This window comes from Lithobates pipiens, unplaced genomic scaffold, assembly GCF_037356315.1.
Source record: "Lithobates pipiens isolate NorthernLeopardFrog02 unplaced genomic scaffold, aLitPip1_a1.2 Scaffold_18, whole genome shotgun sequence".
NCBI classification, from domain to species: Eukaryota; Metazoa; Chordata; class Amphibia; order Anura; family Ranidae; genus Lithobates; species Lithobates pipiens.
In genome coordinates, this window is record NW_027507758.1 from 189,977,146 (window position 1) to 190,121,324 (window position 144,179).

At 43.4% G+C, this 144,179-nt stretch overlaps 1 protein-coding gene across 1 annotated transcript; it reads right to left on the reverse strand.

Annotated features, from left to right (window-relative positions):
• Positions 1 to 6,869: 6,869 nt before the first annotated feature.
• Positions 6,870 to 105,146, reverse strand: HNRNPLL (heterogeneous nuclear ribonucleoprotein L like). Its single transcript, XM_077486463.1, has 13 exons — positions 104,852 to 105,146; positions 66,526 to 66,644; positions 60,656 to 60,893; positions 53,966 to 54,053; positions 52,528 to 52,622; positions 52,378 to 52,450; positions 32,641 to 32,712; positions 27,838 to 28,052; positions 25,016 to 25,137; positions 21,236 to 21,431; positions 17,959 to 18,016; positions 17,775 to 17,873; positions 6,870 to 13,588 (listed from the first exon to the last, which is right to left on the reverse strand). The coding sequence occupies exons 1-13, from the start codon at positions 105,017 to 105,019 to the stop codon at positions 13,533 to 13,535; spliced, it is 1,599 nt and encodes a 532-aa protein (XP_077342589.1). The 5' UTR covers positions 105,020 to 105,146; the 3' UTR covers positions 6,870 to 13,532.
• Between the last annotated feature and the right edge of the window lie 39,033 nt (positions 105,147 to 144,179).

The window sequence follows — 144,179 nt, forward strand, 5'->3', positions numbered from 1 at the left end:
AGTATGCGCATCTCTAATGTGTTTCATGTCTCCTTATTGAAACCGTTGGTCTGTAACCAAATTTACCACCTCGGTGCCATGTCCTCACCCTATTCAGGTTGAGAACCTTGGGGAGTATGAGGTACAATCCATTGTTGACTCCCGTAGGTTCCGTGGGCGCATACAGTACCTGGTGCATTGGAAGGGGTACGGTCCGGAGGAACGCTCCTGGGTTTCATCCTGTGACGTACATGCCCCTGTCCTCCTCCGCGAGTTCCATAGACGGTTTCCCCTCAAGCACGGTGTCCCTCCGAGGGAGAGGGGTCATTGAGGGGAGGGTACTGTCAGGGCTGGCTTAGCCCTTCCTCCTCTGGGCTGGCCGCCCAGCTGTAGGCTAATTGCCAGCTCTCTTCTCTCTCTTCAGTTACCAGCTGTTCCCGATGATGCTCGTCTTGCCTGCCTATATATAAGTCTTCCAGCTCATTTCTCCTTTGCCTTCACGTTTGCTCACATCTCTAGGAACCATCTCCTGCTGTTGTTTCAAGACTGGCTTGCTAACATCCCTCCTGGCTTCCATCCTGCTTGCAGTTGCTCTCCGTGGTTTCCTGACGTCTGGACTGGCTGATTACCCGATCTAGCTTATGAACTTTGGACTGGCTGACTACCCTATCTGGCTACTGGACTCTGGCTTGCTTGACTACGCTTTTTCCTATTTATCTTTTTATTTTTATCAATAAACAAGTGTGATTAGATTGTACTTCTGTCTGTCTGTTTCATGGTTCCTGACAGTACTGCCTTATAGGCCTCCCAAAGGGTTACAGGAAAGGAGACTGAGTCGGAAATTAAGAAGTACTCTGTTGAAGCTTTTTACGTAAAATAGAATGACATACTACCAAAACTGGGTTATGGTCTGACCATGGGGTAGCGAGAATAGACACGGAACATACCAAAGGTAAATGTTTTCGTGACATGAAAATATAGTGAATGGGAATGGTGTGGGTGAGAATAATGGGTATAGTCCCTACCCAAGGGATAGAGCTCCCTCCAAAGATCAACCAGGTCACGAGATTGCAGGAAATTAAGAAATTTCTTCACGTCAGGCGATTGAGCCTGACGCATTCTGAGGGACAGTTAGTGCAGGGGACAACCAATCAAGCCCAACTTCTCTTAGTTGGGACGGGCCTGGGTGGAGAACCCACACGTGTTGAAGCAGTCCATGTATCAATAATCAATAACAATAATAAAAAAAAACACTAACTACTAAGCATACACTATCTTCAGAGCAGTGAGCAGTATTTGAATGAAAAAGGCATCAGCAGCATGGCCTAGAACAGCCATGCAAACACTTGAGGGTGACAGGTTATATCCCGTCACTTACAGTCGGCAGCAGACTGCGGAAGGTAGAATACCAGATGGGAGTGCCAGGTCTTTGTCAAGATGAGTATCTTGATTCAGCTGGGCTGAGGCCGTCAGCCTACTGGTACTTTCTGATACCATTGAGCCTGGAGAGAGCGATGGGCCTGGAAACCATGCCCAGCTGTGGGATGCCTGGAATAACCTGTGGAGGGGTTGAGATGATCCTATGTGGGATGTTGAGGATGATGGTTCTGATTGAGAGGAGGGAAGATCAAGGTGCAGGTCTTGAAAATGTTGCCACAAGTCAGGCAGTGAAGAAACGTGAAACTGATGGCTGCGATAGGTGAAGGAGAGGAACCCCCACCTGTATTTAATACCTTGGGTCTGCAAAATCTGTTGGTAGGGTTTCAAATTCCTCCATTTGGCGATCGTGACTGGTGAAAGGACTGCGAATAATTGAAGGGGGTGGCTCTGAAAAGCGAGATCAGAGCGGTCCTGTGCTGCCTGTAGGAGTCACTTGGTGCAATAATAGTGGAATTTGATAATATCCCTAGGGGGCCCTCCATAGGTTTAGGCGCAAGGGATCTGTGGATACAATCGAATTCCAGGCATACAAGAGGAATCTTGGGCACCAATTCCTGGAAGAAGGAAACAGCAGTGCCTTGTAGATCAGGTATGACCTCTGGTACTCTGCGGATGATATCCCTGCAAGCCCTATTTTCTGCATCTTCCAGTTTATCTCACAGGTTCTCAAGTTCAGCATTGAGTTTGTCAGCTTCTTCCTCATGCCCCTCTAATACTTTAATTGCTAGAGCCATACGCTGATCTAGTTGATTTGTATGGTGGCCTAGCTCTTTAAGACCTTTCATCAGATCAGAAGAGAGCTTATGAGAGGCTGTTGATATCTCATCCCTCACTATAGTACAAAGCTTGGACAGCATAACATCATGATCCATGGTTTGTGGGCTTACCAAGTCTGTAGGAAATTTCTGCAGACTATCAGCTGGAGAGGCCGGATCCGCCGCCGAGAGCTGCTTGGTGTCATCAGGCTCAAGCGCCATCTTGCCCTTTCAGTTTCCCTTTCCTGTGGCAGGGGTTGATTTTTGCTGGGCAAGCTGCTGCTGCTCATACCTGGGTGTACCAAACATATCCACCAGATGCCTGGCTGTGTCCGCTGTCGGGGGAGCTGGATAGCTGATGTCTAGGCTTTGACAGTGCAGCGTGAGCTGAGCTTTTATGATCCAGTGGCACAGCGCAGAGAGACTATGCAGTCATCTTCCAAGGTCACGAGCATGCGCTGAGAGGCTAAAGCCGGCCATATATGGTTTGGATCGAACCGTTAATGGAAAGGCTGAATGTACCAAGTTAAATCGATTAACTTGGGTACAACCAGCCTGCTGGATTCTCTTACGATTATCGCTAACAGCTACTATAGCCACTGGTGATAATCACTGTCTACTCCCGGACAGCAGACAATTCCTTGGCAGGAGGGATTCCCCTATAAGCACTGTCTGTGTTGATGGGGGGATTTGCAGTGTATGGCCTGCCTAAGCCAGCTGCTAATCAGGCATCTGGGTGGATCCCAACATTGTAAGGGTCCTTCCAGAGCCTGGTGCGGTTAAAGCACACTGTCAGCTGATTTAGGGTCACAGGAGAGAACAAGTGCACTTTTGTGACCCAGAAGAAAATGGCCAAAAAAGCTTAGCCCATACTTCCCTTTTAAAAAAGTCCAAGTGTCATGGCTGGCTGCAAGTATTTCTCAGCTAACTTAGCATGATCTGTTTTCACCAACATACAGCTGGGCTTCTCAATTGTATGTTATCAAGAACTGGACTCAGCCAGTTCCCAGCCCTGCTACTGGGACAGATCATGCTCAGCTAGCTACAAAAATGCTTGCAGGCAGCCATGGCAAACTTTCCTCAGAAACATCAAAAAGGTAAGTAATCTCTTAACTGCTTGCCGCCCAGACACAATACATTTACTGTGGCAGGGCAGCACAGGCAGTCATGTACAAGTCATTGGCTACAGCAGGATTTTGTCATTTAAGTCCCGGCAATAATTTATGGCTGAAACTTGCTGTCTGGATGTAGCCAATCACAGCACAGAGTCCTGTGTTTACATACACACAAGGCCCTGCACACAGATCAGTGATCTGACTGTTTCTTCTCCCTGTAAAGCAGAGAAAAATACAACCAGATCGGTTAGTTGAAGTAGCACCCATTACAAATTGTTAGGCACATAGTTGACACAGTAACCCCATGATTGCCCCTAGATGTTAACCTCTCCCCAGCCAGTGTCATTAGTGCAGTGTCAGTGTGCAACAATATCACTGTATTCATCAGTGTGTATATGTATATGTCAATGTAATGTATACAGTGCCTACAAGTAGTATTCAACCCCCTGCAGATTTAGCAGGTTTACACACTCGGAATTAACTTGGCATTGTGACATTTGGACTGTAGATCAGCCTGGAAGTGTGAAATGCACTGCAGCAAAAAAGAATGTTATTTCTTTGTTTAATTTTTTTTTAAATAGTGAAAAGTTTATTCTGAGGGTCAATTATTATTCAACCCCTCAATTCAACAGAATTCTGTTTGGTTCCCCTAAAGTATTAAGAAGTAGTTCAGGCACAAAGAACAATGAGCTTCACATGTTTGGATTAATTATCTGTTTTTCCAGGCTTTTCTGACTATTTAAGACCCTCCCCAAACTTGTGAACAGCACTCATACATGGTCAACATGGGAAAGACAAAGGAGCATTCCAAGGCCATCAGAGACAAGATCGTGGAGGGTCACAAGGCTGGCAAGGGGTACAAAACCCTTTCCAAGGAGTTGGGCCTACCTGTCTCCACTGTTGGGAGCATCATCCGGAAGTGGAAGGCTTATGGAACTACTGTTAGCCTTCCACGGGCTGGACAGCCTTTGAAAGTTTCCTCCCGTGCCGAGGCCAGGCTTGTCCGAAGAGTCAAGGCTAACCCAAGGACAACAAGGAAGGAGCTCCGGGAAGATCTCATGGCAGTGGGGACATTGGTTTCAGTCAATACCATAAGTAACGTACTCCACCGCAATGGTCTCCGTTCCAGACGAGCCCATAAGGTACCTTTACTTTCAAAGCGTCATGTCAAGGCTCGTCTACAGTTTGCTCATGATCACTTGGAGGACTCTGAGACAGACTGATTCAAGGTTCTCTGGTCTGATGAGACCAAGATCGAGATCTTTGGTGCCAACCACACACGTGACGTTTGGAGACTGGATGGCACTGCATACGACCCAAAGAATACCATCCCTACAGTCAAGCATGGTGGTGGCAGCATCATGCTGTGGGGCTGCTTCTCAGCCAAGGGGCCTGGCCATCTGGTCCGCATCCATGGGAAGATGGATAGCACGGCCTACCTGGAGATTTTGGCCAAGAACCTCCGCTCCTCCATCAAGGACCTTAAGATGGGTCGTCATTTCATCTTCCAACAAGACAACAACCCAAAGCACACAGCCAAGAAAACCAAGGCCTGGTTCAAGAGGGAAAAAATCAAGGTGTTGCAGTGGCCTAGTCAGTCTCCTGACCTTAACCCAATTGAAAACTTGTGGAAGGAGCTCAAGATTAAAGTCCACATGAGACACCCAAAGAACCTAGATAACTTGGAGAAGATCTGCATGGAGGAGTGGGCCAAGATAACTCCAGAGACCTGTGCCGGCCTGATCAGGTCTTATAAAAGACGATTATTAGCTGTAATTGCAAACAAGGGTTATTCCACAAAATATTAAACCTAGGGGTTGAATAATAATTGACCCACACTTTTATGTTTAAAATTTATTAAAATTTAACTGAGCAACATAACTTTTTGGTTTGTAAGATTTATGCATCTGTTAATAAATCCTGCTCTTGTTTAAAGTTTGAAGGCTCTAACTTATTTGCATCTTATCAAACCTGCTAAATCTGCAGGGGGTTGAATACTACTTGTAGTCACTGTATATCAGTGTAATTAGCGAAATCAGTGTCAGTTAGTGACCCTCCCAGATAGTGTCTGTTCACACCAGATTGCCCGCCACCCTATCATAGTCGCTGATCACTGCCATTACAGTATAGCATCTATAGCTGTATAAATTCCAGTATATACATCATAGTTTGTAGACGCTAGAACTTGCACACGAACCAATTAATATACACTTATTGGGATTTCTTTTTTTTTTTAACAGGCATATAGCAGAATATATTTTGGCCTAAACTTATGAAAAAATTAATTTTTTTACTGGATAGGTTTTTTTAATAGAAATTAGAGCAGAATATTTTTTTTATGTTTTCATAATCTTTGTTTTTGTTTATGTATTAAAAAAATAAAAAACCCAGTGGTGATCAAATATCACCAAGAGAAAGCTCTAAAGCTTAGTGTTGCATTATGTAAAGTAGTGCAGTGCTGAATAGCAAAAAACTACTTGGTCATGAAGGGGGTAAAACCTTCCGGAAGTAAACTGTTTAGCTTATTAAAAACGTTTGAAGGTAATCATCATAGCAATGTAGCAGTGCTTTCTAAAACATGAAAATGTACCACTGGGTTATTGAAGCTAAACATAATTTTAATATCAACTGGCTAATATTAGTGCCCAAACCCAGGCCAATCAATGAGTAAGGATAATGGGCCTGTGGATCAATATCCCACCATATCTGGGGTATCCAAGTAGTCCAAAGAGTTGATAAGCAAAGATGGCAGCACGTTTACTTGAGTATGCACCCTTCTCCTCCCTCACAGGAGCCCCAAGTTAAGTTCTGAGCACATTTGATATGATTGCAGTTAGTAAAATAACCACCTAGCATGAATTGCAGATGTAGAATAGATCTTCCACTATGTACTATGAGTAAAAAAATCTTTCAACATAAATTTCTACCTTGTTTTAACGCTTGCAACATAACTAAAAGGTGGTCCAAGTTCAATATTTGCATGTTTGATCTGGACTTTATATATAAAACTGGTAAATTTGGAAGGATGAGCATGAAATCACAGCTACCAGCTTCTTGGATTCTATTAGTGTGGCCAACTAAAAAAAAGTTCTATAACAAAAGGAAGGCAGAACAAAACTATATACTGTAGCTTGAGCTTCCCAGCCTCATAGTAATTTCTACAAAAAGTAGTCAGAGGCAGGTACAACATCTATGATGATACCACTCAGGCTTTACAAAAAAAGCACACATCTAACCCTCCCAAAAATTGCAAAAAAAGTGGCATTTATTTGTAAAGAGGAAATCCCCCCTTGTGTGCCTTTAGACATCCACCATTTTGACTCTGATTACCAACTGATTGTGTATTGGCTCTGGGAGACCTTAGTATGCCATATTGTATAGGGTACACTTATCAACAGATCAGGTTTAGAATACCCAATATACATACCCTTTTACACACAGCTTTTTGTGAGAATGATGGCAAGAATGACATGCAGCAGCACTGTACTGATGATGTTAACGAGCAATAATGAGTAAAAACTCCACTGAAAGGACCTCTCATATTGACTGCAGCATAAACAGTATTACGACTGAAACAATGCACTTTTTTATTTATTTTATTAATAAGCAGATTTAGAAACATTATTATGTGGAGCCCTTTAAAAAAAAAACCTGTGAGGATAGAACTATAGGCGTGGTCAATGCCTACTTGTTTTTAAAGGACCAGGGTGTCATTCTGATCCAGGCGTCACTGACCTATGTATATAGGAGAGTCATCGACCTATGTTTTATAAGAGAAGAGTGGACAATTTTAGACTTTACTTGCTGCATGCTTGTTCCAGGTCAGTGACTTTCTAAGCTTGAGTGGGGATGATACCCTGATAGCCTGCATTTTTAAAGTACAGTCCACAATCATAGGTTTTACGTTTCTATCCTTACAGATTGCAATTAAAAGAAGTAGAGAGAATCATTTAGGAATAACCACAAACTGTTTGCCCACTATAGTGGTTCTCTAACTCCAATTCTCACACTTCTGATTAACATTATTGTGTTTTCAGATTCAAAATAATAGTTTGCTCAGATGTAAATTTACAAAAATTAGGTTTCTTTATACATTGTAAATGACTCCTTGTATATTCACATATATAATCACAATCAAATAGTAGGCACATAATGTACATCACATGGTAAAAGCTAAAAACACTACTACAGTAACACTTGTTTATTCAGTCAACTAGATACCAAGAGAACAAGTTGTATCAATTTTTAGTTAATGTTTTTGTCAATTATGAATTGCAAAAAAAAAAAAATAATGTTCCTTGTACCTGGACAGTTCTATGCCATCTGTCAGATGATTTATGTATAACACATGGCTCTATTGGAGTAGAACATGGGGGGCAGAAGCTAAGGAAGGATCCAGGCTGGCCACGCACGGATTGTTTTTTTTCTTCGTCTACAGGCCGAAAAAAAAATCTCCTTCTTTTGTGGTATACAGTACAGATGGAAGAATCTCCCCTGCTGGGCTACCATATGTTGATAGCCGGCAGCAGTGGGTTTTTAAATGTTCAAATCACGGCTACATCTAAATTGATACACCCACTGCTTCTCTGACAATTTTCAACTAAGCTCCTTTGATTATTCAATCAAAGAATGTCAGGTGGGAGGGAGCCCAACTGGGCCGCACACAAAATAAATTTTGCCACTTCATCAGGAACCAGAACAGCGTATGGCCCGCTCAAACTGATTGAAAAATATATTTTTTTCTATTAACAAATATGTCATACTTGCCTGCGCAAAGGTTTTGCACAGAGCAGCCCCAACCTCCTCTTCTAGCCATTGCTCATGGCTCCTCCTCCCTTCCGAGTGCCCCCACAGCAAGCCGCTTCCTATGGGGGCACTCGTGCATGCTTGATCCCCCGCTGGGCTGCGTGTGCCTATTGACACACAGCGTGGCTCAGCCCTACCCACTCCTCACAGGATTTGATTGACAGCAGCAGAAACCCATGGCCAGCACTGGAGAGATCGGGCTCAGGTAAGGTGGGGAGCGGGAGCTGACCATGTTTTCTTTTATCTTAATGCAGAAAATGCATTAGGGTAAAAAAAACCTTAAGCCTTTACAACCACAATCTGCAGCATTTTTCCTGCCAATCAGGATCAATCCATTGAATGGGGTTCTGTAAAGCCTTCTGAGATATAAATCTGTTTGCAGATATTTAATTGCCTTCTACTCGGCAGAGTACAGAAAGATTGTAGTCTTACCGATCACCCCTCCTATCCTTTACACAGCACTGTTTATTTAGATTTCTAAACTGACAAAATAATAGGAATATCACCTATAGCTTTATGATACAAAAGGAGAAGCATCTTTTTTCTTTCCTTTGAACTTCTAGAGAGAGCGTGGAGGAGTATTGAGAACCCCAAGTAGACAGAAGTATCTGGTCAGGAAAGGGTCTTTAAACCTTCACTGAGACACAACCTGGAAGGAATTAGGAGACAGGTACAAAAGATTGCAAAAGATAATAGGACAAACCTCCAAAAAATCTTCAAATATATTAATAGTAAAAAGGTCAGGTCTGAGCATGTAGGCCCTTTACAAAATAATCTTGAGTGGGTGACTGGGGACAGAGAGAAGGCAAATTTATTAAATACTTTCTTCAGTTCTATATATACAAAAGAAGCATGAGGGGGGTCATGTCCATAAAGGGGGTGGTAGTGACACAGCCCCAAATGATTCACAATGGCTCAAAAGGGATATGGTCCAGAAATATTTAGACAGAATAAAGGTGGATAAAGCACCTGGACTAGATGGCATCCACCCACAGATCCTAAAAAAAATTGAGCGCTGTAATTTCAAAGCCATTGTATCTAATTTTTAGGGACTCGTTAATGAGGGAAATAGTACCACTGGATTGGCATAGGGCTGATGTGGTGCCTATATTTAAAAAGGGAACAAAGTCTTTACCAAGTAACTATAGACCTGTTAGTTTAACTTCTATAGTCGGGAAGATACTGGAGAGATTAATAAAAGAGCACATAGACGAGTTTTTGCAGGAAAAAATATTTTAAGCAACAGACAGCATGGATTCATGAAAGACAAAAGTTGTCAAACAAACCTGATTTCTTTTTATGAGGAGGTAAGTAAAACCTTAGACAGAGGGGTGGTGGTGGATATGGTACACTTGGATTTTGCAAAAGCGTTCGATACAGTTCCCCACACATGAGTCATGTGTAAGGTAAAGTCTACAGGCTTGGAAATATCAGTTTGTAAACGGATAGAACACTGGCTAAGACAGAATTATTCTTACTCCGAATGGTCTAAGGTTATCAGTGGTGTACCTCAAGGTTCAGTGCTGGGACCCTTACTTAGTAATATCTTTATAAATGATATTGGGTCTGGGATTAAAAGTAAAATTTCTGTGTTTGCAGATGACACCAAGCTATGCAGTGGAATAACGTCCTTACAGGATGTCTCCAATTTACAAGCCAACCTCAATGCTCTTGTTTAAAGTTGATAAATGTAAAGTTATGGGGGCTAAGAATATGCATGCATCATCCATACTAGGGGGAGTACAACTGGGGTAATCAATGGTTGAGAAGGATCTGGGGTTTTTTGTAGATCATAAGCTCAATAATAACATGCAATGTTAAGCTGCGGTTTTCAAAGTGAGCAAAGTCCTTTCTTGTATTAAGAGAGGTATGGACTCCAGAGAGAGATATCATTTTTCCCCTGTACAAATCATTAGTAAGACCTCATCTGGAATATGCAGTTCAGTTTTGGGCACCAGTTCTCAAAAAGGATATTGGGGAACTCGAGAAAGTGCAGAAGGGCAACCAAACTGATAAGAGGCATGGAGGAGCTCAGCTATGAGGAAAGATTAGAGGAATTGAATGTATTCACTCTTGAGAAGAGGAGATTAAGGGGGATATGATCACTATGTAAAAATATATAAGGTGGCATTTTATGAATTTGAGTGAACTGTGCTGTGCAAAGTGTAGGAGGGGTTATCATTAAACTACAATTGTTCTGTGTATGTGCTTGTGGAAGTAAAGCATTGAGAGAGCAGTGCAGCGATTGTAGCGATCCCTAAGGGTGTGCGCTGACATCTAAAGAATTATAGTTATTTGCAACTGAAAAGAAGAAAATTTGAAATGTCAGGACCTTTACTGATCCCAGTGTTACATACAAATGCAAAAGAAATGTAAAATGTTATATCTGCAAACTTGTTTGATGGGTCTCATGATATTAAGGCCAATGTTTTTTTTTTAATAGTACATCTATTTCTCTTAAGATTTTTCTATAATGCTTTCCGATTGAAAATTCCCCAGTTTTGTGTGACTGATCACATGGGGTACTGCCACTAATCAGTTGTTTGAAATGTGCAGCTTTTCAGAGTTGATATACTAAAGACAAAATAGGCTGTTCACTTGCAAGGGGAGTTGCACTTTTGCTAGGGAACTTGCGCCAAAGCTAAGTGAATGAGGTGAAGCTCTGCCGACTTCCATTATCCAATCACATGGAAGTGGAAATGCTGTTTTTTTATTTTGCTTATATGTGATTGAGTATTCACTGCAAAATGAAAACGTCACCACATTCACCAAGGTCTGCGGAAAATTCCTGTGCAAAGTGCAACTTCTCTTGCAAAAAAAGAAAAAAAGCAGTCTATAGTAAAACCTTGGTTTGAGAGTAACTTTGTTTAAGAGCGTTTTGCAAGACAAGCAAAATGTTGAAATAACTGTGACTTGATATACAAGCAGTGTCTTGATATACAAGTAGCGTAATATTACAACTGAGTATAAAAGAGCAGAAAGGCACCTTTAAGTGTAGCAATAAGCTTACATTTAATGAAAGTACAACATTTAGAAACTCACGTGGTTGATGAATAAAACAGGCACATCTAAGTATTCAGGTATCTGGGGTAAAGCTGTCTACACAGACCAACCGCACTGACATTGACGTCATCTCTTCCACGCTGTGCTCCACGAGCGCTTCAAGCCTCGCTTTAAGATCGCTCTACTGCAGGGTAGTCTTCCCGGTTATGTTTGCAGACTGACAGTGATAAGAGCCGGCGGTGCGGGGGATGGTTTATGTGGACTGCTTTACCCCGGGTTCCTGCATATTTACATGTCTCTCATTTAATCATCAACCATGCGAGTTGCTAAATGTTGTAACTTCATTAAATGTAACCATATTGCTACACTTAGGTCCCTTTCACATGATAAGCCTGCGCGGATCCGCCTGTCTGTTTTTCAGGTGGTTCTGAGCGGGCCACTCATTGACTCCTATGGGTAGGTTGATGTTGGTGGCATCCGCTGACACCCTTCTTCCATCCCATCCACTAAAAACAGACATATGGTGATATGTTAAGCCATCTGTCTGGTGGATCTGATGTGATCTGATAAAAACAGACATGCTGTCTGTTTTCGACCGATCTCCCCATTGAAATTAGCATGGCTCTGACAGGTCCTTCCCTGCACTTAGGTGGATCCGCCCCGTGTGAAAGGGGCCTTACAGGCGCCTCTCTTCTCATTTATACTCTGTAGCTTCTGCTGGATTTTGCTTCTAATCCCCCTGTGGAGGCTGCTATTTGGGGTTGAACATTTTATGGTTACACAACCTGATCCCATTGCTATAATATTTTTTATATGGACTATAAATGGAAGGAATAAATGGTTGTGGAATTAATGATTTGAGTTTCCATTATTTCTTATGGAAAATTTGCTTTGATATTCGAGTGCTTTGGATTACAAGCGTGTTTAAATTATGCTCGCAGTCCAAGGTTTTACTGTATTTGCTTTTTAGTAAATCAACCCCATTGCTCCACTTCTGTTTTTTTTACTGTGTTTGCCAAGCCATGCAATGTTGCATCAGAATAAGCTGGACAGGACTGAGCAATGAGGCATCCAAGCTGAATGACACAGTTCAAATCGCTGATTAACAATAAAAAAAGAGACAAAACTATGATGTCTTAACTTTAAACAAAATGGAAGGGGTTTCTTCTACCTTCAATCTTAAAAATGTAAAGCACATTTTACCAAATGCTAAAAAGCATAAAGAATGAAGCATAAAGAATGCTCAAATTAAAATATGTAAAACTTTCTGAAAAAGTCTAAATACCTGCATTTAATATTACTGATAACGCTGCACTAATAACATGGAGGTTTCAAAATGTATTTCCAATTATGCACATGGATGACTACAGTATTTATGAATGTTTATGAGATGTAGACTACCTACTTTATATCACCATTTCCTAATAAAGCCTTTCCTATGAAACAAAGCAGATTTCCTGGTTTACTGGAAAACCCTAGTCATTTATGTACCCCTCTGTGTAGTTACATGAAGGGGTTCCCAACTCCTATAGCCCCATAATAAAAGTAGAAAAGTCTTTGTCAGGACTACAAAACTAGACTTTCCCAGCAAATGATAATGGAGGTTGTAGCTACTAGTAAAACCCAGCAGCTGGCATGGGGGACCCTCCATGTTACTACAGAAAGGGCTATGAAAGAAAGTTTTAGGTAAAACTGGATATCCTCTTTAGGGCCAGCACAATGCACATTATTACAAATCTATTGAAATAATTCTGTGTATCACAAAGAAATTAAGGCTACTTTGACACTGGGGCGGGGGGCGTCAGCAGTAAAGTGCCGCTAGATTTAGTGGTGCGCTACCATTGTTTTACTGGTGCTTTTAACCCAAGCTAGCGGCCGAAGAAAAGGTTTAAAAAGTGCCTGTGTTGCCGCGTTGCCAAAGTGCTTTACAGCCGATTCGACAGGGCGTTTTTAGAGTGGCGTATTCACCGTTACCAAAGCGCCCCAAAGATGATGCCTGCAGGACTTTTTTTCCCGTACCGCAAGCACACCGCCCTAGTGTGAAAGCACTCGGGAAGGGCATGAGAGGCGTTTTACAGGCGCTAATTTTAGAGCTAAAAAGCCTGAAAAAGCGCCTCAGTGTGAAAGGGGTCTTAGTGAGAATGCATACATGCAAATTAAAAGCAGCAGTATATATTTCTATATACATAAAACAAAACCACCAGTCAGGCGTTCTATATAAGGACTAAAACTTCAACCCATGAGAGATACTGGTAATGGAAATTTGCAAGATATTCAAATACATTTTGTTAATGTTATATCCCATAATTTCATTTTAAATTAAGCTAACATTTATAATAAAAACATGTAGTGCTGCTTTAAACATCTAAAAACATATATTCAATTCAAGGCATTGTTAATCATGCAGAGTGCAGAAGCTCCGCGATACTCTTGTTTAAAGATGGGAAGAGGTAGAGAAACACAGCTTCAATGTATATGGATTGGAACCATCTGTGGAAGAAAAAGAAATACTATTAACTTTTTAGTAAAGTCTGCATGGAAAAATATAGGAGCGTTACAAATTATTATTCTGCTTCCAATAAAAAAGTGTATATATTTGTTGTGTACCTAGTTACTGTATTTTTCGATTGCTGGAGAACCATCCAAAGTGTAAACTGCTTAAAAATTACTCTGTCGGCAGTTTAAAATGTATAAATAAAGCTTGGTCTGTACAAAAAATACCTAATACTCAAAGCTTCAGGAGTTATCAGATGGAACCACAGCACACACATGGCTTAAAAAGAAGTCTGGGGACACCTGAGCCAAGCCACAGCTCTCTGTGCCCATTCAGACATGGAGCAGCGGCTCGGCCCCCTTTGACTGACTTTGATTGACAGCTGCGGGAGCCAATGGTGCCATGCTGCTGCCTCAGCCAATCAGGAGGAGGGGAGTCCCGGACAGCTGAGAAACACCTTGAACATCGCTGCATCTAGATCAGTGGTTCTCAACTCCTGTCCTCAGGACCCACTAACAAGACAGATTTTAAGTATTACCTTGAGGAGATGCAGACTAGAATACTGCAATCGCTGAGCAGCAAATTATATCACCTGTGATGTATTTCAGTTATCTTGCAAACCTGGCCTGTTAGTGGGTCATGAGGACAGGGGTTGAAAACCACTGATCTAGATGGACCTCAGGTAAGAATTGGGGGGCTGCTGCACACAGAAGGCTTTTTATCCTAATGTATCAAGATAAAAAGCATTCGACTTTACAATCACTTTAACAGACTAAAGTTCAGTGGTGCAGGCAGCAGAAAAAGCAAGTACCAAGAACCTCCTTCTCAGCCAGGGCATTGAAAATGGGATGTGGATGGGTATTTCAACATGACAATGACCCAAAAACACATGGCCAGGGCAACAAAGGAGTGTCTCAAGAAGAACCACATTAAGGTCCTGGAGTGGCCTAGCCAGTCTCCAGACCTTAATCCCATAGAAAATATGTAGAGGGAGCTGAAGGTTCGAGTTATCAATGTCGATGAAACCTTTATGACTTGGAGAGGATCTGCAAAGAGGAGTGGGACAAAATCCCTCCTGAGATGTGTGCAAGCCTGGTGGCCAACTACAAGAAAGGTCTGACCTCTGTGATGGCCAACAAGGGTTTCTACACCAACTACTAAGTCATGCTTGACAAAGGGATCAAACACTTATTTCACTCATTAAAATGCAAATCAATTTATAAAACTTTTTTGAAATGTGTTTTTTGTGGATTTTTTGTGGTTATTCTGTGTTAAAATAAACCGACCATTAAAATGATAGACTGATCGTTTCTTTGTCAGTGGGCAAATGTACAAAATAAGCAGGGGATCAATACTTTTTTTTCACATGCTATACATATCAAAAACGGCCAATTTAGAAGAAACTGGACAGATTTTGTTACGCGTGTACCTGTCTGTTCAACAAAAGCTGATCTTTAGAACCATCATGTCAATAGGTTATGCTGGAAAACTAGCATTTAATCATTGCATGCGGGGTATCCCCACTGCCAGAATACAAAAGATCAGCAGAAGAGATCTCTGCATCCACATCGCTTGGGTTGGTGCAGGGATCTGAAAGGTTTTTTTTTATCTGTTCAACCCGCTGGTTGGCATAAAATACCTCAGCACGTAAACCCAGCTTTACCGTTTACAGTTCTGTCATTCAAAGAGTTATTCTCTGGGATTATAATACAAACTGACCTGAAACACAATTTGTTTTGGTTCACTGTCTTGACAGTTTCCTAGCTTTAGAGAGGATGTGGTTTAACTTTTAGTGCACGTTTAGTAACAAGCTAATGCAAATGGTCACCTTCAGGAGCAATGTGGTTTATTTAGGAAACTTATATAGTGACATAGGCAACCACATACAAGTTTTTCGACTGAAAAAAGAATGTGTCTATTTCAGCTTTTCACAAACTGCAGCAGCTTGAGCTCAATTGAAGACAAAGTCCACAGGGCATACTGTACAATATTGCCTCATTAGGGAGTACATTTCCTTTATGTCTGCACAAAAGCAGAGCAATTCTCTGGATACAAATATTACTTGGCATATTCAAGTTAGTGAAAAAAAAAAAAACCACAACCACTATTAGGTTGCAAGAATAACTACTCTCATGGTGAAAAAAATACTTCTTACGTCAAAGGTCCTTTAACACTGGCTTTCCAATCGGGTTTGCCTGATAGTTTTTCAGGTAGACCTGATCGGAAACTCCATGCAAGTCCATGGACAGACATATGTAAACAGATGTGTGTCCATTTACATCTGCTTACCTCCAGGTCAGGGAATTTTTTATTTTTTTTTGAAAAAAATGGTTGAATTCTTCATTTCATTTTTCTGGATCTAAAACATGGTGGATCACCATATGGTTGCAAGTCTGTTTTACTTCAGATGCCCATAGATCGCAAGCAGGTAGGGAAAGGTATCAAAATACAGAAAAAAGGTGACCAGGTACGGACTTAACAAGTGATACAGTGCAATCCATCCCGTTTTGCTACATTTCAGCAGTGGATTTGTTTATGGATTCTCTGCTGAACAGACCCCGGGCAAGGCTTATGTAAAACAGTTTATTCACCAAACCTTTAAATAAAGTATATTTAGACAAGGTATTAAATCACATTTACTTCCTTTTGAACCTTTAAGCCTAGTTTATGTAAACTTATCCTTTTAATCAAAATGTAGTTGTTTGTCTATGAGCCTTCTCTAAATCACCCATGCCCCACTTAATGAAGTTTTAGTACCATTTTGCTTAATTTTGTGAGCAGATATCTGTGCCAATGCCTGTAGATCTCACTGCATTTTCCCTCCAGCAGTTTCAAGATGAGCTGGCAAAAGTTTATACCCAACATACAAGTAAAGATCAGCACAGAATCATAGTATTCATGTTTTGGTAAATACAGTGGCAGGTTGGCTTTACAAATAATGTACTGAAATTTCTAGGATATCCATTTGCAAATGAGTTATTGATAATTGCCAAATGGAGAAACCATGCTTATGTTTTTTTATAATCACTGCTGCAACCAGTTTATGAAAAATGAGCCATCCGTAGTAGTTTCTACATATGTATAATCCACTTTAAAATTTTTAATTTGTAAATAGTTTTGCATATGGTGAAAGACATACCAACCAGCTTATCTCAGAATGCAAAAAAACTGAAGCACTGTCATGGCTGGGCTCTCGGCCTTTCCTTCTCTGTGCTCAGTTGCAGGTTAATTGCCAGTACTCATTGCTCCACAGTGGCTAACCTGTTAATTATCTCCTACTCGTCAGTCAAGCCCACAGCCAGCCGTCAGTCAAGCCCACAGTCAACCCAGTGGCTTACACAGTAGACCTTCCTTCTAACATGCGTATTTCAAATGTTTTCATGTCTCCATATTAAAACCCTTGGTGTGCAACTGCTTCATACCTCGGTACCAGGTCTTCACCCGATGCAGGTCAAGAAACAAGAGGAGTATGAGATATAATCGATCTTTGACTCCTGCAAGTTCCATGAGTGCATACAGTACCTGGTTCATTGGAAAGGGTACGGTCCGGAGGAACACGCTTGGGTCTCATCATCGGACGTACTTGCTTCTGTCCTCAATTGTGCTTTCCAGACATTTTCCCCTCAAACCTGGTGATCCTCTGAGGGAGAGGTGTCATTGAGGAGGCGGTACTGTCAGGGCTGGACTCACAGCCCTTCCTTCTCTGTGCTCAGCTGTTGGTTAATTGCCAGTACTCATCGATTCACAGTGGCTCACCTGTTGATCATCTCCTGCTCGTCAGTCAAGCCCACAGCCAGCCCCTTTTGGCTATTAAAACTGCCTGGTTCATTTCTTTACCATGGTCAACATATCTAGAGACTCTCTGCTATGTTCCTGTTGAAGACTTGCCTGGCTGATGTCCCTTCTGGTTCCTGATCCTGTCTGGTGCCTGTGACTACACTGATCTCTGGCTTCCTGATTTCCTGACTTGTTCTGCCTACCCGTTTTGGCTACCGAACTATGTTGGGCTGTGTTTTGATTATGTTTACCAGTTGTACCATTTCATTAAAAATGTGTGATTTTTACCGCATTTTCTGTATGTTTGTTTCATGGTTTCCTGACAAGCACATACTGAAAGTCATTTTTTGACATATAGATCATTTCATTTTACTGCATAATGATTGAAACAGAAAGTTAACTTACTTGGTACTCTTACTTGATAGTGATTTAATACTGTGAGTGATTCAACAGCCTCATTCTTTGTCTCCCATTCTAGCAGGCCAGACAACGTTTTAGATGAAGCTGTAGAAGAACAATAGCATAGGGATGTTAAATAGGCTAGCTCCACCACAGCAAAACATTCTATAACAGTTTAAGATCTACTAACGTTTTGCATCAAACACTTTGTATTTGATGAATTTGGAAACGTCGTGGTCTTCGCAGAGCTAAAATAAAAACACAAATTGGTTAATAAATTAAGAAACATACAGGTACATGCATTAAAAATAAACGCAAAATTTCAAAGTGAGCTCTTCAGTAGTAAGGCAGTCATTTTCTTATTCTAAATATGGGTGCTGCTTAGTACAAGGGAGCAGAGACTATATGGTCAATGCAGACAGTGCATTCTGGTTTTGTAGTAAAAGTAAACACCAAAAAGGTGAGGTTTCAGTTTTGCATAGCTTCCTATCAAGGTTTTTACATCCTTTGGACATTCCCTGTGACCAACGAATGATACCTCAAAGGGGTTGTAAAGTTATTATATTTTTTTTTAAATAACAAACATGTTCTACTTACCTCCACTGTGCAAGTCGTTTTGCACAGAGTGGCCCCGAACCTGGTCTTCTGGGGTCCCTCAGCGGCTGTCTCGGCTTCCTCCCGCAAGTACTTCTCATGTTCATGCGAGCTCCCTCGCATGGTGAGAAGCACTTGCGGGCGTGCTCCAGTGATACAGCCAGCAGCTATTGCCGCTCACTGTATCACTCGGCCCCGCTCCCAGGTGTGCCGCGTCATTGGATGTGATTGACAGCAGCGCGAGCCAATGGCTGCGCTGCTTTCAATCTATCCACTCTAACCAATCAGCGGCCAGGCTGAGCGGCAAAGAGGACATCGGGGGCGAGCGCGGGACTTTCGAGGGGTCAGGTAAGTAAAAACGGGGGGACTGGGGACGCCAGCACTGTGAGATGTTTTTTCACCTTAATGCATAGAATGCATTAAGGTGAAAAAATATTTACCTTTACAACCCCTTTAAAGCATAGTACACACTATCATTTTTTTTTTTGGTTTAACCCCATGGGTTGAAAGGGGGGGGGGAGTAGTTTAGTATTGTATTTTGAAGGACCAAACAACTTATCACTACGATCTCCAAGAGGTACAAGATTAGAATAGGTGATTCAATTTGCATGCTTTATAAATGCAACATGTTTGGTTGTAGAGAACTTAATTTAACTGTAATGCCAGCCTTAGATGGAGTGATTTTCTTTCCTGCAATCACAGGTTGCAGGAAAGAAAATGACACGGTCAGTGGTGATGGGTGTATCCCTACAAGGAGCCATTGTGAGAACACAGTGATTACTGCTAACAGCTATAAAAGCTGCTAGCAATCATTGCATGTAAAATCCAGCAGGCTGGTTGTACCCAAATTGATCAACTTGGGTACATTCCGCCTACCCATAACATGGCTCAAAACTCTGCTGAACCAGGCAATATTTGAACCATCTATGGCCATTCACATCTTGGCGTCCTGGATCATGGCAATTCTGCTGGTAATCCCGAATTATCCCGTCACTTCCAATGGCAACCCAGTTTCGGTGCGATTGTCTCCTGACGAATCGCGGTAAAATCACTGTACGTCTTTTTCCCAAAATAAATTCTTGTTCTTCTTTTGTGCGACAGGAGTACCGCGATTCTGTTTGTGCAATTTTACTGCGATTTGTCAGGTGATAATCACGGAAAAATTGCGCAGTAATTAGGGTGCCATTGGAAGCAACGGGGATTGCACGGGGGTCCTGCGATTTGCCGTTATTTGGGACGCCAAGATGTGTACGAAGCCATAGGCCAAATCTGTTGAAGTTTACCTATGGCTAAAATGGAGATTTCACTTTTGAATGGAGTGAAAGTTTTTGCAAACACTTGGTACTCTCGGGGATCTGACATCATACACATGCACTGAACAGCTAGAACACAGAGTTAAGACTTATTATCTGTGTTTTATGCAGACAGAGGGAAGAAAGGTTAAAGAGAAATAACACTTAGTACTTTGGATTGAGGCTAGCATACACTATAGAGGCATGTGTTTTGTTTATTTTTCATGTTAAAGGTTTACAACTACTTTAAGCCAAGGCCCTATGTACAGTCTGATCCTGGGATCCAAGGGGTATCAACTAGCAAACTACTAGTTGTGGGCACTACAAAGTGTACTGTATGCAATGCAATGCAATACTGTTCGCTTAGAAATGCTTTAGACAGGGTTAGGTTTACTTAACATGTCAAAAGGGGCAAAAAACAACTGTTAGTCCTTGTACACACGGTCAGACATTCCGACAACAAAATCCGTCGGATTTTGTCCGAAACTGGTGTTGTATACACACAGTCGGACAAAGTTGTCGGAAAATCTGATCGTTCGTAACGTGATGACGTTATTTCGTTACGACAGGACTACGTTCAGGCTAGTAGCCAATAGCTTTGGTCTAGGAATTTGATCTCAGCATGCGTGGCACTTTGTCTGATCGGAATTCTCTACAAATGATCAGACAAAGTCTCATTTATACAGAGACTTGATTACACACAGGTGGATTCTATTTATCACCATCAGTAATTTAGGACAACATTGGATCATTCAGAGATCCTCGCTGAACTTCTGGAGTGAGTTTGCTGCACTGAAAGTAAAGGGGCCGAATAATTTTCCACGCACCACTTTTCAGTTTTTTATTTGCTAAAAAAGTTTAAATTATCCAATAGATTTCGTTCCACTTCACAATTGTGTCCCACTTGTTGGTGATTCTTCACAAAAAATTAAAATTTTATATCTTTATGTTTGAAGCCTGAAATGTGGCAAAAGGTTGAAAAGTTCAAGGGGGCCGAATACTTTCGCAAAGCACTGTAAACAAACTGTATACAAGAATGATAAATCCCCTAAATTCACCTATCCATGAAAAATTAAAAGGTGAACTCCAAATATCCTGGATACCATTCTAAACCCTACTGCACATAGTGACCGTAATGCCTTGTGCTGCTAGTATAGCAGTTCATACACTGCAAAACACAGCCCCACAGTGAGTTTCCATCATGTTCGCAACAGCAAGCATTCGCTGGTCAGCACAGCAAAATGACTGTACTGATCAATGAGAAGCGCATTTGAGGCTTCTTCTTCCGTTGTCACAGAATAAAGAAACATTTCTCATTGGTTAGTGAGATCATGCTGACCAATGAGCGCTTGCCACTGTGAGCATTATGATGAATACTCACTCCAGGGCTGTGTATTGGGGTGTACCGTGTACAGAGCACTACACCACCAACAGCACCGTGGTTCGTGGCTGCAATGTGGCTCTAGAGGGCTGTAAAATAGTACCATATACACTTTTTCTTGCAAGCCCCACCTGGATTAGCCAGATTCGAGCACCCTCCACTGCCCAAATAAACAACCAAGGCAAAGCATAATTGATTACCTTTTGAAATATACTTTCATCCATTGTCAAGGGGACATTATAAAAATGCAGAACACAAGATGGTGGCTGGATGATGTTCTTGGAGGCCTGACCAGCACTGGTAAACCTATTATTCTTACTCATTGAAAAATCCTTGTAAGTACCATCTTCAGGTTCAAAAACCTGACTTGGGACAACAGAATGCTGCTTTGATACACTGAAATGAGAACAATAAAGCATTAAATATGATTAAAATGCCAGTTACATATATCTCCATAACACACTAATACATTTCAATTGGATCTAAAGTACATGCAAGGTCTGATTTGCTTTAGTGTCTGTCTTGAGGGGCTTTTCTTTACAACTGTCGCTGCCTACAAGGCAATGGGAATGTAGAGGCAAATGCACCAGTCAATAAACTGTGAATGATCTCAGAATTGTCTCAAGCTTATCTCAAATAAAAAGAAAAGCAAGTTGCAATATGAATATAACAGAATATGTAAAAAGGAAATCAAGGATGCAAAAATTCTAAATGAACGACAGGTTGCAAAAGATATTAGGAAAAAACTTTAAAACAAAATTCTTCAAATATATTAATAGTAAAAAAGTTTAGGCCTGAGTATGTAGGCCCTTTACAAAATAATCTAGAGTGGGTGACTGGGGACAAAGAGAAGGCTCATTTATTAAATTCTTTCTTCAGCTCTGTGTATACAAAGGAGCACAGGGGAGTTCATGTCCATAATGGGGGTGGTAGTGCCCCAAATGATCGAAAATAGCACAAAAGTAATATGGTCCAGAAATATTTAGACAGATTAATGGTGGATAAAGCACCTGGACCAGATGGCATCCACCTACGGATCCTAAAAGAATTAAGCTCTGTCACTTCAAAGCCATTGTTTCTAATATTTAGGGACTCGCTAATGACTGGAATGGTACCCCTGGATTGGCATAGGGCCAATGTGGTGCCCATGTTTAAAAAGGGATCAAAGTCTTTACCAAGCAACTATACTTTTATGGCCCCCAATGATATCCCAGCACCAAGGCCATAAAAGATATATATGATGGCTGCCTTGGAGGGGACAGGGAGGAGGCAGGACAAGAGCCGTACATACAGGAGTATTTCCTGTTTACACGGCAGCCTCTGTAATAGGAAGTCCCGTCTCCAGCGCTGCCATTGGATGACTGTCCTGGCCATCAAAGGAGGCGGGACTTTCTATTAAAGAGACCACCGAGAAACAGGAGTTTTACCTGTATGTAATCTTTTGGCACTCATCCTGCCCCTCCCTGTCCCCTCCATTCATGGCAAAGGTGGGGCTGCATTCATGGCACTTGTGAGGCTGCAGATGTGCACTGACCCTTATTTTGCTTCACAGTTCTCTATTTAAAATGTACTTTTTTTTTCCCCGGAAACTTCCCTCTTAATGTGAAGGTGTGTGTTATACACCCATAAATACGATATATATATCCAAATAACACGCACAAGCTCATCTCTTTCCCCATACATAGCCACAAAGGCAAGAGAATTCTTGATGGGCAGTGTATTAGTGCTCGAACGAACACACTTAGACCGAATTTTAATGGTTCAAAGAATGTCAGGCAAAATGGTCGGCCCTCACGCACGTTTACTTCAACAAATCTGGCCTCTTTGAAAAAAATTTGGACACCCCTGGTCTAAGGTTATCAGTGGTGTACCCAAAGGTTCAATGCTGGGACCCTTACTTTTATTATCTTTATAAATGATATAGGGTCTGGGATTAAAAGTTAAATTTCTGGCTTTGTAGATGACACTAAGCTATGCAGTGGATTAACTTCCTTACAGGAGGTCTCCAATTTACAGGCTGACCTCAATGTCTAATTGGGCAGCTAAGTGGCAAATAAGGTTTAATGTTGATAAAATGTAAATTTATGCACTTGGAGGCTAAGAATATGCATGCATCATACATACTAGGGGAAATCAATGCACTCGTCTAGGTGAAAAAATATTTCATCTCCAAATACGGAAAGGTTTCTTCACAGTAAGAGCTTTGAAAATGTGGAATAAACTCCCTCCAGAGGTGGTTCTTTTTTTATAAATTCTTTATTTTTTCATCTTTTCTTTCCATAGATTTCACATTACATTTCATTATATATCTACAACTTCTTTAACAGCTATGTCTTATAATATTTCAATCCATACCTCAATTCCACGTCATCCTCCCCCATCCCTCACCCTTCCCTCCCAGAAAAATAAATAAATAAATAAATAGATAAACAAACTAAAAGAGGTGGTTCTGGCCAGCTCAGTAGATTGCTTTAAAAAAGACCTGGTTTATTTCCTCAATGTACATAATATAACTGGGTACTAACATTTATAGGTAAATTTGATCTAGGGAAAATCCAATTGCCTCAGGGAGAATCAGGAAGGAATTATTTCCCCTGCTGTAGCAAATTGAAGCATGCTTTGCTGGGGATTATCACATTCCTCTGAATCAACTGTGGGGGAACGATTGTGTATATGGGATTGTATGATTTATTTATTTTTTGGTTGAACTAGATGGACTTGTGTCTTTTTTCAACCTGATAAACTATGTAACTACGTCCATCTGCACAAGCTCAAAGTGTGTTAGCACAGCAATTCACAGCACAGCAATTCAAAAGCTGTTTGTATCGGTCTGACAAATCGACCGTGTGTGGGCTTCAATGGACCTTTGCTGTAGAAAAATCAGGCTGACTTTAGATTTAGAACGTTTCAAATCTTTTCGACGGACTCAAGTCGAAAAATCCATTCCTATGTATGCTAGTCCGACAGACGAAAACCGACGCTAGGGCAGCTATTGGCTACTGGCTATGAACTTCCTTATTCTAGTCTGGTCGTACGTCATCACAGTCAAATCCATCGGATTTTAGTGTGATTGTGTGTGGCCAAGTCCGTTCGATTGGAAAGTCCGTCAGAAGTGCGCCAGAAGACTGTCAGACCTAGTCTGTTGAAAAGTCCGGTCGTGTGTACACGGCATTAATATGGGCAGATACTTTTACTACATTGTGACACTTATTTGAGAAAGTGCAATGTGTACAATTAAAAGTGTCAGTAAACGCCATTTTTATTTTTACCTACAAAAAAAAGGAATACCCCCTAAATGTGCACTGTTTAGAAGATATTCTAGTGAGCAGCAGCCGGTGATGTCACTGGTGCATGTACTCTGAAGGAACGGCATGCCCGTGCCGTTTCTGCAGAGCTCTGTAACATTGCTGTGACTCCCACGTGCATGTGCGGGAGTGACATCATCGCTGCTCGGCCATTCAAACGCCCGTAGCCCGCGAACCCCTGAGGAAGACCAGGTGAAGAGGGAAGCCTCTGCAGCAGTGACAGTGCACCGCTGGAGGGCTTCATTTCAAGGCAAGTCTTTCATAATGTGCCAATATGCAGTGCATACAAGCACATTATGCCTTTACTTGCAGGGAGAGTTTTTTCCTCCTCCCTTTCCGAACGCTTTGCTACACTTTAAGGATTTGCTGAGGAGAGAAACTACCATGCATTTAATGAAGAGACATCAGCTCAGCCCAGCCAATCAAAATGACCGAAGATCGGAACCTGAATAAAGGAAGCCTAGACAAAAGATGTAAGTGGTTGGCTGATAGCTTCTGGACACTGCATAGCTGGAGTGGAGGCGAGTGTAGTTCTGTTTTAATATTATTAGATGAGGGTGAGCCAAATATCACACTTTCCTATAAGTGAGAATATATCACAGATGTCTAACACAGGCGATATGAACCACAAAGCTGAAAAATACTGCCTTACTTTGTTATAAATAAGGTTCTTACCAAACATTTAGCCTTTTTCCAAAGACTTTCACATTATTTAAATGTGTGACTGCTCTTTCCACAGCATACTCATCACCCATTTCTACAAGAGCTGTGCCTGGAATAGTCTTCATGAACTTTACCTGGGATAAAAAAAGGATAGTGAAATTTTTAGGCTTTTATTATCTCGCCTACCAACAGAATGTAATGGAAATTCTCTACAATGAGAGTACAGACAAGAACAAACACATGTGTTTAGTATTGAGGAAGGATGCATGATGTTCCTATCATTCTGCACCTCCCTCCACCATCATTAAAGGGTCAGGGAAAAATCTCGCCAAAGCGGTCATAGAAGGAAATAAAATCCTGAGAGAAATTTGACCCGAAAATGGTGGTAGTTTCCATTTTATTTATGTCAAACTATATTGTTGCACTGGTTTACCAAACGCAAACTGTCAAAAAATACACCAAACAATTTTAGTGCACACAAGTGCCACATATTACTTTTATTTTTTCACTAAAATATATCTAAAAAATGTATATATATATATATATATATATATATATATATATATATACACACACATACAACACACAAAGAAATGGCTCAAAAAGAACTAGAGGGTTATGAACTGGCTTAGTCAAAACCGTTATTTGAATGCCTTCTTTAATGTGAGGAAGACACAAAAACTTTTGAGGCTCATTTTTACCACATTGCATCTTTTGATGGGGTTAATAGAAACCGGCAGTCGGTTTGTCAGATTTACGCACACTACTGGCTAAACCCCCCTCCACCCCCCCCCACCAGCAACCAATGTATGATGGTGATAGTAAAAGGGTTAAAGCATATTGTACAAGTACTGTAACATATGTGCCCTGTATACAGTAAGTAAGCTCATGTTTTTTATTTAACCCTGCTGCCTTTTAAGCCTTTTCATGAATTTGTCCACACCCACCGCTTATTCACATGTCTTTCACAAATGTAGCAATGCTACATTTGGTTTGATCCACCATTTCCCATGTACATGTATTCTCTCTGTAATATCCACCTTAATCCTCAACACATGGGGAACAACATATGATAAAAGCTCGGAACTAAATAAAGAGCGGGAATGTGTCCCGGATGGCAGAGAGGAAAGGACTGGTTTTTAGTACTCTCTGGATTTCTAAGTCCTTATTAGGGACCCAGAATGGGGACACCCTGTATATAGTGCCTTGCAAAAGTATTCACCCCCTTGACATTTTTTGTGTTTTGTTGCCTCACAACCTGGATTGTTTGAGGATTTGCATAATTAACATTTACAGAACATGCCCATAACTTTGAAAATGTATTTTTCTTTTATTGTGAAGCAAACAACAAATAGGACAAAATCACAGAAAAAGTCAAAGTGCATAACTATTCACCCCACTAAATTGAATACTTTGTAGAGCCACCTTTTGTGGCCATCACAGCTCCAAGTCACTTTGGATAAGTCTCTATGAGCTTACCACATCTTACCACTGGGATTTTTGCCCATTCCCCCTGGCAAAACTGCTCCAGCTTATTTAAGGTGGATGGTTTGCACTTGTTAACAGCAATCTTTAAGTCTGACCACAGATTTTCTATTGGATTGAGGTCTGGGCTTTGACTAGGCCATTCCAACACATTTACGTTTCCCCTTAAACCACTCAAGTGTTGCTTTAGCAGTGTGTTTGGGGTCTTTGTCCTGCTGGCAGGTTAACCTCCGTTCTAGCCTCAAATCACAGAGTGGTACAGGTTTTGCTCAAGAAAATCCCTGTATTTAGCACCATCCATCTTTCCCTCAACTCTGACCAGTTTCCCAGTCCTGACCGCTGAAAAACATCCCCACAGCATGATGCTGCCACCACCATGTTTCACTGTGGGGATGGTGTTCTTTGGTTTATTTGATGTGTTGAGTCATAGCGTTTTCTATGATAAAAAGTTAAATTTCTCCCACATGCCTTTTCACAAAACTCAAATTGTGCCAGTTTTTTTGCTGAAAGTAGCTTTCTTCAGGCCACTCTGCCATAAAGCCCAACTCTATGGAGCGTATGGCTTATTGTCGTCCTATGTAAAGATACTCCAGTCTCTGCAGCTCCTTCAGGGTTACCTTAGGCATCTGTGCTGCCTCTCTGATTAATGCCCTCCTTGCCCGGTCTGTGAGTTTTGGCGTGCAGCCGTCTCTTGGCAGGTTCGCAGTTGTGAATGTTTCAATTTGGTTATGATAGATTTGATGGTGCTCCTAGGAATCATCAAAGATTTGGATATTTTTTTTATAAGATAATCCTGACTTGTACTTCTCAACAACATTGTCCCTTACTTGTTTGAAGAGTTCCTTGATCTTCATCGCAGTGTTTGGTTAGTGGCACCTCTTGCTTAGCTGTTGCAGCCTCTGGGGCCTTTCAAAAAGGTGTGTATATGTAATGACAGATCATGTGCACACAGATAGACATCATTTCACTAATTATGTGACTTCTGAAGGTAATTGGTTGCACCAGAACTTTTTTATGGGCTATATAACAAAGGGGGTGAATACATACGCACATGCCAATTATCAGTTTTTCATTTCAGAAAAATCGTTTTATGTATATATTTTTCTAATTTTACTTCCCCAACTTAGACTATTGTGTTCTGATCCATCCCATATAGTTCAGATTAAAAAAACATTAAACTAAAGACTGTAATGTAACAAAATAGGTAAAAAGCCAAGGGGGTGAATACTTTTGCAAAACACTGTATTTAGCGATTTCTTTAGCTTTGTATTTCTTCATACATTTTTAGACTGCTTGCATTGCGTTTTAAAAATACTTGGATGAAATGCCACATGAAAACCATGCTGTACCTTCTCAACGTTCCCATATAGGCAAAAGAGGTTGAAAACCTGAGAACAGTTCATCTTCTCCTGATGAAGACCACTAACCATGGCTACTGAACCAACAGTAGGTCCACCATGAAAGTATGAAGAGGTTTGAGGAAGAGGATAAGCCACTAGTTCTGGAGTATCTCTAGTACCCATCCTATAGCGATTTGGTAGAGGCAACAAGGGGCCATGGTTTCCTTTAGATAGAAATAAAATCTTTGTTAGCATATAACGGTATGTATACAGCAACTTTTACATAAAAAATGGTGTAAAAAGACAAAGCTTACAAAAAGATAAAAGTGAGCGTGGTAATTGATATATTTTATAAGTGCAAGCACGCTATGTAATGTATATGTATAACACAGCTCTAATTTCTCCTCCTGACAATGATTTAATCTTTGGCTCCCTTTAAAATAATTCTGGGTCAGCATCAACTTTATGGACCAAGATGTTCATCCATGGCATCATGTAATTCCCCTGTTGCCACCTCTCAATCTGAAACCAGCCAATGAAAAAATCTACCACACCTGGCTCAGCTAATTTTGGGAATGTCTTTCCCTAAATAAGCCAGTGTATAAATCCAATCACAGTAGCACACAGATTATCTTCTCATATATTAAGCACTACACTAAGGCAATCAACTTGGGTACAACCAGCCTGGCGGATTCTCTTGCAATTATCGCTAGCAGCTGCTATAGCTGCTAGCGATAATCACTGTCTTCTCCCAGCAGGTACGGCCCCCCCCCCCCCCGGCCAGGAGGGATTACCCTGTCAGTACTGTCTGTGTTAATAGGGGAATCGTGTGAATGTCTTTCCTGCATGGATGGAGGAAAGAAGTTTGCATCGTGTATGGTTGGCCTAAGTGAACCCAGATGGGAAGGAGAATAAGGAAATGGATCCTCATGCTTGCAGCAGACAGAAGATATAACATGCTTAAAGTTGGGTAAAGTAGCAAAGACAGAAGATAATGCTATCCACACTCAGTTATACGCACATCAGGTAATATGCATTGCATTTTACATCCTATTCATGCACCCCACAGTACCACACTAATGTCGCCTACAAACGGTCAGAATTTCGGCCAGCAAAAGACAGATGAGAGCTTTTCGTCGGAAAATGCGACCGCGCGTACGCTCCATCGGAATTTTGCTGGACGAATTTCCGCCAGCAAAAGATTGAGAGCAGGTTCTCAATTTTTCCGACGGAAAAAGTTTCTATCAGAAATTTCAATCGTGTGTATGTAATTCTGACAAGCAAAAACTCATGCATACTACGAGATGGAAGCTATTGGCTACTGGCTAATCAACTTCCCTTTTCTAGTCCCGTCATACGTGTTGTATGTCACCGCCTTCTTGACGGTCGGAATTTGCTGTGACCGTGTGTATGCAAGACAGCTTGAGTGAAATCCCGTCGGGAAAACCATCAGAGCTTTTTCCGACCAAAATTCCGATCGTGTGTACATGGCATAAGTTTTCTTTTCGTAGTCCAGAAGAGAAAGCTCCCTCATTGGAGGAGAGTCAGTCATGTGACTTTTACTTAATTTTCAGAAGAGTAGCAAAGTGCTAAAAACATTAATTAAAAACACTGCTGTGCTTTTATAAATGTGCAGACATTTTTGTAAAGCAGAAGTATGGTCATGGTATGACCATACCTCTTCTTTATAAATTGGCTCCTTAGAGTTGCATAAACAAAAACCCCACAGTGGGTGCAGTGCTATGTCACCAACTACTGAACTCAATATAAGATTGAAATAGTGTGTATAAACAGTCCAACATAATAATGTATTAAAGTCCAGTACAATTAAGTGCTTGTACTATTGCTGAATGCAGAATGCAAGACTTGTGTAAGAATTCATCCAATAGTTGAGTTGATATTCTCCTGTGTGCTACCCAAGTACAATCCAAGTGACCCCTAACGTCTCCTGCGATCATCAGATGATATTGAATACTTGTTTTAAACAAAAGGGGAGTCAAACGGAGATTTAATTGCACCCAGGGACCGACTTCAACGTTGTGGTATTGCCGCTTACCCATATTCCACATATAAGATGTAACAATCGATGTCAAGGAAAGAAGAGAAAGCTTGCCATAGTCAAATATTGTTTATTGCATAAAAGTAGTAAAAGCCAAAAGCACTTACATAAGCATACACATAGACCAACTGTATTAGTAAGTGCCGCTGTACTTGTATCCAGCATGTGATCCAAAGAGCGGATATGAAGTCACATGTTTCATCATCAGTAAAAATGTTGAATTCAGAACTCTCTCCTGACCCAAAGGTGTCCTTTACGGATGATGAAATATGTATTTGATGTTTCATCATCAGGAAAAGTATTTCATTATGGCATCAATTTCTTTCCATTCCTTGGCATCATGTTCCATTGCAGGAAAAGTTGGGGGACACTTGGATTGCACAACTGAGAATATCACCTCAACTATTTGATGAATTCTTACACAAGCCACTAATTCTGCATTTGGGAATAGTACAAGCACTGAGCAATTTATCGTATCAGACTTTAATGCATTATTAAGTTGGACTGTTTTTACACATTATTTTGATTTTATATTGAGTTCAATTGCTGGTGACATAGCGATGCACCCCATGGGTTTTTTGTCTGGTCGTGGCACTTTGTGGCAGCAGGTGGGTCCACTTATTTATGTAGTTATTCTGTAGTGCAGGTGTGTAATCATGTTTTTTTTTCTAAGCCCCCGTACACATGGTTGGAAATTCTGACGGAAAAGGTCAGATTGGATTATATTGTCGGAAAATCCGATCGTATATGGGCTCTATCTGACTTTTTCCGACGGAAAAAATTTGAGAGCAGGACCTCAAATTTTCCGACAACAAAATCCGATCAGACTTTTCGTTTGTAGAGAATTCCGATCGGACAAAGTGCCACACATGCTCAGATCAAGTTACGAGACCAAAGCTATTGGCTACTAGCCACAACATAGTCCTGTCGTAACTAACAAACCTCATCGCGTTCTTGAACGATCCGATTTTCCGACAACTTTGTCCGACCGTGTGTATGCAACATCAGTTTCGGACAAAATCCATCAGAAAAAAATCAGACGGATTTTGTTGTCGGAATGTCCGACCCTGTGTACTGGGCTTAGAGATTAGCCCAAAGCTTCGGCATTAAAGCCAGCCATACTCCCCGGCAAAAAAGGTGTTTAAAAATTTTGCACTGTCAATGTATCAAAATATTTATACATACACACACACACACACACTCTCCCATTCCACCACATCCCAAAGGTGCTCTATTGGATTGAGATCTGGTGACTGTGGAGGCCATTGGAGTGCAGTGAACTCATTGCCACATTTGAGAAACCAGTTTGAGATGATTTGAGCTTTGTGACATGGTGCATTATCCTGCTGGAAGGAGCCATTAGAAGATGGGTACAGTCAGTGTAGTCATGAAGGGATAAAAATGGTCAGCAACAATACCCAAGTAGGCCATGGCATTTAAACAATGCTCAATTGGTACCAAGAGGCCCAAAGCATGCCAAGAAAATATCTCCTACACCATTACACCACCACCAGTCTGAACCATTGATACAAGCTTTCATGTTTACACCAAATTCTGACCCTACCATCTGAATGTCACAGCTAAAATAAAGACCAGGCAATGTTTTTCCAATTTTGGTGAGCCTGTGCAAATTACAGCCTTATTTTTCTGTTCTTAGCGGACAGGAGTGACACCCAGAGTGGTCTTCTGCTGTCGTAGCCCATCTGCTTGAAGGTTCGATGTGTTGTGCATTCAGAGATGGCATTTTTTCATACCTTGGGTGTAATGAGTGGTTATTTGAGTTACTGTTGCCTTTCTATCATCTCAAACCAGTCTGCCCATTCTCCTCTGACATCAACAAGGCATTTTCATCCACCCAACTGCCGCTCACTGAATATTTTCTCTTTTTCAGTCCATTCTCTAGAAACCAGAGATGGTTGTGTGTGTGAAAATCCCAGTAGATCGTCAGTTTTTTAAATACTCAGACCAGCCCATCTGGCACCAACAACCATGGCATGTTTAAAGTCACTTAAATCCCCTTTCTTCTTCATTCTGATACTCGGTTTGATCTAAGTCATCTTCACCACGTCTAGATGCCCCAATGCATTGAGTTGCTGTCATATGATTGGCTGATTAGCAAGTTTTGTTACCAAGCAATTGAACAGGTGCACCTAATAAAGTGGCCGGTGAGTGTACGTGTATACACACACACACACACACACACACACACAAATGCTCCATTTGTTACTTCTCTCTCTCTCGAATAACAAATTGGTACCAAACTAAGTTTGTTCACCTCAAATTATTGCCTGCGAAGGTCAAAGCAAAAGGTTCACTTGACTGCCACCCCTTAGTCCCGCTTAATTAGCATAGCTGTACTTTGAAGTATATTTGTCAATCCTCCAGAACCCTGCTGCAAACTTTAAAAATTGCAAATATTCCCAAGTTTTTTTTTTTTTATTATTATGTATACTAAGCACAGTGTATTCTGTAATAAAAACATCATGGTTTAAATAAAAATTTGCTTCTACATGACATATACTGTATAAAACAGGAGTCTGAAACTGGGGGCCCTCCAGCTGTTGCAAAACTACAAGTCCTAAGAGGCATTGCAAGGCTGATAGGTACAAGCATGACTCCCACAGGCAGAGGCATGATGGGACTTGTAGTTTTGGAACAGCTGGAGAGCCACCAGTTTGAGACCCCTGGTATAAGACAACCATTTAAAAGTAGTAATATATCTATATTCATCAGGAAGAGTTCAAGAGCCTTACCATAACCATCATATCTGTACGATGATGGGTGGTCTCCTAGAATTGCTTGCCGCTGACGTCCCTTACCTTGATCTTAAAAAGCAAAAGCTTCACGTAAATACACAATTTTACACAAGTATTTATGAAAATACCAGAAATTAGTGTGCATAATGTGAATCAGTTGTTAAAGTAATTCTATTCACAATAAAAGAAAAAACACGCACACACACACACCAGAAAAAGAGATTTCCTGCAAAGATAATCAATACTCATCCTCTTGCCTCCTAAGTCACCATCTTTGCTCTCTACATGCACAGAGTCCCATGGTGATTTAGAGGTCAACAAAAAAAAAACCATAGTACACACAGTTAGGACCAGGTATCAGACATTCAGGAGTGTTGGATGCTACAAATTATACATTAAGTGTTAACTCTCCAAAAGAACAAAAACCTGGTGGCATGGGTGGCTTTACAGGGGATTAATAATTATTTTCTTTGCAGTGAACCTTTTTTCTTTATTTATAAAACTGACAGTCGAGTACTTTTAAAAATTAGAATACACTGAAAGCAGACACCTAGGGGTTGATTTACAAAAGGCAAATCCACTTTGCACTACAAGTGCACTTGGAAGTGCAGTCGCTGAGGGGAAGATCTGAAATGAGGGGAAGCCCTGCTGATTTTATCATCCAATCATGTAAAAGCTAAAATGCAGTTTATTTTCCTTGCATGTCCCCCTCGGATCTACAGCGACTGCACTTCCAAGTGCACTTGCAGTGCACTTGTAGTACACAGTGGATTTGCCTTTAGTAAATAACCCCCCTAGTTTCATACTTTGCAAAGCACTCTATTATGGGAAATCCAACTCTAGTTCCCGAAGTTGGATTTCTGTCCTCTCTCCTATACCCTACTCATTAATCCCAGTAATGGGCTGACAATGAGACTTACAAATCAGCCTTGGGTGCATGGACTTCAATGGGGCTTTGCAAAAATATATGAAACATCCTGTAGCAGGGGCGGACTGACAACTCATGGGGCCCTTGGGCAATAGGAGATTATGGGGCCCCCAGGCAATCAGAGATTATAGGGACACACAGTATACACACACACAGTATACACAGACATGTTTCTATTGGCTGAGAAGGTACTTGAGAGGTGGGGCAGCTATAATCTCAGGATTTTTAGATCAAAAGGATGTTGGTAAGGCGCATTTCAGTGACAGATGTAAAAAAACAAAAAACAAAAAAAAAAAACCACAGATTTTGACATACTGTCCCTGGTTTTACTGAGGCTGGCAGCCCTGATGGGACCCCCTAGTGGCACGGGCCCTCGGGCAGCGCCCGAGTGGCTGAATGGTCAGTCCGCCCCTGTCCTGTAGCTGCCTCTTGATGCCTGCATTCAATGTAGGCTAACAATTTGCTAATTTTAAAGTAACACCAGCTTTATTTCAGTAAAATATTGTTTAAATAATCGCTTCTACTTTATCAGGTTCTGTAATCTATAGTTCTGCACAACAAGGAGCACAATGATGATATACATTCAGTGGTATCTTCAAAAGTTGAACAGCAGTGAATCAACAAAGGAAACATGGATGAGCACATTTAGATCTTAACAATATTAAAATTTGGTGTTGTATGTATTGCATCACATTACAGTAACACATGCAGATTTTGGCTTATAAAAATGGAAGAAAAGAAAAGTATTGCTTTACCTTTTAACAAAAGCAACAGAAAGAATGCTACAAACTGATTTGCTGTTGTTATTGAACACTGCCCTATTTTGCTTTTGCACACATTTTCAAAAGTACATCAAAAAGTAAAAAAATAATAACAACCACATGAAGATGACACACACACACACACACACACACACACACACACACACACACATAATGACAAGCTGAACAAGTGAGACTACACTATAGCTGTTTTTAGGCAGTGTTGCCATTATTCGTATACAGTCTTTTTACAAATAAGCATGCATCACATTCTTATGTGCATTCAGTGCATGCTTGGCTAAAAGGATAGCCCATTCGTTTCTCTACTTCTGCAGATGGAAGATCTAGGCAACAATGGTCTCTACCTGAAGAGTACCTCCCAAGTCATTCAATTCACCCAAATAGGTGTGTGTCTATGTCTACACCATTTAGGCACTTAATCACTTTGAATACCAGCCTGTAATACCCCTTCAATATTAGGCAATTTTTCCAGTGCTGTAATTGCTTGACAGGCAATTATTTGGTCATACACCACAATACCAAAATGTTTAAAAAAATATATATTTTTTTTAGATAGAGCTTTCATTTGTTGGTATTTAATAACAAATGGATTGTATTAAAAAGTTAAAAATACCAAATGCTAGGAAATAAAAACAGTTTCCCACACATTATGTTGCAAAACATTGCAAGTAAAAATGTCAGGAAAGTACGAACATCCTTAAAATGACCCCTTATTGGAAGGTAATCTTTTTTGTCAATTTGGAAGTTTAGAAAAATGCTGGTATTGAGGTGATTAAAATAAATAAATAAATCAAGCTTGGTAATGATGCACTAGATATAACACATCAATATAATGTACAAGTCATACATAGAGGGAGGAGGTGAAGGGGTCTCATACAGTGGGAGGAAAGAGACGGGGGGGGATTATTATGCAGGACAAGGGTGGTAAAGGCATTAAAAAAATAAATAAAAAAAATAACAATCTCACAATCAATTAAATAAAACCATAACCATCAATCTGCTGCTGTCTCTGGATTGTTGGTGTTTATTTTCCAATGACAGCTACGTTCAAAGTCATTCACAGGTGCACTGGCCACCCTTGTGTAACATGAAGTTCAGATTATACAGTGCCTTGAAAAAGTATTCATACCCCTTGAAATTTTCCACATTTGAATGAATGAATGAATACTCGTATAGCGCACAATGCGAACTGAATCGCCTCTAGGCGCTGTGGCGAGCTTTGATCATCTGCTAAAAGAGGAAGGTCTTGAGTTTTTTCCTAAAAGCCAGGTGATTTTCTTCCAGGCGGATGTTGATTGGTAGAGCATTCCATAGCCGAGGCCCTTGGACAGCGAATCTCCGATCCCCCTTGGATTTATACCGGGCTTTGGGCACGAGGAGGAGGTTTTTGTTGGCTGATCGAAGACTGCGGTTTGGTGTGTAATGATTTATTTTCTCCATTAGGTTTTGCGGAGCTTCTCTATGCACACATTTGTGGGTGAGGCAAAGGGTCTTGAACGTGATCTGATTTTTTACGGTTAGCCAATGTAAGCTCCTCAGCGAAGGAGAGATGGATTCCCAGGGTTTTTTTTGTCAGGCTACAACCAAAAACGTAAATGTATTCCAATTTTATGTGATTGACCAACACAAAGTGGCACAGAATTGTGAATTGGAAGGAAAATGATAAATGGTTTTCAACATTTTTTACAAATAAATATTTGAAAAGTGTGGTGTGCATTTGTATTCAGCCCCCCTGAGTCAATACTTTGTAGAACCACCTTACGCTGCAATTACAGCTACAGTTTTTTTTGGGTATGTCTCTACCAGCTTTGCACATCTAGACCATGACATTTTTGCCCATTCTGCTTTGCTAAATAACTCAAGCTCTGTCAGATTGGATGGAGAGTGTCTGAACAGCAATTTTCAAGTTTTGCCACAGATTTTCGATTGGATTTTGGACTTGACTTAGACTGGGCCATTCTAACACATGAATATGCTTTGATCTAAACCATTCCATTGTAACTCTGGCTGTAGGTTTAAGGTCATTGTCCTGCTGGAAGGTGAACCTCCGCCTCAGTCTCAGTCAGGTTTTCTCGTAAGATTGTCCTGTATTTGGCTCCATCCATCTCATCTGACCAGAGCACCTTCTTCCACACATTTGCTGTGTCCCTCCTGTGTTTCTCAGAAATGGCAAACAGGACTTCTTATGGCTTCCTTTCAACAATGGCTTTCTTCTTCCATAAAGGTCAGATTTGTGGAGTGCACAACTAATAGTTGCCCTGTGGACAAATTCTCCTACCTGAGTTGTGGATCTCTGCAGCTCCTCCAGAGTTACCATGGACCTTTTGGCAGTTTCTCTGATGAATGCTCTCCTTGCCCAGCTTGTCAGTTTAGGTGGACAGTCATGTCTTGGTAGGTTTGCAGTTGTGTTATATGCTTTCCATTTTTGGATAATGGATTGAACAGTGCTCCGTGAGATGTTCAAAGCTTGGGATATTTTTTTATAACCTAACCCTGCTTTAAACTTGTCCACAACTTTATCCCTGACCTGTCTGGTGTGTTCCTTTTGGACAGAAGCCAAATAACCTACCTGCATGTCTTTGGAGTGTGGAAGGAAACTGGAGTACCCGGAGGAAACCCACGCAGGCACAGGGAGAACACGCAAACTCCAGGCAGGTAGTGTTGTGGTTGGGATTTGAACCAGCGACCGTTTTTACTGCTAGGCGAGAGTGCTAACTACTACACCACTGTGCCGCCTTTGTGATGGTTTATCACATAAAATCCCAATAAAATACATGTTTTTGGTTGTAACATGACAAAATGTGGAAAATTTCAAGGGGGTATGAATACTTTTTCAAGGCACTGTAAATGGCACTTCAGAAATACTGCTCTGACGTTCTAAGATGTTTGGTGGCTGTAAGGTGGTTAAAGAGCAACAGTAAACCAAATGTTCAAAATCTGATACCCTGGAGCTGCCTGTAAAAAGATAAATGTGAAATGTTTTATATGCAATATAATGAAACAATCATAGGATATATCCCCTCAATAAAGGCTCTATCTGGCCTAGGGGTAATACAGGGTTGGATATACACATGCACATGCATATACACATGCGTGCAGATCTTGTTCCAGCCATCAGATAACATAGGACTGTTTGCACCAATCCAACCAGTCTGCTGTGCCAGGGAGAAAGATTGCTCAGGATCTCGCCAGTCACATTTCTTTTAGTGGGTATTAGCACCCTTATGATAGTCATACATGTAATAATAAACCAACAAACAATCAGCCATAGATTCCCTATTTTTTTTTTTTAAATGGTCTTGTTCAGAAACAAACACTGAACACAAGAAAGAGAAGATGATCAGTTTGGGCACATTCTATCAGATTTTCCAAGTGCAATTTTTTCATTTTTAATAAAAAACGACTGTGTATTCATGAGTTCATCTATTTAGTGCGATGCATTTTCAGAAGATACAGTATCTGTATAGTGAACAGTTACAGAGCTACACGTATGGCCAGCAATAGTCTAGACTCTTGCCCTCTAATCCTCCTGTCTGGTTATTCAAAAAAGATAAAAAAAAGTATTGTTCAAGCCTAATCACCATGTACATATTTGGCACAATCAAAAAATAAAAATAAAAAAAATAAAAAAAAAGAAGTAAAAAATAATAAAGATTTATAGAACAACGGTCTAATAACAATATTACAGACTACATCAACAAATAGGTTCAGATAACAAAAACAGTACCTGAAATCAATTACAAGCTTCATCAGCAAGATATTTTCAAAGATGTCTCCTTTCAAGAGGTTTCAGCATAATCCAAAAACAACCTGTATTACATGGTTTCACAATTAACATTCTATATAAATGAACAGTGTTGAAATAGAAGAGCTGGACAGAAAATGCATACAAAAACATATATACATTTTTATAATAAAATTTTACAGAAATCCACAATTATTTTGTAAATTACAGTTACCATGTAGGCTCAATCTGCAAGTGTGTCTGTTCACAGCAAAGCAAGTGGGGGCCTTCTACTGGCAGGTGATCAGATTAAAACATACCAAAGCTTAGAACAAGAAATGTGGACTGTCACCCATAGTGATGAAACATTAGCTCACATAGTGTCAAAAAATTTTCTAGGGGGGCGGGGTTTAGGAACAAAAAAACAAAAAAACAAACAAAGTCGTGCCATTTAAAAAGTAGAATGAATTGGGGAATCTACCAGGACAGCACAGAAGAACAGTCATGTATGCTCCAGCTTTTTCTATAAAAATACTGCTACACAGACATTCATTAACCACTTGAGATCCACGCTATTGCCAAATGACGGCATTAGCGCGGATCTACTTTTCCGGGACTACGTCTATTGACGTCGTCCCGGTTACGAGCGGCCTGCGCGCCCCCTGAGGGGCGCGCGCGGCGCGCTCTGTGATCGGCGAGTCCACGAGACTCGCCTGATCACCGATCCGTGCAAGGGGTCGATCCCGACCCCTTATCACGTGATCAGCTGTCAGCCAATGACAGCTGATCATGTGACAGAACGGAGCCGGTAATCGGCTATTATTCCTCCTCGCGCTGACAGCGCGAGGAGAGAAAAAAAAAGCCGATCACCGGCGGCCGTGATCGGGACATCAGTCCCGATCACGGCCAGCAATACAGCTGACCACCTGCCTCCTGCCAGTGCCCACCGCAGTGCCATCCTGAATGAAAGTAAGTGCCCCCCATCAGTGCCCATAGTGCCCACAGCGCCACCCACAGTGCCACCCACAGTGCCATCCAGCAGTGCCACCAACAGTGCCACCCACAGTGCCCACAATCTTCCTTAAAGGTGCTGCACCCCAGTGCGGCCCATCAGTGCCCATCAGTGCCGCCCATCAGTGCCCAGCAGTGCCGCCCATCAGTGCCCAGCAGTGCCACCTATCAGTGCCCATCAGTCCCATCTATCAGTGGTACCTATCAGTGCCCATCCGTGCCACCCATCCGTGCCACTTATCCGTGCCACCCATCCATGCCATCTTATCTGTGCCCATCTTTGCCCATCAGTGCCGCCTTATCTGTGCCGATCGGTGCCGCCTTATCTGTGCCTATTAGTGCCGCCTTAACTATGCCTATCAGTGCCCACCAGTGCAGCCTATCAGTGCCCACCAATGCAGCCTATCAGTGCCCACCAATGCAGCCCATCAGTGCCCACCAATGCAGCCCATCAGTGCCCACCAATGCAGCCATCAGTGCCGCCTAATCAGCGCAATTCAATGAAGGAGAAAAATGACCCGTTTGCAAAATTGTATAACAAACTATTAAAACATGATTTTTTTTTTTGCATCTTTTTTTGTTTGTTTAGCAAAAAATAAAACTCCGAGCTGTAACTAAATACCACCAAAAGAAAGCTCTATTTGTGGGAAAAAAATGATAAAAATTTCATTTGGGTACAGTGTTGTATGACCGCGCAATTGTCATTCAAAGTGCATCAGCGCTGAAAGCTGAAAATTGGTCTGGGACTGAGGGGGGTTTAAGTGCCCAGTAAGCAAGTGGTTAATAATGCAACCAAGTCAAGGAGACAGAGGTCACAGATAGAAGTAAAAAAAGTAAAAAGAAGAAAAAAAAAAAAAAACGCAAGAGATTCTAACCACTCTACCTAAAAAAAAAAAAAAAAACCCACACATATGTACTGTCATTTGAAGAATAGATTGGGGAATTTGCTAGTACACCACAGAAGATCAATGCCACTTGCATCTTCTAGCTTATTATATGAAAATACTATAATACAGAGATCTATTAGCAATGCAACTAAGTTAAGGAGACAGTGGTCACTGGGATAGGAAGTAAAAGGTTCCTATCGAGACCATAGACACTACTAAAAACAGTTTCTAACAACTCTACCCTCAAATTATAATTTATATATAAATAATCAGGAGTTACACTTTCATGCTCTTTTATTACCACCACAGTTTGTCGTTACTATTCTGTAGTGCTGTATTTGTTGCTTAGGAAAACCATATCATTGATTTCTCTTGTTCAGCCGCAGGATAGAAATGTAATCAATTCCTACATTCATGCTAAACAGTATGGACGGAAGAACCTCCACTGCCAGCTATACCCAAAGACTACATCTAAGCCCTTGTACACACGGTCGGACATTCCGACGGAAAATGTCCGATCGGACTGTGTTGTCAGATAATCCGACCGTGTGTGGGCTCCATCTGACTTTTTCCGTCGGAACGTCCGACCAACAAAGTTTGAGAGCTGGATATAAAATTTTCCGACAACATGATCCGATCGGAGAGAATTCCGATTGGACAAAGTGCCACGCATGCTCAGATCAACTTACGAGACTAAAGCTATTGGCTACTAGCCTGAACGTAGTCCCATCGTAACGAACGAACGTCATCATGTTCCGAACGATCGGATTTTCCAACAACTTTGTCCGACCGTGTGTGTGCAACGCTTTCGGACAAAATCAGATGGATTTTGTGGTCGGAATGTCCGACCGTGTGTACAAGGGCTAATAGGATTGTTTAGCCAATATAGGGCTTTTCAGATAGAGGGCTGTTCACCTGAAAATTTTTAATCCAGCTCAGTTGATTTTAAATCAACTTTTGTTGCGCCAGGTGGGTCACCCATGGCCCACATTTTCGCAGATTGAGCAGGATCTAACTGCTTACCTATCAGGGAGCAACATAAAAGTAGAGATGTTGATAAAAGGGCTTAAAGAATGTCAAGAAACATCCCACAACTTTTATAGGACACCCACATGGAGATATATTCCAAAACATTAAACTAGGAATACACGTACACACACACACACGTACACACACACACACATACACTAAAATGTCTAAAATATCCTGAGCATTAAGATCTATTTAGGAAACATTTTCCTAAACAAATTTAAAAGATGTTAATATCCCTTTTTTGGATCTTAACTTCCTAATCGTAGCTCTATAATAATGTCTAATAATATTTTAAAACATACAGTGGGGAAAATTATTATTTGATCCTCTGCATATTTTGTAAGTTTTTCCACCTACAAAGAAATAAATGGTCTAGAATTTTTATCATAGGTGTATTTTAAAATGATAAAAACAGTATATCAACCAAAAATACAGAAAAAGAAACACAAAAAAAAACAATGCTATAAATGATGTCGCAGTTCAGTGAGTAAAAATAGGATTTTTGTACTCACCGTAAAATCCTTTTTTCTGAAGTTCATTGACGGACATAGTTCCATTAAATCTTGACCGTAGGGTTATTACGCCACCTTCAGGAGAGGACTAGGCAGGACATGTAATACATGTGAAAAATAACAGAACTGTACAGTTCCGCCCAGGGGAGGGTACCCTCTGGCTATAACCCCTCAGCCTGCTTCCTGCAGCTCAGTACGTCAATAAGCAATATAACATAAAATAGTAGGAGGGGTGGGTGCTGTGTCCATCAATGAACTTCAGAGAAAAGGATTTTATGGCGAATACAAAAAACCTATTTTCTCTTTCGTTCATTGACGGACACAGCTCCATTAAATCTTGACTGTAGGGACGTCCCAAAAAAGTGCCATAACGAGGGGTGGAAACAGCAAACATAACTTCACCCACAACCAGAGGTGCTCCTCAACGGAGGAGTCACCATCTGAACCGGCCGCATCAGAACTTACGGCCAACATATGCATCAGAAGAAGATGCGCTTACATCAACTTTGTAGAACTTTGTGAAAGTGTGAACGGACGGCCAAGTCGCCACCTTACACACCTTGGAGATGGACGCTTGATGTCAGAAAGCCCAAGAGGTCCCAATTGCCCTGGTGGAATGGGCCATGACAGGAAAGGGAGGCACCTGCCCCTTCAAGGCATAAGCCTGGTCCACGATCTGTCTGATCCACCGTGAGATGGTGGTCGACAAGACCACCAGCCCTTTTTTTGGACCAGCTACTGAAACGAACAGAGAATCTGACTTCTAGAAGGGAGCTGTGCCAGACAGATATACCCTTAGGGCCCGGACCACATCCAGGGAATGGAGGGTCATCTCCTTAGGGTGTGTCGGCTTAGGACACAGAGATGGTAACACAATGTCCTCATTGAGATGGAGGGCCAAAACCACCTTCGGAAGAAAAGAAGGTTGCGGACACAACACCACTTTATCCTTGTGGAAAACCAGGTAGGGTGACTTGCAAGACAAGGCTGCCAACTCAGAAACCCCCCTGGCAGATGTAATAGCCACTAGAAAGGCCACTTTCTGAGAAAGAGTCCACAAGGGAATTTCCCTGATGTTCTCAAACGGTGGTTTCTGAAGCGCCAATAGCACCAGGTTAAGATCCCACGGAGGTAGGGGTGGTCGCACCGGAGAGACTACATGCCGAACCCCATGCACAAAGGTGCTTACCAATGAGTGAGACGCCAGGGGTCGTTGGAAAAAGACAGCCAAGGCTGATATCTGTCCCTTGATGGTGCTTAAAGCCAGTTTCTTGTCCACTCCTCACTGTAAGAACAGCAGGATCCTGGAAACGGAATAGGTGCGCGGACACCACCCCATCTCCTCACACAAGGAGATATAAGCCTTCCACATACAATGGTATATCTTCCAAGAAGAAGATTTCCGTGCCCTCAGCATGGTGGAGATTACCAAGTCTGACGGACCTTGGTTCCTTAGCACCTGGCTTTCAACCACCATGCCGTTAAAACCAGCAACGGTAAAGCAGGATGGAGTATCGGACCTTGCGATAGAAGGTCTTCTCACATCGGCAACAGCCAGGGAGCATCTGCCATCAGGCATACTAGGTTGGCATACCAGGGATGCCGGGGCCAATGTGGAGCGATCAGTATAACTGGAATCCCCTCGGCCTCCACTCTGCGAAGCAGGCGAGGCAACAGTTTGAGCAGAGGGAAGGCGTAAATCAGCTGGTACTGCTCTCGTGGAGCCACCAACGTGTCTGACGCATCAGCCCCAAGGATCTCTTGTCCTGGACACGAACCTCCGCACCCTGTGATTGAGCCAAGAGGCCAGAAGATCAACATCTGGTGCGCCCCACCGCAGACAAAGAAGCCTGAACACCTCCGGATGCAATGACCATTCTCTTGGGTCCAGCATCTGGCGACTTAGATAGTCCACCTGACAGTTTTCTATTCCGGGGATGTATATGGCCGACAGGGCCGGTACGTGTCGCTCTGCCCACCAAAGGATCTGAGCGACCTCTCGTGCTGCAGCCAAGCTCCTTGTTCGGCCTTGGTGGTTAACATATGCCACCGCCGTGGCATTGTCTGACTGGATCCTGATCGGGCGCCCTCGTAGCCTCCTTGACCATGTGGAGAGACATAGCCTGATCGCTCGAAGCTCAAGCACATTGATCGGTAACTGGGATTCCTCCCACGACCAGAGGCCCTGGGTCGACTGTACTCCCAGCACTCCACCCCAGTCCAATGAAGAGGCAGGAATTATTTCCCGGACCGAAGGGCCGGAGACCTCAGCCACCAGAGAAGAGAGTCCCTGACTAACTGGCTCACTCGAATCTGCTGATCCAGGGATAATGGAGATTTGTCCCATTTGGACAATATCTCCCTCTGCAAGACTCTGGTGTGAAATTGGGCATTCGGTACCACCTTGAAGGAGGCTACCATGAGACCCAGAACTTGCATGCAGAGACGACCACCTGCGGTTCATCAACAGCTTCACAGCGACTCTGAGAATCTTAAGTTTGTCTGAAGGGAGAAACACTCTCGTCTCTACGGAGTCCAGCAGTAAGCCTAGGTACTCCAGGCGCTGAGACAGCACTAGCACCGACTTTCTGAGGTTCAACACAACCCAAACTCCTGTAGCGTTTGCATGGTGATCGCCACATCCTCCCTTAATTCTGAGGCGGAAGCTGCTCTCAGAAGGTGATTGTCTAGGTAACCCACGATTGCGATCCCACGTTATCGCAATAATGCCAAAATTGGAGCCAATAATTTGGTAAAGACTCGGGGTGCTGAAGCCAGGCCAAAGGGGAGAGCCACAAACTGGTAGTGCTCTTCCCCCACTGTAAATCGCAGAAATCTCTGATGCCTGAGGCATATGCAAGTACGCGTCCTGGATGTCCAAGGACACTAGGGAGTCCCCCTGATGGAGTGCAGCGACTACGGAGCGAACTGATTCCATTCTGAGCCTTTGTACTTTACAAAGCAATTGAGGGCTTTTAGGTCCAGGATTAGACATACCCCTTCCTTCTTGGGGACTATAAACAGATTGGAGTAAAATTCTTGAAACCTTTTCATGTTTGGAACAGGCACTATCACTCCGCGTCTGAGCAGTACCCTTACTGCCTGAAACAGGGCCTCCCAGCGGGCCGGGAGTAAAGGTATGCTGGAGGGAAAAAAATCTGTTTGGTGGCCAAGAGAGGAACTCTATCGTGTAGCCCGATGAAATCAGTTCACAGATCCATTGGTCAGACAGCCGAGAGGTCCACTGAGCTTAAAACTCCCAAAAACGACCCCCATGCGGTAGTACTTTTGCTCACAGGCTGGCTGGGCTTGCGAGACCAGGGACGCTTTTGTTCCTCAGCAGTCGCCCTGACGGACTGGGAGCACTTACCTGAAGTCACAGGCGGATGAAAAAGCCTCTTTTGAGTGGAAAAGGAGGGCCCTTGCCTGCTGCGTGGCTCCTTACCCTTCTTGGACTGTGGGAGCAACGTGCTCTTCCCACCTGTGGCATTCTTAACAATGTCACCAGGCAAAGCTCCAAATAGCCGCTCACCAAGGAAGGGCAAATCCGTCAAAGCTTTTTTAGATGCCTGGTCCGCAGACCAGCATTTCAGACAGATCAGGCGCCGCAGCACCACTGCTGATACCGATGCTCTGGAGAGCAGTGGAAGTGTATCCAGGGCCGCATCACAGACATACTTAAGGCCGTGCACCAACTGGTTTGCTAGTTCAACGCAGAGGAGACTGCTGCTTCTCCAATTCATGGTGCAATAGTTTTGCCCACTCAGTAAGGGTCTGTGACACTAATGCCGTGGCCAGTACCAGTCGTAGCACTGACCCCACCACTGTAAACATGGACCGAGCCACTGCCTCGGCCCTCCTGTCAGTAGGATCCTTAAATGCAGGAGCCCCTTCTACCAGAATCGTGGTTACTTTATTTAACCTGGATACTGGGGAGGTCAACGACTGGGGGAGCCGACCATTTTTTAAGGAGGCTCTCTTCAAAGGGGTAACACACCGCCATTCTTTGTGGGACCAAAAAGGTCCGTTGTGGGCTTCCCCATTCCTTGTATATGAACTTATCAAAATAAGTCAGATACGGAACCACCTTAGGTGTACGGGCTAGCTTATGGGACCCAAAAGTCTGAATCAGAGCTCTCCCCGGAGGACAGGGGGGAGGGGGCAGGGGGCCAGTTTTTTACCCCCCTTGTGCACGCACACCGCCTCCACCCTGGCAACGAACATTTCAAGGAACACCAACAAAGCGTCCAAAGGCACTGCACTATTTGCAGGCGAGCCAGTTGGAATTGCAGGGAGATCTGGGGAAGAAATGCCAGCTTCTGACGCCATGCTGACCCACCCTGTCTGCCACCCTTGGGGACTTAAGACAAGGTGCTCAATCCCACCCTCCTAGCTGCAAACAGACTAAGGAGCCCCACCGCAGGACTCCCCACCCTGACCGAGTGCTACGTCGTGCTGTCTGTGATCGATGTGTCCTGTGTCAGCTCACAAGTGTCCAGGAGTAAAAACCATGCTGTTCTGAGGCACAGAAACCAGCGCTGGGGAGAAAACCCATGCTGATGGCTGCCGGCCATTTTTGTATAGTGAAAAAACACTAAGAAAATGGCCGCCGGACTCCAAGAAAATGGCCAACGACCATGCTGCCCACAGAGACTAAAAGAAAATGGCCGATGACCATATTGTACACAGAGACTACAAAGAAAATGGCAGCGGTCAGCGTTATGGTGGTAGCACATACAGAGCCCACAGACACCAGCAGAGAGACAGATGACAGCACATGGACACAGACAGCCAGCGCAGCCCCCAGCCAAGGGTCAGAGCCCCCCCGGCCCAGGTACATACACTGCACCACAGCCCAACCATGCAGCATCTCCGCAGGGGGGAGGGAATACAGGGACAGGGATTGAGGAAAGAGAGAAGAGGGACCCCCTAATCGACCTCCCAGGGAATGCTCTGTCCTGCTGAGGCAGGGAGAGCTGTACTTACCATCCGGACGAGCTGGAGGCATCACATCACAGACCCATACCCAAGCAGTACGGGGTGGCTGCTGGCCACGGCACACTGTGACAAAGACATCCGTAGTCCGGTCATATGTGTGCCCCGGGGCATGTAGCTCACCGGCCGTCCCTGGAGCCTGAGGGGCATGTTGTGGCCAACCCAACGTGTAGCTAGGGCCTGCACACGCTCGATGGCCAGGCTGGGGAGACTACAAATATCTATATTATCCAGCCTGTCACCCAGCCGGCTGTTGATAGAAGATCACAGGATCAATATCTTGCGGAAAAAGGCAAAATCCAGGAAAAAATCCCCAAGACCGATGGTCCCGGCAGGGAGCCTAGGTCCTTCTCATTCACTAGGCAGAAAAAAACTGAGCTGCAGGAAGCAGGCTGAGGTGTTATAGCCAAAGGGTCCGCCCTCTGTCTGTACAGTTCAGTTGTTTTTCACATATATTACATGTTCTGCCTAGTCCTCTCCTGAAGGTGGCGTAATAACCCTACAGTCAAGATTTAATGGAACTGTGTCCGTCAATGAACGAAACAGAAATAAGTATATGATCCCCAAGCAAAATATGACTTAGTACCTGGTAGAGGAACCCATGCTGGCAAGCACAGAGATAAGATGCTTCGTGTAGTTAGTGACCAGGTTTGCAGGAGAGATTTTGGTCCATTCTTCTGCACAGATCTTCTCTAAATACTTAAGGTTTCTTGGCTGTCCCTTGGCAACTCAAAGTTTTAGCTCCCTCAAAAATTTTCTATAGGATAAGGGTTCGAAGACTGGCTAGGCCACTCCATAACCTTAATGTGCTTCTTCTTCAGCCACTCCTTTGTTGCCTTGGCGGTATGTTTTGAGACATTGTCGTGCTGAAAGACCCATCTTCAGTGTTCTGGCTGAGGGAAGAAGGTTCTCGCCCAAGATTTTACAATACATGACCCCAACCGTTGGCCCCTCAATGCGGCAGTTGGTCAGTACCTTTAGCAGAGAAATAGCCCCAAAGCATAATGTTTCCACCTGCTTGACTGTAGGGATGGTGTTCTTAGGAGCATAGTCAGCATTTTTCTTCTTCTAAACACGGCGAGTCCCCCTCCTCAAGAAGGGACATGTACAGTCATGCCAATGAACATCTAAATAATTCAGAGAAGGATTGGGAGAAATGTTGTAGTCAGAGGAGACCAAAATTTAGCTCTTTGATATTAATTCGACTCGCCGTGTTTGAAGGAAGAAAAATGCTGACTATGACCCTAAGAATACCATCCGTGCAGTCAAGCACTGAGGTGAAAACATTATGCTTTGGGGCTGTTTCTCTGCTAAAAAAGTACAGGCTGACTTTGCCGCATTGAGAGACCAATAGACTGGGCCACGTATTGTAAAATCTTGGATGGGAATCTTCTTCCCTCAGCCAGAGCACTGAAGATGGGTCGTGGATGGATCTTCCAGCAGGACAATGACCCAAAACATACCGCCAAGGCAACAAAGGAGTGTTTTAAGAAGAAGCACATTAAGGCCATGGAGTAGCCTAGTCAGTCTCCAGACCTTAATCCTATAGAAAATTTATGGAGAGAGCTGAAACTTCGAGTTGCCAAGAGACAGCCAAGAAACCTTAAGGATTTAGAGATCTGTGCAGAAGAGTGGACCAAAATACCTCCTGAGATGTGTGCAAACCTGGTCACCAAATACAAGAAACGTCTTACCTGTTTGCTGTCATGTGGTGACTCCTGGCATACTCCTCCTGGACCTATCCATTTTTAGCAGAGGATTTTTAACATCAGCGGTGTAAATGGGAATACTGGAGCACCAAGCTACCGGGTGCATCCCCGCAAGTGTAGTCCGCACAGTGGCGTCGTTTCTGAGTTTTTTGGGGGCCCTGTAGGAGTGGCTCTCCTTTATGAGTTCAACTGGAGGGCCTGTGGTGTAACAGCAGCAAAGCAGCGTGTGCTGGGCAAGCTTGAGCCTGTATCAGTACTCAGTGTGACGCTCCTGAGGAAGCGATAGCATCGCGAAACATGTTGAGCATCCACCTGTGTTTTTAAACAAAACCACCAGGACCCATGAATACATACCAGCAATTGATGTCACATCCCAGTGGGAGTTTGTGTTTGAATTACTATTAGGAAAGGAAGTATTATTTTGTGATTATGCTCTCTTTGTTAGGGTTAACTCATGGGCCTGCTGGATACTTTTTTAGCTTGTCTCTGTTTTTGTATTGTTCGATTAGTGTGTTTTTGATTTGTATAAATAAATACATTTTTGTTACTTTTTTACATGTGCCTGAAAAGTCCACTTTCTCCTCCATGTTTCTAAATTTACCTCTGTGCTTGCCAAGGGTTTCTCCGCCAAATACTAAATCATGTTTTGCTTGGGGAGCAAACACTTTTTTTACTCACTGAACTGCAACTTAATTTATAGCGTTTGTTTAATGTTTTTTTGGTTGATATACTGTCTAAAATACCCCTATGATAAAATTATAGACCTTTCATTTCTTTGTAAGTGGGCAAACTTTCAAAATCTGCAGGGGATCAAATAATTACTTTCCCCGCTGTACGCTATGGTATCTTACATTCAGCACAACTTGAAACTCTGTATACATACAGTGGTATGAACATGTAGCTGTCCTGATTTTCCAGTACATTGGCTATATATGCTAGTATTAATCATACATACAACATAGCTGGATGATTAATGAATCCGTGCTCATCACCTATTAGGTGTACAGTCAACAAGGCTATACATACATTTTTATTTAGCTATAATAATATAGTAGGGGTGCTCTCAGCCCCCCTTCAAAGTTAATTTTGCTTCATCCGTGGCGCATCTAAAATGGAATCAAGCACCAACACTAAAGGGATGAAGTAGAATTATAAAAGATAACAATGAGAATTGTGGTTTGGGCCAGCCTGTTCTCTTGGACCAAGTTACACCCCAGACAACTGGTCAAAAGGCAGCAAAATCAAATTTCTCCAAGCACCTTTGTGATCAACGGGTGGTTAAGTTAGGGGCCACTCTGAGAAGTGGATGACATCTTTTTAATATACCTTACTAAAATAATTATTAAAATATTTTCTATGTTTAAAATGACAAATGAATAGCATAACTCAAACTTTACATACAGTTGGTATAGAAAAGAATAACCTCCTTTAAATTAATCACATTTTGTTGCTTTGCACCTTGAAAATGAAGATAGACACACGTTTTGTTTTATCCAGCTGTATTTACTGCAACTTATAACATCCAACTGAAAGATATAACCCCAGCATATTAGAATAAAATAAAATTTAAAAAAATTTAAAAAGATAATCACTGAGTTGGAAAAAGAACCACCCCCTTGTGTCAGTTGAACCACCTTTTGCTTTAATTACAGGCTTTAGTCTGTTGGGAAATGTCTCTACTAACTTTGCACATCTAGACTAATATTTGCCCACTCTTCTTTGCAGAACTACTGCTAAAGTTTGGTTAAATTTGATGGTGACTGTTTTTGGAATGCAGTCTTAAAGTCATTCCACAGATTTTGGAGCCCTAGTCTGGGCACTGACTACGCCATGCAAGGACATTCAACTTTTTATCCTTCAACCACTGTGAGGTAATTTTTGCTGTGTGCTTTGGGTCACTGTCATACTGGAAGGTAAACCTTCTTTCCATTGACACTTTTCTGGCAGAGGGCAGCAGATTTTCCTCAAGAATTTGCACCATCTATTTTTCCTTCTAACCTGATAAGCTCCCGTTCCTACTGCAGAGAAACACTCCCATAACAGGAATATTACCACCTCCATGCTTTACTGTAGGAATGGTGTTATTTGGATGGTGAGCTGTACTGAATTTACAATAGACATATCATTTGGTTTTGTGGTCAAATAATTCAATTTTAGTCTCATCTGACCAGGACATTTTTCCGTCTGGCTCCAGAATCTTCAAAGTGTGATTTTGCAAAGCTCTGTCAAGACATCTCTTGAGGAGTGGCTTTTTTCCTGCAACCCTCCAATACGAGTCACATTTGTGGAGAATTTGTGATATTGTCACATGCCCACAATGACCACTCTATCATAAATTCCTGCAACGGCTTCGGAGTTGCTGTAGGCCTCTTGGTAGCCTCTCTGACAAGTTTCCACCTGACTCTTTCCATCCAGTTCGGAGTGACGTCGTCTTGACCCAGGGAGGAGTGTTATACCAAATACCTTCCACGTCTTAATAATAGACTTCACTGTGCTTCTAGTCTTTGAAAAAAAAAATTGGTATCAATTTTCTGACTTGTGCCTGTCCATAACTTTATCCTGGAGATTTTTTGACAGTGCCTTGCCACCTATAGTTCAGTGTTTGCTTCAGTTACACTACCAGAGACTGAAATGCTCCAGAAAAGCCCTTTCATGCTGAGGTAATCAAAATGACCACAGCGGATCACAGTTGAAAGTCAAATGGATTTGCGTGCCACTGAAAAGGTGATTAGCTACACCTGACTGAGTTGACAAGTTATTTTTAGGAGGGGGTGATCCTTTCTTCCAACTCAGTTATTCGTTTTTTTAATAAAATTTTTTCCTGACATGTTGGTTTTGTCTTTCACTTGGATGTTATAAGTTGCACTGAATAAATACAGCTGGATAAAACAAAAACTGTGTCTTCATTTCATGCGGCAAAGCAACAAAATGTGATTATTTTTACATGGGGTGATGCTTTTCTATACCCACTATGTATGCCTTTGCTTATTTTGGCTGCTTTTATAATGGAAACTATGTTTTAAAATGGCCAATATCACACAGGACAAAAGTGCTTTAGTTGCACTGTCACCGTATACACAAGGTCAAACACACAACCTACATTCTGTATAATTGGTGTCAGTGTTCTTAGTCATAATAGCAACTAAAGAACACCATTTCAAAAAGGGAAGGTCATACCCTACAAGTGCTATGGAACATCTTAGTTTGTTTTTTCAGTTTTCATTCATTAAGCAAATAAAAACAAGCAAATTATTCACGTCATACACATCCTAAATAATACACATATACTAAAATATATTTTTTAAATGTACCACATTTTAAAAGATGTGAGCTCCTCTAACACAGTTGGATAATACACTCCCTTTGACCTTAATAAAAGTGGATGAGTCACTGCAGTTAATTTTGGTGTGGATTATTGAAAGTACACTGGTAAAGCAACAGTTACTCAACGTGTATAAACTTTTGCTAAACTGCATTGATCGATGGTCCATAATACGTGGATATAATAGTTCAGAAGTCAATGTATTAAACTTTTGGGCATGCTCAACAGTCCTCTTAAGACTGATTTGCAACCACTTTACTGGAGATAAGTCAGAATACATCCAGGTGACAGCTTCCATGGAGCTAGAGCACCACACTGAATCCAAGCAAATAAATAAAAGGTTTTCAAATGTCCTCCACTGAGAGCATGTGCTGGTGGTAAGGATGCATGCAGAATGCAGTCAAGGTGAGTTGCAAGTTTGATTTTAGGATGGTTATTTCGGAGAGCTGTTTGCAGTTGTCTCAGTGATGCATGAAGAGGTGTAGAGTCAGCCTGCCGAGACGTCCTCCTCTGGACTTCTGAATGCCTTGTCCAGCTTTAACGCGTAGGAACAAAGTCTCATCCGTTGAAAAGCAGCGTGCAAGTTTATGGTTTGGAAATGCATCCCTCCCCCTCATCAAAGTGTGAGAGCGACAAAGTGAAAAGGGACAACAGGGAAGAGAGGCTGTATGAAGAAAAAGTAGGAAACTGCAAGCTGTCACAGACAGCCGTTTAAACAATACCCTGGACAGCATCTAACCAAAATCCTAAGTAGGACTTTGTCATACACAACCAAAAAGACTGAATTTCATTGCTCATGTTTTCATAGGAACCATTGATTTGAAATTCCTACCTCGCCTGTTCAAGTAGGGTTTGCTGTAATCCCAGCTATCGTTATCATTCCGAATAACATTAAGACGTGTAGGCTGCACACAAAGAAAGAGACAATCAATATTATGGCAAGTGAGAAAACAAAGATACATGCAACAAGAGTGAGACTTACCCTGGCATATTCTATTTTCAGTGTGCAGCATCCAGCATAAATGTCTGCGCCATTTAATGCAGCTTTGGCCTTCTGGGCACTGTGCACTGTGTCAAATGTTCATTCAGTGTTAAGGAATCTGGCATTCTGTCAAATAGGCAGGTAAGTGCAAATGAATCTCTATATTAATGTGTGATTAATACCTATACCATTTAAAGCCCATCCCTGGACATGAAAATCCCTTCCTACATATAAAATAATAATTAGTAAGTAACAGAAGGATTGGACATGTGCCCTGCAATGTACTTCAAGAAAGAGATTTTAAAGGCAAAAGAAAAAAAAATCTTTAACATTACAGTACACATAAGGTAATCAGAAACATAGGGATGTCCCTGAGCTAAAGAGACTGAGACTGGCATCAGGTTAGACCTGCATCTCTAACTGGTAAAAAAAATAATAAAAAAAAATTAAAAGTGCTACTAAAGTCTCATTTTTTCTTTTGTTAAAAATAGCAAACATGTTATACTTACCTGCTCTGTGTAGTGGATTTGCACAGAGCAGCCCAGATCCTCCTCTTTTTGAGTCCCTCTTCAGTGCTCTTGGGCCTCCCTCCTGTTGAGTGCCCCAACAGCAAGCATTCAGACATGGAACCGCGACCCAGCCCCCTTTCTCTCCAATGACTTTGATTGACAGCAGCGGGAGCAAATGGCACTGTGCTGCTGTCTCAGCCAATGGGGAGGGGAGTCCTAGACAGCCAAGTCTCGTGCAGCATCGCTGGATCTAGATGGACCTCAGGTAAGTATAAGGGAGGGCAGCTGCAAACAGAAAGTTTTTTATCTTAATGCATTGAATGCAATAAGATAAAAAAAAACTCCTTCCTTTATAACCACTTGAAATGTGTGTACAGACGACCAGGAAGTAGGGAGGCTGACAGGTTTGAGAATATAAATTTTGCCAGACAGATTTTTCTTGGGCAAAAAGGTATTCTCTCCCCGTCATTTGTAAATGACAGGATAGGCTAGAGAGGTGTTCCCTCTCAAATGGCATCTAGTTACATAGTAGTTGAGGTCGAAAAAAGACACAAGTCCAACCTTGATTGTGTCCAAACTCTTGAAAATGGCAGCATAACCCTACATTTCTGAATACCTCCTATGTGCTGTAATGCATGATAAAGAAAATAATCTTGAAACAAAGGACAAATTTGTTAAACTTTTTCTTATTACAGAAAAGGCTCCCTTCCTCTTAGGACAGTAGCAAAAAAAAAAAAGCAAGGAGTTATCCCAGCCTGGTCAATTTTCTTATGCTGTCTGAATCTTGTGTGCCTCAATGAACAAGAAAGAAAGTAGTTTATCCCACCAGTTCTAAAAACGTATACCAATGAAATCTCTATGAAACAAACCATGTTCATATTCTTGATTTTATCCTTTATAAACAAAAGATAAATAAAAAAAAAAAGGATATTCCACCATGGCTTGAATTCCATTTCTCTTAAAAATTACTATACGCTCCACTTTTCCTACTGGGTTGCAGACTGAATACAAGACATCCTATAGGAAAGGAATAAGGAATACAATTATTTTATAGTTTTGAAAACAATAAATGCACTGCATGTGTACTTCTATTCATAAACTTGAAAACTGAAGGTAAAACAATTTCTTAGTTTTTTTTTACAAACAACGTGGTGGTTTATTGAGAATGTAATATACAAAAAAGAAACTGTACAGACATTGGTCAATACAAAGATCGCGACAGCGGGAGACTTAAAAAAATGCATCCTGTGTGGCAAGGGGGGCGCGCAGGTCCCCAATACATCAATGTGAGCAAAATACTGAAAGAAACACATAAAAACAGAAACTAAAGTATACATAAGCAGCAGGGGGAACGGGTCCATAAGGCGAATCCAAGGGGACATTACATCAGGGGAACATAGATTTCACCAGAGCAATATTCTCATTGCGCAGTGCAGTGCCGACCCTCTTTAGTCCGATTACGCAGGGTCACCTAGCCCTTGTGAGGGAAGCTCATTGCAAGTGGCGGCCTCATTCAACCATGTGTCCCAGATTTTAGCATACTTAGAGTGACAACCCCTATGGGCATATAGTTCTTTCTTGTACGGGAGTACCTGATTGATCGCAGCCACCCATTCCTGAAACGTGGGGGGCTGGACTTGTAGCCATTTTCTCGCCACCAGTAACCTAGCCATAAATAAAGATTCATGTAAAAATATCTTGTGGTACTTGTCCGAGTCTGGATCAGGGAAAACCCCCAAAAGGCACTGTTTGGGGCATAGTGTCAGAGGTGACCCCATCTTGTCGTGGATAAATCTAACAATTTGAGACCAGAAACATTGAATCACCGGGCAAGACCACAGGATATGAAAAAAGGTGCTTTGTAGGCTACCACACCTGGGGCAGAGGGGGCTGTAATCTGGTTTATATTTAGCAATGCGCATCGGGGTCAAGTACGTTCTATGTAAAATATTCAGGTGGGTGAACCGGTCCGAGAGTCTAGGTGAGACCTTTTTACCAGCATCCAGGGCATCTTCCCATTCATCATCCTCAAATCCCCCAACATCCTCCAACCACCTCCCCTTAAGGGCCTCTGACAGTACAATCGCCGGGGGTCGAGTCAAAAGATTGTATATGCTAGAGATCAGTTTACGTGGGTCTTGCCCCAAGAGCACATCCACCACCGCCAGGCCCTCCACCCCAGGTGGGGACTGCCCAAATTGTGCCTGAAGAGCATGGCGAAGCTGGAGGTACCTGTAGAGCATGGAGTTCGAGAGCGCAAATTCTTCCTTAAGTTCTTGAAACGATTTCAGCACCCGGCCTCGGTATAAGTCGGAGAGAAATCTAACCCCATGCGTGAGCCAGACCGAGTATCCCGGAAGCAGGCGCAATTCGCCCAAGCCGGGGTTATCCCAAAGTGGGGTGTGGGAGTGGGTCTCAGGAAAAGCCAGCTTTCTACCCACCACCTCCCAAATCCTGCAATGTGCATAAAGGAGTCCTCTGCGACCTCCCCGGATGTCCGCCGAGGCGCAGGCTTTAAAGAGCATTTGGAAGGGGTGGGTGATCAAGTGTCCACGCCTGGGGCAAACAAATGCTAAATACCTATCCCTGTCCTGTTTGTCCAGGTGGAAAAAGTGGGACACCTGGGCCGCCAGGTAATACAGAGCGAAGTCCGGCAGGGCCGCCCCTCCCAGATCCCCAGGACACTTCAACACTTGCCACGATAATTTGTGTCGCTGCGAGCCCCAAACAAAGGAATTTAGCAAGGCTTCTATGGATTTAAACAGCCGCAGGGGTAAATAAACAGGGGAGTGCCAAAATGCGTATAAAAACCCCGGCAAAATAATCATTTTTACTAGGTTTATTCGACCCAGAACACCCAGAGGAAGCTTGGCCCACGTCTTAATTTTGACCTTCATGGAAGCTACCAAGGGATCTATGTTTAGCCTAATGTAATCCTCGGGGGATCTGGTGACATAGACACCTAAATATTTTATCGTACTTACCCGCAGGAGGGGGGCAGAGGCCTCAACTTCGGAGGGGACACCCAGATCCACGGGAAAAATTTGGGATTTCTCCCAGTTAATTTTAAGCCCTGAGTAAGCTCCAAACAACTGGATCGTCTCAAGAGCCGCCCGGAGGGAGGGGCCTGTATCCGCCAGATACAGCAGCATATCATCTGCATACAGGCTAATCCTCTCCTCCAGGCTGTCGCACTCAAGCCCCCGGATATCAGGGTGCCCCCTGAGAGCCGCCGCCAGCGGCTCCACCGCAATAGCATATAGCAATGGGGATAGGGGGCAGCCCTGCCTAGTACCCCGAGAGAGAGGGAAGGGGGACGACACCCGCCCATTAACCAAGATCCTGGCACAAGGGCCGCTATACAGGAGGCGTATCCATTTACTAAAACGGGGTCCGAAGCCAAAGCGCTGTAAACAGCTCCACAAATACCTCCACTCCACTGAATCGAACGCTTTGGCTGCGTCCAAAGAAATCACCGCTCTAGCCCCCACCTGGTCATGCTGCGCCTGCAGGTTCATGTGAAGCCTTCGCAAATTATAAGCCGTATTTTTGGAAGGCATGAACCCCGTCTGGTCTGGATGGATCAGGTCCAGGATAACCGCATTCAGACGGATAGCCAGGACCTTGGCCAGGATCTTGATGTCTAGCTGAAGTAGGGAAATAGGCCTATAGGACTCGGGGAATTCCAAATTCTTCCCAGGTTTGGGGATGAGGACTATGTAAGCCTCACGCATTGAGGGAGGGAGAGAATCCGACTCAAATATATGAGAAAACAGTTCATGCAGCCTAGGAGTCAGGAAATCAGTATATTTTAGATAAAATTCAAGGGGGAGCCCATCCGACCCAGGAGCTTTGGAAAAATTTAGCGAGGACATCGCCTCCGCGATCTCCTCGGTGGTAATAGGGGCCTCCAGGGCGCTATCTGAGCTAGCGTAAGCGAGGGCAGGTCGAGATTCTCGAGCAACCCGTCCACCCCGTCCCCAGCGTTAGAGGCTGTCGAGAGGTATAGTGATGCATAAAATGCTCTAAACTCCTCAGCTACCGCGTCGGGGTCAGAAATCAGCACTCCATCAGAGCCACGTAGGGAGACTACCGTGGGGGGCCGCTGGTCCATATGCGCCAAGTAGGCCAGCAGGCGACCAGCCCGCTCGCCACATTCATACACCCTTTGCCTGATGTGGAATACATTCCTCTCCGCCCGCTCTATATGCAAACCATTCACCACTCTAGATTGTAGTTTGAGAAAATCAGCCCTACTCGGGGAAGGGTCTCCCACAAACTCCTGCTCAGCAACAGACAGTTGGTGTTCCGCCTGAAGCAACGCCTCGGCAGACGATCGGCGATATTGCGAAATTTGGCGGGCCATGTACAGCCGAGCATGTGCCTTAAACGAGTCCCATACCAGCGTAAAAGGGGCCGTACCGCGGTTCATATCGAAAAACAGTTCCCATTCCGACCCCGCGTCCTCCAATCCGGGGGTCACCCCCAACCAGAAAGGATTCAATTTCCAGGAATAGGATTGTGGAGGGCCCGGGAGGCGCAGCACGACCCAGTACGGGGCGTGATCCGAGAGCACGCGCGGGTTAAACCCCACCTCCCCCAAATAGGGGAGAAGAGGGCGTGAAATAAAAATAAAGTCAATCCGAGACATAGTGGAATGCGACGCCGAAAAACAGGAGTATTGTTTGCCCGTGGGGAAACTATGTCGCCAGGTGTCCACCAGAGCAAGCTCCAGGAAAAACCTGCCAAACCTAGTAAGCCCCGGTGACAGCGCGGGAGGGGGAGTCAACACAAGCCTGTCTAGATCTCTATGTGCGACATTGTTGAAGTCCCCCAGCCACACCGCCGGGACAGTAGGGAATTGGGACATGAACGCCAAGCCCTCATTTAGTACAGTAAACTGAAAAGGGGGAGGGATATAAATAGCTAAAAGAAGAAGTTCCTTACCATTAATGCGGGCATGTAAAAATAGAAACCGCCCCTCAGGATCAGATTTAAGCAGGATAAGTAAAAATTGCACAGACTTGGACACTAGGAGCGCTACACCCCTGGAGTTAGTAGAGAACGGGGCCTGGTATACCCAGCCCACCCATGGTTTTTTAAGCGTCAGCAGCAGGTGGCCAGTAAGATGAGTCTCCACCAGGACCACTATGTCTGCTTTTTGAGCTTTGAGATAGGTCAGGACCGCACTGCGCTTCACAATTTCTTAGTTTTAGAGTGGAGATGAATTACAACACCTGTCAGGTTTTTATTGCTGTCTGTGTCCCTGTTACGTAGATTCCCCCTCTTTGTCCTGGTGCCTGCTATCTCCAAAAGTGAAAGAAAATCCCCAAATTCTGAGTGGTCAACAGAACAGGAATAAAGAAGTCTAACTCGAACATTAGTTCTGGTGACTACTAGGGATTTTCCCCACTTTGGAGAGATATCCAATTTCCTGTTACTAGCTACAGGACAGGAAGTGAAAAGAATCCCCACCATAGAAAAAAAAACGCACACACACACACAACAAAAAGGTAATTGATTCTCCCTTACTCTATAAAAAAAAAAAAAGAAAAATGATTTACTTTAAATAACCATCAGATTAAAAGATTGCCAAGTAAGGAAAATGATTGTGTAGAATGTTTTGTACCCTTAAAGTGCTACTTCACCCAAAAGGGGAAGTTCATCTTATTTGCCTTCTCCATTCCCCCTTAACAACTGCCATTTTTTATTTTCCAATATCCACTCCTACTTTGCTGATCCGGGCAAAGGTTCAGCTCCTCCCTCCTTTCCCTGCAGGTTTCTTTGATACATCACAGGTCCCAGAAGACCGCGTAACTATTCACAAAGAGCACTGCGGCTCACAGATAGGCAGTAGGAAGCTGGCTGGCCACAAGTTAAGATGCCGACACCTGGACCTGAAATCCATTGAAAAATTGGCTCAGGTGAGGACAGTGCTAGATCACTGAACATGTAAGTGGCCTTATATTAAAAGTCAACAGCTACTGTAGCTGCTGACTTTTAATTCATTAGGGGAAGGCTAGAGCTCATCTTTTAACAGTCATATAAAAATCTACATGAACGAGCAAAATGGTGTAGATTAAAGTGGGATTCCAGAAAAACTGTAATTACACAGTATATGTGAACTGTTTAACTTAAAGGGGTTGTAAAGCTTTGTGTTTTTTTACCTTAATGCATCTTATGCTTTAAGGTGAAAAAACAACTTGCACTCTCCGGCCCCCCCAAATTTCCGTGGGTGCGATCCCGCGTTGCTTTCCCCCAGCTCCTGTGGGCTTTTCATTCGATGATTGATATCAGAGCAGCCAATGGCTCCTGCTGCTGTCAATCAAATCAATGACGTGGCACCGGGGGGGGTTGGGGTGGCTGAGTGATACACTTGCTGGCCATAGCAGCCGGGTGCATCACACAAGAGCGCGCCCGCAAGCTAATCCCCTTGGGAGAGCGCTTCCCAGAGGAGGGTTAGCTCTTGCAGAGAGGAGCCGAGACAGCTGTCAAGGGACCCCAGAAAATGAGGATCGGGCCCACTCTGTGCAACACGAACTGCACAGTGGAGGTAAGTATGACATGTCTGTTATTTAAAAAAAAAAAAAACCTATACAACCCCTTTAACAAAGGATTCTTAATTCTTTTCATTTATTGTAATTTAAATACATTTGTTACATTTCAAAGCCTGACAGGCGACTCATAAAAATGAGCAAGTGGTAAAATGGACCCAGGAAGTAGCCAAATTGAAGTAGGAATTAATCCTACTAGGCAGTGCTGCAAAGGTGTCCAGGACTAGGTTCAAACAAAAGTGGAAGTCCCTACTGCCCCTCCAAAAATTGACACAGGCCCTTTCACTTCAATGGGCGAGTTTGTGAAGCGTGCACCGCTTTGCTATACTCTGTCTGCTACGTTAGAATTGCCACACTGCAGGGCGAAGCACCACAGCTGTGTACTCACCTGAGTGGCCACCATGTTCCTTTGGAGGTGAGTGGTAGAAATAAGGCTGAACCGCTTGTTTTAACCACCTATGTGAACCCTTGATCCCTTGTACAGTACATGTATCTGATTTGTGTATTTACAGATTGTCTGGGAGTTAACTGCAATGCCGATTTACTACTAAACAATAAAACAATGGACTAGAGGCCCAGAGCAGCAAATACCTGTACTTCTCTGCCTCAAGGAGCATGTAGACTCTTCATGTAACCTGGAGGTTGTAAACCCTCTTGATGAGGGCAAGTAAACCTATCAAATGCTTTAAAATAGGCGTCCTTTCCAAATGCATGTATTTGAACAAACAACTGCCCATCCCAACCTACATGGCAGTCAGTTATAGGTTACTGAGACCCCAATCTGATTCTGAAATGCAGACCAATTACCAGGAATTACGAAGACAGCCCTTGATCATGCAACAATAGAAATAATTTAGCAGCTGCAGCTCAAATATTTATATAATGATCGTTTCCCAAATAATCTATCAGGAATCACAGCAGACAAATAATATAAAATTATGTATAATGAACACATGGTCACGTATCTGTGCATTTCATTATTATAACATTAATAGTTTACATTAGTGTAACATCTGGCAATCAGTTCTCACACCAAGCCTAATCAGTACATGAGAGCAGACTTACAACTGTGATTGGATATAAGGGATTCTGAATTGATAGTAGAAGAACTTTATTTCCCCCAGAAGGATCTTCAGTGTTTGCTGGCCGCGTGATTCGCTTGCTTGTGGAATAATTGAAGAAGGCTTGCTGTCCTGCTATATACACAGGCTCAGAGGTAGCAAATGTAACACATTTTTTAGAAAACTCTGTATTTTCAAATTCTACCAAGGCTTGACGCTTAAAGGGCATCATCATCACATAACTGCAAAGAAAAGAAAGGTTAGTATGTTAGTTACCAGATCACTTTTGGCAGCAAAATTGAGATTATATTATATATGTACAGTGGGTAAAATAAGTATTGAACGTGTCACCCTATTTCTAGGTAAATACATTTCTAAAGGTGCTGTTGACATGAAATTTTCACCACATGTTGGTAAAAACCCATGCAATCCATCCAAAGAAACCAAAACAAATAAATTCAGAAATTAATTTATGTGTAATAAAATGGAATGGCACAGGAAAAAAGTATTGAACACATGAAGAAAGCGAGGTGCAAAAAAGGCATGGAAAGACGAGACACCAGCTGAAATCTATCAATAATTAGAAAGCAATCCTTCCTCTTGTCAGTGCAAATTAAAATCTGCTTCTTCAGTCAACCGATGGCCTATAAAAAAGGTGTCTCATAGCCAAGATGTCACATGACAAACATCTCATGATGGATAAAAGCAAAGAGTTCTCTGAAGACCTTCACAACCTTATTGTTGCAAAATACACTTGTGGCATTGGTTACAGAAGGATTTCTAAACTTCTGAATGTTCCAGTGAGCATTGTTGGGGCCATAATCTGGAAGTGGAAAGAACATAATTTCACCATAAACCGGCCACAGCCAGGTGCTCCTCGCAAGATTTTTGACAGAGGAGTGAAAATAATTATCAGAAGAGTTGTCCAAGAGCCAAGGACCACTAGCAGAGTGTCAGGAATCCGCCCGTTCTGCACGATCGGGTGCCCGTTCGCGCACGCGCGTTCGTGCCGCGGGTCGTCGTGGGCACGCGCGTCTCCAAGCACGAGCGGGTGCACGTCGTTCGGATGTGCGCGCGGCATACGCACGCACGAGTGCGCGTTAACGCTATTGGCGCCAGTGGCCCTTTTTAAAGGAGCAGCTGCAGTCGTTCTGTGCTGTTCGTCTGCAGCTTGTGCCTGAAGAAACCTGTTGATCTGTCTGCTACCAACCTGATACCTGACCCGGCTCCGTCTGACTCTGTTGACCTCTCCTGCTCCGACCCCGGCTTGTTTGACCTCTCTTGGACTGATTACCTGTTGCCGAACCTCTGCTTGTATCTGACACCTCTGCCAGTTCCTGCTTGCTCCTGCATCTGTACCTTGCATCCTGAAGAGCCCGCCATCCTGTCTGCAGCCTTCTCCTAGCTGCCTTCCTGCCACTGCGAGTTCCTGCTCCAGAGGATCCTCTCCTATCCAGTGCCTGCTGCTGCACCTGGCTGGACTCTCCTACCCCGCTGTGCTCCGGTCTACCTGTTCCCATTCCAGTGAGACCAGAACCAGAGCCGTAAGAGCGGTCCCCTTCCACTAAGTCAGACTCACCACCTGAAGACCATAACACAGAGAGCTTCGGAAAGACCTGGAATTAGCAGGTACAATTGTTTCAAAGAAAATAAGTAATGCACTCAACCGCCATGGCCTGTATGCACGCTCACCATGCAAGACTCCATTGCTGAAGAAAGAGCATGTTGAAGCTTGTTTAATGTTTGCTGCACAACATTTAGACAAGCCTGTGAAATACTCAGAGAATATTGTATATAACTGAAATCTTTGTATGTCATAATACACCCCATGTTTGGAGGTCAAATGGCACTGCACATCACCCCAAAAACACCATACCAAGGTGTGTGGGGCTGTTTTTCAGCATATGTTGCTGGCTAACTTTATATCATTAAAGGAAGGATGAATGGATAACTGTATCAAGACCTTGATAAAAATCTGCTGCCATCTACCAGGATGATGTAGATGAAATGAGGGTAGACATTTCAGCAAGACAATGATCCCAAATACATAGCCAAGGAAACTTTCAATTGGTTTTAAAGAAAGAAAATAAAGCTGCTACAATGGCCCAGCCAATCACCTGACTTGAATCCAATAGAAAAATCCACGGAAAGAACTAAATAAAGATCAGAGTTCATAGAAGAGGCCCATGGAACCTTCAAGATTTGAAGACTGTGTAGAAGAATGGGACAAAATCCCACCTGAGCAATGCACACGGCTAGTTTCTCCATACAGGAGGCGCCTTGAAGCTATCATTACCAACAAAAGGATTTTGTACGAAGTAATAAATACATTTCAGTTAACGTGTTCAGAACTTTTTCCCTCTATCATTCTATTTTATTACGCATAGCTTACATTTCTTTTCTTCATTTTTTTTTATTTTTTGGTTTCTTTGTCTGTATGGATTACATGGGTTGTTAATGATATGGGGTGAAAATTTTATGTCAATAGCACCTTTCTAAATTTACATAGAAAAATGGTGAGGTGTTCAATACTTATTTTACCTCCTGTATATTTTTTTAAGTTAAGGAGTCTGGATCACCAGCAGCTGTATATCCACGGTCTATTTTCCAAAATGGCAACATCACAGAAAATGAACGTAGCTTTTCTTCTGCTTAGTAACATAAAAAGTCCACTTAGTTTTAGCATACAAAATAATACAACAAGCTTGTTACCTACAGGAGGGGTGTTACAGTACTAGAGTTTTTAGGGGCGTTTTCCAACCTCAAACTGCTACAGCTCAATCGTGTGCTCTGTGTAGTTCCTTCTATTTTAAACATCTCCTGTGAGTCTACGAACCCTTTAATGCCCCTTGCATGGGACCATGACCTAAATTAGGGAGAAGAGAGAGATACATCTCCCATACAGAACCCATCCCTGGAGTCTTGGTGAGCTGCACATGTTTGCAGGTGCACACTGTAATAGGGTGCCAGTTACGATCAGATTGCATTCTGCCACTTAGTGTATTCAGGCCAAAGAGCAGCACATATTTATCTTGTTGACACCCGGAGAGGTGCCAAAGCACATGTTATGGGTTGGGAATGAGCTGAGAACAGTGTGGAGTAACAGATGCTAGTGCATACTATGGTGATTAAGGTGCAATACAGAGAAGCCAAGAGTGTGTAGCAATGTGCTGCAAGATCGGTGTGCGGTGGGATATTGATAATAAAAAAACAGTACCAGGATTTTGCTCTTGGCCCCTCTGTGTTGCATAATATATTTTTTTATATGATATTTTTGTGCATTTATATATATGTGTGTGTGTGTGTGTGTGTGTGTATGTATGTATCCTGTGCACCTGCAGTTGAAGGTCTATAAATGCTCAAGCCCAATTAATTAAAAGCAGGGTGGATAGCCATTACATTTTAAACCATTTTCAGACTAAAGCATTTTTTTTTTTTTTAAGACAACATATACCCTTACAGCACTTTAGTGGATTAGGGACAGTGTCTGCTTCTCTCATTTTTCAAAGAGACTGGGAGTCACATTGGATGCGTTTTACTAAAATAGTGGATGCTGTGCACTTAGCAAAGGGAATGTTAGCAAAAACACAAAACATGTACAAACACACATGCACATGCACAAAATAGGTAAGTCCAACATGTGCATTTTGCTTAAGGCCCCTTTCACACTGGGGCGGTTTTCAGGCACTACAGCGCTAAAAATAGCGCCTGTGTAGCGCCTGAAAAAAACGGCCCCTTTCACTCCAGTGTGAAAGCCCGAGGGGCTTTCACACTGGAGCGGTGCGCTAGCAAGACGGTGAAAAAAGTCCTGCTAGCCTCATCTTTGGAGCGGTGAAAGGAGCGGTGTATTCACCGCTCCTACCCACTGAAATCAATGGCTCAGCTCAGGTATACTGCTGGCATTTTAACCCTTTTTCGGCCGCTAGTGGGGGTTAAAACCACTATTAAAACCACGGCTAAAACCACGGTAAAGCGCCGCTAAAAATAGCATCACTTTACTGCCGACGCCCGCACCGCCCCAGTGTGAAAGGAGCCTAAGAGGGATAAAATATGGGGAAATGTTCATGTACTCTGTTGATGTTGCAAGAAACCTTGTGAGCATCTAACCTACTGTGCACCCAGCCTCTGCTTAAAGTGACACTGAAAGATATCCTTATTTTTCAAAAATCCATTCACAGCCACTACTTAAAGAATAAGTTCACCTTTCATAACATGTTACACCCATATCCAGGGTGTAAGGTTACTAAACAAGCAGCCCATACACCCCTACTTTTTTTTTTTAAAGGTGAACTTATCCTTTGATCTTGCAGCTGCTAAGGAGTCCTGGAAGTGATGGTTTGGTCCCCAGAGAGCCCTGATCTCATCAAGTCTGTCTCGGATTACATGAAGAGAGGGAAGGGTCTGAGGCAGCCTACATGCATAGACGATCTGTGATGTTTGGAACATCGTACCGGCCGAGTTTCTTCATAAACTGTGTGTTCAAGTGTACCTAGAAGAATTGCTGCTGGTGTGAAGCCAAAAGGGTAGTCACATCAAATATTGATTTGATTTAGATTTTTTCTTCTGTTTTCTCACTTTGCACTAATATTGCAACTGTTAGATTACTTAAAATAAAAAAATAAAAGATTTTTACACTCTCTACAGCATATTTTATCTATATGGATATTAGCCCCCTCCCCTAGAACCAGTAGTGTCAATGTCATTATCAGGAAATAGAGGAACGAGAGGGCACTGCACAGCTTGGGTACACATGTTCTAGAGCGGTCAACAAAGGGCTCCTTGTGTATGCATCTTCCTTTATCCATGGATCCCTAAATCCTGCTGGTTTTCATCTGTTGGGCACCCTGGGCCATGAAAAGTATGGCACAGCCCACTGCTCCTCTCTGCTGCTGCTGTGTCTCAATGATCACTATTATTCTTAATATGTGTTCTGTGTACTGCAAGGTGTAGTAAACTGTGCACAGAGAGGACTACATACAGTCAGGTAGGCTGGAGGGCTAGTGTGTCCAAATTCCTAGAGCGTTTTTGATGACATGAGCAATACTAGTGCTTGGCACATGTAATGCATCTTTTGCCAGATGACCTATGTACATTACATACACCTGACTCCAGCACTTTGTACTTTACATACTCATGACTCCTGCAATTTCTATATCACATACTCCTGGCCCCTGCACTCTGAAGTAGTCACATATTAAGACCCTCTTAAATAGTGCAAACCTACAATTCACTGCAACGCAATCAACAACCTACCTAATATTGTCTGGGTTTTCCAAGGGTGCCTCAAAATTCTACACCTCTATGGGGGGCATAAGGTAAGCTGTAAGGGGCCCCATGATTTCTAATGGCGCCCTGCAGCCTAGTAGAGACCCAGAGAACTAGTGTGCACTTCTGCCTTTGTACTACCAGAAATTCATGTCAGATGTGGGGGACTTGTGGTACAGAAGCATGCTGAGTAAATAGGAAATACTGGTTCCCTGCATCTCTGTCACACTGTGGGAAAGATGGTCATTGACTTATGGGGAGGCAAAGATCCTGTACAAAAATGTCCATTTCTGCAAGGACATAGAACACAAAGGAAAGACAGGTAAAAACAAGAACTATTCAAACACATAAAACTACAAGAAAAAAAGAAGGGGAAGAAAAAGAATAGAAAAAAAAAAGAAAAGAAAAGAAAACATTAAAAAGAAAAGAAAATTAAAAGAAAAGAAGAAAAGAAAAAAGAAAAGAAGAAGTGTGCTGACATCCCCCGGCTGACTTTTTTTTACTGCACCCCATGATCAGACAGGCTAAACCTGGCCTGGTGCGCAAATTCTGTAGGTTGAAAACACTAAGAAAAGAATCACTTTGAATTTTAACTTAAATATACATTACCATATTGTCCCAAACTTCGACAAAGCCTCCATTAGATCAGCCTCTACCACCGACTCACACAGCCCTCGCACATGGACCACAGGAGAGACCGATACTTTGTGTTGATTTCCACCTGAATCCTGAAGAAGATACAAATTGTAAATCGATTAAAACGGCGGCATTAAAAGCTCTGTATGAAGCTTTCCATTCAAGTATATGTAAAATATCACCATTCTGGCTAAAACTTATTAGACAGTATCTTACTATTCTTTTTACCATCCCCCAACTAAACAGCATAATGTAATCCCTAAGGGCTGTACCCGTGACATGCCCCCAATGCTTTGCGGCGCAAATTATACACAAAACAGCAGCACAGTGGTGTAGTGGTTAGCACTCTCACCTAGCAGTAAGAAGGTCGCTGGTTCAAATCCCAACCACGGCACTACCTGCCTGGAGTTTGCATGTTCTCCCTGCCTGTGTGGGTTTCCTCCGGGTACTCCGGTTTCCTTCCACAATCCAAAGACATGCAAGTAGGTTAATTGGCTTCTGTCCAAAATTGGCCCTAGTATATGAATGGGGACCTTGGATGATGGGCTCCTTGAGGGTAGGGACCGACATGAGTGTGCAATGTACAGGGCTAGGGACAATTGTAGACACTCACTCAGGTTGAACTGGATGGACTGGTGTCTTTATTCAACCTAAACTAACTATGAAACTATATAGCATGTCGCATTTGGTGGACGGTACTGTCGCCGTATGGCACCCATTGGAGTAAATAAGGCCACACTGTACTTCAACCGCAATGCATGAGGTTGAAGCACAGTGGACAGCATTTTGAGAGTTAAAACAGACGGTGAGGAGGTAACATATCACCTCCTCACTGCCTAACATTCAGTAAAGAGCAATCCACCATGGATTACTTTTCAAAAGGGGTAGCAACAATACCCACACATGTGAATGAGCCTTTATTGCCCTGTCGGACAGAAGTAATCATAATCAACCCTCCCCTAGGTAGTCCACCTACTGCGAATCAACTGCTGAATAAAAGTACATTTTTGTTATCACTGTCAAAACTGCAGGGGTTAAAAATTGGTTGCTTAGGCAGTGATACAAATGATTAATACACTCAGTAAGAAAAGTACAAAAGACAAAAGAATTTAGGGAGTGTCAGAAAATCAGAATGTCTGGTGTGACATATACAGATATCTTTCCAGCAGAGGTAAACAAGACATCTATTTGCAATAGATCATCTAATAAATACCCATCAGGCACTACTGTTTATTAGACACCATACAACTTTTGTTGTCCGATGTCCTTTAGATCTACCAAAATTATGTAGTGCAAGGGCCTGCCTGATTGCAAACAAATTGAAACTCTAAAGCCCCATACACACGATCGGACTTTCCGACGGGAAATGTTGGATGTGAGGTTGTTGGCGGTAAGTCCGACCGTGTGTATACTCCATCGGACAATTGTTGTCGGACTTTCCGCCAACAAATGTTGGATAGCAGGTTTTAAAATTTTCCGCGGACAAATGTCTGTTGTCGGATTTTCCGAGTGTGCGTACACAAGTCCATAAGACAAAAGTCCAAAATGCAAACACACATGCTCGGAAGCAAGGACGAGCCAGAAGCGGTCGGTCTTGTAAACTAGCATTCGTAAAGGAGAATTATCATTTGTGACGTGGCAAATTTTGAAATCTCCAAATGCAACGAACATTCTCTTCTTCAATTCTTTAATCGGATAACAAGGAAGCTGCTGTGCTGGTGATACTGATGGAGTTATTGCCAACAAATTTTAAAGGGCTTTTTTTGTGGTGATAAAGAATAATATTATTATGCTTTTTTTGGCGCAAGTTACCACACCATCATCCCGTAGTTTTTAAGATCAAAGATCAAAGATACAACTATGTTGGTGTCCCTTCTACATTGTATTTTTTTTTTATGTAACTGCCTACTCCCAAACTGTCATTTGAAGTAAAATAGCCAAGTATTATTCTCACAATTTTTTTATTGTTCATTAAAAAAAGAAAACAAATGAAATTAGACATGCTATCTTCCAATAGAACTTAACCAAAAAGTGTATTCCAAGCATCCAAAAATAAAAATAAAATATACCAAATCAAATTATTATTCAACCAAAAAAATAATGTCAAAGCAATAACTCCAAGGCCAATAATAAACAACATGTTAACTCTGCAACGGTCAAATGTCTGGTTGATGAACGGCCGTTCAGAAACAAACTGAAAAGCGCTAAATGAAAAACGCAAATCAACACTCCCCAAACTTCTACTAACACAAAATTAACAGGAGCCCAAAAGGTGGCACTAAAGAGTTGAAAAAACACGTAGTACGGCAGTACCTCAATGTTTGTTAGTCAACAATTCCTTACCGTTTGCATGCAAGACAAGTTTGGGCCAACGCCCTTCAGACAAAAGTCCACGGTTTTGTTGGCCAACAATCCGATCGTGTGTACGAGGTTTTAAGGTTTAACCTCATATTATATGGTTTTGGTAAACCTAAAAGGAAAAAAAAAAATCTACAGAAAATTGGATATAGTGTGTATCTAGCTTTACTTTCTACACACAAAACAATCCGAAAAGACCTGATAGGCAATTGAATTTTAAAACGACTCCACCAAAACAGAAAGGATTGATTGGAGTTCAACTTTAACACCTTGTACACAGTAGTAGGTTTTTTTTTCCGTTCAACCCAGCATGGCTGAACGAAAAAAAAAAACTGACAGCTCAGGAGGAGCCGCTGTACTAACTATTCAATGTTAGTACAACAATCTCCCCTGCTGTTCTACCTTGTTCTGACAAAAGGATGGCCATTGGCTGAGGCCGCGTACACACGGGCGGACTGTTCGCCCAACCTTGTTCGGCAAACAGTTTCATCAAACAGTCCGCTCAAAATTTGCATGAGCGGACTTGCCCACACACGAGCGGACTGTTTGACGAACAAGGTTGGGCAAACAGTTCGCTCAACTTTTGAAATGAACGGACTCGCCCACGTAAGGCGGAGGCAAGTCCGCCCATTTCGAGCGCGTGTACAGGTAGGCGGGGCCCGCGAAGGAGACGTCGCGGGCTCCGCCGCCTGGAATGGGCTTAAAGGGGAACCCCAACGCCGAAAAAAATCGGCGTGGGGGTTCCCCCCAAGTCCACACCAGACCCTTGTCCGAGCACGCTACCCGGCCGGCCAGGAAAGGGGGGCGAGCGAGCGCGCCCCCCCTCCTGAGCCGTACCAGGCCGCGTGCCCTCAACATGGGGGGGTGCCTTGGGGAAGGGGGGGGCCGCGCGGCCCCCCCACCCCAAAGCACCTTGTCCCCATGTTGATGAGGACAAGGGCCTCTTCCCGACAACCCTGGCCGTTGGTTGTCGGGGTCTGCGGGCGGGGGGCTTATCGGAATCCGGGAGCCCCCTTTAAGAAGGGGGCCCCCGGATACCGGCCCCCCACCCTATGTGAATGAGTATGGGGTACAATGTACCCCTACCCATTCACCTGTGAAATAAAGTACAAATAAAAACACAACACAGGGGGAAAAAATATTTTATTGCACAGCCGGGGGTCTTCCGTCTTCGGGGGTCTTCTCGCCGGACTCCTCCGCTATGTGTGTGTAGCTCTTTTGCCAGCGGAGGAGTCCGGCTTTCTTCCTCCCCGCCGCCGGCCTCTTCTCCCGACTTCGGGGGTCTTGTCCCCCTCTTCGGTTCTTCTGCCGGGCCACCGCGCCTGGTCCGGTGGCCCGGTCTTCTGTCGCCGTCTTCCGTTCTTCTGTCGCCGCCTTCGGTTCTTCTGCCGGGCCACCGCGCCTTCTTGTAGCTCTTTTACAGGCGGTGGCCCGGTCTTCTGTCGCCGTCGCCGCCTTCCGTTCTTGTTCTTCTTGTTCTTCTCCAGGCGATGTTGACACGTCGCTCCCTCCGGCCGGAATGCCAGAGCCGCCCTGCGCTGTGACTTATATAGTGACAATGGGGCGGGGTCACATGGTATATGTCACATGGGTTGATGTCACATGGTGACCCCGCCCCCTTACGATGTCATAGTCCCCATGTGACATCAACCCATGTGACCAACCCATGTGACATATACCATGTGACCCCGCCCCATTGTCACTATATAAGTGACCGCACAGCGCGTCCCCGGCATTCCGGCCGGAGAGCTCGTCGAGTCAACATCTCCAGGAGAAGAACAAGAAGAAGAACACGAACGGAAGGCGGCGACGGCGACAGAAGACCGGGCCACCGCCTGTAAAAGAGCTACAAGAAGGCGCGGTGGCCCGGCAGAAGAACCGAAGGCGGCGACAGAAGAACGGAAGACGGCGACAGAAGACCGGGCCACCGGACCAGGCGCGGTGGCCCGGCAGAAGAACCGAAGAGGGGGACAAGACCCCCGAAGTCGGGAGAAGAGGCCGGCGGCGGGGAGGAAGAAAGCCGGACTCCTCCGCTGGCAAAAGAGCTACACACACATAGCGGAGGAGTCCGGCGAGAAGACCCCCGAAGACGGAAGACCCCCGGCTGTGCAATAAAATATTTTTCCCCCTGTGTTGTGTTTTTATTTGTACTTTATTTCACAGGTGAATGGGTAGGGGTACATTGTACCCCATACTCATTCACATAGGGTGGGGGGCCGGTATCCGGGGGCCCCCTTCTTAAAGGGGGCTCCCGGATTCCGATAAGCCCCCCGCCCGCAGACCCCGACAACCAACGGCCAGGGTTGTCGGGAAGAGGCCCTTGTCCTCATCAACATGGGGACAAGGTGCTTTGGGGTGGGGGGGCCGCGCGGCCCCCCCTTCCCCAAGGCACCCCCCATGTTGAGGGCACGCGGCCTGGTACGGCTCAGGAGGGGGGGCGCGCTCGCTCGCCCCCCTTTCCTGGCCGGCCGGGTAGCGTGCTCGGACAAGGGTCTGGTGTGGACTTGGGGGGAACCCCCACGCCGATTTTTTTCGGCGTTGGGGTTCCCCTTTAAGCCCATTCCAGGCGGCGGAGCCCGCGACGTCTCCTTCGCGGGCCCCGCCTACCTGTACACGCGCTCGAAATGGGCGGACTTTCCGAGCGGGAACAGTCCGCTCATTTCGAAAGTACAGCGGACAAGCCCACACACGGGCGGACTGTTCGCTCAAACACAGTTTCAGCGGACAGTTTTTCGGAATTTCCGAAAGACATTGTCCGTCCAACTGTCCGCTGAAACTGTCCGCTGAAAGCCCACACACGAGCGGACTGTCCGCCCAAACACTGTTCAGCGGACAAGGTTGGGCGAACAGTCCGCCCGTGTGTACGCGGCCTGAGAGTGCTGATCGGCAGACTTTTTTCGGTCATGCCCCTTCCCTAGGTATGTTCTAAATGTAGGGGGAGGAGATGGGACTGATTAGGGGAGAATAGCGATCAGTGTTCATACTTAGTATGAACACACGATCTGTCACCTCTCCCCTGACAGAGCACACAAACATACCGGTTTTCGCTTTGTCACGAACGATCGCGGGTGCCCGCCTGGCACTCAGATCGGCTCCGGGCACACTGCAGGCGCGTGCGCCTTCTACAGCGTCTTAAAGGGCCAATGTACAGTTACGGCCATCAGTGCGCCGATTACAATATAGTGCCAACAGTGTCACCAATCAGAGCCCACCAGTGCCCATTAGCGATGCCAGTCAGTGCTGGCTATCAGTGCTGCCCATCAATACCCACCAGTCTCGCCTATCAGTGTCCATTAGTGCAACCTAACAGTGCCCAGTGTCACCTATCAGTGCCACCTATCAGTGCCCAGTGCGGCATATTAGTACATCCTCATCAGTGCCCACCAGTTCAGCTTATCGATGCCCATCAGTGCCGTCTCATCAGTGAAGGAGAAAAATTACTTAGTTCTGTCAGTAAATTTTGTAACCAAGTAAAAAAAAAAAAGTGATTAAATACTGTACCACCAAAAGATGTGAAGAAAACTATGAAAAATTTGTTTGGTACAGTGTCCCATTCAAAGTGCGACAGCGCTGAAAAATGGCTTGGGCAGGAAGGGGGAGTAAGTGCCCTGTAGGCAAGTGGTTAACCACTTCCCGAGCAGCGCATGCCGATGTACGTCGGCAGAATGGCACAGGCAGGCATATTGCCATACAGGTACGTCCAATCTTTAATGCTGCCCTGCCTTCGCAAGCGCGCCGCCAGCGGCGCGCTCGCGTGCTGGTCGGGTCCCCCGTGAGTCCGGTCGCGGGGCATACCCGCGATCGTCTCACGGGGCGGCTGACCGGAGAGATGCCGTTTTAAACAGCATCTCCCCGTTCTGCCTAGCAACAAGTGACGCTGATCTCTGCTCCATGTGATTGGAGCAGAGATCAGTGTTCAGAGAAAGAAACCCCAGCCCCCAACAGTTAGTAACACACTCCTAGGAACACTTAACCCCTACACTGCCACCCACTGGTTAACCCCTTCACTGCCAGTGTCATTTACACAGGAATCACTGCATTTGTATAGCAGTGATTGCTGTATAAATAACAATGGTCCCAAAAATGTGTCAAAAATGTCCGATGTGTCCGCCATAATGTCGCAGTGACAATAAAAAAACAAAAAAAAAAACAAAAAAAAAAAATCGTGAATGGCCGCCATTACTAGTAAAAAAAAATTATTAATAAAAATGCCATAAAACTATCCCCTATTTTGTAAACGCTATAACTTTTGCGCAAACCAATCAATAATTGCTTATTGTGATTTTTTTAACCAAAAATATGTAGAAGAATACGTATCAGCCTAAACTGAGGGAAAAAAATGTTTTTTTTAGATATTTTTTGGGGGATATTTATTATAACAAAAAGTAAAAGATAATGCATTTTTTAAAAAAAAATGTCGCTCTATTTTTGTTTATAGCGGAAAAAATTAAAACCACAGGGGTGATCAAATACCACCAAAAGAAAGCTCTATTTGTGGGGAAAAAAAGCACGTCAATTTTGTTTGGGAGCCATGTCGCATGACCGTGCAATTGTCAGTTAAAGCGACGCAGTGCCGAATCACAAAAAGTGGTCTGGTCTTTGGCCAGCAAAATGGTCCGGGGCTGAAGTGGTTAAGGAAAAAAAAAGGTATAATTTTAACATATGGTACTTGGTACACATTTTCTCTCCCTTCAGCATGCACATCCTGTAGACACTTTATAAACTTCCTGTGGATGTGTACATACTCCAGCAGTGGCTGAACATTGGTTTTACTGTGCCAACTACAGCACAAGGTCCCAGCACACTGCATTGGCACAGCTTTTATCACTAAAGTTTGCTAAAAGAAGCAAACTATCCATACATATACACACCTTATCGGATACACCAATGTACAGTAACTCACAAAAGTGAGTACACCCCTCACATTTTTGTAAATATTTTATTATATCTTCTCATGTGAAAACACTGAAGAAATGACACTTGTCTTTGTACTCCTCACCTAGTTGCCACCACACATGCTTGATACCATCTGAACCAAATAATCTTGGTCTCATCAGACCACAGGTTCCAGTGCTGAGAGATCCTTTTTAAATCATAATGAGAACGGAAGTCACTCAAATGGACCTGATAAAGTTTGGCCTTGGTACAGACAGAAAGTGGCACACACAGGTTAATGTGTCAATCGTTAATTCCCCACATTTGTGGCTTTTTAAATCACAATTAGTGTCTGTGTATAAATAGTCAATGAGTTTGTTAGCTCTCACATGGATGCACTAAGCAGGCTAGACACTGAGCCATGAGGAGATAGAAATGAACAGTCAAAAGACCTGCGTAACAAGGCAATGAAACTTTCCAAAGATGGAATAGGATATGAGCTATCCAAAGCCTTGAATATGCCACTCAGTACTGTTCAATCAATAAATAAGAAGTGGAAAATTTGGAGATCTTGATACCAATCCAAGATCAGGTAGATCAAGAAAGATTTCAGCCAGAACTGCCACAGGAACTGTTCGGGATACAAAGAAAAACCCACAGGTAACCTCAGGAGATTTCTCAGGCTGCTCTGGAAAAAGATGGTGTGGTTGTTTTTAAGGAGCACAATATGGTGATACTTGAACAAAAAAAAAAGCCGCATGGTCAAGTTGCCAGAAAGAATGCTTTACTGTACAAGTTCCACACAAAAAACTGGTTACAATATGCCCAACAACACCTTGACATGCCTCATAGGCTTTTTTTGTTGCATTGGCACAGTAAAGGCTTCCTTCTGGCAGTTCAACCATGCAGCTCTTTTTTGTTCAAGTATTGTTGAATTGTGTTCCTTAAAAACAACAAAACTGTCCTTTTGGAGAGCAGGCTTTAATTCTCCCACGGGTACCTGTGGGTTTTTATTTCTATCCTGAGCAACTCTTCTGCCAGCTGTGGCTGCAATTTTTCTTGGTCTACCTGACCTTGGCTTGGTATCAAAAAGGCCTCTAATTTTCCACTTCTTAAATAAGAGATTAAACAGTTCCGACTGGCATATTCAAGGCTTTTAACCACTTCAGCTCCGGACCAATAAACACCTTAAGGACCAGAGGTCTTTTTGCAATTTCGCACTGCGCTGTTTTAACTGGTAATTGCGCGGTCATGCAATATTGCACCCAAACGAAATTTGCGTCCTTTTCTTCCCACAAATAGAGCTTTCTTTTGATGGTATTTGATTGCCTCTGCGATTTTTTTTTTTTGCGATATAAATGGAAAAAGAGCGAAAATTTTGAAAAAAAAAGATATTTTCTTCTTTTTGTTATAAGAAAAATCGAATAAACTAAATTTTAGTCATACATTGAGGGCAAAATTTATTCAGCCACATGTCTTTAGTAAAAAAAATGTCAATAAGCGTATATTTTTTGGTTTGCGCAAAAGTTATAGCGTCTACAAACTAGAGTACATTTTCTGGAATTTACACAGCTTTTAATTTATGACTGCCGATCTCATTTCTTGAGGTGCTAAAATGGCAGGGCAGTACAAATCCCCCCCAAATGACCCCATTTTGGAAAGTAGACACCCCAAGGAAATTGCTGATGGGTATGTTGAGCCCATTGAATATTTTTTTTTTTTGTCCTAAGGGATTGAATAATGACAAAAAAAAAAAAAAAAAATTTTTTTTACAAAAAGTTGGCACTAAATGATATATTGCTCACACATGCCATGGTTATATGTGAAATGACACCCCAAAATACATTCTGCTGCTTCTCCCGAGTACGGGGATACCACATGTGTGGGACTTTTTGGGAGTCTAGTCGCGCACGGCACCCCGAAAACCAATCACCACCTTCAGGATTTCTAAGGGTGCAAATTTTTGATTTAACTCCTCACTACCTATCACAGTTTCGAAGGCCATAAAATGCCAAAATAGCACAAAACCCCCCCAAATGACCCCATTTTGGAAAGTAGACACCCCAAGCTATTTACTGAGAGGCATGTTGAGTCCATGGAATATTTTATATTTTGCCAAAAGTTGCGGGAATATTACAAACTTTTTTTTTTTTGCACAAAGTTGTCACTAAATGATATATTGCTCACACATGCTATGGGCAGAAGTCAAATTACACCCCAAAATAAATTCTGCTGCTTCTCCCGAGTACGGGGATACCACATGTGGGGGACTTTTTGGGAGCCTAGTTAACTAGCTACCTAGCGACACTAGCGACACTGATGCAGCGTTCAGAAAAATTATCGCTTAGTGACACTGGCAAAAGGGGGTGAAAGGGTTAACTAGCGGAAATCAGGGGGTTAAAACCATTATTGGGTAGTATATCGGGGTACCTAGCGCTATAAAAACCTGGCGGTGAACCTAAAAAAATAACTAGCTACCTAGCGACTGTAGCGACACTAATGCAGCGATCAGAAAAACGATCGCTTAGTGACACTGGCAAAAGGGGGTGAAAGGGTTAACTAGCGGCAATCAGGGGGTTAAAAACATTATTGGGTAGTATATCGGGGTACCTAGCGATATAAAAACCTGGCGGTGAACCTAAAAAAATAACTAGCTACCTAGCGACACATGCAGCGATCAGAAAAATGATCGCTTAGTGACACTGGCAAAAGGGGGTGAAAGGGTTAACTAGCGGCAATCAGGGGGTTAAAAATATTATTGGGTAGTATATCGGGGTACCTAGCGATATAAAAACCTGGCGGTGAACCTAAAAAAATAACTAGCTACCTAGCGACACTAGCGACACATGCAGCGATCAGAAAAATGATCGCTTAGTGACACTGGCAAAAGGGGGTGAAAGGGTTAACTCTAGGGGCAATCAGGGGGTTAAATCTTTATTGGGGGGTGATAGGGGGCTACCCTGGACCTAACACTAACTGTCCTGACAGTTTTTACTGTCACAACTGACACTGAATGCATTGATCAGTAAAGAAATGATCAATGCAATCAGTGACACTGTGACTGGGGGGGGGGGCGATCGGGGGGGGGATCGGGGGGGGTTTGTGTGCCTGTGTGTACCTACATGTCAGTGTAGTGTTGGTGCACACTTACTTTTACTCTTCTCCTCGTAGTCCGGTCAAAAAGACCGCCCCGAGGAGAATGACATCACTTCCTCCTTCCTGTGTAAACAATACACAGGGGAGGAAGCTTCTCATTGGCCAGGAGCGATCCAGAGGGGGTGGCCGAAAACCAACGGCCATCCCCTCATCACGGAGCGCTCCTGGACCGAATCGGACCGCCGTAACCAGCGGGAGGGGGTCCGATCGGACCCCCCACCCGCTGGAAGGCAATCACGTAGATGTACGTGATTGTGCCTGCCTGTGCCATTGTGCTGACGTACAATGGCAATACGGCGGTCCTCAAGTGGTTAATATATTTTTATATCCTTTTTCATCTTTGTAAAGTTTCATTACCTTGTTACGCAGGTCTTTTGACTGTTCTTTTCTACCTATTCATTTTCCACAAATGTGGAAAATTAACCTTTATTTGCCATTTTAATTTGTGTGTGCCACCTTCTATGTCTGTACCAAGGCCAAACATTCCAGGGTATGTAAACTTTTATCAGGGCCATTTGGGTGATTTCTGTTATCATTAGGATTTAAAAAGGATCCAAAAAAACTGTGATAATAAATGGCTTCATGCAATTGCTATCCTTAACTACGTGCCTACAGGGCACTTACAGCCACTTCTTGCCCAGGCCATTTTTGAGCTTTCAGCGCTGTTGCACTTTGAATGACAATTGCGCGGTCATGCTAAAACTGTACCCAGATTAAATTTTTTATAATTTTCTTCACACAAATAGAGCTTTTGATGGTATCTAATCACTGTTGGGTTGTTTTTTTTTTTTGCTAACATTTTTTTTACTAAAAAGTATTTTCACACTGGAGCGATGTCCTGGCAAGACGCCAAAAAAAGTCCTGCAGGCTGCATCTTTGCAGCGCTGTAGGAGTGGTTTATACACTGCTCCTAAAGCGCCCCTACCCATAGAAATCAATCAGCAGTGCCGCCTGCCCGCTGGGATAGTGCAGCGGTGGTTTTAACCCTTTTTTGACCACTAGTGGGGGTTAAAAGCACCCTGCTAGTGGCCGAAAACCTCTGCAAAAACTTTGGTAAATTGTCGCTAGAAACAGAGGCGCTTTGGTGCAGACGCCCCCAACGCCCCAGTGTGAAAGTAGCCTAACTAAAATCTAGTGGGACCAATTGCCTTCAGAATTCACCTAATAAATAAATAGAGTCCACCTGTGTGTAATTTAATCTCAGTATAAATACAGCTGTTCTGTGAAGGTTTGTTAGAGAACCTTAGTTAACAAACAGCATTATGAAGGCCAAGAAACACACCAGACAGTTCAGGGATAAAGTTGTGGAGAAGTTTAAAGCAGGGTTAGACTATAAAAAAAAATATGCCAAGCTTTGAACATCTCACGGAGCATTGTTCAATCCATTATCCGAAAATGGAAAGAGTATGGCACAACTGCAAACTTGCTGAGACATGGATGTCCACCTAAACTGACAGGCCCGGCAAGGAGAGCATTAATCAGAAAAGCAGCCAAGAGGCCCATGGTAACTCTGGAGGAGCTGTAGAGATCTACAGCTCAGATGGAGAATCTGTCCACAGGACAACTATTATGCCGCATACACATGACCGGACTTTGACAGACTAGGTCAGACTCCAGCAGACTTTTTTTCCCCAAAAGTCAGACGGACCTAGAAATAAAACATGTTTAAAATCTTGAGACTTGAGTCTGGTCGAAAAATCTCTTTGTATGCTAGTCCGATGGACAAAAACCAATGCTAGGGCAGCTACTGGCTATGAACTTTATCCTTATTCTAGTTGAGTGGTACGTCACCACGTTCGAATCTGTCGGACTTTAGTGTGCTTTTGTGTGTCCAAGTCTGTTCCTTCAGAAAGTCAGTCGGAACTCCGCTGAAAGTCCGTCGGGAAGACCGTCGGACCTAGTCCGTCGAAAAGTCCGGTCGTGTGTACGCAGCATTAGTCGTACACTCCACAAATCTGGCCTTTATGGAACAGTGGCATGAAGAAAGCCATTGTTGAAAGAAAGTCATAAGAAGTCCCGTTTGCAGTTTGTGAGAAGCCATGTGGGTGACACAGCTAACATGTGGAAGAATGTGCTGTGGTCAGAGGAGACCTAAATTGAACTTTTTGGACAAAAAGCAAAACGCTATGTGAGGCGGAAAACTAACACTGTAAATCACCCCAAACACACCATCTCCACCGTGAAACATGGTGTGATGGTAGCATATTGTGGGGATGCTTTTCTTCAGCGGGGACAAGGAAGCTGGTCAGAGTTAATGGGAAGATGGATGGAGTCAAATACAGGGCAATCTTAGAAGAAAACCCCATTAAGAGTCTGAAAAAGTCTTAAAACTGGGACAGAGGTTCACCTTGCAGCAGGACAATAAGCCTAAACATACAGCCAGAGCTACAATGGAATGTTTTAGATCGAAACATAGTCATGTGTTAGAACGGCCCAGTCAAAGGCCAGACCTAAATCCAATTGAGAATCTGTGGCAAGACTTGAAATTGCTGTTCACAGATGCTCTTCATTCAATCTGACAGAGCTTGAGCTATTGTGCAAAGAAAAATGGGCAAAATTTTCATCCTCTAGATGTGCAAAGCTGGTAGAAACATACCCAAAAAAGACCTGTAACTGTAATTGCAGCGAAAGGTGGTTTACAAAGTTTTTACTCGGGAGGGCTGAATACAAATGCACGCCACACAGATATTTGTAAAAAAAAAAAATTGAAAGGCATTAATCATTTTCCTTCCACATGTGTAACAGAGTTTACAACTACTTTAAAACCTGAGATTAATGCAAAGGGCTTTTTTTAAACGTAAGAATTTCAGTTTTTCTCGCTAAGCTATGGATAATATTTAACAAAGTTTATACCAGTCATTGGTTCTTGAGAAATATCACATAATTTTTTAGACATGTGACCATTAATCTTCCAGGTGCCACTGAAACTGGCTTTGCGTGCCCACCATTTCCTGAGCCAAAGCATCAGCACACTTTGACTCCTTCAGAAATCCCAGCTGAGAGCCCATGAATTCCTATAGCAGTCTTTTTCAGCCACCTTTCCACCTTCAGGAAGTGTCTATCAAAACAGAGAGCCGCAGTAGTGGACATATAATGTTCATTGGATGAAAAGAAAGTCCATATTTCTACCTGTGGTATGCTAACATATACAGCTTAACTGTTGCACCGAAGCTTTGGGGCAGTATGAAGCAGCTTAGCACAATTCAAAAATAAAAAAATAAACCTGCTCCCCTGAGCACTAACCAGTTTAATTCTAGCGCAGCACAAAATATATATATATATATATATATATATATATATATATATATATATATATATATATATATATATATATAAATATATGAAGTCTTTATGAAAAAATAGACAACTCATATCTGATTAGGCCTTTGCAGACTAAGGCCTGAACTGGGCCCCAGTGCAAGACTCTGAGATTTAAGTACCAGATGGAGGCACAGAAACAGCAACCTGTAAAAAGCTATAAGAATTGACAGCTGCTGCAGCTGAATGGTGCACCAAGTAGTATTAACTTTTAGGGCGGTATACTTCCCAGAGGCCCAATACCTGGATTCCACTCTGCTTGCACTATGGTCATTTTTCCCTGGGCACATACTACCCTAAAGTTTGGACCACTTGGTGCACTGTCCAGCCCCATCCAGCCACAGCACCTGTCAGCCTCTCCTAGAGTTTTATAGGCTGCCAGCAGCCAGGCTATATGCTGTGCCTTCCAACCATACCTAGACAACAGAGTCTTATGCCCGGCAGCCAAATGCCAGCAAGAGCAGTACTGATCTGTCATAGCTCAGGATGTGCCTTTTTACGATTCTCTCCCAAAAAGGCACTTAGGCCCCTTTCACACTGGGGCGGTGCGGGCGTCGGCGGTAAAGAGGCACTATTTTTAGCAGCGCTTTACCGTCGTTTTAGCGGCGGTCTGCGGGCGCTAGCGGGGTGGTTTTAACCCCCGCTAGAGGCCGAAAAAGGGTTAAAACCGCGTCAAAAGGGTATAGCCACGCTGCCCCATTGATTTCAATGGGTAGGAGCGGTTTAGGAGCAGTGAATACACCGCTCCTTCACCGCTCCAAAGATGCGGCTAGCAGGACTTTTTTCACAGTCCTGCTAGAGCACCGCTCCAGTGTGAAAGCCCTCCGACTTTCACACTGGAGTGAAAGGGGCCGTTTTTTTCAGGCGCTACACAGGCACTATTTTTAGCGCTGTAACGCCTGAAAACCGCCCCAGTGTGAAAGGGGCCTTACAGAGACCCCCGGTTCAATGCTCCTATAGCCTACAAGCTCAAGGACTTCCAGAGTGCAGACAGCACATAGACCCAATCCGACTACTATTCCTGGGGTCCCATGAAGCCATGTCACATTTCTTGATGTTATACATGGAGAAACATACAAAATACTGTAGGAAGAGTTCATCATTGGAGTCAAAATAGATAAGGAGCTGTGTTCTGGATGTTGGACCTAGCACTCCTGGATGCACTAAAAACGCGGGACTGTATGCGCAGGAACTAGACACCCTACATGCAAGGGGCCTAAAATGCCACTATAGCATGGAGTAATTACTTGTTGATCCGTGGACAGTAGCATATGCTCGGTTATAAATAGGGACCCTTAGTCTTGAATTATATTTTGAAAATCTTACCTATAATAGATTTATAATTATATCCTTTATTTAAATTTGTTTGTCAGAGGATAGCTCTTGGGAGAGAAGATTTGGATGTGAGAGGACCCCTGAGGTCCGATAATTGCTGCCTTGTCAACTGCTTGAACTCAAGCTAATAACACAGAAGTCATGCCCTCTATAGTGTGTACTCAATTAAGGTGGTTGTAAACCCTTAAGCCCCGTACACACGAGAGGACTTATGTCCGACAGACTTCCAAAGGAGTTCCGTCGGAGTTCTGCCGGAGTTCTGACGGACTTTTCGGCGGAGCGGACTTGGCCACACACAATCACACTAAACTCCGACGGATTCGAACGTGATGACGTACGACTGGATTCGAATACGGAAGTTCATAGCCAGTAGCCAATAGCTGCCCTAGCGTCGGTTTTAGTCCGTCGGAATAGCACACACACGAGCGGAGTTTTCGAAGGGACCCGGGTCCGGCGGAGTTCTGTCGGGAAAATTTGAAGCATGTTCCATATTCTAAAGTCCTTCGGACTTTGGCGAGTCAAAAGTCCGTTGCAGCCCACACACGATCGAATAGTCTGACGGACGTTGAAAAGTCCGCTCGTGTGTACGCGGCATTACAGACCACTTTTTACTACAGGTAAGCCTATAATAAAGCTTACCTGTAGCTACCCCGCATATCTCCTAAACCTGCATGGGTTAGGAGATATCCCCTGTATCAGCATTTGCCAACATCATTGTACCGTTGCTTCAGCTAGTGTGTCGTTACCAGTGGCTCCTGCGTGCAAGTGACGTCATCGCGGCTCTGGCCAATCAGAGTGCCGGAACCCACGATACCCAGAAGTAACTCCGGGAGCAAAGTCGCCGGCCGGAGCTCTGTACAGGGACTTCAATGTAAGGTATTTCATAATGAGCTAGTATGCTATGCATACTAGCTCATTATGACTTTGTCTTGCAGGGTTTTTTTTGTGGGTTTACAACCACTTTCAGAGCACCATTTTTATTTAATGGTATGCAACAAAACATATTAGCATGGCATGACTCCATGACCAAGAACATACAGTGTCTTGCAAAAGTATTCATCCCCTTGGCATTTTTTGTGTTTTGTTAACTCACAATCTGGAATTAACATGTATTGTTTGAGGATTTGCATCATTTAAAGCGGGAGTTCGACATTTTTTTAAGTCAGCGGCTACAAATACTGCAGCTGCTGACTTTTAAAATAAGGACACTTACCCGCCCAGCGCGCCCGCGATGTCGGCACACGAAGCCGATCTCTCGATCGTCTCTCGGGTGCTGCCGCCTCCATCTTGAGTATGGGAATCAGGAAGTGGAGCCTTGCGGCTTCACTTCCCCGTTCCCTACTGCGCATGCGCAAATCGCGCTGCGCAATAAGGATGGTCCCCGCTGTCCCTGGGATCCGTGCGTTTCCCAGCGGACAGCGGGGGACCCGCAGGAAGTGGCGTAAATATCCGCAGATTCTGCGGATATTTATGCCGGAAGTGGGTGCAGATACCTGTACTGTACAGGTATCTGTACCCCCCTGAAAGGTGCCAATTGTGGCGCCGGAGGGGGGAGGGTTCCGATGAGCAGAGGTTCCACTTTAGGGTGGAGCCCCGCTTTAATTTACAGAACATTCCCACAATTTTGAAGTTTTTTTTCTTTATTGTGAAGCAAACAACAAATAGGACAAAATAACAGAAATTAAGTCAATGTATGAGACTATTCACCCCCCTAAAGTCAATACTTCGTAGAGCCACCTTTTGTGGCTATCACAGCTCTAAGTCGCTTTGGATAAGTCTCTATGAGCTTGTCACATCTTACCACTGGGATTTTTGCCCATTCCTCCTTGCAAAACTGCTCCAGCTCCTACGAGCTGGATGATTTGTGCTTGTGAACAGCAATCTTTAAGGCCCCTTTCACACATGCGGATGGTATGTCCGTATTTCATCCATCCGTTTGCGGATGAAATACGGACATACATTCATCCCTATGGGATAGCGGGTGTCTGCGGATGCACATCCGCAGACACCCGATTTCATCCGCCTCCGCAACAGTCCGATTCTGCAGACGGAGGAAAATCCTATTTTTCTATCCGTCTGCAGAGCGGATCGGACGAACACGGACAGACGGTCCGTGCTCGTCCGATCCCCATAGAGGAGAGCGGAGATCTGACAGGGTGGTCCCTGCACAGTGTGCGGAGACCGCCCTGTCCGCAGCCAGCTCAGCGGGGACAACGGTGCGATCCCCGCTGAGCGAGCGGATCTTCACGGGGCGGATCATTACTGATCCGCCCCGTGTGAAAGAGGCCTAAGTCTGACCACAGATTTAATATTGGATTGAGGTCTGGGCTTTGCCGAGGCCATTCCAGCACATTTACATGTTTCCTCAAGTGTTGCTTTAGCAGTGCATTTGGGGTCATTGTCCTGCTGGAAGGTGAACCTCCATCCTAGCCTCAAATCACACACAGAGTGGTACAGGTTTTACTCAAGAATATCCCTGTATTTAGCACCATCCATCTTTCCCCAACTTTGATCAGTTTCTCAATCCCGACTGCTGAAAAAAATCCCCACAGCATGATGCTGCCACCACCATGTTTCACTGCAGGGATGGTGTTCTTTGGGTGATGTGATGGGTTTACGCCAGACATAGCATTTTCTTTGATGGCCAAAAAGTTAAATTTTAGTCTCTTCAGACCAGAGCACCTTCCTCCATACATTTTGGGAGTCTCCCACATGCCTTTTCGCAAACTCAAAACGTGCCATTTTGTTTTTTGCTGAAAGTAATGGCTTTCTTCTGGCCACTCTGCCATAAAGCCCAACTCTATGGAGCGTATGGCTTATTGTTGTCCTATGTACAGATACTCCAGTCTCTGCTGTGGAACTCTGCAGCTCCTCCAGGGTTACCTCAGTTCTCTGTGCTTCCTCTCTGATTAATGTCCTCCTTGCCCAGTCTCTGAGTTTTGGTGTGTGGCCGTCTCTTGGCAGGTTTACTGTTGTGCCATATTCTTTCCATTTGGTTACGATAGATTTGATGGTACTCCTAGGGATCATCGAAGATTTGGATATTTTTTTATAACCTAACCCTGACTTGTCCTTCTCAACAACATTGTCCCTTACTTGTTTGAAGAGTTTCTTGATCGTCGTTGCAGTGTTTGGTTAGTGATGCCTCTTGCTTAGCTGTTGCCGCCTCTGGGGCCTTTCAAGAAAGGTGTGTATATGTAATGACAGATCATGTGACACTTAGATTGCACACAGGTGGACATCATTTTCACTAATTATGTGACTTCTGAAAGTAATTGGTTGCAACAAAGCTTTTTATGGGCTTCATAATAAATGGGGTGAAAACATACACACATACCAATTATCAGTTTTTTTATTTCTGAAAAATAGTTTTATGTATATATTTTTCTAATTTTACTTCACCAACTTAGACTATTGTGTTCTGATCCATCATATATAATTCAGATAAAAAAAAAGCATTGAACTAAAGGCTGTAATGTAACAAAATAGGTAAAAAACCAAGTGGGGTGAATACTTTTGCAAGGCACTGTAGGTGTTGTGTTCTATAGGCAGGTAAAAAGCCTAAACAAACAAAACCTTAAATAGTGCATCATACCGACTGTGGGAAAGGACTAGAGCCAAAGAAGTGATCTGGGATATAAGCAGGGCTTTTTTTTTTTTTTGCAGGAACGAAGTTCTGGCACCTCCAGCACTGAATGTATGTAATGGCAAGGGGTGCGGGGTCTATTGATGCCAGCTGCTGGGGGTGGGGGGGGTATTGTTGCTGGAGAGGATCTATTTTTGCAGGGGTTGCTGTTCTATTGTTTCTGGTGGGGGCACTATAGTGTTGCTGGTGGTGGAATCTATTTTTGCTCGCTGCATGGGTCCATTTTACTGCTTTTCTTATTATTTACAAATTCCAAATTACTTAGTACCACAATTGTTACTTGGTTCTGTATTCTCTAAAAAAAGAGGCAGTACTGGGGGGGTGGGTAGGGGGTAAAACCAAGGAATGGTGCAGGAGGTGGGTAGGGGGTAATGATTTACAACAACTTCAAAGTGATACTAAAGTTTCTTTTTTTCTTTAAAAATAATAAACAATGTTAACCACTTAAGGACCGCCGCATGTAAATATACGTCGGCAGAATAGCGTGTATGGGCACAAGCACGTACCCGTACGTGCTTGCCTTCCAGCGTGTGGGGGGTCCGATCGGACCCCGTCCCGCTGGCTGCGGCGGTCCGTTTCGCTTCAGGAGCGATCCGGGATGAGGGGATGGCCGTTGGTTTCCGGCCATCCCCTCTCGATCGCTCCTGGCGAATGAGAAGCTTCCCCCGCCTGTGTAGTGTAAACACAGGCAGGAGGAAGTGATGTCACTCTCCTCGGGGCAGTCTTTTTGGCCTGACTGCGAGGAGAGGACATAGTAAGTGCACCAACACTACACTGACATGTAGGTACACATAGGCACACTGTCACCCCCGATCACCCCCCCTCCCAGTCACAGTGTGACTGATTGCAGTGATCATTTATTTACTGATCACTGCATTTAGTGTCAGTTGTGACAGTAAAAAGTGTCAGGGCAGTTAGTGTTAGGTCCAGGGTAGCCCCCTACCCCCTCCCAATAAAGGTTTAACCCCCTGATTGCCCCTAGAGTTAACCCTTTCACCCCCTTTTGCCAGTGTCACTAAGCAATTGTTTTTCTGATCGCTGTATTAGTGTCACTGGTGCCGCTAGGTAGCTAGTTATTTTTTAGGTTCACCGCCAGGTTTTTATGGCGTTAGGTACCCCCATATACTACCCAATAAAAGGTTTTAACCCTCTGATTGCCCCTAGAGTTAACCCTTTCACCAGCGATCACCGTATAAGTGTTATTGGTGACGCTGGTTAGCCAGTTAGTTATTTAGTTATTTAGGTTCCCCGTCAGGTTTTTATATAGCGTCAGGGACCCCCATATACTACCTAATAAAGGTTTTAGCCCCCTGATTGCCCCTAGTTAACCCTTTCACCAGTGATCACCGTATAAGTGTTATGGATGACTCTGGTTAGTTAGTTTGCTTTTTATAGCATCAGAGCACCCACCATTTATTACCCAATAAAGGTTTAAACCCCTGATCACCCGGCGGGTGATATCAATTAGGTTTTAGGGTCAGATAGGGTCTGCATCGCCCCAGGCAGCGCTAGGTTAGTGCCAGTACAGCTAACACCCACGCGCAAAGCATACACCTCCCGTAGTGGTATAGTATTTGATCTGATCAGATCTATACTAGCGTCCCCAGAAGTTTAGGGTTCCAAAAAAACGCATTGTTAGCGGGATCATCCCAGATACCTGCAGGCACCTGCGTTTTGCCCCTACGCCCAGCCCACCCAAGTGCAGTATCGATCGATCTCTGTCACTTACAAAACACTAAACACATAACTGCTGCATTTGCAGAGTCAGGCCTGATCCCTGCGATCGCCAACAGTTTTTTTTTGGTAGCGTTTTATATTTAAATCCTGAAGGCGGTGCTTGGTTTTCGGGGTCCCGTGCGCGGCTAGGCTCCCAAAAAGTCCCCCACATGTGGTAACCCCGTACTCAGGAGAAGCAGCAGAATTAATTTTGGGGTGTAATTTCACTTATGCCCATAGCATGTGTGAGCAATATATCATTTAGCGACAACTTTGTGCAAAAAAAAAACCAATGGTTTGTAATATACCCGCAACTTGTGGCAAAATATTAAATATTCCATGGACTCAACATGCCTCTCAGTAAATAGCTTGGGGTGTCTACTTTCCAAAATAGGGTCATGGGGGGGAGGGTTTTGTGTTATTTTGCCATTTTATGGCCTTCGAAACTGTGATAGGTAGCGAGGAGTGTAATCAAAAATTTGCACCCTTAGAAATCCTGAAGGCAGTGATTGGTTTTCGGGTGTCGTACGCGGCTAGACTCCCAAAAAGTCCCCCACATGTGGTATCTCCGTACTCAAGAGAAGCAGCAGAATTTATTTTGGGGTGTAATTCCACGTATGCCCATAGCATGTGTGAGCAATATATCATTTAGTGACAACTTTTTGTAAACTTTTTTTTTTTTGTCATTATTTAATCATTTGGGACAAAAAAAATAAAAAATATTCAATGGGCTCAACATGCCCCTCTGCAATTTCCTTGGGGTGTCTACTTTCCAAAATGGGGTCATTGGGGGGGGGGGTTTGTACTGCCCTGCCATTTTAGCACCTCAAAAAATGAGATAGGCAGTCATAAATTAAAAGCTGTGTAAATTCCAGAAAATGTACTCTAGTTTGTAGACGCTATAACTTTTGCGAAAACCAATAAATATACGCTTATTGACATTTTGTTTTACTAAAGACATGTGGCTGAATACATTTCGGCCTAAATGTATGACTAAAATTGAGTTTATTCGATTTTTCTTATAACAAAAAGTAGAAAATATCTTTTTTTTTCAAAATTTTCAGTCTTTTTCCTTTTATATCGTAAAAAATAAAAATCGCAGAGGCAATCAAATACCATCAAAAGAAAGCTATATTTCTGGGAAGAAAAGGACGCAAATTTTGTTTGTTGTTGACCGCGCAATTACCAGTTAAAGCAGTGCAGTGCGAAATTGTAAAAAGACCTCTGGTCCTTAGGCTGACAATTGGTCCGGGACTTAAAGCGGAGGTCCACCCTAAAATGGACCTCCGCTCATCGGAATCCCCCCCCCTCCGGCGCCACAATCGGCACCTTTCAGGGGGGAGGGGGGTGCAGTTACCTGGATAATCCAGGTAACTGCACCCACTTCCGGGCTAGCTCTCTGCGGAACGAGCGTAGGTTACGCCCCCGTTCCGCAAGCGCCCGCCCCCTTCAGCAAGTGCCCCGCTGCCTGCTGGGAAACACACAGCTCCCAGAGGCAGCGGGGACCGTCCGGATTGCGCCGCGCGGCTCGCGCATGCGCAGTAGGGAACCGGGAAATGAAGCCGAAAGGCTCCATTTCCTGATTCCCATACCCAAGATGGCGGCGGGACCCGGCAGCCGAGCGAGCGATCGGCTTCGGGTGCCGACATCGCGGGCGCGCTGGACAGGTAAGTGTCACTATTTAAAAGTCAGCAGCTGCAGTATTTGTAGCTGCTGGCTTTTAAAAAAAAAAAAAAAAACGCGGAGTCCCGGTGGACTCCCGCTTTAAGTGGTTATACTTGCCTGCCCTGTGCAGTGGTTTTGCACAGAGCAGCCTCGATCCTCCTGTTCTCGGGTCCCTCGTCAGCACTCCTTGCCCCTCCTTCCCGTTGAGTGCCCGGGGGCACCCGAGCCGAGCCGCAGCTCTGTGTGTCCATTCAGACATGGAGCCACGGTTCCGCCCCATCTCTCTCCTCATTGGTTAATTTACTTCGATTGACAGCAATGGAAGCCAATGCTGCTATGTCTCAGCCAATTAGGAGGGAGAGTCCTGGATGGCCGAGGCACTCATGCACATCCCTGGATCAAGATGGGGCTCAGGTAAGTATTAGGTGGGCTGCTGAACACAGAAGGTTTTTAAATCGTAAAGCATAGAATGCATTAAGATGGAAAAAAAAGAAAAGAATTAACACCTTGTGCCTTTACAACCACTTTAATGTACCATGGTTTGTTATATCTGTCAGACAAAAAAAAATAATAATAATAATCCAATGAGCTTACAATTTTACCATGCATTCTGCAGTGTTATCTCAAGGAGTGGGAGAGGAGCTTTGGGAACTATAAAAACACCTACTATAGTATAGATATTAGGAGCGAGGGCATGTTGTGTAGTCCCAACACTTTTTTCTAAGGTGACAATTCTGATCCTACGTAGATACAGTACAGTGAATAAGCATTGTCACTGTAGGACAGGAAGTGTTTTACTGGAAAAATCACCAGATGAAAAAAGTAAATAAGCTTGGTAAACTAATGCAGCCACCACATCTAAAGAATTGTAAACTGCAGTATAACATATATTAGAGGTACTTATATATTCTCGTCAATTTATGCAGCGATTTACATATACAGCATATTAAACATTCACATCAGTTCCTGCCCTCAAGGAGTGTACAATCTAAGGTCCCGAACTCACATTCAACCTTACATATACTAGGGCCAATTTATCCATAAGCCAATTAACCTACCAGCATGTCTTTGGAGCGTGGGAGAAAACCGGACTACCTGGAGGAAACCCACATTGGCACTGGTAGAACACACAAACTCCAGGCAATTAGTGCTGCGATTGGGATTTGAACAGACGACCCTAATGCTAACCACTTAGCCATTGTGCAGCTTATATTGTTTCTCTTTAAAGAAAATTATACCACAATTAAAGTGATTGTAAAGTCTTTTTTTTCAATAAAAATAACAAACATGTTATACTTGCCTCCTCTATGCAGTGGATTTGCACAGAGCAGCCCAGATCCTCCCCTTCTCGGTTCCCTCTTCTGTGCCCCTGGTTCCTCCCTCCTGTTGAGTGCCCCCACAGCGAGCAGCTTGTTATGGGGGCACCCAAGGCCGAGTCACAGCTCCATGTGTCCATGCAGACACGAAGCTTGGGCCTGCCCCCTCTCCCGATTGGCTAACTGACTGATTGACAGCAGCGAAAGCCAACTGTGTCTCAGCCAATCATGAAGGAGAGTCTCGGACGGCCGAGACACTTGTGGACATCGCTGGACAGAGATGGGGATCAGGTAAATTTTAGGGGGGCTGCTGCACACAGAAGGCTTTTTATCCTAAATGTATAGAATGCATTAGGCTGGGTTCACACCAGTGTGAATTGGATGCAGTTTTCTCTGCATCCAATTCGCATGACAGGAGATTGTGACCAGCTCTCTATGGAGCCGGTTCACATATCTCCGTGGCGGCTTGCAAAGGAGTGCCGTGCGTCTTTGGCTCTGTTTCAGTGCCGAATTCAGGCAAAAATGTGGCTCTGAAATGGAGAACATGGATGTACCGGTCCCCTGGTGCAAGCCACATCCGTCTTAGATGTGAGCCCAGCCTCAGGATAAAAGACTTTACAACTTCTTTAAATTGAATTGGATTCAACTGAAAACAAATTGTCCTTTTTCTGAAAATAAAGATACCTATCTAATTGTGATAACTCGGTGAATTGGGCTTTACATCACTTTTTTGCAGAGCGAACACATTTTTTGAGTTCATATACTTTCAGTTCTGAAGTCAGTTTTCAACAGTTTCATGAAAGGAAGTGTAGACAATGCCAAGCCCAGTATAAAGGAGCACAAACATGACACATAGCAATTGTGGGTTTCTCATACCAACATCTCACTTAAAATCAGGTACGATTCGAGATTGTATGATATGGCATAGTAATACAAATGCTCCCTAAACAGGTTTCAGGTAGATAGCGAATGTGCAATGCTCATTTTGAAACGTCTTTGCGTTTTTTCCAGTATGTCTGATCTTTACTGCCGATTAATGAGAAGGCACATCACATGGCAGGCCTGTGTGTCTTTCTTGCACAATATTTTCCAACGGTTTTAGGCCTCCTGCACACTGGGCGTTTAGCTCTTGTGCATGAGGCTCTGGCATTTAGATGCGGGTGAAAAGGACAAGACATACCTCAGCCCCACTGCTGGCAGCCTCTTAAACATTAGAAGAGGCCAACAGCTGCTGCTGCTGGATGGTGTTGTGGAACGCCTTGTACACACGGTCGGACATTCCGACAACAAAATCCATCAGATTTTTTCAGACGGATTTTGTGCCAAACTTGTCTTGCATACACACGGTCGGACAAAGTTGTCGGAAAATCTGATTGTTCGGAATGAGGTGACATACAAAATGTACGACGGGACTAAGTAGAGGCCAGTAGCCAATAGCTTTCGTCTCCAAATTTTTCTGAGCATGCGTGGCACTTTGTCCGTCGGAATTCTCTACAAACGATCAGAAAAAGTCCGAATGGAGGTTGTTGTCGGAAAATTTTAGATCCAGCTCTCAAACATTTTCCGTTTGGATTTCCGACGAAAAAAGTCAGATAGAGACCACACATAATCAGATTTTCTCACAACATAATCCAATCGGACCTTTTCCGTCGGAAAATCTGACCGTGTGTACAGGGCATTAGTGTAGTATGTGCCCAAGGACGAATGCTCGGAAGACTGCTTGAATTTTGGGCATTTGTCCCTGGAAGCATACTGCACTAAATGTAAGTACCGCATAGTACACCGTCCAAATGTAGCTGCTTTCAGCCACTCAGAGTTTGACAGGCTGCAGGCAGCGGGGCTGTACAGTACACCCGCCCTTCTTCCACCCACACCTAAATGCTGGAGCCTCATGCACTGGCCTAAATGTCCAATGCATGAGACCTTAATGGTTTGGCTGTATTTAAAAGAAAAATATACATTTCGACACTGCTTTGAGCAGGTGGCACAGCACAGCAAAATATGACTGCTAATTTCTTAATATTAAGTGATCCTTAAATTACATGCAAATCCACCTATTGATAGAGAAATCACTGATCCAGCTTGGATAATGCAAGAACATATTTTGAGATATTATTGCTGCATTTACAAAATAATTTTTTAAAGACCATTTGCATTTTACACGCTTGCTTTTCTTTACTTTTCCCCCTTTAGTGGTTTGGGTGTATTTAAGAGAAAAATATATATTTCAACACTGCTTTGAGAAGGTGGCACTGCACAGCAAAATATGATTGCTAATTTCTTAATACTATTAAGCGATCCTTAATACACTTTACATGAAAATCCACCTATTGACATGTTCCTTTCCTCTCCCCCCTTATTGCCACTGATCCACACACCCTCAGCTGGGTGTTGATCTATACACCCTCAGCCAGGTGTTTATTCATGCCATTTTTTGGATTGGTATTTTAGGATTTGACTGGCTGCCTAATATAGGCTCAATACATGTGCCTGTCCATAAGTATTTTTGTGCAAAAAAAACGTTAATACTTTGAAAAATTTAAAATATTCTATTCTTAATATACCAACCTTGGAAACCGGGGCGCTGGAATATTCTCTGTCTGAATCAAGTCATCATCTTGTACCAGCATCATATGAAATGTAATCAAATATTTCTAGTAAGTGCCTTAGCTTTTAGCTTCAAATCTGTCGCCATGTGTATATATTTTGTGTTCTAATGTTTCGATGCATGATTTTCATATATTCCATTTCTAATTTGTACTTATTTATCTTTATGCTAGACATTACAGCATATATCTGAAGAAGGAATTGTAACGATTTTTCCGAAACACGTTAGGTTATCCTGTCTTGTTGGTGGTGCTCTTGCTATAGAGAGTCTCTCTGACCTGCTTTAGGCTGGATTCTTACCTATGCATTTTTTGTGCTTTTTGCATATTTGCCCTTCCGAACATGTTCCATAAGAAAACATGTTGAACGGACTGTAGTGCAAATCTGCAAAATACAAACAGCACTAAAACTGCATAGGTGTGAATCCAGCCTTACGGGAGATTTAGCTGTACTGTATTGTCTTATGTACTGTTTTATTATTTATTAATATTTTTATATATTTTTTTGAAAAAAAATTTGTTATTTTTCTTACATTTTCTATACTTCTTTACTTCATTGATACTCACTAAAACCCTTACCCGTACTATCCCTGGGGCCTCTTTTCCTTAGTTTTATTGACATGTTGAGAAAGCTCTCTGAAGTCCCTGTAAGTGGCGGGTCTGGAGCGCAGTGTTGGAAACCTGCATTCTATGAGTGTTTCCCCATACCATGTTCAAAATGCAATGTGTCTGCGATCTGCAGTGGGTGTCAGTGTAACATGAACGACACCCCAAACGCAGATGGCAAATGCACTGCATTTGTTTGCACGAGATCGCATGGTACCAAAGATTTTAAAAAGCTCTTTTAAAAAAGTAGTGTAGTGCACTCATTTTGGTGCAACGCAGTGGGATTTCAGCGAATTCAAATGAATGGGCTGAAAACGTACTGCATTTAAAAATCGTACAGGAACACGAGCACCAAAATGTAGGGATAATTACAAATTGTACAAAGAAGGTTTTTAAAACGTTAAAGTGGTGAAGATTTACCATGTTACATGGAACATTTAGAAATGTTTATTTTGCCCAAGTAGTAAAAAAATAAAAATAATAATAATAATATAATATATAATTATACTATTATTTTTTTAATTTTTTTTCCCTCCATCTGTGTAATTCCTGGAATAGAAGGGTCCCTAGACTCTGTAGTGCGAGATCTAAAACTGGCCATACATGGTTATTTTTTCTGTTCAGCTAGTGGGCTGTGTGGAAATAAAACCAGATTCGTCTTTTTGCACAAAGTGGATGTTGGAATCCCCCATCAGTATTTTTCACGTTGAGCGAGGAAAGCCACAAACTGATTTTCCACATTTTGATCAGAGTATTGCCAGCTTAATGGAGTTGTAAAGTCAGAAGGTTTTTTGTCTGAATGCATGCTATGCATTAAAAGAAGAAGTCCAGCCAAAGCTTGTTTGGCTGTACTTCTATGGATCACAGGAGTTCAATTTGTTTTGCACTCCTGTGACAGGTTTTCAGCAGAGAGTAGACTGAATTCCATTCTCTGCTGACGTCACCAATGTCAGTCCAGGCACCACGTCATCCTGACAATGGGAGTCTGGATCCACCAGGTGCCTGGACTGACACCCGGCTCAGCCTCTCAGAGAGCCACTGAGAGCCTGAGATGGACGCTCCCCGCCCCTCCACAGCTCAATGCTCCAGTGAGCATGGAGGAGCAGAGAGGAGAGCTGCTGATTGATAGGCGCCAGCTCTTTGCCATCTGCGATTGATCGCTTGGTTCTCAGTGTAGAAGTGCTGAAGGCTCTGACATGAGGAGGTCACCCCCATACAGAGAACAAGGTATGAGAAGTCAGTAATTGGGGGGGGGGGGGGCATCAGCTGATAATGGTAATACTGATGACAAGTCTTTTGCCTCTGCTGGACTTTTCTGCTTGCAGAGTTCAGGTTCTCTTTATGGATCTGGTCACATATATGTAGGCGCAACAGTGCATGCATGATTTTGCACAACATGATTAGGGCAGTGCATTCATTTGCATGCCTCACATACAACCGGAAGAAAAAGAAAAAAAAACACCATTTCACACAAAAGAAGTGCATGAAATTTGTTTTAAAAATGTGTGCCATTCCAAAATGTATGCTACTCTGTTACCATGTGTTTTTACACACGCAACCATATATGGCATCCCTATTCTTTGAACCTAACATGTACTGTGATTTTAGACATCAAACTGGTCACTTATATGTTTGTTTTAAAAAAAACTGAAAATGCTACAGGTTCTTCATGAAAGCAAATGAATTCTCCCATCGTGTTTATTTCTATAGCAGTATGGTACATAGGCATAAAGCTGATGTTAGGGGCAGATTCACACCTATGCGGTTTTTGGTGCTTTTTACAGTAACGCACTATATTCTATTTAACATGGTTTCCTATGGGACACGTTCACATCTATGTTTTTTTCAGCAACTGCATTTTTGGAAAGGGCCAGGGATTTACTTTACTGTGCTTTTTTTGGTTCCAAAGATTTCAATGGAGAAGCTGTCATGTAGTGCGTTTTTGGCATGATTAGCATATTTATTTTTTTGGGGCAAAAAATGCAAATCATAGCAAAATCGTGGCAAAAATGCACTACATGCTTTTCTGCAGCTTTTCCATTGAAGTCTATGGAACCAAAAAAGCACTGTGTGAACAGGTCCAATAGGAAACCATGTTAAATGGTAGTGCGTTTCTTCAAAAAGCACACAAAATAAATAAATAAATAAATAAAGAAGCATTGGTGTGAACCAGGCCTTAGAATTTTATTTAGGGATACAGCAACAAACACAATGGGGGTTATTAACTAAAGGAAAATCCACTTTGCACTGCAAGTGCACTTGGAAGTAAAGTCACTGTAGATCCGAGGGGGACATGCAAGGAAAATAAAAAACAGCATTTAAGCTTGCACATGATTGGATGATAAAATCAGCAGAGCTTCCCCTCATTTCAGAACTACCCCTTAGATTTAGAGCGACTGCACTTCAAAGTCCTTTTTCATGTAAATCCCAGTGATTCAGTGATTATTAGCAATCCCCTACACCTCCTGAAGAAGCGAGGTCTCCCACATAAAATGCATTAAGATGTTCTACCCACGTTGAAGACACCCCAAGTAAAATTTGGAATTTTAGGAGTTTCTGTATCTGTGGATATTTCATTGAGGGAGGTAATGTAAAATAGCTAATTTTGTATACAATTTTTACCTTGTTTTTAACCTTTTGATCATTGTAATAAAATTGGCTATTTTTTTTTTTTATCTAGGTTTGGGTCTTGGCAACCTAAAAAATTTAATTCGTTCCTTTCTGATATAGTACTCATGTTATTAGGATATGGTACCCCTAGCACTCCCCTCTATTACAGTTTATCCCATTATATATATATATATATATATATATATATGGGGGATCTAAGTAATTTTCTAGCAAAAAATACGGATTTTAGCTTGTAAACATCAAATGTCAGAAATGGGTTTAGTCATGAAGGGGTTATGCTTATAAAAAGGCAAGTGAAAGAGCCTCTGCTAAAAAAAAAAAAACTCCAGAGGGTGAATTTCCAGCACACATTGGAAGATACAGAAATCTGACATTTCTGAAATTGTTGGATACTGAAAGTTTTTTTGTCTAGTTTAGCTATGCAAGTGAGGGAATACTGGAGACACTGGCAGCAGGGCTGGTATTATTACTCTTCTTTTTCAAGATGTCATATTTTTTTTGGCAACAGAGTAGTTATAATTACAAACGGATTAAAACATCTATGCTAGCTATACCCACTGCAGTTTTTTGCCAACTGCAATCTGCTGTGAATTACATAAATTAAATGGATCAAGGCAACCAACCATTAGCAGTTTATGGAAAGTGCAGGAATGATCTAGTTTTACCATTTACATCGGGCCTGCTTGGTTACCTTTAATTATCAATATGTCACATCTGGGAACTGCAGGGAGTCTCATAATAACCATAGTATTCTGTGCCACATACAGGAAGTGCTTTTTTGACTTGGCAGTGCCGGAAAATCTTCCCCGCCGTAACACTGAACACAAGGAGTTGTTTGCTCTGCACATGCAACATTCCGACAAAAAAAATGTTTAATGAATAGGAGGCATTCTCTGATTGGACAAGGGGGGTTATTGTGAAGTCCTATGCCCTATTCAAATCAGAGTACATCTAGTATTCGGCAGAAAAAAGCCAAGCGAGCGATTTCCTGCGTTCACTGTAACATAGGGGAAGATGCTCCAGAACTTCCCATATGTGGCACAGACTACTACGATGATTTTGAGATTCTCTTGCAGCACTCTGGATCAATAATTACAACCAACCAAGCTGGCCCAATGTAAATTTTAAAAATAGATTATTCCTAGAGATCAGCTTTAAATTTCATATGGAAGGAAAGGTAGAAAATATTGTTGACCCCTTTGATTAGCTTAGAATGCAAAATCTGGTGAAAACTGCAAAAATATTGGTTTCCTTATAGCCGGGCCCATCTAGCTGCTGTGCATTGCTCCTGACATCTTATGCCCTGTACACACGGACGGACATTCCGATGACGAAATCCGTCGGATTTTATCCAACGGATTTTGGCCCAAACTTGTCTTGCATACACACGGTCGCACAAAGTTGTCGGAAAAAACAATTGTTCAGAACGCAGTGACATACAACACGTACGACTGGACTATAAAGAGGTCAGTAGCCAATAGCTTTTGTCTCGTAATTTATTCTGAGCATGCGTGGCACTTTGTCCGTCGGAATTGTCTACACAATTGTCTACAATTGTCTCGGAATTTAAATGATCGGATTTTGTTGTTGGAAAATTTTAGATCTGCTCTCAAACTTTGTGTGTCGGAAATTCCGACGGAAAAAGTCAAATGGAGCCCACACACGAACAGATTTTCCGACAACACAATCCGACCGCACATTTTCCGTCAGAAAGTCCGACCGTGTACAGGGCATTCGTTTTAGGTCTTCTGTATTCCAGGCATTTGTCTCTTTGAACGTGTAGGCGCCTAAGAAAATGCAGCATTCAGGGGCTACCTGGTATAGTCTTTGACAGGCTGCAGGCAACAGGGGTGGGTGCACTAAAACACTGGGAAGGGTGCACAGCAGCTATACAGCCCTTTGTGCAAGGGGCCTTAGGCTGGTCATATGTATTAAGCTATTAGCTACCTTTAAGGCCTCATGCACACTGGGCATTAAAATAACGTTATAAAAATGCCAGAAGCTTTGCAGTGAGTTTTTCCAACATTTTTGCAATAGCGTTTGTTAGTGTTTTTTTTTTTTAATGGATCAAAAGTATTGAAAAACACTGGTGAGACACGTTTTTGACGTTTACAGCTGAAAAACTCCTCTCAGAAACCAATTTTTTTTTTTTTTCAACCAAAAACAGTTGATAACAGCCTATGTGTGCATGGACACATAGGATAACATGATGGGGAGTTTGACTGTAGAAAAAAAATACATCTGAAACCAAAAGCAGCTGTAAAAACATCCAGTGTGCACGAGGCCTAAAGTAAATTTCCTCTGTGGACATTTACCTATAGGTAAGCCTATAATAAATGTTTACCTATAGGTAGTGTAAATATCTCCTAAAGATAGAAGATATTTACATTACATGTAGCCAGTGACATCACTGGCGCATGCGCTCTGAAAGGGCCATTCCTTTCTGAGCCCTGTGGCGTGAACGGTGGCTCCCCGCGCTCATGTGCGGCAGTGAGGTCATCGTGGCTCCGGCCAGTCGCAGGGCTGGAGTACACGAAACCCGGAAGCAAGATGGGTGAAAATGGAAGCGGCTGCAGCACTGGAACAGCTTCGTTTTAAAAGGTATGTATATAGTGGTGAACCACAAAAAGAGAGAAAAGACAAATTCTCAAAAACATGTTGCCATCATCTCAAATATATTATAGAGAAAGACCCTGAAGATAGGAACAATTGTACCCCTTGGTACATAGGGACTTTGAAGGCGAACAAAGGACTTTTTATATAGGAACTATACTTTCCGATAATAATTTCAATACTGAAGATACAAATTTTCTCTCCTAAAAACACCTCTGAAGAAGGGACATCTGTCCTGAAACATGTCAGGCATATGGAGGAATGTGTACTCATGTTTGAACTTGTAGAAAATATATTATATTATATGTAATTTGTTTTGTCTTGCACAAATGTTTTGTATATATTATTAGTATGTTTTTATACATGCTTTTTTAAGTATTTTTTTCTAAAAAATAATATGATTTTATAAAAAGTCCTTTGTTCGCCTTCAAAGTCCCTATGTACCGGGGGGAAAATTGTCCCTATCTTCAGGGTCTTTCTCTACAACTTGTTTTAAAAGGAAAAGCTTCACATAATCCCTTTACCTTGCAGGAAGAAGAAAAAATAAATAGAAATAAAAAACTTCCAGTGATATACAACCGCTTTAATACAATGAACCAATAGAAGGTGTGTAGACCAATATACACGAAGGAGTACAATTTTGAAATTACAACATAATACTATTTGATTTAAAAATGTATACTCGGGGGGGGGGGGGGGAAATCACACTATGATGTGCATAAAAACACTGTAAAAATGCATCTGCATTGGCCTGCAGTCACATGCATTTTTATGCATGTGGCTGCAGGCCACAGTGTTTTTTATGCACACCATAGTGTTATTGTTTTGCTTAATGTGATTTTAAAAGGTGTATTTTGCGATTATGTACATTTACATAAAATGCAAACATGATACATTTTAATACCTATCTCCTGAATTCATATAAACTTTTAGTGCGAACAAGTTTTTTTCGATGTGTCATTGTAGCTACCTGCATTTATCCAGTGTGAAAAATGTGTGTTACTGCACACAGTTTGAACAGGCCTTCATTGTGTACATATATCAAATTCAAATACCCAATAAAGCAAGCAATGGGGGACGCGTATCAATTCTATTACACAGCAAGGCAAAGCTAAACAGGAGCTATGAGACAGATACTAATATATATTCATTATAACAAGGCAACTTGATTTTCAAACTGCACTCTCAGCCTGTAACGCAACAATAAAATCTGCCCCTGACTACTCTGTAATTGTGTCAGTTTGGAGGGAAATTCTATCATCTCTGGTGGTAATTCCATCACAGGCCTCAGTTGGCTGCCCAGGATTGCAGACACAGGCTGTAAATAAACAAAAAAAGGCTGTATTGCCTGTATTGCCTGTGATGTGAGAGGAGGTCTGATTTGCAGCCAATTGTGCTATTCATCTTTTTTATACATGTTCCCCCACCATAAAATATATATAATTTTTTTTTTTCATAGCACAAAACAGAGGTCTTTGTTAATTTCCCCTATTGCTTTTATGAACAACTAAACACGGCATTTGGAAATAGCTGGTGTGCATTCAGCCGATTCTTTTGAACAGCCTGCATTATTTTTCTCGGCCCATCATGCCCTTAGGAAATCCCTTCACCTGGCAAGCACATACAAGATTGTGCCCTAGATAAAGGTGTGAATGGGGCCCTAGTATTTTGACCCTCCCAGTGAAACGGATGTCAACAAAATGAAACAAGCATATAAAACGCACATCTATTTTTGAGAAGTTTTAATACACAGTATGGGCAAATAAATTGTAAAATAACCTGAACAAACTCACAGTCCTTATAATAGGAATCCCAGAAATGACTGCACCAGACCAGTGCCTATCAGTGCCTATCAGTGGCATGTCAGTCATCCAAGCTGGGAAATTTTGCTTTGTACACTACCTATATACAAACAGTCCAATCATAACAAGGTAGATCAGTCATAGTCATAAAAGGTATAAAGACCTATGCCCAGTACACACGGTCGGAAATTCCGACAGAAAAGGTCCGATCTAATTATATTGTCGGAAAATGCGATTGTGTGTGGGCTCTGACTTTTTCCATCGGAAAAAATTTGAGAACAGGATCTAAAATTTTCCGACGGACAAAGTGCCACGCATGCTCAGATCAAATTACGAGACCAAAGCTATTGGCTCCTAGCCTTTATGTAGTCCCGTCGTACGCAATGAATGTCACCACTGAACGATTGGATTTTCCAACAACTTTGTCCGACCGTGTGTATGCAACACGAGTTTCGGAACAAAATCCGTCGGAAAAAAAACTGATTTTGAGGTCAGAATGTCCGTCCGTGTGTACAAGGCATTAGAGCCGATTCATACTAGAATGCATTCTGTGCACCTTTTCTGCATCGTTTTCAAATCATGCTGTGTCTGCAATCTACAGCGGGTGTCAGTGTAAAGTTAACTACACCCCAAATGCAGATAACAAACGCACTGCTTTTGCCTACACCAGATTGCACAGTACCTTGTGTGGACCAGTTGCAATGCGTTTGTAAAAGGTAGTGAATGCCCTACTTTTGGTGCGATTTCAGCCCATTCAAATGAAAGGGCTGAAAACTAAAATCCTGGCCCCCGAACTAACCTTTGGGCCCCACATCCAATCACTATCCAAAATATGTCTCAACACCTTCAAGATATGCCCCTTCCTAACCAATGTCACCACAAAACTTCGAATCCACTCCCTGGTCAGCTCTCCCCTTGACTACTGCAATTCCCTCCTCACTGTCTTACCTCTAAATAGGCTATCCCCACTTCAGTCCATCATGAACGCTGCTGCCAGCCACCCAACAAACCTCTCAGCGTCTGCTATACCCCTCTGCCAATCGGTTGGTTGGCTGCCACTCAACCAACAAATTAAACTCAAGATACTAACAATAACTCACAAAGCCATCCACAACTTGACCCCCAGCTACATCACTAACCTCAAAATACCAACCTAATCGTTCTCTTCACTCCTCCCAAGACCTTCTGCTCTCAAGCTCCCTCATTCCATGCTTGCCTCCAGGACTTCTACAGAGCCTCTCCCATACTCTGGAATGCTCTACCCCAATCTGTCTGACTTTCTCCTACTTTGTCCACTTTCATACGATCCCTGGAAACTCATCTCTTCAGAGAAGCCTATCTGGCCTACACCTAACAACTGTACATTTATTTTCTCCATCAGCATATCTCCCACAGTTATCACCTCATGTATCTCTTGACCTTTCATCTTAGATTGTAAGCTCTAAAGAGCAGGGCCCTCTGATTTCTACTGTACTAAAGTGTATTGTATATTTGTACTGTCTACCCTCAAGTTGTAAAGTGCTGCGTAAACTGTTGGCACTATATAAATACTGTATAATAATAATAATAATAATAATAATAAAAAAAAACGCACTGCACTCAAATCGCACATAAACTGCTCAGGAAAGCTTGTGTTCCTGTGCAATTTCTGGTGTGAACCGGCCCTTACACACGCATGTAATCATTTACTGAAGTTTAGATGCTGGATCTTGCTGGCAGAAAGATCCCAAATAAAAGACGCAAATTATGTTCCATAAAGACCTCTGGTATACACGTGTAATGTTCTCATTCATGTAGCCAGTGTATCAATTTACATGGATACGCAGGGATCCTCAAACTACGGTCCTCCAGCTGTTGCGAAATGACACATCCCATGAGGTATTGTAATACTCTGACATTCACAGACATGACTAGGCATGATGGGAATTGTAGTTCCTGCACAACTGGAGGGCCGTAGTTTGAAGGCCCATGCACTAAAGCAGGGATATGCAATTAGCGGACCTCCAGCTGTTGCAGAACTACAAGTCCCATGAGGCATAGCAAGACTCTGACAGCCACAAGCTTGACACCCAGAGGCAGAGGCATGATGGGACTTGTAGTTTTGCAACAGCTGGAGGTCCTCTAATTGCATATCCCTGCACTAAAACTTAACATTTTCCAATTAGTTTTCTTTAACACCTGTGAATGAATCTCTGTATTACAGATCTTTACACAGCTCTATGTAATGCACCTGGGTTAAAAAAAAAAAAAAAAAAAGGAGGGGGGGGGGGGGGGTGCAACTACAAATGGGGCATTTTTAATTTTTTTTTGTACAAGTGGTCTTAGATCTGCCCTTCCACAGACACACAAAGACATGTAAGCAGGGCCCTTCAATTCCTCCTATATTGAATTGTACTGTCTGCTCTCATGTTGTGAAGTGCTGCATAAACTGTTGAGGCTATATAAATCCTGTATAATATTAATAATAATAATAATGTACACAGAACAATCTAATATACAATTGTGTTGTTGATAGATTTGCTGTCTGATTGGAAATATGTTCAGAAAATCTAAACAATAGTTAAATACGTCATACACTAATTGATCAAATCAAATGATCTACTTTCCCATCATTTTCCATCCAGACCTATCAGAATCAGTTTAAAATCGATTGGATTTCCTCCAAAATCAACTGATGACACAGTCCCTGGAAATCATAAAGACTGGCGCAGGCAGATCCTGTAAAAGTGTCTCGTGTGCGTTCTAAAAGTAACACGGTGTGTGTCAAATTAATGTACCGGTCCAAACCCCGTACTTGAATTTGGGGCACGTTGTGCTACTTTTAGAAGTGCGACATTTTCACCAGAGCCCGTTTCTGTACACCAAAAGAGTTAGCTTTGCTCACTCCACTTCCGTAAGATTACAAATGTTGGTATTTTATTTTGAATTTGGCCCAGGCATTGCGCCACAAGGTAGAATGGAGCGTTTTAGAATGAAGTGAATTTGGCGCACAAGCCGATGTTTGAACAAAAAGTAAATCGGAAATGATTCACAAATTTGGCGAAATACAGGAGGGATGAACGGCAGAAAAGCAGTGCAGCAGCATTACCGCACTCCCCCTCTTTCACAATGTATACGGTGGCCATATACGTTTCTTTTTTATTTAATCAATGTGTGAATCGATCAAAACGATGACCAAATAGACAAAACTTCCCTTCTGGATTGATTTTCAGTCAATCTCGAATAGATTCAAACGTGATCACCCAGGGTGCAATATTATCAGTTGTCTACACTGATCAGCAGGAATCAGATACTTCATTCATGAATACAATCATAATTGGATCAATCGGAATATGAGATGACATGGTGGGAACAGAGATGAGATCGATCATTTATAAACATACATTCTGATTGTATTTTAGCTATATATCAATATCCATTTCCTTGTGTGGCATATTAATCAAATGGGTGGAAGACTATAGATCAATTATTGTAAGAGATCATTCAGAGGGGAACTCAGCAATTTATCAAAGTGTGTATGGCCACCAACGATTTGATCAGATGAAATAATTGGTGGCCATACACGTAGTGATCTGATCAAATCATTGATGGCTATACATGTAGGGATCAGATCAAATCGTTGATGGCCATACACATAAGTGATCAGATCAAATCGTTGATGGCCATACATGTAGGGATCATATCAAATCGTTGATGGGCATACGTGTAGGGATCAGATCAAATGGTTGATGGCCATACGTGTAGGGATCAGATCAAATCGTTGATGGGCATACGTGTAGGGATCAGATCAAATCGTTGATGGCCATACATGTAGGGATCAGATCAAATCGTTGATGGCCATATGTGTAGGGATCAGATCAAATCGTTGATGGCCATACATGTAGGGATCAGATCAAATCGTTGATGGCCATATGTGTAGGGATCAGATCAAATCGTTGATGGCCATACGTGTAGGGATCAGATCAAATCGTTGATGGCCATACGTGTAGGGATCAGATCAAATCGTTGATGGCCATACGTGTAGGGATCAGATCAAATCGTTGATGGCCATACGTGTAGGGATCAGATCAAATCGTTGATGGCCATACGTGTAAGGATCAGATCAAATCGTTGATGGCCATACGTGTAGGGATCAGATCAAATCGTTGATGGCCATACGTGTAGGGATCAGATCAAATCGTTGATGGCCATACGTGTAGGGATCAGATCAAATCGTTGATGGCCATACGTGTAGGGATCAGATCAAATCGTTGATGGCCATACGTGTAGGGATCAGATCAAATCGTTGATGGCCATACGTGTAGGGATCAGATCAAATCGTTGATGGCCATACGTGTAGGGATCAGATCAAATCGTTGATGGCCATACGTGTAGGGATCAGATCAAATCGTTGATGGCCATACGTGTAGGGATCAGATCAAATCGTTGATGGCCATACATGAAGGGATCAGATCAAATCGTGGATGGCCATACACATAAATGATCTGATCAAATCATTGGTGGCCATACATGTAGGGATCAGAGCACTACGTGTATGGCCACCAATAGATCTGATCACAGATGTGTCTCGTAGTCCCCCCAGTCAGTCTATGGGGACAGTGGGATTTGATCCCCCAGCGGAGGATGTATGCGCAGTAGATCAGTGTACAGCATTACCCCATAGCTGGCCGAGTCTCCAGGTACTGTGGCCATCTCCCCCTCCTGTTCCTCCGATGTACAGTCTATCTCGCCGTCCTCCTGGCCGCTCTTCAGCCTCTTGGCTTTGCGCTCATACTCGCCTTCTTCGTATTGCTCGGACGATGATGATGAAGAAGACGACGACATCTCGGCAGCTTTTGTCCCACTCTGTCTGATGTGACACTACACACTACGCTTATCCAGAGGGGAGCCGGGTGGAGGAGTGGCAAGGGGCGGGCACAGGCGGGTGGGCGGAGCGCCGACGCGCCCAAGGCCCGCTCTTGCACCTTCTTCGGGATTGTCGTGGAAGAGGGCGCATGTCCCATGCTTCGCATCAAGGGGGGGGGGGACACGCCCCGTGTCAGGCTGCGGCCGCCGGTTGGCTGAACTGTTACCACAGAGATCGTGTTTCTTCAGGATCTGAGGGGCGTGTGGAGGCGGCCTGGACAACGGCCTGTGCTCGTGTTTTCTCTTCAGCGACTGAATGTTATCAGCAGTGAGCACAGCCCGTACACACAGCCCCATAGGACGGTGTTATGTGCAGACAAAGACTTGGGGGCTCATTGTACACTATGAAACTGCTGAGAAGAAATAATGGAACTTTAGTGGATGTAATGAAGGGAAGCTGCTGGGCACTTAAACCCCCCTCTTATCCAGACCAATTTTCAGCTTTCAGCGCTGATGCACTTTGAATGACAATTGCACAGGCATACAACACTGTACCAAAATTACATTTTTATAATTTTTTTTCCCCACAAATAGAGCTTTCTTTTGGTGGTATTTGATGACCTCTGCGATTTTTTTATTTTTTTTATTTTGCTATAAAATTTTAAAACAGTTCATTTTTGTCCATCATTGATGTACGCTGATGATACGGCACTGATGGGCACCAATAGGTGGCAGTGATGGACACTGATCAGTTACACTGAGTGGCACCACTGGTGGGCATTGATAGGTGGCATAAATGAGGAATAATTGCCTCTTCCTCTTCGGGACCGAAGAGTGAGGAGAAAAAAAAAGATCACAAGCTTTTGTTTTGATCATGTGATCAGCTGTCATTTGCTGTCAGCTGATCACATGGTAAGGTGCCGGGACTGGCCCCTTACTCGGATCGGTGATCACCCGGGCCTCATTGACTCTGTGATCATAGTGCGCAGGTAGCGTGCACAGGGGAGGCCGTCATATGACAGCCTCCCGAGAATTCAGGTCCGCGCTGTGGCCGTCATTCGGCTATAACACAGATGTCAAGAGGTTAAAGTGATAGTAAAGGTTATTTTTCAATTATTTTCTTAAAATATTAAGGTGTATGTAAACCGTGAAAAGTGGGTGAAGTTGTGTTAAGGCTTTCAACAGTGATCAAGGGGTTAACTGTGTTCCCTAGTGTGTGTTCTAACTGAAAGGGGGATGGGACTGTCTAGGGGAGATGACAGATCGCTGTTCATACTTTCATGATCTGTCTCTTCTCCCCTCAGAGAACCGGGATCTGTGTATTTACAAACACAGATCCCAATTCTCGGTGTGTCACAAGCGAACGCTGGACCCCACCGGTCATTCGCATCAGCTCCGGGGAGCGTGTCCCTAGCGGTCACAAGGTGAGGCGACGTACGGTAACGTCGTTTAACCCTGCCGTCCCATTCTGCTACAGTAAAACTGTGGCGGTTGGTTGGCAAGTGGTTAACCGGTTCCCACCTGGCCTATAGTGAAATGATGGCTGGTCAGGACATCGCCTGTTCTTTGTGGACACCCTATAATGTCCTCCCAGACTTGACGTGCATGTGTGCGGTTCCCTCGGACACAGCGCATCACCAATCAGGGTAAGGAACCAATTACTTTATTTTTTTTTTTTTTTTACAAAGTAAGAACCAATGACATCGGCTTTTTACCATATGATCGCTATGCACAATAACAGCAGATCACTGATGTAAACAAAGACTGGTAATTCATTGTTACAGGCTTCTCACACCCAGATTCTGTGTGAAAAGAAGAGTCTGGCAAAAGTGAATTACCCTATTTAATCCTTTACACACTGTACGCAACACCTGATTGCCCAAAAATAAAGTGTACCTGTCACAGCAGCCATCAGTGCAGCCTAATCAGTGTACCTGTCACAGAGCTGCCATCAGTGCCATCCATCAGCAGTGTACCTGTCGCACAGCCGCCATCAGCAGTGTACCTGTCTCTTTTTTTTTTTTTTTACAAAAGGTTTTATTATATTAGCAAAGAAACAGGTAAGGTTAATAAACAATGAGACGGTTACATTGTATATTGCAAAAGTGGAGAAAAAGAAAAAAATCCCAATACATAATAGATAACACATATATACGAGTTGTTAGGGCTGCACACCCCAATTTGTTTAATTGAATGGAAAATCCTTCAAGGGTTTTTTTTAGCAGCAAGATGGTATTCAAGGCAAGTAACAATAATTTATTTAAAAATAGTAATTCTTTATTAAATTGTAGTAGAAAAGATATAAGAGCTGAGATATTGAAACAATTTATAGCGTCACATCCCTTTATAAATGGAATATTTAAGAAGTTTTAATGGGACTTTTAAAGAGCAAGAACAAATCAAAATGTAGATAAAATATAAATTTTTAATAGATTAAAAAATATAAATACATAGAATAAATATTCCAAATAATAAATCACAGAATACACAAATATATTTGCAAAGCTGATTAGTCTCTACATCAGCCTTTCTCAACCTTTTCAACACGGAGGAACCATTGAAATAGTTCTCCAGTCTCGGGGAACCCCTGCTAAAAATTTGAAATCTGCAACTCATGATACATTAGTGTGATGATCAGTGGGAAGAATGGTCCTTACACATGTGGTCAAGAATTACCTCCTTACAGATAGCTAAAAAGATCACTGCTCTACATGTTTCACCATACAAACTAAGGCTTCTTCAGGAGAACTATTGATATCAGGCGTTATGCATATAATCACTATAATGAAAAAAAGACAAAAATCAAACACTTTGAAAAACACAATATGAAATACATCTGACAAATTACAGTTGCGTAGAATACTGTATAGACAAAAATTGGCTTCCGAACCTGACCTGTGTATTCAATGGAAAGTGAAAAATCCAGAAGTGAATGGATACAAGTGGATCAATTTGATGGTACCATAGAGAGAACTAAATCAATTTAGGAGACAACACCGGAGGTCCAGCTAAAGACAATAAAATGGCTATAAATTCATCACTAAATAAAGAAATATATAAACAACCATGTTACTATTCAAAAAGGATGCCTACCTCAATTTATCAAATAAAAAGGTGGCTAGCAATTTCCAGGATAGTACAAAGAGTAGAAAAGAAGGTTTCAATGAAAACCTCTATAGATATTGTCGGGGTACCCTTTAAAAATAAAATATCAAAAATTTAGCCTGAAACCAACCAAAATGATATAAACAGTCAAGAATCCCCATTGCAATTGATTACCTGAATATATTAGATCCAAAAAATCGGAATATTCACAAAAGGGGGGGACCTGAAAGTATAAATAACACCCCCAGGATTCCCTTCTAGAATTAAAGAAAAATGAAATAAAGGTTAATAGCTAGCTGAAGGTTTCAAAGATTGAATTGCCTGTCAGTATATCAAAATAAATTACCTGCTGACATTGAGTATCCTCTCTCAAGTGGATTTTATCCCTCTCCACCTCGTTTGATGCCAAACAATTGGCGCCAAAAACGAGGAGAGGACACAATACACGTCATGCATACAGCACTGTCACGTTGGAAATTATGTTTTGATGCTATACGCCAAACTGGAAGTGACCTAGCGGCATCCATAGGACACCAGAAACTCATCTAAACAAAGTTTCAGAATAAAAATAGGCAACAAAACTGGCTAGCAAAAGACGCCATAATAATCACCAGGTGTGAGATGGAAAATTCACACATTCTTAGAACAATAAGTGAATATGCGCATAATGCATTGACTAATTGGCGTCTTCTGCTGGAGCTTAGTAAAACACCAGCTAAAGGAACGCCCTGGGTGTCTTTATGGTCCATCTGACCCCTAATCCAATCACTCACCACTACTAAAGGTCGAACAAATATTGTAATACCAACAACTCATTATGGGTAAAAAAAAGTTTAACCCCTAGAGTTGAAAGTAGGTATATATTAGACACAGGTCAGTTCAAGAAACAAAAATAGTCCACGCACTAAACCACATCAACTGTTTACAAAAAAATATATTGTCCTGAACATAAAATAAATCTATAAACTCAACTTATAATGTAAGGAAATATCCTTCTAATAATGGCAAAAAATCTATAGAAAAGGCTTAAAACTAAGGGATTAGTGCAAAAATCACCTATATCCAGTGTGATACATACAAATAGCATGAAATGTGCAAATATCGCAAATTACTATGTGACTAAATCACAATAAAATTCCAAAAAATATTGTTAATAACATTAAATAAAAAATTGATAAAAAGAGTCCATAAAGAAATACAAAAATTCTAACAAATGTTCCAGTGCTATTCAGTAGCTCAAACATCCAAACGTGGTAATGTGTGTAAAAAACTATGCCGTGTAGACACCAATGCAAACGTGCTTCACAAAATTAGAAAAGGCAATCCACCTTCAGTGCTCCACCAGTGCACCCCCCATTTCCCCCAGCCTCTCACCTCAATATAAGACCCCTCAGGGTCAAACACACTTGTGGGGGAAAATGCAGATCTGGCTCATTTTAGTGATTCGTATAGCTTCACATATATGCTCCAATATCAGCGATCATAAGGAAAAAAAAGGGGACTCTCATGTGCAGTAACGTACATTTATTATAAAACGACATAAAATATCCACTTACATAAAATTCTGAATCTCGCGCTTGTGAACAAAAGGAACTTCCGGTCTCGGCCGCGACCGGAAGTAACGAACGTGACACCTGGCTCCTCCCTGACGCGTTGCGTCACAGACACGTGACTTTTTCAAAGGGTCCTTGGGGGGGCCGAGACCGGAAGTGCCTTTTGTTCACAAGCGCGAGATTCAGAATTTGATGTAAGTGGATATTTTATGTCGTTTTATAATAAATGTACGTTACTGCACATGAGAGTCCCCTTTCTTTTCCTTATGATCGGTGATATTGGAGCATATATGTGAAGCTATACGAATCACCAAAAAGAGCCAGATCTGCATTTTCCCCCACAAGTGTGTTTGACCCTGAGGGGTCTTATATTGAGGTGAGAGGCTGGGGGAAAAGGGGGGTGCACTGGTGGAGCACTGAAGGTGGATTGCCTTTTCTAATTTTGTGAAGCACGTTTGCATTGGTGTCTACACGGCATAGTTTTTTACACACATTACCACGTTTGGATGTTTGAGCTACTGAATAGCACTGGAACATTTGTTAGAATTTTTGTATTTCTTTATGGACTCTTTTTATCAATTTTTTATGTGGCAGCACGCAGGTAAAGTCGCCTGGTTGTATCCAGGATGGGAAATATGTGTGCCCTAGATTCAGGCTTAATGCAGACTTTTACAATTAGAGGGGAAGAGTTAATGAGCCCAGCTGAAGTAAGTGGGCTCATTAAGACCTCTACAAAAAACCCCAGCATGCTTAGGGAGATGCTCCATCCTGGAACCAGTTTTGTGTTGTATAGACTGGGGAGTGTGATATCTGTTCTGTGCGGTGAGTTAACGCCTGTGTGGCAAACCTCTACAACAGAGACAGGGACTGGTGCAGCACAAGGCTGCACTCAGTTGTTAGACAGGGAATCTAAGTGTGTAATTAGAGGTCAAGCTGACCAGGATTTATTTTCATGTTTTATTTTTGTTTGGCTGTTATATGTATCACTGCATGTAGCATAAATAAACCGCATCTTTTGTTTTTTGCACCTACAACGCTGTCTGCTGTGCCTGATTTTGTGTTGTGAACCCATCCAGGGGGTCACACACACCCGCTGCCGAGCTAACCCCTCACAGTTGGTGGAGAATTTTGGCAGTTTTTTTTCAATTTTTTTAAAGGCCAGCATGGAGGAGATACTGAGACAGCTGGCTCTAACAAAATGCAAATCAGCAGCAAACAAATGCGGCTTTATAAAAGAGCCTAGCAGCTCAACAACAGAGCCTTGCAGCCCAGCAGAAAGCTCACCTGCAGAGTCTGGAAGCTCAGCAACAAGCACAGCAGCAATCTGAAGCCCGCTTTATAGACCTGTTGCAGAAGCAAGAGCAGAGTTTTCAACAGAAAATAGAGACATTAATACAGCAACGTCCGCAGACCAATGAAGCAAGTGGTTACAATAATACTGCATCCTTTGGTGTGAGCCGTTTATTGACAAAAATGACTGGAGAGGATGATCCGGAGGTGTTTTTGACCACATTTGAAAGGACTGCTGAAAGGGAAAAGTGGCCTAAGGAGCAATGGGTTGGACTGGTGGCCCCTCTGTTAACTGGGGAATCGCAGAAAGCTTATTATGACCTAGAGCCTGACCAAGCAAAAGACTATGTGGTGCTAAAAACAGAAATATTGGCACGGCTGGGTGTCACCCTGGCCGTTCGGGCTCAGCGTGTGCATAATTGGACTTTTCAGGTTGGAAAACCCCCCAGGTCTCAAATGTATGATCTCATTCACCTGAGCAGGAAGTGGCTGCAGCCAGAGACTTTGACCGCACCAAACATTGTGGAACGTGTTGTTATGGATCGTTTCCTGAGAGCTCTTCCTACTGCCATCCAAAAATGGGTAAGCCATGGAGACCCAGAAAATGCAGATAAACTTGTGGATCTGGTTGAGAGGTACTTGGCTACAGAGAACCTGACCACCTCTTCCAGGGACTCACGGACTTTCCACCCTAAGACCAGATCATCCCCAGTGGCGGGTAAGATGACTCCAAGGGGTGAGGGTGGAGAGAGTGAGAGGGTGGGAGTTCTACCTAAGGTCTGGCGGGAGCAGCCCAGGAAGCCCATGCTGCAAGAGACAGCGAAAAAGATTATTTGCTACCGCTGCCGGCAAGAGGGACATATTGCAGCCAATTGCCCCGTTGTGGATGAGCCTATGCAATGTGACTTTATAAGGGAGAGATGTCAGTCGCTGTTTGCGACAGTTGCATGCACTGCCATTCGGGGACCTGAGAAACATTTATGTAAAATGTGTATTAATGGTACAAATGTTGATGTGTTGCTGGATTCAGGTAGCCTGGTAACATTGATAAAAGCTGAATTAGTTACTAGAGAGGTCTCTGGGAAGAACAGGGTGGCTGTTATTTGTGTGCATGGGGACACCCGAGAGTATCCTGTAACTTCAGTGTTTTTTGAGACCCCCAAAGGTAACCTCTCTCATTAGGTGGGGTTAGTGTCTCACTTACCACATGATGCTATTGTGGAAAGGGATTTTCCAAAATTCTGGGAACTCTGGGATTGTCCTGAGCCCCCCACTGGTGCCCCTATAAACCAGGAAGATGACCAGAATTCCTCTGGGAGTGGCGAGGACTCTCCTGAATTTCCCTTGTCGGTATTGGCGGGGGAAACTCGAGAAACTGGGGAGGAGCCAACATCCTCAGATGAAAACATGCCGTCTGTGGAGTTTTTGGATCTTGAGGTTCACAGGGAAAATTTTGCCACAGAACAGTTAAAAGACCCCACCCTAATAAAGGCACGGGAAAATGTGGTGAAAATAGATGGCGAGTTAGTGAACCCAGATAAGACTTGCCCTTATCCTTACTTCACTATGGAAAGGGACCTGCTGTATTGAGTGGCTCAAAGGACAGAAGAAACCATTGAGCAACTTGTAGTGCCCAAACCTTACAGGAAGTTGGTGTTAGAATTGGCTCATGGGCACATTCTGGGAGGTCATCTGGGGACAGAGAAAACCAGAGAGAGGGTATTGCAGAGATTCTATTGGCCTGGGGTGATGAAGGAAATAGAAAATTATTGTTCCTCCTGCCCTGTGTGTCAGAAGTCGGCACCTATGCCACATTTCCGTAACCCGCTGGTACCTCTTCCTATCATTGAGGTCCCCTTTGAAAGGATCGCAATGGATTTGGTAGGTCCGATAATGAAGTCCGCCAGGGGGCATCAGTACATTTTGGTTATATTGGACTATGCCACCCGTTATCCGGAAGCAATTCCTCTCCGAAATACCTCGGCCAAAACCATAGCCAAAGAGCTATCTCTTGTTTTTAGCCGCGTGGGTATTTGTAAGGAACTGCTTACGGACCAAGGTACACCCTTTATGTCCCGGGTTATGAAAGAATTATACAAGTTGTACAAAGTGACGCAATTGCGTACATCTGTGTATCACCCCCAAACAGATGGGTTGGTTGAAAGATTCAACAAAACCCTTAAACAAATGTTAAAGAAGGTGGTGGATAGAGATGGAACGAATTGGGACTGTCTAATACCATTTGCCATTAGGGAGGTACCCCAATCCTCTAAGGGTTTCTCACCCTTCGAGTTGCTCTATGGGAGACACCCAAGAGGGCTGCTGGATATCGCCAAGGAAACTTGGGAAAATGAGAGTTCTCCTCACAGGAGTGTGATTGAGCATGTCGCCCTGATGCAAGATAGAATTGCACAGGTAATGCCAATTGTAAAGGAACATTTAACCCAAGCGCAGTTAGCACAGCAGAGAGTGTACAACACTAGCCAAGACCCGTACTTTTTCCCCGGGGGATAGGGTCTTGGTGCTAGTCCCTACGGTTGAAAGCAAATTTCTGGCCAAATGGCAAGGTCCATATGAAGTAATTGAAAAAATTAGTGAGGTGAACTACAGGGTTAGACAGCCAGGAAGGCGAAAGCCGGAGCAGATCTATCACGTCAATCTGCTGAAAGCCTGGAGGGATAGGGAATCCCTAGTCGCAGAGACTTTGTCACAAGTACAGCCTGATTGCTTAGTTCCTGAGGTTGGAATAGCAGACACCTTATCGAAACCCCAACAACAGGAGGTTAAAGAGTTTGTACTTCGTAACAAAGAGATTTTCTCTGCGTTTCCGGGACAAACATCTGGCGTAGAGCATGACATTATCACCCCGCCAGGAGAAAGGGTAAAACTAAAACCTTATAGAATACCAGAGGCCCGACGGGAGGCAATACGTGGGGAGGTTCAAAGGATGTTGGAATTGGGTGTGATAGAGGAGTCCCAGAGTGACTGGTCCAGTCCTATCGTACTAGTGCCCAAACCTGATGGGAGCTGGCGGGTTTGTAACGATTTTGACAATTAAATAAAGTTACAAAATTTGACACCTACCCCATGCCGCGTATAGATGAGTTGATTGACCGGCTGGGAACAGCCCGATATATGACAACTCTTGATCTCACCAAAGGGTGTTGGCAAATTCCCCTGGCCGTGTCGGCCAAGGAGAAAACTGTGTTTGTAACCCCAGATGGGGCATTCCAATATAAGAGAATGCCGTTTGGGTTACAGAATACACCGGCAACATTCCAGCGGAAAATGGATACGATTCTGAGGCCCCATCAGAAATATGCTGCAGCTTACCTGGATGATGTGATTATCCATAGCACAGACTGGGTCTCACATTTGCCGAAAGTACAAGCAGTCCTAGACTCTATCCGGGAAGCTGGGTTTACGGCCAATCCAAAGAAGTGTACCATTGGACAGGAGGAGGCCAAATATCTTGGGTACACTATTGGGAGGGGGGTGATAAAACCCCAAGTCAATAAAGTCGAGGCCATACAGAGTTGGCCACGTCCCAACAGCAAGAAACAGGTACGAGCCTTTCTGGGAATCGCTGGCTATTATCGACGATTCATTCCCCATTTTGCTTCTCAGGCTGTGCCCCTCACCAACCTGACAAAAGGGAAAGAGTCTGTCATGGTTAAATGGTCCCCAGAGGCTTTCAGTCCTTAAAAACAGCCTTATAACCAGCCAGTGTTGTACTCACCAGACTTCTCGAAGGACTTTGTTGTACAAACTGATGCATCAGACGTTGGGTTAGGAGCAGTGTTATCCCAGGTCTGGAACGGGGAAGAGGACCCAGTCATTTACCTCAGCAGGAAGTTGAAGTCCCATGAGGTAAATTACGCCACGATTGAGAAGGAATGTTTAGCAGTGAAGTGGGCTCTAGATTCCCTTCGGTACTATCTGCTAGGTAGGCACTTTGACCTGGTGACTGATCACGCTCCTTTAAAGTGGATGGCTCAGAACAAGGAGACCAATAGAAGGGTAAATAGGTGGTTCCTGGCCCTACAAGAATTTAACTTTACAGTTAAGCATCGCCCTGGTGTTAAAATGGGGAATGTGACTGCTTTGTCTCGGATACATGCGTGTCTGACTGCTTGTGTTACAACCCCGAGGTTGAAACAAGAGGGGGGGGGGGTATGTGGCAGCACGCAGGTAAAGTCACCTGGTTGTATCCAGGATGGGAAATATGTGTGCCCTAGATTCAGGCTTTATGCAGACTTTTACAATTAGAGGGGAAGAGTTAATGAGCCCAGCTGACGTAAGTGGGCTCATTAAGACCTCTACAAAAAACCCCAGCATGCTTAGGGAGATGCTCCATCCTGGAACCAGTTTTGTGTTGTATAGACTGGGGAGTGTGATATCTGTTCTGTGCGGTGAGTTAACGCCTGTGTGGCAAACCTCTACAACAGAGACAGGGACTGGTGCAGCACAAGGCTGCACTCAGTTGTTAGACAGGGAATCTAAGTGTGTAATTAGAGGTCAAGCTGACCAGGATTTATTTTCATGTTTTATTTTTGTTTGGCTGTTATATGTATCACTGCATGTAGCATAAATAAACCGCATCTTTTGTTTTTTGCACCTACAACGCTGTCTGCTGTGCCTGATTTTGTGTTGTGAACCCATCCAGGGGGTCATACACACCCGCTGCCGAGCTAACCCCTCACATTTATTTAATGTTATTAACAATATTTTTTGGAATTTTATTGTGATTTAGTCACATAGTGTTTTGCGATATTTGCACATTTCATGCTATTTGTATGTATCACGCTGGATATAGGTGATTTTGCACTTTTTTGCACACAATTGTGTTTTGCATGTGTATGAAAGCACAGTGTCTTGCTATATTTGCACAGTATTAATTATTAATTATTGATTATAGTTAGTTTATTTATTTACACTTGATAGGTGTTTTAATATTTAAAAAAGCGGGTAGCGCTACATATATTTTTTTATATATTTGGAATAAACATCTCGCCATTTTGAAGTAAAAAAGTTTTTTCTCAACTGATGAGATAGCAGTGTAAGCAGTGTCCACAAGGGAAGGATCCATATATTGGACAATGTTTTTTTGCAAGTGATTTGACTAGAAATTCACTTTGCACCAATTTGTCTTTTATGGAAGGGACTCGTCTATATATGATCAATGGTTTCTCAGAAACAAGTTGCTCAATCTTTTGGTAATCTCTCAGGATCGTCCAATGTTTCTCTAGAATTTTTTTTTTTTAATTTCCAAATGTTGGTTAGAGAAAAGCATTATTATACTTGTGGATTCAAAATTTGAGTTGTTTACAGATCCTGTTTTGTACAAGAGCTGGGACCAAGACTTCCAAACTCTTCTATTATAAGCCTTTCTTAGACAGGATCGACTGAAGCCACGGGCTAACAGTCGATCCTGAAGTATACCAGCTTCTTTTTTGAATAGCTCCTCACTGGAGCAGTTTCTTCGCACTCGGAGATACTGGCCATAGGGAATTGAGTTTTTTTAACGGAGTGGGGTGAAAACTTTCCGCATGCAGTATTGTGTTGCCTGCTGTGTCTTTGCGGAATAGAGTGCTGTGTAGTTTACCCTCCAAATCACAGTTCACCTGGATGTCCAAAAAATTTATTATTTTCTTGTCATGTGTCATAGTAAACTTCAAATTGAAGTCATTCTCATGCTCATTCATATCATTCTCCCTCTGGGAGTTTTTTAACAAAATCAACTTTTTGTTTGATGGTTCCCACTTCCTCCAGGTACCAGGCGTAGCCAAGGGGGATGTGTTGTGTCCCATCCTACGCCAATTTGTACCTAAAGGAGTGGGAACAATACCTATTCTTTGTTGAGGACCTCGCCGAGTACCTGGGCCACATAAAAATGTGTCTCAGGTACATCAACGACATCTTTGCCATTTGGGAAGGGTCCGAGGACTCCCTCCGGGAGTTTTTGCACAAAATCAATCATAATGACTTCAATTTGAAGTCCAGTGAGGAGCTATTCAAAAAAGAAGCTGGTATAGTTCAGGATCAACTGTTAGCCCGTGGCTTCAGTTGATCCTGTCTAAGAAAGCCTTATAATAGAACAATTTGGCAGTCTTATCCCAGCTCTTGTACAAAACAAGATCTGTACACAACTCAAATTTTGAATCCACAAGGATAATAATGCATTTCTCTAACCAACATTTGTAAATTAAAAAATTGGTCGATCCTTAGAGACGACCAAAAGATTGAGCAACTTGTTTCTGAGAAACCATTGATCACATATAGGTGAGCCCCTTCCATAAAAGACAAATTGGTGCAAAGTGAATTTTTGGACAAATCAGTTGCAAAAAAACATTGTCCAATATATGGATCCTTCCCTTGCGGACTGTTACGTACCTGCCGGATGAGCCTAACGTGCAGTGGGAAGGCTGTCTCATACAACCCCGGCTCAAGGTCCACCGGTGTTGCAACAGTGGCCGCAAGAGCCTGGCGGTGTATGGGTGCCTGGTTCTTCTTTGATCTTGTCAGTTCAGCTGGTGCAACAGGAAGCAGGCTGGTAAGTGCAGAGCTGGGGAGACACTGAATACGTAGTCAGACAAGCCGAGTTTAGTAACAGATGATCAGATGTAGATATAGACGACAGGCAGAGAATGGTCAGGATACAGGAAACGTTCGGCAACAGGATATCAAGCAGTGTAGAGCTGAGCGTGGTTACAAGACAGACCAGGGTCAGGATAACAGAGATCAATCGTAGTCAAACAAGCCTGGTCAAACACAAGAAATAGATCGGATCACAGGAGCAGGAAGTCACGGGAACAGATATGAGCTGCAGATCAGACAGCAAAGACACAGTGCTGCTGAGGTGTTTAAATAAGGCAGCCTGTTGCCAATCACTGAAATTAGTCTGCACTATTTTAACCCCTAGATGGCAGATCCATGACATTGTCCCCCTCCGGGTTCCCAACAAGTTTCTCTCCTGTGGATGACTGTGAAAAAAGGCATTAACCATGTTTCTGGCATGCACATCCTGTTCAGCCTCCCAAGGGTTATCTTCTGGGCCATAACTAGGTACTGTACCTGATTCCTTCTTTTCCTACAGTCTATGATGGCCTCTACCTCATACTCCTCTTTTCCATTGATGGTCACAGGTTCTGGTGGCCTAGAAACTCTATCCGGAAGAGAGTCAGGGACTGCAGGTTTCAAGAGAGAAACATGGAAGACGGGATGTATCTTAAGTGAATCAGGTAAAGATAATTTATAAGCAACCTCATTAAGTTTCTTCTTGACTGGGAATAGTCCCCCAAATATAGGTACCAGTTTCTTTGAGGGACATGCCAACCTGAGATTCATAGTAGACAGCCATACCTGGTCTTCCGGGTGGAGTATCAGTTCACCCCTTCTTTTCTTGTCAAAAGCCATCTTGCTTGCTGCTTGTGCCTTAGTAACCACTTCTTAAAGCAACTTATTGTTATGGTTGAGGAAATCCACTGTGTCTTGGACAGCAGGAACTGTAGTCTCTGGAATAAAGTCGGGCAAGAAGGATGGGTGAAAACCATAATTTTTGCAAAGAAGGGTGGCTGAGTGAGTGGCATTATTGTAGGCAAACTCTGCTAGTGGTAGCAGCCATACCCAGGCATCAAGGACAAAAGTGGTGAAGCATCGGATATACTGCTCCAACGTCTGATTGGTCCTCTCTGTCTGTCCATTGGTCTGGGGATGGTAGGCGGAAGACAAGGATCTTTCGATTTTAAGGGCTTCACACAGAGTTTTCCAGACTCGGAAGTGAACTGAACCCCCCGATCAGAGACAATGTTCATAGGGACTCCATGAAGCCTAACAATCTCTCTGATAAACACTTGAGCCATCTCCATGGCCAACCGAGTACTCTTTAGAGGCAAGAAATGGGCCATTTTGGACAATCACTCCACTACCACAAAGATGACTGTGCATCCTTCCGATGGGGGAAGTTCCACAATGAAATCCATGGCTATCATTCTCCAGGGGCTGGCAGTGGCCGAAGTAGACCCCAGGCTTGGTTCTTTGTACCCTTTCTTCGGTTGCAGATTGCACAGGAATTCACGTATCTCTTACAGGTTTCTTACAGGTCTGGCCACCAGAATGTGCATTTTAGGAGATCAAGTGTCTTGTGCACCCCGAAATGATCTGCTAGGGGATGATCATGACAAAATGGTTATATGGAGACATTCAGGCACAAATACCTTGCTTCTGTTAAACAGCAATCCTTCCTGGAGTGTCAGCGTGACCCCTGGAGGGCTAGGAACATCTGTCAAAGCCTGCTTAATTTGGTTGAGAAGGTTGCCCTGTAAAAGTAAGAAGTTATTTTTGGACAAGATGGTATCTGCCACTAGTGGTTCCTTGGGGTCATCAAACATACGAGGCAGTGCATCTGGTTTGACATTCTTCGAGCCCGGCTGGTAGGTAATGTGGAACACAAATCGGGAAAAGAACAGTGCCCAATGTGCTTGACGTGGCTTTAGGCGTTTAGCAGTCCTAAGGTACTCAAGATTTTTGTGGTCAGTATAGATCAATATGGGATGCACTGCTCCCTCCAGGAGGTACCTCCACTCTTCTAAAACCGTCTTTATGTCTAGTAATTCTCGGTCCCCAGCATCATAATTTCTCTCTGCTGGAGACAGCCTGCCAGAGAAAAAGGCTACTGGATGCATCAGATTCTTAGGGCCTTGGCGTTGGGAGATGACTGCTCCAATAGCGACTTCAGATGCATCTACTTCTAGCGTATACGGCAGAGATGGATCTGGGTGACCAAGAACAGGTGCTGAAGTAAACAGTCCCTTCAAGGTATCAAATGCGGCTTGTGCCTTCGATGTCTAATGGAAGTGGAGGTTCTGTTTAGTCAGCTGTGTGATAGGGGTTATGATAGCGGAGAAGTCCCTAATGAACCTCCTGTAAAAGTTGGCAAATCCTACGAAGTGCTGCACCCCCTTCTTATCGGTAAGTGCAGGCCAGTCTAAGATAGCAGAGACCTTTTCAGAGTCCACCTTGATGCCTTCAGGTGAGATTATCAGTCCCAGGAATTGGATGCTGCTTTGTTCAAACTCGCATTTTTCAACTTTAGCATATAGTCCGTGTTGGCGGAGCACCCGTTTGACATGACGTCAATGAGAGTCTAGAGAAATGGAAAAAATCAAGATGTCATCTAGGTAAACAATCAAAAATATATCTAGGAAGTCGCGGAATATGTCATTGACAAAGTGTTGGAAGGTAGCCGGGGCATTGCATAGTCCAAAGGGCATCACTAGGTATTCATAGTGGCCGAATCGGATGCGAAAAACTGACTTCCACTCATCCCCTTGATGGATGCGGACTAAATTGTATGCCCCCCGTAGATCTAGTTTGGTGAAAATGGTTGCTGACCTTGACCTCTGAAATAGTTTGGGTACTAGAGAGAGAGGATACCGGTTTTTAACTGTAATTTTGTTGAGCTCCCGAGAGTCCACACAAGGTCTTAGGGAGTGGTCTCTTTTCTCAACGAAATATATTCCTGCTCCTGCTGGGGAGGTAGAGGGCCGGATGAACCTCCCACACTCCGCTTGAGTGCTTCCATCAGTAAACAGCTTCCTAAGTCCTGGAACGCGAGTCCAATAGATCTGGCTATAGGGACCCCCAAGAACCAGACACCAGTCTTGGAGTACATCAGGAATAGCCTTTTATTTGAGATCTCACACAAATATATACAGCAGGATGACTAAAACCTAACCTAATTAGCATGAGCTAATTATCTAATCATTGACCCAGACTAGTTGACTGAGAGATAAGACTTTTCAGGGTAAGACTTTACGTCTCCTAGCTCACTGACTGACTATTCATTACACATTACTATAAACATCAACACAGGGTTAATTAGCACAAACAACAATGTGTGGCATACTCTTACAAGCCAGACTAGACTCATTTACACAACAGACAGGTGGCTGGAGTTGATGATATTAGCATCTATCAGTTTGTGTCCCAACAGTATGATTCAGTCACTATTGCTAATATGGCATATACATATCCAGAGTCTGTGTGTCTTGGGGGGGACATGGACCTGAATCCAAGTAACACCACCTCAGGGGTCTCCAGGCATACAGCTCAGAAAGAGCACCGTTCCCCCAAATGCCAGGGCCTATAACCGGTTGCAAGAGGCTGGCATTCAGTCCCTTCCAAAAGCCTCATTCCCGGGTGAGTCTGTCACACTTCTCCCCCATCAAAGGTTGACTAACAAGGTCCCAGACCTCCACCTGGTCTGGACATGCGTTAGTCAGGCAGAGAGAACTCACATAGTCTGCCCGCATGATCTCCTTTCTTGGCTGCAAGGAATAGTTGACCTCAGTAGGTGTGGGGCAGAGGTCATTTACTCTCTGTCCAGCTGCCAGAGTTTCAGCTGGGTGGTTTTTAACATTCCTGGGCTCGGTCTGCTGCTGGGCATAGAGGTCGATCACCCCAGCTTCCTGAAGCTGTAGAAACACACTAGGTGTTAGGCAGAGGCCAGTGGCGCTCTGCCCTGTTGCCAGTGATTCAGCTGGGAGTAGCAGCTTTACTACCTCAGAATGTCGCTGGAGAGAGGGGCCGACTACCCCGGCTCCCTGGAACTCCACAATTGTTTCCGGTGCTGGAGCATAATCCAAGAGTTGACTGGGCCACAGGGAGACTCGACTTCCACTCAGCCTATTACTCTGAGTCTGAGGTGCAGAAATTCATACCTGAACCATACCATGAGTTCCTGGATGTCTTTAGTAAGCGAGGGGCTGACATTCTTCTCCCGCATCGGCCATACGGGGCCCAGAATAACACGGAATAGTGGGGAAAGGATAACATCGAGGCTTAGGATTTCTTTATGTTGGGAGGAGGCCAACATGGGTAAGGGAAATGTCTCTTGGGTCACAGGTCCGGACTTGATACTTGTGCTTTAGGTCTTAAGGGAATGCGTTGTTGTGTTGCAAAGATTAGATCGATGAAGCAACTGCAGGCCCCAGAATCAATGATCACGGTAACTGGCACTTCCCTTTCCAGCAGCTGGAAAGAAATGGGAAGGGTTAGGTTGGTGGTGTTGGTATATGAAGAAAAGTTATTAACTGAAGAAAACATCTGCCACTTACGTGTCTTAGTTGGACAGGAACGTACCTAGTGGCCCGCTTCCCCACAGTATAGGCAGAGGTTGTTCTGTCGTTGGTGCAGGCATTCCTCCGGAGACAGAGAGGGGCGTATTATGCTGACTTGCATAAGCTCCGGTGCTTTGTGGCAATAGTAACAGGAGCTGGCTGAACTGGAGTGAAGCTAACAGGTGCAGAGTGAGTAGGAGCTGGGATCCAGGGGATCATCCAGACTGAACATGGCTGCTGGGCTGATCTTTTGGATCGTCGCTCACGGAGCTGACGGTCAATTTGAATGGCCAGTGTGATAAGGGCCTCCAGGGTATTTGGGACTCCAACACGTGCCAATTTGTCTTTTAGACCTTCTGATAACCCCAAGCGGAACTGGTGTCGCAGGGCTGCATCATTCCACTGTGTGTCTGTACTTCAGCGTCTAAAGTCTGTAACATAATCTTCGGCCGTTCTGCGGCCTTGCTGGAGTGCATGAAGGGCAGGCTCTCCTGTAGTGGTTCATTGTGGGTCGTCGAATAATTCGGCCATCACGCCGAAGAAGGCGGACATGGACTGTAACAAACATCGTTCTTCTCCAACATCCGATGAGCCCAGGACTGGGGTTCACCCTGAAGCAGTGATATGATGAATCCTACTTTGGTGGCTTCAAGGGAGAAAGTTTGAGGTTGCAGGGTGAAGTATAGTTCACATGCGTTATAGAAGGATCGAAATTTTCCCCGTTCACCTGAAAATCTCTCTGGCGCTGGAAATCTGGTTTCAGGGGGCAACATCACCACTGAGGTTGCTGCAGTGGCAGTCCCTGAAGCAGAAGACACAGCAGTGCATGCTGGTGTAGCTAGAGTCTGTATACGTTTCAATTGCGTATAATCCTCCTGTAGAGATTTGACTGCTTGTGTAAGGGCCGCAAGGTGCTGACAGATGTCATCCATGGCCGACTTCCCACTTTCAGGCTCAGACATGGCTGTCTGATACTGTTACGTACCTGCCGGATGAGCCTGACGTGCAGTGGGAAGGCTGTCTGGTACAACCCCAGCTCAAGGGCCACCAGTGTTGCAACAGTGGCCGCAAGAACCTGGCGGTGTATGGGTGCCTGGTTCATCTTTGGTCTTGTCAGTTCAGCTGGTGCAGCAGGAAGTAGGCTGGTAAGTGCAGAGCTGGGGAGACACTGAATATGTAGTCAGACAAGCTGGGTTTGGTAACAGATGATCAGATGTATATATAGACGACAGGCAGAGAATGGTCAGGATACAGGAAACGTTCGGCAACAGGATATCAAGCAGTGTAGAACTGAGCATGGTTACAAGGCAGGCCAGGGTCAGGATAACAGAGATCAATCGTAGTCAAACAAGCCGGGTCAAACACAGGAAATAGATCGGATCACAGGAACAGAAAGTCACGGGAACAGGTATGAGCTGCAGATCAGACAGCAAAGACACAGTGCTACTGAGGTGTTTAAATAAGACAGTCTGTTGCCAATCACTGAAACTGGTCTGCACTATTTTAACCCCTAGGTGGCAGATCCATGACACGGACACTGCTCACATTGCTATCTCATCAGTTAAGAAAAAACTTGTTTACTTCCAAATGGCGAGATGTTTATTTCAAAGCATTTCGCCAATTGTCGAACACAAGGAATTGTCTACCTAATGTCCTGTGCGGGGCCTACTACGTAGGCAAAACTAAGCAAGAGTTTTGGCGTAGGATCTCTAAACATGTGTACAGCATGGAGATCGGGAATAGATACTTACCCTTAGGCAGACATGCTGCCCTCCACCATCATTACAAAATGGCAAAAGTAACGTTTGCCGCCCTCGACAGGATTCATATTCCTAATCGAGGGAGCAATTGGAATAAAACGCTGCTCCAAGATGAGCAGCGTTGGATCTTCAACTTACAGGCTACTACCCCCCATGACTAAACAAAGCAATTTAATATGCACCCTTTTTAAAGGGTTTTGCTTCTGGGAAAACAAATTGAGAAGTGTTGCTACCTTCTCCTCTTTTGTTTTTCCTCAAATATTAGTTTTTAGTAAAACATTTTGTAGGAAGCCACTGGAACCTTTTGTAATTCATAGACAACAACTTACCATCCAATGGGTGATTCTAATATTAATAATATATGAATATGTTCTTATTAAAAAAAAAATTTTTAAATAGGAATTTACATTAGTATATATGGAGTCTATATAGAGAGTCTTTTTAAGTTCATGTAATTCTAATTGCTGTTTTACTCTTCTTGCCTTCCAGCCTTTGATCGTCACCGGATCCCCCATTTCCCAGTCCTCCCCTGTGGGTTGGGTGCTCCTGGCTTCCCCTTCTTCCCGGCTTACGGGGGAATGCAGCTCTCCAGCAGTTCCCTTCTGTAAAGCTCCAAGCAGTGCATTACCATTCTTGCACTGCTAGATGGAGCCTCAATGTGCCGGTGGCATCCCGTGATCATTGCTGGACGTGTCCGGTGTCATCGCGGCCACGATGCCATTGCGCATGACGTCATTATGTTGCACGACCGCGAGGCCTTTCATAGGTGCACGCCAAGTTGGAGCTTTCCGCCGTTGCCACAGTAATGCCAGCGGACGCTGGGGTTTTTAACATCCTCCAGGACGCCGAGGGAGTCACACCATAGCGGCCAATACGGCCACCGGGACACAGGGAGTTTAAAGGGGAGGAGAGGGGAGGAGATGAGTGCCGTGGCCGCTGATGCCATTTATCTCACTGGTAAGTGCATATACAGTATATACCACCCAGCCTCCAGTTCAGTGTTTCTCAACTCCAGTCCTCAAGGCGCCCCAACAGGTTATGTTTTCAGGATTTCCCGCAGATGAAATGGCTGTGGTAATTACCAAGGCAGTGAAACTGATCAAATCAGCTGTGCAAATCAATGGAAATCCTGAAAACATGACTTGTTGGGGCGTCTTGAGGACTGGAGTTGAGAAACACTGCTCCAGTTGATCCCTCAGAGATCCCTGGATGGCTGTGGAACTTGTGGATATACTGACACACTCTTGTTCAAGGTAAGCTGCACAGACAGATCTTTTCTTGTAGGCTTGCTTGCTGGCTTCTAGACTATAACCTAAACATAGACTAATTAGAACATTTATATATTTTCACCTCTAGTTTTAAAGCCACAGAAGTTGGTGTAAGGCTCTAGTGGCCGCAATATTATATAACATCATCTACTTTGGAACCCAAACTCTTTTTCTCTAATGATTGAAGGTAAAACAATTAGTATTTGATTCTTTGACTTAAACTTTTTTGCACTGCTCCCTTACACATTCATCACCCTTCACTTCATTAATTTATCACTTATATGGTTCTAAATATAAATCATTCACATAGATAATTCCCAAATAGTCTTTTGCACAAGTTTTCACTTTTGTTGCAGTTTCGTCGCACTTTTTCTCTCTCTCACATTTATTCTCAATATCCCATTTTTCACACACACATTAATTTCACATCATTATGATTTTTTCTCTTTCTTGTCCATCACAGTCCTCACAGTCACCAACACACTTATATTACTTTGCTATATTCATTATATTTTTTTTGCTTATATACAACACACTAATTATGAGGATGCATATGCACAACATGTGGCTAAAAATCACATTGGATTCCAATACACTTAAATATGGTATTGTTTGACTAGATTGGTGTGTGTATATGCACCGATTGGCTAAACAATGATAAAACAATTCAAGTTAATTCTGACATCATTATTCATAGCATGGTAATCAATAGGCCAGAAATGATCTGTCTGTGACACCCCTTGATTATACTGCAATCGAAAAAATAAAATATTTTCAATTTTATTACATAGAAAATTGAGAGTGCCGTTGTGCAACCCACTCTCTCCTTCCGGTTCAAAACTCCACATCCCCTGGGCCCAATAAGAGGTGACTCATTGTAATTTTTGTGAAGGCGGGAGATCTTTGTCACTGTCGAAGATGGGAAGACATCGTGGGGACTCACTGGGATCTCCTGGGCTGGAGGTGTTTTTAGAGGAACAGCAATTCAACCAACTATGGAATGTAGTCTTCTCATCAAGAAGTGGTAAATACACACATTCAACTCTGTTACAACAGTATATAATAACTATGTAAAATAAACTATGTATTTATAGACAATATAACTTAAACTTTCTTTTTCTCTCATAAAATAAACTCCCCTGAAGAAGACCGTTACTTATATAGGTCAAAACACGTACGAATATCATGTGAAAAATCCCAATACAAGGATAAATAAAGATGGTTACAGTATAATCAAGTTCCATGTAAAACCATAACAAGAGTCCAAAAGTCACAGATTAATAGAGCTCAAGTGTCCTGATTGTATCGTACGGCAAACTAGAAACAGGACCATCCGGGGCTCTTGATGTAGAATCCTGGAACATAGGAGCTCATTAAAGTGAAACATCCACCTAGGGGAATACACCCTGCATTATTAGGGGGATGCAATGACTATAACCATCCACAGTCAAACCTTGCCCTACAGCCTGAAGGGCTTTAAAAATGAAGATACATAGCAAAGGAAATGGAAACCAAAGATTAGAATAGAAGAGAGAAGAAAAGCCAGGAAAGAAAGGAGGAGAAGAAGAAAAGAGAGGAGTCCTGCGGGGTGAGCACCAGAGAGTTGTAAAATCAAAAGAAGTTGGGTATTAAATAAAGAGGTTTGGGTATATGCGATCCAAGTTTGCCAGACCTTGAGAAATTTGTTGTGTGTATCCGCGGCTAATGTGGTCAACTTCTCATTAACCAGGATATCGTTCATACGATTCTTAACCGCTTTAAAGCTGAGTATAGGAGTCTTCCAGGCCCTTGCAATAGTCAGTTTAGCTACAGAAAACAGATGCAAAGCCAGCTGGTGTTCTTGACAGAGCAGTTCAACAGTTTATAGAGAAGGGCCTCATAGGGGTCTCATTTGATGTTAGTATGAAATATATTACAGAGAAAGGCACATACTCTGATCTATAGTCTGCATGCTTTGGGACAAGTCCACCACATGTGTGCCATGGTACCTTTCAGGGAACACCCCCAGAAAGAGGGGAGTAGGATGGAATAAATCTTGCCAGCCTGGCTGACGTGTAGTACCATCGATACAGCACTTTATAAGCATTCTCCAGTATGAGAACATTCTTAGAACCCTTAGAGAGAGAAATTGTCATGATCTGCCAGTCCTCCGGATCCAACCTTTTTCCTGTCTGTTTCACATTGCAGATGGTAGGGTCACACTGGGGGTCTCCTAGAGTTGCTAATTCATGAATAAACCAACAATATTAAAGAAGGAGTCTGGCGAAATGTTTTTTTTAAAAAGACAACAGCTACAAATACTGCACTAACCTTTCCTTTAGTCCAGCGATGTCGGCATTCTCGGTGAGGGAATCAGGAAGTGAAGCGTTGCGGCTTCACTTCCTGGTTCCCTACTGCGCATGTGCGAACCGCGCAGCGCAATAGGAATGGTCCGCGCTGTCTCTGGGACCCGTGTGTGTCCCAGCAGACAGTGCACCGGGACAGGAAGAGGCATAGACTCCCATGGGAGTCTATGCGCAGAAGTGGGTGCAAATACCTGTCTTAGACAGGTATCTGCAACCCCCTCCCCCCTGAAAGGTGCCAAATGTGACACCGGAGGGGGGGTTCCAAAAAGTGGAGGTTCAATTTTTGTGTGAACCTCTGCTTTAAGCCCAGAGAGTGGGGTCAGGCCCTATAGAGGATTTCAAAGAGGTTTAATGTATACAGAGTCGTCAGGATTTTATTAATTGTTGGAGAAAGTGTCTAAGTTGTAGATAATTCTAATATTCACAAAGAGGAATATCATAAGAACCCCTGAAAGTCTCAAAGGTCATAATTCTTATGGGGGTGAACAGAGAATGGACATCAACTAACCCCTTATCTGTCCACCAAGAGAACTGTTTAGGGGTTTTCACAGCTAGTGGGGAACCCGCATAAAATTTTTACTGAGTCCCAGAGATGAAGAGAATGTGTAATACAAGGCTCTAGCATGCTCAGGTGATGGATAGGAAGAAACCAAGGTAAGGAGGAAATTGGAATAGGATAAGAATCCACAAGGTCAATGGCGGCCCAAAATGGTAGTTGGTGTGTTTCATGCAGGTTGGACAATGGGGCTATGTTAGCTGCCATATAGCAAGCTTGTATATTAGGGACCAAAAAGCCACCATTAATACTGCGGGCATATAAGACTTATTTGTTGATGCGAGAATAAAAGGATCCCCAAATAAATTTCAATAGCTTTCTTTGGTGGATATGTATGATATGCAGGGGGACCGCGATCAGTAATACCCAAAAAAAGTATAACAGTTTCGAAAGATAGGACCTACGGACCACCGCGATCCTATCAAACCAGGACAATGGGAAGTAGGACCAAGAGGAAAGCATGTCAGTTAATTTCTTGAAAAGAGGTAGAAAATTGGCCTGGTATAATCCATCATAACAGGGGTGAGCCAGATGCCCAAATAGGGCAAAGAAGAGAGCCATTGGAAGGGCAAAGCACTTCGTAGGGCAGTCAGTTCAGGGAGTGAAAGATTAACTGACATAGCTTTGGATTTGTTTGGGTTGACATGTAAACCCGAGAGTATCAAGGAGAGATAATATATTAGGCAAAGAGATGCTAGGAGATGTTAGGGACATCAAGATATCGTCTGTGAATAAAGAAACTTTATGAGCGGATCCCGCAACATCCATGCCTCGTATATCCAGGTGGGAACTAGGGATGAGCTTTATGTTCGGGTCGAACATGAGTTGGAATCGAACATTGGCCGTTCAATCGTTCGTCAAAATATGAACATTATGGGGCGTTCACGCCAAATTCGAGTGGTACATCACGCCCCATAATGCACTGCGACATCGCAGTGCATTGCTGTCTAATGATTGGCCAAGCATGCACTATGACCTGCATGCTTTGGCCAATCACAGCGCCGACAGCAAAGAGCCATAATTGGCCAAAGGCAGGGTGGCTAAGACCCACACACCTCACCGCCCCACACTATATATATATATCTGACTGCAGGCTGTTCTTGGTGTACTGTTTCTAATATACTTCAGGCAGGCAGGTGATTCAGTTAGTTGCAATATATATATATATATATATATATATATATATATATATATATATATCCACTGTATCCAGTTTAGCTAGATCTGCTAAATCTGACTGCAGTCCAATCCTGGTGTACTGTTTCTAATATACTTCAGGCAGGCAGGTAATTGAGTTAACTGCAGTGTATTTAATATATATATACAGTCAGTCTCGTGTATATATATATATATATATATATATATATATATATATATATATAGTTACATAGTTAGGTTGAAAAAAGACACAAGTCCATCCAGTTCAACCACAAAAAAAAAACTAATATCATACAATCCCATATACCCAATTCTATACCCTCAGTTGACCTAGAGGAAGGCAAAAACCCCCAGCAAAGCATGATCCAATTTGCTAAAGCAGGGGAAAAAATTCCTTCCTGATCCCCCAAGAGGAAATTGGATTTTCCCCAGATCAACTTTACCTATAAATGTTAGTAACCAGTTATATTATGTACCCTTAAGAAATAATCCAGGCCCTTCTTAAAGCAATCCACTGAGCTGGCCAGAACCACCTCTGCAGGAATATATATATATATATATATATATTTCCTGGACCTCCCCATGTCAGCCTCTGCCCCCTCTGACCCCTCCACGACCACCTTTTTCTTAGCCCATAAAGGGCGGCTGTCTGCCCACATCAGTGTTCTTTTTTCGTCCTCGCTCCGGACGCCTTTTAAAGTTTATTTTTATTTATTTATTTTTATTTTATTTTTATATTTTTTTCTCCATCCACCATCCATCCTGTTCGGGTTCAGCCTCTCCCGGTCATGTTGGGCTGTGGTGGACTCTCCTATATGGGAAGCTTTCTTTCACCTATCTTATTTCATTTTTCCTTATCTTATTTTCCTTTCTTTCACGAGGTGTTGTAATTTGCCACTGTGGCTTCTTTTGGTGTATCCACACCCATGGGCTCTCAATCCCTTTTAGCCCATTTCTTATTCATTGATAGCACCTTATTTTCAATCAGTACGTCTCATTCTAGTATCTACATACCCTTTCTCATTCTGGTGCATTTCCTGTCTCTCTATATAGAGGGGGTATCTCTGTAATAGGGATTCCCCTATACACACATGTTCCATATTTTTCTTCTCTCTTTTTTATTTCATTATAGGTTGCCCCCCCCCCCCCCTGGCCCCTGTCTACCTACACCTATACCTCCCTCCATTGTATCATATATTGGAGGGGGCAATAGGGATGTGATCCCTTGCAAGCTATTTATCTGTTGGACTCCGTTTTCCCGCTCCCCCTATTGGTAGAGCATAGCGGCGAATTCCAGCCATAGAAGTCTGGGCACATCTATGAGGGATATGGGAGAAGTGGTGGACTTCACACTTTAAAGAGGACCCCCCATGTGGATTATATAGGTATTTATTTGTAATATATATCAATTGCTCACTAACCATGTAATTATGCTATGTTTGATGTATACTCTGCTTACAGCAGACTATCTTCAGTATATTACAGTATACTATGTATGGATATATATTTATGTTTGTCTTCCTTTTCATAATAGACAAAAACCTTCTGAAGAAGACCCCCGAGAGGGTCGAAACGCGTAAAGGGTCCATATTATCCATTTTTTATTGCAATTATAGCTATAACAGGGTTCAAGTGTCATAAACTTTGTATGCATATGTAATACCATACATTTTTATCCACATAGTGGAGCTCAGTTCCTGACCATTGTGTCGCCTGTTTAATCCTCTTTGTTTTACCAATAAAACATTTGTATTATCAATTATCTGCTTTATGTCGGCATTTATTATATACATTCACTAGCATCTACAGGTAATATATGCTGTAAAAAACCCCACCTCGGAGATATTTTTTCTTTTTCGTTTTCAATGCACTAGGGGTGATCAGCGCCCTCTGACCCTATATTGGGGTGTTACTGTCCATTTTTTCTATATATATATATATATATATATATATATATATATATATATATATATATATATATATATATATCCACTGTATCCAGTTTAGCTAGATCTGCTAAATCTGACTGCAGTCCAATCCTGGTGTACTGTTTCTAATATACTTCAGGCAGGCAGGTAATTGAGTTAACTGCAGTGTATTTAATATATATATATACAGTCAGTCTCGTATATATATATATATATATATATATAAATATATATATATATATATAGTTACATAGTTAGGTTGAAAAAAGACACAAGTCCATCCAGTTCAACCACAAAAAAAAAACGAATATCATACGATACCATATACCCAATTCTATACCCTCAGTTGATCCAGAGGAAGGCAAAAAACCCCAGCAAAGCATGATCCAATTTGCTAAAGCAGGGGAAAAAATTCCTTCCTGATCCCCCAAGAGGAAATTGGATTTTCCCCAGATCAACTTTACCTATAAATGTTAGTAACCAGTTATATTATGTACCCTTAAGAAATAATCCAGGCCCTTCTTAAAGCAATCCACTGAGCTGGCCAGAACCACCTCTGCAGGAATATATATATATATATATATATATATACATATATATATATATATATATATATATATTTCCTGGACCTCCCCATGTCAGCCTCTGCCCCCTCTGACCCCTCCACGACCACCTTTTTCTTAGCCCATAAAGGGCGGCTGTCTGCCCACATCAGTGTTCTTTTTTCGTCCTCGCTCCGGACGCCTTTTAAAGTTTATTTTTATTTATTTATTTTTATTTTATTTTTATATTTTTTTCTCCATCCACCATCCATCCTGTTCGGGTTCAGCCTCTCCCGGATCAGAAGACCCCCCCCCCCCATATAGGCTGTAAATCTCCTGAGGAGGTGGGTTCCCATGGTGCTGGGATTGTATGGTGCAGTATAAATTACTGTGTGTTACTGGCAATGGTCACTGGCAGTATAAATGACTGACCGGGCACAGACAGTCTTCTTCTTCGGATAGGTCTTTATCCCCGGCCCAGGCAGAAGAAGGATCCTGTTGGGCCTGCTCAGCTGAGGTCATCAGAGGAAAGCGGGTATGCATCTTGCTTCAAGGAAGCGGCTCAGGACAATGCTGTGAAAGCATGCCAGGTTAAATCCTACATTAAGCACGCAGTCAAGGAAGGGTTAAACAGTGTTTCAAGGAATCCTGCTCATCCTGCTGCATCTTCAGCATCTGCAGATTCAGATCATGTGTTTTCAGTGCGTTCTAACTCTGATGTCGATAGCGATTCAGATCCATCTGAGGCGAGATGGTCTCGGAATCGCATACGTTTGATTTTTGCACTGGTTCCCCCCTTGGTGGAGGCTGTTAAGGATGCGATGAAGTGGCAGGAAGAATTGTCGCCTCCAAAGAAACAGCACAGATACTACCCGTATTTAAATAAATCTTTACCTTCCTTCCCATTCATTTCTGAAATTAAAGAAGTAATTGGCGATGAGTGGGTGGGGCCTGAGAAGAAGCTCAATGTGCATAATAGAGTATCAAAGCTGTAACCCTTGGGACACTACACCTAAGGTGGATGCTTCATTACCTAGATTCACCTGCCACATTCCGCTTCCGCTGGAGGATTCGGTCTCCTTTAGAGATCCTATGGATTGCACAATAAATATAGACCTAAAAAGGTTGTATAATTTGGTCGGAGCAGCCTGCAGGCCGGTGTTAGGGCTCACTTCTGTGGCAGCAGCAGTTGGGCTGGATTCGCACCTGTGCGTTTTTTGGTGCTTTTTGCAGTTTTGTGCTACCGCTCATTTACCATGGTCTCCTATGGGACGTGTTCTGTGGTGCGGGTCTGCGGAATGCAGGGAGTGCTGGGAGTGCATGGGTGTGAATCCAGCCTTAGATTGTGGGTAGCGGAGCTGGTGGATGGATGTTCAGATGAAAGTCTGGGAAGTGGCAGTTCTTCTATTTTGCAGTTTTTAAGACTGCTGTAGAGTTTGTGGCTGAAGTGGCTGTTGACCAGGACAGGAATCCAGTTCAAAAGATGACAAAGATAATGGCTCATTCCATCACAGCCCACAGAGCCTTATGGTTGAAGCATTTGTCGGCTGATAAGGCTAGTACTCACAGACAGTTTTTCATGGAAGGGAGCCGGTTCAACCTTCCAGAAACCTTCCAAGCCCAAGGCCAATGAAGATTCTAAGGTTTCAAATAAGTCCTTCTGAACAGTGGCGGCTGGTGATGTTTTTGGATGGGGGGGCGCCAGACCCCGCCCATCATGACCCCGCCCATCATTTCGGCCCCTCCCACTTCTCACAAACCACACCCCTTACGTAATCTGAAATATTTTTTGGTGTGGGATGTGACATCAACCCATGTGACCAACCCATGTGACATCAACCCATGTGACACCGCCCCATTGTTCCTATATAAGTGGCAGCGCAGCGCGCCCCTGGCATTCCGGCCGGAGAGATCGTCGAGTCAACATCTCCTGGAGAAGAAGAAGAAGAAGAAGAACGGGCGGCGGCGGCGACAGAAGACCGGGCCACCGCCTGTAAAAGAGCTATAAGAAGGCGCGGTGGCCCGGCAGAAGAACCGAAGAGGGGGACAAGACCCCCGAAGTCGGAAGAAGAGGCCGGCGGCGAGGAAGAAAGCCGGGCTCCTCCGCTAGCAAAAGAGCTACAAGAAGATAGCGGAGGAGTCCGGCGAGAAGACCCCCGAAGACGGAAGACCCCCGGAGCTGTGCAATAAAATATTTTAACCCTGAGTTGTGTTTTTTTTGTATTTTTTTCACAGGTGAATGGGTAGGGGTACATTGTACCCCATACTCATTCACATAGGGTGGGGGGCCGGTATCCGGGGCCCCCTTATTAAAAGGGGCTCCCGGATTCCGATAATCCCCCCGCCCACAGACCCCGACAACCAACGGCCAGGGTTGTCGGGAAGAGGCCCTTGTCCTCATCAACATGGGGACAAGGTGCTTTGGGGTGGGGGGGCCGCACGCCCCCCCTCCCCCAAGGCACCCCCCCATGTTGAGGGCACGCGGCCTGGTACGGCTCAAGAGGGGGGGGCCGCCTGCTCGTCCCCACCCCCTTTCCTGGCCGGCCGGGTAGCGTGCTCGGATAAGGATCTGGTGTGGATCTGGGGGGGACCCCCACGCCGTTTTTTTGGCGTAGGGGGTTCCCCTTGGAATCCATACCAGACCTAAGGGCCTGGTATGCTCTCGGAGGGGGAACCCACGTCAATTTTTTTTTTCAGAAATTTGGCATGGAGTTCCCCCTTCAGAGCTCATTCTCTGATTGGCCACGGCAAAAGTCGCCTGGCCTGGGGAAACCTTTCTGGCTGTGAAAGCTTTTTTTCCATTCATTCAGCTAAATGCATGAACATTCTCAACAAAGTAGAAACTAGAAAGCCTTTATGCGGTGACTCACCTGTCTCACTGTCTTGCAGCTCCGCTCGGGCTGAGGAACGGAGCTGCCGACGTCACTTCCGGGTTTCGTGAAGCAGCCGAAAGCCGGAAGTGACCTGCCTGTCTAAGAATGACAATGCTCCCGCCCGTAGAATCACAGTGATTTTACGGGCGGAAGCTAGTCGGCGTTCTGCAGTGCGCCGCAAGGCGGGTTTTTAACCCGCAAATGAAGCGCCATGGATGCAGTCTTGTGATTACATCGACGTGGCGCTTCTCATAGTGCACTGTGACCGGCGCCACAGTACACTATGTTAAATTGTTAAATGACATTTTTTTTTTTTTTAAATGTCTTAAAGGGCCCTTTTTTTTTTTTTTTTACTTTTTTTTTTTACACCTAGGGGGAGGGGGGGCGGCGCCCGGGCGCCCCCTTATGGGCGGGCCGCCACTGCTTCTGAAGGTGTCTCCACTTAACCCTCTCAAGTAGGAGCAAGACTAGCCCAATTCGGGGGGGTTTGGGCGGACAAATTACACGATGCCTGGATAGTAGCCATCATTTGATTACGTTATTGTCTCGAGTTCAGAACAAGGCCCCCTCAGACCTTATTCGTAGAAATTGGGCTTCCTACAGATGTTTGTGAGGATATATAGGGGAGCTGTTGGCAGCAAGGGCCAACCTTCCGGTTCCAAGGCATGAATTGGGTCAAATGTTCCCTCTGTTTTTGGTCCCAGAGGCTTCAGGGGGTTTCGGACCAGTTTTTTACCACAAAGTCCTGAATTCTTACATGAAGGTTCCACCATTCAAAATGGAGTCATTGGAAACGATCATTTCAGAGACTGGATGGTTTCCATCGATCTGTGCGTATCTTCTTGTTTCCATAGATGCATCTCACCATTGCTTTCTCAGGTTTTCCGTGGAAGGCTCTCATTTTCAATTTTAATGTCTTCCATTCAGTCTCTGCATGACTCTGAGAATGTTCTCAAAGCTACTCTCTGCTGTCGTCGCAACTCTCAGGGTCAAGTGAGTGAAAATATTCCATTATCTAGACGACATGCTACTTCTGGGTCTGTCTAATGAGCTCCTTCTACTTCATGTGACTTTGAACTGCAAAACACTAGCTCGTTTTGGTTGGTTATTCAACTTTCGGAAGAGCCAGATGCATCTGACCCAAATGTTGGAGTATTTAGGAGTACAATTCAACACGGATCAGGGTGGTGTTTCTCTTCCTCAGAGGAAGGTCCAGGAGATCAAGTCTTAGACAAAAGCAGTGATAGCCAGGCCTTCTATGATGGTGAAGAAATGCATGCAGTATCTGGGGGTTCTATCAGTCACAGTTCCAGTAGTCCCATGGGTCAGGTGGCACAGAAGGAGGTTTCAATGCAACTTTCTTCTTCAGTGGGATCATCACTCCTTGCTCCAGGAAATCTGCCAATTCCGATAATCTGGTCCCTGGTTTGGCGGTCAGTAGCTCGAAATCTTTCCCGCGGAGTTCCATTGAAGGCCTCAGAGTTCCGTTGAAGGCCTCAGAACCAATTCCAGTCTGGCAGTCTGCAGGGCACACTGCCTGGGACAGCAGATTCAAGGCCAATGGAACTTTTGTGGGGCGAAGAGTTACAATTTCCTGGGATTGGATGCTGTCAGACACACTCTCTTAGCGTTCCAACCTATGTTGTGAGGTCGAGCTGTCAAGATTCTTTGGACAACAACTACGGTGCCTTATGTGTCTCATCAAGGGGGCACAAGAAGTCACCCTCTCCTTCAGGTGGCATGTCAATCTTCCTATGCGCAGAGAAGAATCTCGGCTCTCTTACAGCATCTTATCTCCTGGGGCCTGGGAATGATTTAGCAGATCACTTGAGTCGAGGCTTTGAGGATCACAACAAATGGGGCCTGAATCTATAGATGTTATGGCATTGGAGGAGAATTGTCAACTGCCTTGCTTCTTCTGGACCTGGCATCCACAGGCGTTGGGTCAGGGTGCTCTGTCCAGGTCTTGGAACTTCCCCTTGATGTATGTGTTCCTGCTGCTTCCATTGGCTCTCAAAATTCTACTGAAGATTAAACGAGAAAGGATCACAGCAATAGTAGTCTTACCTTACTGGCTCAGGGAGCCGTTGTTCCCTCTGGCTTGGAGGATAAAGTTGGGCTCGCCAATCCCACTGCCTCCTTGTCAAAAACTCCTTCTGCGGAGTGGAGCCTGACACCTGAACTGCAGGAGGATGAAGTTAATAACTTGGAAGTGAGAGGGAGGCTTTAACTGGCTTGGGTCTCTCAGGCAGTGAAGTGGAGACATTATTACAGGCTCAAATGTAACCTATCACCAGATCTGAAATACTACAGAAAGGGGTTGGGACCTTGGATCTCCTTCAGTATCTAACATTTTGGAGTTTCTGCAGAGTGGTCTCTAAGGGTTAGCTTATAATTCCCTGAAAGGTCAAATCCCCACTTTGTCGGCTTTATCGTGTACAAGATATGCTCTACATCCATTGGTGATCAGATTTTTAGGGGCAGCCATAGAAATCAGACCTCCATTGAAATAGTTTTTTCCAAAAGAGGACTTAGAGGACACTAGTCTTGGGAACATCGCTGGTTCCTCTGTTTGATCAAGCCTTCTCTTGTCCATTATTTCTTTTAACAGTTTTTTGTTTTTGTTTTTTAACTAGCCATTGCCTCGGCCAGAAGAGTCTCTGAGTTGTGCGCCTTCTCATCTAAAGAACCATATTGTTTGGCGCTCCCAGAAAAGATAGTCCTTAGGCCGATACCAAGCTTACTACCTAAGGTTGCCATATAATTTCGTATATGTTCTGGGAGGTAATTCTTCCAGCCTTTCCGGCGGATACAGCTGATGAGTAGAGTAGGTTAGACCTAGTCTCTGCAGTTTCAACCTACCTGAAATAGACTAAAAGCAGATCAGCTGTAGTTTTTCCCAATGGGGCCTAAAAGGGTATGCAGGCAACATCCAGAGTTGTGTCTTCCTGATTTGTCAAAGACCATACATATTGCATACAAAATGCTGGGCCTTCCTCCTCCTTCAGAGATCAAAGCACATTCGACGAGGGGTATGGCAGCATCCTGGGCAGCATACGCAAAGGTCGTCCCTGAGGTAGTTTGCAGAGCACCAAGCTGGAGTGCACCTGTTGTGATTAAAATGGTATTTCTATATACCTGACAAAGACCAGCTAGGTGTAACTAACGCAATTACAATACTCACGAAACCCTTTATACTAATGCTGCAGCATTAGGAGACAACACGAAAAAATATACCAGCATATTTACAGCTTAGCAGTTGTCTAAATTATTGTGGGAGGGGCTGCACGTTATATGCACCCTTATCAGCCAATCATTGCATAGAACATGGGTGTGGTTAATACAGAGGTGTTCGTTACATATCATTACATATCATTACTCATGTCATCTGCTTCTGAATCACAGTCATGGGATATGTGGCCCAGACATATTGTGATACAATTTCTTTATTTAGACAGCATAGAATGAGACTGCCTATGCAAGCTATATTTCCTTATGTGCATGTTTACAGAAAAACTGCTACAGTCTGCAGATACAGAATCTAAGCACAATCCCATATGAACTTACAAAGATGGAGTCACTCTGGTTCAGCCATATTACTACAATCCCCTCTAAGTCATGACAAACCACGAACATGACTTACTTCTTCTCACTGTGACATACTCATCCCGGTGGCCATAGTAAAAGTTAAGATGTATTCTATTAGCTGCAGCTGGGTTGGAAGGTCAAGTACCTCAGAAACCATGCACATAATAAACCTGAAGCAGGCATATAAAAGTAATACCATAAGCAAAATCAGTACAACACAGATTGCAATATCCCCAATCCAGGATTAATCCAGGATTCAGCATTGAGACCAAACCCCCCATGTTACCCAGGGGGCTCCCAAGCAATTCTTTTGCTTTTTCATCATGTCAATACCCCCTCAGGCTCCTGAGAGGAACCATGCCCAAGTCATGTTCTTTTCCAGAAACAATGACCTAGCATAACGGTGTCTGAGAGGGCACCCAGGACGAACACTAGCCTTGAGCAAGTGACGTTCCTCACTGTCCCCGAGAATAACCCCTATCGGAACCAATGAGGCCAAGTAACACCATCCCCTGGAATCATTCAGAATCCATGGATGGCATGGTCTTCCACAACAAATGTACGTGCTGTTGTCCAAGGCCAGTGGCTGTCTGCTTAAGGACCTGTTGGGCGCCCTCAGAGAATCCTGCAAAAGCAAGCTGTGAAAGTAGCTTGGCCATCTCAGTATGGGGGCCAGAGGCATGCACGAAGTGTGACGTAGGGCACGATCTAAGGTGTCAAGCACTGTGGAGTTCCTGCAGATTCTGAATGCACATCCCCTCTATGTCCAATAAGTGTGTTACTAGTGATTTTATTGGGTAGGCCACATATAACCTTAAGGCTCCCCCTAGAACACAGAGGCTAGTAGATGACATGTGAACCAATACATATATAATACAGTGCCTATGCCAGCATCCCTTCAAACAGTATACACTGAAATGGTCGAGCATGTACTGGACACACTACAACAACAATCCCAATATTACCCCCTGACCCTCACCTGGATCACCTTCTAAACATACAAAAATAGGAAACAACAAACATGTAATCTCAGCTGCATAGCAATTGTCCATGGAATGCAAAAGGGAGGAAGGGGCGTGACAGTCCATAGAAACAAGTGGGAGGGGCATGATAGCCTTTAGGCCAAATAAAAATAGTCCCAAAGAAAATACTCAAAAAGAAAAGTCTCTTGGATGGTTTCTGAATGTCCATTAGATTTGCAGAAAAAGGAAGGAAAAGGAAATGTCCACATTATAACTCTCATTATGCTCAACTTTTTCCAAAACCTTTTGGTTCAATTCTGTGATCACTCATATGTACAGACATGAATTCTCTACCCCAAAACACTGCCTCTTTTTTAAGGACAGAACCTGATATCCACAGACAGACTGGAACTGATGCGTTGGGTGAGACCAGGGACTTTCGGCTGGTACATCTGGATCTTTTTCATGTGGTGCTCACAGGAATTTTGTACCCCAGGTTTGCGTCATGTGGCTCCCCCTTGAGGTATCATTCGCAGGAACAGTTTCTAGCTTGAGTCCGCCTTTAGTCATCTAAGCACCTCCTATGGTATTTGAACAACAAAGATGAACAACAAAGATTTCCATGTTAAAGCTGTAGTCATCACTTCACTCGGACAGGATATAGGGCAGGGTATGGATGGGGTGTAGAGTATGACTGGGGTGGGCATTTCTTCATGTGAATAGGGCTGTGGGTGAATGCAGGCTGGCTGGGGCAGATACTCCTCATCTGACATGAGTAGTCACAAAATCTACCTGATCAATTCAGGCCTTAACCATTGGAGATATTAAAAATAATATTCTTAATTGACTCAAACATAAGTAAAACATGCAGGAATGAAAATGTTTCTCAGCAAGGGTTTTCATTATATAGCTTCAATATATTTAACTAAACATTTTTCCAAATCCAGTATTATAGCAGAACTTCAACAAAACTTAAACCTCTTTAGTTTCTTCTATTCCCGGGATCCAAGTGGACCCAAGGGACTTAGTACAGAACATTTTACCCAAACACATATTCTGACTCAGAAGTTTCCCAACTTTGCAAATATGTCTGATCATCAGCAACAAACAAAACATTGATGGATAAACAACATTTCATCATTAACACTCTATGACTGACACCCTGTTAATTCAGAAGGTAGATATCCAGAATAGTCATTCTGATTGCTTATTTCAAATAAATCCTTCCCATCACATTTTAGTACCCCATGGACTCAATATATGCAGCAATGTATCTCGATTACATTCATTTAATTTCTTCAAACATTTTTTCAAATTTTCACCCTTCCTTTACCAAAATCCCTTTATCAATTCTTTTAATTTAATTTAACCCCAAACTTTTAGGGAAAGTATAACATGGGCCTAAACACAATATGAGACACCTTGTTGTGCACATTCCAGACACACATACAACAACTCTCTCTCATCCCACATTCATCTGGCCATTCCATTCATAACACCTTCAAACCTTAATATTTTTCTCTCTAGTGTCTGGAATTACACAACACAGTTACTTCTCTTTTTCTTTACTGACCACAATTCCTCTGGCGTAGCGCCTGGAATATACAACTTCCCTTTTATTTACCGTATATACTCGAGTATAGGCCGACCCGAATATAAGCCGAGGCCCCCAATTTACCCCCAAAAAAACTGGCAAACTTATTGACTCGTGTATAAGCCGAGGGTGAGACATGCCTGTCCATCCCTGTGTGTGTGTCCGTCCATCCCTGTGTGTCCGTCCATCCCTGTGTGTCCGTCCATTCCTGTGTGTCCGTCCATCCATCCCTGTGTGTGTGTGTGTCCATCCATCCATCCATCCCTGTGTGTGTGTGTGTCCATCCATCCATCCATCCCTGTGTGTGTGTGTGTCCATCCATCCATCCATCCCTGTGTGTGTGTGTCTCCATCCATCCATCCCTGTGTGTGTGTGTATCCATCCATCCCTGTGTGTGTGTGTATCCATCCATCCCTGTGTGTGTGTGTATCCATCCATCCCTGTGTGTGTGTGTGTGTGTGTGTGTGTGTGTGTGTGTGTGTGTCCAGCCTACCTGTGTCCCGAGCCTGTGTCCCGTGCCTTGCCTCCGTCCCGTGCCTTGCCTCCTTGCCTCTGTCCCGTGCCGTGCCTTGCCTCCGTCCCGTGTCGTGCCTTGCCTCCGTCCCGTCCCGTGCCGTGCCTTGCCTTGCCTCCGTCCCGTGCCTTGCCAGGATCGCCGCTCTTCGTCGGCGCCTCGGCGGACATTCTACCATTCAAACGCCGCGCCTCCGCCTCCGCCTTCGCCTGTGATAGGCGGAACACTGAATTTCCCAGCAGCCTGTGTTCCGCCTATCACGGACATCGTCTCATCCTCGTCCGTAGTACGAGGATGAGACGATGTCCGTGATAGGCGGAACACAGGCTGCTGGGAAATTCAGTGTTCCGCCTATCACAGGCGAAGGCGGAGGCGCGGCGTTTGAATGGTAGAATGTCCGCTGTCTGTCTGCTCGACACGCTGATCGAGCAGGCAGACAGCGATGACTCGAGTATAAGCCGAGGGGGGCACTTTCAGCCTCAAAAAAGAGGCTGAAAATCTCGGCTTATACTCGAGTATATACGGTACTTTCGAATTCTGGATTTCTTAATTAAGAATATCCTACATTTGTTGAGGGTAAAGTAAGTGAAGTTAGAAGGTAATGGAGAGATTTGAGTTATTTATTAAAGGAAGGTGTGCATTTTTCAAGGTTTTTCAATGCATTGTTCTTTTTATATACAAGCCGGGTTTCAAAGCCATATTACTACAGCACCCAACACCTTTTATTAGGCATTACAGGCTTAATTTGGCTTGTCCGCCTGAGGAAATATTTGGCTCTATGGTTATTACGGCGGCTGTTGCCCATTAAACATTTGAGTAGCATTGCATTGAGGGTTTGGCTTATTTTTTGTCTTCCCTCCCTTTTTAATATTGCTTGGTACATCCCATAGTAGGCTGACACGGGGAGGTCCGGGGATAAGGAAAATAGTTATCCATACTTACCATAATTTTCCTTTCCTGGATCCTCCCCATGTCAGCCGGAGGATTCCCACCCAGTTTATCTGTTGCGAGGCGGGTATTTTTTGTACACTGGTGTCAGCCGCTCTTTATAGGCTAAGAAAAAGGTGGTCCTGGATGGGGTCAGAGGGGGCGGAGCTGACCCATAGTAGGCTGACATGGGGAGGATCCAGGAAAGGAAAATTACGGTAAGTATGGATAACAATTTTCCTTAATATCCACTGCATACAGTTTAGCTATATCTCACCGCAGGCCATTCCTGGTGTACTGTTTCTAATATACTTCTGGCAGGCAAGTGATTCAGTGAGCCGCAGTGCATAAAATATATATACAGTCTCCTACATATATATATCCATTGCATTCCAGTCTAGCCAAGTCTATATCTGACTGCAGGCCATTCCTGGTGTACGTTTTAAAATATACTTTCAGACAGGCAGGTGATTGAGTGAGCTGCAGTGCATGAATTATACAGTATATACAGTCTCCTACATATATATCCACTGCATTCTAGTCTAGCCAAGCCTATATCTGACTGCAGGTCATTCCTGGTGTACGTTTTTAAATTTACTTTCAGGCAGGCAGGCAGGTGATTCAGTGATCTGCAGTGCATAAAATATATATACAGTCTCCTACATATATATCCACTGCATTCTAATCTAGCCAAGCCTATATCTGACTGCAGGCCATTCCTTGTGTACGTTTTCAAATACACTTTCAGGCAGGCAGGCGATTCAGTGATCTGCAGTGCATTAAATATATATACAGTCTCCTACATATATATATGCACTGCATTCTGGTCTAGCCAAGCCTTTATATGACTGCAGGCCATTCCTGGTGTACGTTTTCAAATACACTTTCAGGCAGGCAGGTGATTCAGTGATCTGCAGTGCACTAAATATATATACCGTCTCCTACATATATCTATCCACTGCATTCCAGTCTAGCCAAGCCTCTATCTGACTGCAGGCCATTCCTGGTGTACGTTTTCAAATATACTTTCAGGCAGGCAGGTGATTCAGTGATCTGCAGTGTATAAAATATATATATACAGTCTCCTACATATATATATATATACACTGCATTCTGGTCTAGCCAAGCCTATATCTGACTGCAGGCCATTCCTGGTGTACGTTTTCAAATACACTTTCAAGCAGGCAGGCAGGTGATTTAGTGATCTGAAGTGCACTAAATATATATACAGTCTCCTACATATATCTATCCACTGCATTCCAGTCTAGTAACGCCTCTATCTGACTGCAGGCCATTCCTGGTGTACGTTTTCAAATATACTTTCAGGCAGGCAGGTGATTCAGTGATCTGCAGTGCATAAAATATATATACCGCCTCCTACATATATATATCCACTGCATTCTAGTATAGCCAAGCCTATATCTGACTGCAGGCCATTCCTGGTGTACATTTTCAAATATACTTTCAGGCAGGCATGCAGGCAGGTGATTCAGTGATCTGCAGTGCATTAAATATATACTGTATACAGTCTCCTACATATATGTATCCAGTGCATTCTAGTCTAGCCAAGCCTATATCTGACTGCAGGCTATTCCTGATGTACTTTTTCTAGTAAACTTTAGGCGGTATTTTGCTAATAAAATTTTACAGCATGTCTGGATGGCCACCAAGGAGAGGCAGATGCTTGTAGGGCACTAAAAGAGAGCAAGCAGGCTCTGTGTCTACAGCCAACAGTGCTGGTCCTGGACATGGTGCATCCTCAGCATGTGGCCATGGGGCATGCTTGTCCTTTTTTTCAGCAGCTGGCCGTGTCGATCCACAACATGCAGAAGAGTTGGTAGAGTGGATAACTAAGCCGTCTTCATCCTCCTCATCCTCTGTCACCCAGGCTCAGACTAGTTTGCCTGCCAATGCAGCTGCCAAAGTGGCCTATTCCATCGGCTCAATGTCATCAGTCACTCCTTCACTAGCCCCACCATCATGCATGGAGGAGTCCCCCGAACTGTTCGACCACAGTGTCGGGTACATACTGCAGGAGAATGTGCAGCGTTTTAAA

Bases quoted from the DNA above. Each gene is read 5' to 3' on its own strand.
- HNRNPLL (XM_077486463.1), bottom strand. From the start codon at position 105,019: ATGTCGTCGTCTTCTTCATCATCATCGTCCGAGCAATACGAAGAAGGC. The intron at 52,623-53,965 runs ATCCTTTTTTTT...CTGAATGAACAT, and splicing joins AATTCAAGCCATGGTGGAAT to TTGACACAGTGCACAGTGCC. The intron at 32,713-52,377 runs GTAGGAATTTCA...TTGCTTTTTAAG, and splicing joins ACCCTACTTGAACAGGCGAG to ATCAAGGTAAGGGACGTCAG.